At 46.6% G+C, this 144,179-nt stretch overlaps 1 protein-coding gene across 3 annotated transcripts; it reads right to left on the minus strand.

The window, feature by feature from the left end:
- Window positions 1-20,672: 20,672 nt before the first annotated feature.
- Window positions 20,673-80,769, minus strand: GSKIP (GSK3B interacting protein). Of its 3 annotated transcripts, none has more exons than XM_085626436.1 (3): window positions 80,598-80,769; window positions 48,739-48,999; window positions 20,673-22,063 (listed from the first exon to the last, which is right to left on the minus strand). In XM_085626436.1, the coding sequence occupies exons 2-3, from the start codon at window positions 48,994-48,996 to the stop codon at window positions 21,902-21,904; spliced, it is 420 nt and encodes a 139-aa protein (XP_085482562.1). In that variant the 5' UTR covers window positions 48,997-48,999; window positions 80,598-80,769; the 3' UTR covers window positions 20,673-21,901. The 3 variants fall into 3 exon arrangements, with proteins under 3 accessions (XP_085482562.1, XP_085482561.1, XP_085482563.1); XM_085626435.1 differs by having other exon boundaries at window positions 80,562-80,765; XM_085626437.1 differs by lacking the exon at window positions 80,598-80,769 and adding an exon at window positions 80,368-80,576.
- Window positions 80,770-144,179: the final 63,410 nt, after the last annotated feature.

The following is a 144,179-nucleotide window of genomic DNA, read 5'->3' on the forward strand; positions in this document are numbered from 1 at the left end:
CACCTCCTTCCAAGCGTTGTGCTCCATGTCATTCCCCAGCAGACAATCGACTGGCACGGCAGGGCTTACGGCAACTCGAAGTGAACCTGCAACCCCCCCCCATTCAAAGGGAACCTCGGCCACTGGATAGTGGCCTGTTCTGCCGTCAGCCATCGCGGCTGGGTGGAGTACATCGGGAATTACCTGCTCTGGAGACACCAGTTGGCTACGCACCATAGTCATACTGGCTCCTGTGTCTCTCAGAGCCTCCCCTCTTTGGCCGTTGATGGTGACCCACTGCCCATACTTTGCGGTATTTGCGGGCACCTGGATCTTGGGAACCATCTCCCGTTCTCCCAGGGACACTAAAGTGACACCCGCCCACTCCCTTCCCTTAGTTAAGGGCATCTCCTCCCCGAGCACTACACTAGCTACTCCGGGGGTCTTTCCTCCAATGGGAGGGGGTGGTCGTTTCAGGCACTTCGGATCTCCTTTATAGTGTCCAACGCCACCGCACTCGTAGCAATGGACAACCCTTGGCTGCTGACTCTGGCCAGGATTAGGGTTTCTGGGCGGGTTAGCCCTAGGGGTGAATCCTGTTCCCTTCCCTTGGAAGTTATTTTGGGGGCCTTTGGAGAACTCCTTTTTCTTTTCCCCTCCCTCTTTCTTCTGGGGGGCGCCCTGTCCGGCCTTTTGAGTATCCCCTCCAGTCCCCCTTGTGGACACCCGGGTACTAGCCCAAATGTCCGCCTCCTCAGCAAGCTTCCGGGGACTGGTCAGCTTGCTATCCACCAGGTGTTGCCGCAGTTCAGGGAAACATTTCTCGAGCAGGTGTTCCTTCAGTACTAGGTCAAACAACCCCTCGTAGTTCCTCACTTCACTGCCCTGAATCCAACCCTCCAGTGCCTTCTTTGCATAGTCCAGGAAGTCCACCCAATTCTGTGTGCCCAGTTTGTGACTACCCCTGAACTTCTGTCTGTACTTTTCGGGTGTTAGTCCAAACTTTCTTATGAGCGCCAGTTTCATGGTGGGGTAGTGGGTCTGCTCATCCTCTTCGAGGGCCAATAATGCATCCCGACCAGCTGGAGGCATGTACTTGTACAATCCCGCTCCCCAGTACTTCTCTGGAACCCCATGGGCCCTTAACGAGACCTCATAGGCCGCTAGCCACTTGGCGATATCGTCACCCACCCCATAGCTAGCTACTATGTCCTTTGGCAGGTAGGGTTTGGGTTCCCTGGTGTACTCTCGTTCTTCGCTGCCACCGTTAGGTACAGGGTGTGCCCCGATTCTCAGGATCTGAAGATCTATTTCTTTCAGCCTTAACTCATGAGCCATCCTCTGTTCCTCCTTCTCCTTCTCCAGCCTTGCTAAGTCCCATGTGAGCTGTCTTTTCTCCCTCCGGTCTGTTAACTCCACTTCAGACAAGCCACCGCTAGAGGCACTGCTGCCCTTCCTGGAAAGTGTCCTGGGCCCCGCTGACAGGTTCCTCACCTCAGGTTGGTACAAACCAGCTCCCTCACTGTCTGGCTCTCTATCCCTGTCCTCCTCCTCAGCCTTGCTTTCTCGTCGTGCCTCCTCCCAAGCCCTTAAGCTGGTTTGGAGTGCACCCTTCTTTGCTCCTGGGGGACAATACTCCCCCTCCCGCTGACAGAACTCCCTGAGTTGGGCCACAGTGTACGTTTCTAAATTTTCCAGTACAAACTCCATCTTGCCCACTCAGGTCAGAGGACAGTTATTTGCAGTAACAATGCAGGGGGGTACCTTTAATAATACCTCCTCCCACCACCAGAGTAAATTTGGAAAAAACAAAAACCCACAATTAGGAAGGCCGCTTTGAGAAAACTCCCGGTGTAGGCCTATGGACTACCCACAGTTATTGTTGAGTATACGTAGGCACAGCTCTATCCCACCACTGAACACCAATTATGTTAGAAAAACACTCCCACACTGGAAGGGTGGTGGTGTTCTCCCAGACATACACAGTGGTAGCTTGGCTCGAGTGGTCAGGAATCAGGCTCCGTGCTAAGCATACGACATACCCATACAATAACCATGCGTGCATCCGTTCCAAAAACGACTCTACACCGTAAAAATTATGAAAATAGCTTTCTTTATCTTCTTTTTCTCTTAGTTGCTGATTAGATAAATAAATAACAATCACAATTTACAAACTTTTTAAATAGTGCAGGTCAAATAAATACTGGCTTAATGATTCAATAAATAGGGGTGATCATAAATAATGAAGGCATAAATATAAGTGCAATACATACAGGCAATTAAATATTCTGAGGCAATAAATACTGTAAACCAATAAATATTGTGCATCAATAAATACTGTGGACCAATAAATACAGTGAAGCAATAAATAGGTTAAATACAATAAATACAGTGCCCCTAATAAATAATTAAAAGCTGACAGTGACACTCATAGAATCAGATCACATTTGAATTCCTAAGGGCTGATTTGGCCCAGGCACAGCTTGTGGGGATGTGGAAGGCTTGAGGGTGCCTACTCCCTGGCTTGGACAAGGCTGAGGCCTAAACTGAGGTAGATCAAGGGGGGGATACCAGAGACCTTGCTCTCTCACTCCACACAACCCCTCTAAATTAGTCTCAGCTCACCCCTGGAACAGTCAGGCTGGTTCCAGCACCTCCCTAGCCCCTTAGAGCAGTCTCTCAGGTCTCCACAGGGCCTTAGGCGCCCTCTACTCCACTTACTGCCCTTTTTCTGATGCTCCGACGCCGCTGGAGTCGTGTCGACGCCGTGAGGCGGTTCCGGTTCGATGTCGGCGGCCTCGGCGCAATGTAAGTTCTTGACGACGCCGGTAGGTGGTTCCGGTTTCGATGTCGGCGGCCTCGGTTCGATCTCGACCTCCGATTCGATGACGTCGGGCAGTCTTGGCTCGGTGTCGACGTCGGGCGGCTCCGGTCCGATGGCGACCTCGGATTCGATGACGTCGGCCGGCCTTGGCTCGATGTCGACTTCCGGCGGCTCCGGAGGGCGATCTCCACTCCCGACCTCCGGTGCTCCTCTCCTCAGGTTTCCGGCGACTCCGGAGTGCGATCTCCACTCCCGACCTCCGGCACGATTCTCCTCAGGTTCCGGCGACTCCGGAGTGCGATCTCCACTCCCGACCTCCGGCACGCTTCACCTCGGTCTCCGACGACTCCGGAGGGCGGATTTCACTCCTCCGATGACGCCGCTCACTCGACCTCGGGTGACTTCCTCCTCGACCTCTGGTACTCTCTACGACCTCTGACGGCGCCCTCTCTCGACCTCTGGCGGCTCCGGGTATGACGTCCGCTTTCCAGTCGGCGCCGCTTCTCCACCTCGGGCTCCAGGTCTCAGGCTACTCGACGTCGGACTCCAGGGAAACCAGTTTCCAGGTCAGGATCTTGCTGTTCTCTGTTTCTAAGGCCTGTTCCTGCTGTCCAGGTCCTTAGGATGGTTTTTCTTGCTTCTTCCCACACAGGGCTCCAGGCTGGGCTCAGTCAGTAGGGACTAGTATCAAGGGTGGGTTTATGGACCCCACTCCAGGCACAAGTTTCCACCCCTGCTGCTTCACTCCTTCCTCCTTCAAGTTTCTGCTGCTCTCTCCTCACCAGTCAGGTGCCAACTGCCAGCTCCAACTGCCAACTCTCTGTCTTAGCTTCCCAACATTCTAAACCGCCTCCAACTGTCACAGGGTTCTGGAATGTTCTGGAAGGTGCTGGTAGGTTCCAGTGGATGCTGGTGATGTCACAGGTGGCCACCATTTTGTGCTCCAGGCCCTCAGACAGAAGTTTCAGGGGTAGCTAAAATGGCTCCCTGAATCTGCAGCAACACGAAAAAGTCTGGTGGTTCCCAAACAGGAAAAATTCAAACAGGGTTTGAGGCAAAAGTGGGACAAAATAAATAATGATGAGGAGGGACCACCCAAAGGGCTGACAGGTCTAACACTTATCATTTGTTTTTAGGTACCATATCTGCCGGTACCATTCATCAGACTGGTGTGAATGCCTGCTGCAGTGTTGCTGTTGAGTAGACGAGCCACAGTATCTTTGACTCTACACGCTCTCTCCATCCCAATCACCTTCCCCCTGGGATTTGCCACTGGAGCAGTGCCTCATCCTGTAAACTGAAAGGCAAGTCTCTGGAGGATTCGGGAACTAGCGTCGCCGCCCCATTGTAATTATCTGGGATCTTGGTAGGTGGCTTATGACACCTTGTTACCTACCGTGGATTCCTAGAAGGCCAGGATGGCACAAAACCATGACCTGGTTTGGCTGCTTTGTTTTAAAAATAAATAAATATGGTATAAACAATCAGTGTTGTTGGGATGTCAAGCTCATTTGTGTGGGCGGCGTGGTTTCTTTTGGTACTGACCAGAAGTGTTCCTGGCTGGGACAAGGTTAGAGCTCTTAACCTTTTGACTTCTGTGGACCACCACTTAATCATTGCTAGAACCCAGACCCGCTGAGTAATTAATGGAATCCAGGGACCCCAACTTAGTCATAACTGGAAGCCAGGGAACCTGGCCTAAGCATTTTTGATGATTTGAACCACAAACGTATACACAAAATATACAGAAACAAGTATTCATCAAACAAATACAAAAATTATAAAATATTTTATTTAACTCACACAAATAAGAAAAAGCAATTTTTACATTTTACTTGGAAGACTGACGTTCTTCAAAATTCAACTGAAGCCACCAATTGTCCATACCATATTTTGTTTGATACACTTGCACGGCTCCCATGAATCAATCTGGAGGAAGCTAATTCAATATTTAGCCTCCCATTTCAAATTCCTTAACATTTACAGAACATTTAACAATTTTCAAAATTCATTTTGTGTCTTTATTTATATAAACTTTATTAATCTGTTAATATCAATTAATCTTCAAGCAGATGAGGACCCCGTGAGTAGGCTTCATGGACCCCATGGGTCCCCGAGCCACAGGTTAAGGACCACTGGGTTAGACTGGTATGAGTGTTTCAGTTCTACACCAACTTACCAGACACTATTCTCCCCCTTGAGTTTGCCAGAATGGAAGACTTAGAGGGGAATCTTCGGCAATATTTTGACTGAGTTATTTTCTCAGACCCACTTCCATAGAGTAATGCTTTCATACTGATTCATAAGATAAAGACTCTGCAAGTAGGAGTGTAGTGTAGTTCCTATATCCCTGATAGGCTCTGCGCATTGGAATAATATACACTATAGATTTGACATAGGACTGAGGTCAGTATGTCTCTATCGAGTACATTAAACATAATTACTTGTGTGTGACAACTCACTCATAGGTCACTAGAAACTTCTCGAATACACAAGAAGGGATTCGTTTCTGACAACCGCATAAACATGAGAACTTTGTTTCCCTTAGAGTCGGAACAATCTCAGAACGTGGAAACAATAGATAAGTTTCACTCAGTCAATCGCGCATGCTTCGTTTCTACAGAGTTGCACAGAAATAGAGAGACGGGCGTTTCAATAAAAAGGGTTTATTGAACAGTCTTATTTCTCATGCAAGAGATATGAACTGCTACAATCATAAGACAGGCTGCGAAGTACAATATGTACGGAGTTAGCAGTAAGATAAGGTAATACTGCAATAGCATGGTTTATAGCTATGACATATATTAAATAAAATACATACATAAATAACACAGGTTAAAGGTGAATACTCATCTGATGCTTCTAAATAGTTCTACCCCAGTGTAACATAAGTGTAGTACGAGGTAAGAAGTAGGTGCTGTTTTCTAAAGTATACCTAACTATAGCTATAGTTTTAGTTTTGCCAAGAGTTGCCAAAAGTATCTCTAAGTTCTAGTCTGCTTCATACCATAGAATGTGCAAGGTTGGAATCTCTTTTCCAGGACTCGATATCTAACACCCCGCAAGGGGATTCAGAAACACTGGAGCTGGATTCTCTGCGAAGAGGATGATAGCGTCTGGTCAGTGCGTCAGGCTGGAACTCAATTTCCTTCCGAACTTGCCATGGCGAACCGCAAGTAGGCAGTCGAGCTGGATCGTGCCAGAACCATGGTTTGCCAGGGCAAGTGGAGGTATATTTATACCTTGAAGGTGTTTAGGAATGCCTGTATTGACGTAAAAGTCGTGCATCAGAACGTCATGAACGAACCCCTAAGGAATAGATGTTCATGCATACTTAATGAGTTCTCGGAGAAATCAATATCCAAGCAAGGGAAATTCCTAAGGGCTTAAGAGTTCGGTTTTCCAAGAACTCGTTGTGACGTGGATGGACAGATGTAGGAGACCATGCCTGTATTTGGTTAGCATAGACAATGCCTAAATAAGGGCTGGATTTTCAATGCCTAAAGGGCAATATGAATTGTACCTTTATAAGGGCATAAATCGGGAAATCTATACACGGAACCTAAATCTACACACAACAGGCAATGAGGTTTATTTTAGACACTTTATCTGGACTATCAATGGATAGCTACCAAGTTTTCTTATTAGTTTCCATTCTTAGCACTTTTAGTCTTCTCTCTACCTCCAGAGGCAGAGAGACTAGGACTGGATCTGACGTTATAGCTCCAGGATGGCGTCATACACAACTCGGACATCAAATCCGGGGAAGCAAAAGAGTTCTAGGTATACTCTGGCATCACCTACTAGTGCAGGAGAACTATTTAAACTTTTCCGAATTTAGTTTGGCGTCCATGGGCGAATCAGGAGGTGAGGCAGAATAGCCACAAGAAACAGCAAATAAGAAACTTATTCAGTTGTCCCTTGAAGATATGTTTGTGAAAGTTATTTTATTTTTATGAAGAAAAACTGCATAAATCTTTGTTTTCTTCACTGCCACTGCATACAGCCATCGACGACGCACAGCGGAGACCATAGGTGCTGGTTTTTGGCTGAGCAGCGCACCCACCATCCTGCATATGCTCAACCCTCACTGTGCACTGCCTTTGGCTGTGTGCAACAGAGGTTGGATAAAGCTCCAGGTCACCATTAACTAACCCTTTAAAGCTCTCCTGACATTTTTCAAATGTAGATAGCTTTATCTTCTAAACAGATTTACAGCAAATCAAGCAAAGGCAAACACCTGAGTAAATTGCCAGTCACATGTCTGGTTTGGTGCAATTCAGTTCAGTGGTTTTTGCTCTAGATAGCAAAGCTTCCTATGAGAATTAAAATTGAAAAACATTGTTGTCAAACAGAGTCAAAGTTATTAACAAAATAAATATTTAACCCCGCCCCCATCTAACCCCACAGCCCCCCACTTTAGCCTGTACCCTCTATCCCCTTTGGCAGATCAAAGAGAAGCTTGACATTTCAAAAGAAAGCTAAACATATTATGCCAGACATTTGCAGATCGTTAAGCTGTTCCAATGTTATTACAAATTGAAGACTTCTATAACCACCCCTTAATTCGGGTCACCTACCTCCATATATCTGCATGAATTTAAAATAGTTGAGTAAGTTACGTGAAAAATCTAATGTTCAACTAACTCTTATGCATATTCGTCAGCCACTGCTAGAGTTATAGAAACTTACCAGGTTTCAGTTTCTATTTGTTATGAATTCTGTTGAAGTTTTAGCAGAACTTTCAAAAAGTGCTTCAGTGTTTACATCTTTTTTACTGCGCAAACAAATCATGGAGATCCACCCCTCCAATATGAAAGATATGCACTGATGGAGGTATATTTGCACCTCATTATCGTTTTCATCTAATATGGTTTGTGCTGGTAATTTTGACAAGCGTCAAATCTTGTTTTAGCGCAATAACTTCTAATCTTCCTTTTGACATAGTCCAAGACGTTGTAGGAATGAAAGTTGAACTTGATAGTCTTGGGGCTGTATCATGAACCAGTTCTCTTCGGTGTGCAGGCTACACACTCATTTTTGCTCATATTTTGTCAACTGCAGTACGTACTAGGAAAGATAGAGCAGTGGCTGCCTCTTCTTGCTTCTAAGCGCAGTGTATACAAGTCATACTCTAACTTGTAGATTTGTGAGTTAATGTACGCTCTGTAGGTAACATAGTTTCAGCAAAACCAGCACATTGATCTCTTCCTGTCCTACAGATAGTTGCTGAAGAAGTTCATAATAGGACCATGTCCTCTGTAGGAGTTTGTGGCTCATATAGGCATGCTTTTCAGACCATAACAAGATACTACTAAGAACAGAATCATCGATACATGTTTGCACAATGATCTTTATTGATACAATCCCTATGTCGGAGTTTTCAGAAAAGCTCCATTCTGCTCTCAGTAAAGGAAGATGACTGCATAGTAGTGCCACTTGCTCTGTCATAGACCCTGGCCCACTGTTGTTTTCCTTGTGTTAGCCGAATCGTACAGATTGTAGGCTGTTTTGGTTTTGCACATTTCACTACATATCATGCTTGCTTTGTGCCACGTTCTATTTTCACACAGAACCAGCACATGTTTTTGCATATTATTCTTTTCCTGGGATTTAATCTGAACACCCTAAGCAAGGTCAAACAACATTGCCCCTAGTTATTTTCTCTAGTCAGATTCAAACACCTAGACATAATAGGAGAATGCAGTTGCTGTTTTGAATGGGAAACAGCGTGTAAAACACTGTCATTACATCACGCTACTATTACAACGCGGTCGTTACAACGACCGCGTTGTTAGTACGCAATGCATTTACATCGCAAGTCATTACAACGACTGGCACTAGGGGGCGCTGAGGTATTGGAAATGAATTCCAACACCTTCCCTACTGTTGCACAAACTGGAGTAGGAATAGTAATTAATACTATTCCCAAGTCCAGGGCACCCCCTAGTGCAAATTGTTGTAATGAAATGCAATGTAAATGCATTGCGTACTAACAACGCGGTCGTTGTAATGACCGCGTTGTGAAAGCACGCAATGTAATACATCACGATGTACTGAGCCATATTCTTTTGAATACAAATATCTTGTCATAACTAGGGACAAGGGTTCTGGAAAACAACAGACTCACATAGAGAAGGTCTAAAGACGAGAGTGATGCGTCAGCAGAGATGTAGAGCATCCACCTATGTATGCTAAGGGACAGGGTCCGCCACCGAACCCAGAGATCTATAATCTATAACCACTTACCTTTAGTAGTCTGCGCCCGTCCGCGCCTGGACCACGCCCAGCGCCAGAACCCCTGGACCCCAAGCTCACCACGACGCCAGACTCAGATACGACGCCGACACCCTCCACGCACTCAACGGCGGCTGACACAACACCTGCTTCCAGGCCGCCCCGAAACGGACCCACGGACCCTTCTCCTGCCGCACCTGCAGCTTCACCTGCGACAGACCCACCAAACCTCCTAGAACTGGACCCAACCACCTCCGCTGCATTCTGCTCAACACCCGCTCCGCACGCAAACACGCCGTCGAGCTCTGGGACCTGCTCGACACCCTTGCCCCAGACGTGGCCCTCCTCACCGAGACCTGGTGGAACAACTCCTCGGCACCCGACATCGCCATAGCCATCCCGGACGGCTACAAGATCACCCGCAGGGACCGCGCCAATGGAATCGGAGGAGGAATAGCCATTGTCTACAAGTCCACCCTCAAGGTCACCACCCACGCAGACGACACCCTCAACACCGCCGAACACCTGCACTTCCGGATCCACACCGACCCCAACACCACCCTCAGAGGCACACTCATCTACAGACCCCCCGGACCCAGGCTCAGTTCAGCGTCTCCATCGCCGACCTCGCCAGCACCCACGCACTCGCCTCCATGGACTACATCCTCCTCGGGGACCTGAATTTCCACCTCGAGAACGACGCCGCCAACTCCGCCACTCTGATCGAAAGCCTCGCCAACCTCTGCCTCAGACAACTCGTCACCACACCCACCCACGCTGCAGGCCACACGCTGGACGCCGTCTTCTCCACAAGCACCCACATCGCCTTCGACCACACCTCCGAACCCCACTGGACCGACCACCGCTGCATCCACTTTACCTTCAAAAAACCAACCACGCACCATCGTACCCAACAGCTGCCGCGCCGCTGCTGGAAAAAAGTCACAGAAGACCAGCTGACCACCACCCTCGCCCAGAACCCACCTATCAACCCCACCTGCCCTAACGCCGCAGCCCGCAACCTCAGACAGTGGATCGACGACTGCGCCAACACCCTTGCCCCACTCACGAGACCATCCAACAGCCACGCCAGCAGGAGAGCCACCTGGTTCACCGACGAGCTCCTGACCTCCAAACGCGCCTGCCGTAAACTGAAGAAGAAATGGCTCCACAAACGAACGCCAGAAAACCACGCAGCCCACAAAGATGCCACCCGCAGACATCACCACCTCATCAGACTAGCCAAGAGATCCTCCTTCAAAGACCGCCTGGATAACAACGCACACAACAGCAAAGAGCTCTTCCACATCGTGAAAGAACTCTCCAATCCCGACGCCAGCGCCAACGACATCCCGCCCTCACAAGAACTGAGCGACTCACTGGCCATCTTCTTCCACCGCAAGATCGCTGACATCCACGACAGCTTCAACTCCGCGACCGCACCAACGATGCACGACTACACCACCCCCCGATCACCAACAGCGCCATCCGCCTGACCTCCTGAACCAACGACGACGATACACGCAAGATCATGAACTCCATCCACTCAGGATCTCCGTCAGACCCATGCCCACACCACGTATTCAACAAAGCAGACGCGGCCATCGCACCCCAACTACGGAAGGTCATCAACATCTCCTTCGAAAAAGCGTCATTTCCGGAAAGCTGGAAGCACGCCGAAATCAACGCCCTCCTCAAAAAGCCCAAGGCGGACCCCAAGAACTTCCAACCCATCTCCCTGCTCCCGTTCCCGGCAAAGGTCATCGAGAAAATCATCAACATTCAACTGACCCGCCACTTCGAAGACAACAACATCCTGGACCCGTCCCAATCCGGATTCAGACGAAACCACAGCACCGACACAGCCCTCATCGCCGCCACAGACGACATCAGACGTCAACTGGACAACGGCGAAACATCAGCCCTCATCCTCCTGGACCTGTCAGCCGCATTCGACACGGTCTGCCACCGCACCCTAAAGACACGCCTCCAAGAAGCCGGAATCCAAGAGAAGGCCCTTGACTGGACCACGTCCTTCCTCTAAAAGGAACCCAGAGCATCTGCCTCCCACCTTTCCGGTCAGAAGCCACCGACATCATCTGCGGCGTCCCCCAGGGCTCATCCCTCAGCCCGACGCTGTTCAACATCTACATGGCCCCCCTCGCACAAGTGGCCCGCCACCACAACCTCAACATCATCTCCTACGCCGACGACACCCAGCTCATCCTCTCCCTCACCAAGGACCCCCACACCGCCAAAACCAACATTCACGAGGGTATGAAGGACATCGCCGACTGGATGAGGAGCAGCCGTCTGAAACTGAACTCGGACAATCAATCAATCAATCAATCAATCAATCAATCATAGCATTTGTATAGCGCGCTGCTCACCCGGAGGGTCTCAAGGCGCTGGGGGAGAGGGGTCCGCTACTGCTCGAAGAGCCAGGTCTTGAGTTGCTTCCTGAAGGAGAGATGGTCCTGGGTCAGCCGAAGGTGGATGGGGAGGGAATTCCACGTCTTGGCTGCCAGGTAGGAGAAGGATCTTCCTCCGGCGGTGGCTCTGCGGATGCGTGGTACGGTGGCGAGGGCGAGGCTGGTTGATCGTAGCTGGCAGGTGGGCATATGGAAGGTCAGGCGGTTGTTGAGGTACATGGGGCCCAGGTCATGGAGAGCTTTGTGTGCGTGGGTGAGGAGCCTGAACGTGATCCTCTTGCTGACGGGGAGCCAGTGCAGTTCTCTCAGGTGGCCGGAGATGTGGCTGTGACGGGGGATGTCCAGGATGAGGCGTTCTGGATGCGTTGGAGTCTCTTCTGAAGTTTGGCTGTGGTTCCGGCGTAGAGGGTGTTCCCGTAGTCCAGTCGGCTGGTGACGAGTGCCTGGGTGACCGTCCTCCTGGTTTCGATGGGGATCCATCGGAAGATCTTGCGGAGCATGCGCAGGGTGTTGAAGCATGATGAGACGGCGTTGACTTGTCTGGTCATCGAGAGGGAGGAGTCCAGGATGAAGCCCAGGTTGCGAGCGTGGTCCGTTGGCTCAGGAGTGGTGCCCAGGGCAGGGGGCCACCAGGAGTCGTCCCAGGCGGAGGGCGATGATCCCAGGATGAGGACTTCCGTCTTGTCTGAGTTCAGTTTCAGGCGGCTGTTCTTCATCCATTCGGCGACGTCTTTCATCCCCTCCTGGAGGCTGGTTCTGGCGGTGGCGGGGTCGTTGGTGAGTGAGAGGATCAGCTGGGTGGCATCAGCGTAGGAGATGATGTTGAGGTTGTGTTGGCATGCGATGGCTGCGAGGGGGCTCATGTAGATGTTGAAGAGGGTGGGGCTGAGCGATGACCCCTGTGGTACGCCGCAGATGACTTCGGTGGCGTCGGATCTGAACGGGGGAGGCGGACTCTGAGTTCTTCCGGGGAGGAACGAGATAATCCACTTCAGTGCCTTCTCTTGGATCCCGATGTTGCTGAGGCGCTGTACTAGGGTGCGGTGGCAGACAGTGTCGAACGCTGCAGAGAGGTCCAGGAGGATGAGGGCCGCTGTTTCGCAGTTGTCGAGCAGGGATCGGATGTCATCGGTGGCTGCGATCAGTGCGGTCTCGGTGCTGTGGTTTGCTTAAAAACCGGACTGCGAGGGGCCGAGGGATCTGTTCGTCTCGAGGAAGGCGGCGAGCTGTCTGTTGACGGTCTTCTCGATGACTTTGGCAGGAAACGGGAGGAGCGAGATTTTGAGGTCGGTGGGGTCCGCGGTTGGTTTCTTCAGGAGGGCGCTGAGCTCGGCGTGCTTCCAGCTCTCCGGGAAGGTGGCGGTGTGGAAGGAGATGTTGATGATGTCCCGGAGTTGGGGTGCGATGATGGAGTCGGCCTTGTTGAAGACGTGGTGGGGGCAGGGGTTGGTTGGAGATCTGGAGTGGATGGTGTTCATCGTGCGGGTGGTGTCTTCGGTGCTGACCGGGGTCCAGGCGCAGAGGGTGGCGGTGGGGGGCGTTGGTTCGGTGGTTGGGTGCGTGGTTGGAGCGCCGAAGCGGTTGTGCATGTCAGCGATCTTGCGGTGGAAGAATGAGGCGAGTGAGTCGCAGAGGTCTTGTGAAGGAGTGATGTTGTTGTTTCCGGCGCTGGGGTTGGAGAGCTCTTTGATGATGCTGATGAGTTCCTTGCTGTTGTGGGCGTTGTTGTCCAGTCTTTCTTTGAATGCTGTCTTCTTGGTGGTGCGGATCAGCTGGTGGTGCTTGCGGGTGGCGTGCTTGAGGGCGGTCATGTTGTCTGTGGTCTGGTTGTGGCGCCAGGCTTTCTCGAGGGTGCGGAAGTTCTTCTTGGAGTCCTTGAGTTCGTTGGTGAACCAGGGGGCTTTCTTGCTGCCGGGTCTGTTGGGAGGGTTCTTCAGTGGTGCGAGGTCGTTGGCGCAGGCGGGCAGCCACTGTGTGAGGTTGCTGGCTGCTTCGTTGTGCTGGCGGGAGGGTTCTGGCTGAGGGAGGTGGTGAGCTGCTCGGTGGTGATCTTGCTCCAGCTACTGCGAGGAGCCTGTTGCGGGTGGTGGTGGGTCGTGGTTTTTCTGAAGTTGAAGTGGACGCAGCTGTGGTCAGTCCAGTGGAGTTAGGTGGAGTGGCTGAAGGAGACGTGCTTGCTGGCAGAGAAGACGGGGTCAAGCGCGTGGCCGGCCGAGTGGGTGGGGGTGTTCACCAGTTGCTTGAGTCCGAGGTTGTCGAGGTTGTCCAGTAGGGTGGTGGTGTTGCAGTCCTTGTTGTTCTCCAGGTGGAAGTTGAGATCCCCTAGGAGGATGTAGTCAGCGGAGGGGAGGGCGTGCGGGCTGATGAAGTCTGCGATGTCTTCGCCGAATTGTGTGCGTGGTCCCAGGGGTCTGTAGATGAGGGTGCCTCTGAGGGTGGTCTTTGGGTCGGTGTGTATCTGGAAGTGGAGGTGCTCGGCGGCGGTGAAGGTGTCTGAGTTGGTCGTGATGTGGATGGTGTTTTTGTGTACGATGGCGATGCCTCCTCCGGTCTGGTTGACGCTGTCCCTCCGGGTGATCTTGAATCCGTCTGGTATGGCCATGGCGGGGGCTGAGGAGGCGTTCATCCAGGTTTCTGTGAGGAAGGCGACTTCTGGCGATGTTGTGTCGAGGAGGTACCAGAGTTAGACGGTGTGTATGTGGACGGAGCGGGTGTTGAGCAGGATGCACTTGAGGTGGTTGTTGCTGGGGTTCGGCTTGGCGGGTGCGGTGCAGGTCCGGAGGCAGGAGAACTTGCAGGTTTGGCAGGTGAAGGGTCCGTGGGCGCGTTTCGGGGTGGCTCGGTAGCAGGCGGGGTCCCGTCCGGCGTTGAGAGCGTTGAGGGTGGCGGTGTCGTATGTACGTAGTGTGGGCTGGCATCCTCGGGGGCCAGGGGTCCTGGCGCTGGGCGCAGTCCAGGCACGGACAGGTGCAGACGGGCTTGCCTTCGGCACACATCCAGCGCGCCCGCTGCGCGTGAACGCTGTGCGTCCGCGCGTGCTCCATATGAGGCGAAGTGGGAGGGCGGAGCAGCTAGGAGGCGGGAGCGGGGTGGCCAATCGGGTACAGAAGGTAAAAAGGGGGCGGGGCCGCGATGGAGCAGTGGCGGGAAGCGGGGAGCGGGTGGGGGCACCAGAGGGATTAGCGAGGCACGCTAACCCAAAAACAAGCACAAGTCAATACAATGCGGGCAAAAACACAGGTACAGGACAGAGAAGCAGTGTGCACGACAAACGGGCTAACAAGGGAGCAGGTACAGAAAAGAAGCAGGGAGCAAGAAACGGGCTACAGCGGAGCTGGGACAGCGAGCGGCAGCGAGGGGGCACCGCTGGCGAGCCGTGGGGGGTGTCCTGAGGTCAGGTCACAAGACGGAGGTCCTCATCCTCGGACCCACCCCCTCAGCCTGGGACAACTCCTGGTGGCCGATCGCTCTAGGGACAGCACCGACACCAACCGACCACGTACGCAACCTAGGATTCATCCTCGACTCCTCCCTCTCCATGTCCAAGCCAGTCAACGCCGTCTCCTCCTCCTGCTACAACAACCTACGCTTGCTCCGCCGGATCTACAAATGGATCCCGACCGAAACAAGAAGAACAGTGACACAGGCCCTCGTCAGCAGCAGACTGGACTACGGCAACGCACTCTACGCAGGAATCCCAGCCAAACACCAACGGCGGCTACAACACATCCAAAACGCCTACGCCCGACTGATCGTCAACGCCCCCCGCCGCAGCCACATCACCCCCCTCCTGAGAGACCTGCACTGGCTCCCCATCAACAAGAGGATCACCTTCAAGCTCCTCACCCACGCACACAAAGCACTCCACAACGCCGGACCAGCCTACCTGATCAGCAGACTCAGCTTCTACACCCCCACCCGCCAGCTCCGCCCTTGCAGATGTCCCCCGCATCCAACGCACGACCGCCGGCGGCAGATCCTTCTGTTACCTCGCCGCCAAAACCTGGAACACCCTCCCAACCCACCTACGACAAACCCAAGACCTACTCGCCTTCAAAAGACTCCTCAAGACCTGGCTCTTCAAGCAGTAGCAGCCCCCCCACCCCTCAGCGCCTTGCGACCCTCACGGGTAAGAAGCGCGCTTTACAAGTACCCTGAATGATTGAGTAGTGGGGGAAAGTTTAGGCAGATCTGTCAGATAACATGATAGGGCTCTTTATTGTATATGGTTTATAAACCATGACGATGACATTGACATGTATCTGTTTAATAACTGTGGCCCAATTATTGCATATCAGAGCACGATAGTTTAACTAAACATTGTAAACTTACTTCATGTCTTTTTATCTTATTGAGGAAAAGTACGAGGGATAGAGCAAAAGGGTGTATCCTTTTACCGCGATCCCTGAGAGGGTCAAGAGTGTTGTGTTCTGGGGTGTCAAATCACTGGTCTCTCTGGAAAGGATAGGTCAAGTGAGGCACTATAGCTAGTCGGACTAGGGTTCTTTGATACTGATGTGGTATGGCGACTCAGTACCCTACATACTGATGATCTATTGCCCCAAGCATAGTTAGGTTCCTGAGCAGAACCCCTGCAACAAAAGTGTTGGCAGGTACACAGCGCTGTGTAGAGAATAGCAAGCTGAATTTTAACTAGGCCAACCATGTCCCCATAATCAGAGTGGAAGTAAGTCCAGAGAATCCAGGGACCTTTTGAGTGGTCAAGAGGGCATTTTAAACGGATTATCCATGGCATAAACTGAGCCATACATTATAGAAAAGTACTTAAAACTTAGAGGCTGCACTTACCAGTAGCAATCCACTGTATCTGAAAAAACGACATAATGGACTTACATTAAAGCAAGTGAAAGCACCTTGAAGTAAAGGTCTACTTTCACGCTAAGGGGCCGATTTCGATGTCAGACGGAACGGAGTCTGTCCGACATCAATCTGGGACCGACTGACCTCCTGTCGGTGGTTCCAAACTAGCAATTAGGATGAGACCGAACATTGTTCAGTTGCACCCCTATTCATTACAATGGGGGCATGCATTCTGACCGGAATGCATGCTCTCATTGTAATGAGCTGGAGACCTTGCACCTATGGGGGCCTCCAAAGTCAACTTCTCACAGCCTCTCTGTGTCGGAAGGGCCAGCAGAGAAAGGCTGTCGGAATCAGACATTGTAATCCCTCGGGCGGAAAGAGACGCCCTTGGGATTACAGGAGGCTTTCCGAATGGCAGACAGGCTCTCCAAGCCAGTCGTAAGCCGTTCAGAAATACTGTTTGGATTAATTTCCGACCGACTCCATCAAAATGGGTCGGTCGGAAATTAATACAAACAGGCGATTCTGATGCCGTGGGTACGGCTCCGACTGAGGGTCAGAGCAGTTTCCTACGGCATCGTTTTTGGCCCCAAAGTCTAGTTCAGAGCCGCGCAGCAGTTTTACTGGACAAAGTTTCCTATGGGAGTTTCAAATTGACAACCCATTTTTAGGTCGAGGACCGTCCGGTCTGCCGAAGGCAGAACCGGAAGTCGGAGATTTAATGATTTGGAGAAGAGGGGCTTGAACCCGCCCCTCTTCTCCCCTGTTCTCCATTGGCTGGCCTCTTGAATGCTGGCCAGCCATTGGAGAAGAGGTCCGTCACTCCGAACAGGCCCCGTCCTTTTCGGATTCGGGGGCGTGTTTTTTTCAAGAAGTCTAATTATCTCCTCCAGCCAATGGCAGGAGGAGAACACGCCCCCAATCCGAAAGCTCCGCTGCCTTTCTCCGAGGCATTTCTGCTTCGCCTCGGAGAAAGGCAGTTGTGTCGCTCTCTCTGGTAATTCTCGTCCTGAGTGTTACATCAATTGGAGTAGTCAGACCTACGGCGCTGGAAGGGACTTCGTGCAGCAGGGATCTGTCTGAATGAACACTTCACTTCCCTTGCAGTCTCAGGCGCCCAGCAGGGAAAGGGAGCTGTGAGCAACTCACTACTCTTGGGGCCTTGGTGGAGAAGTGACCGCATTACAACCGAGTGTGCAGAACCGACTGAAAAAAAGACAGCCCTCTGTGGACTAAGCGACCACCTTGCAGCACGCAGTGACCAGCCTGGGATCCTCCGTGACCACCGTGTGATTTCCTTGCACCACACAGGCTTCAGGGCGCCCTACACTTGGTGTGCCCACCCGGGAGCCTTCTTAGCAGAGGTGACTTCCCTGTTCCCTTGCGGGGCAGCAGAGCCGGGCCTCGCCATGCCCCCTCAGGAACTGAGCCTTCCCATGGACTACCCGCGGACCTTCACCAGCCCAGTCCGCTGCCAGGCCCCGGGAGCCCCCTGGAGAGGCGCCTCAAGTGCGTGTTGCTGGGGGACGCAGCGGTTGGCAAGACGAGGCTGCTGGTCAGCTACACAACCAACGGCTACCCCACCCGCTACATCCCCACCGCCTTCGACGACTTTTCAGGTAAGCGGCTGCTCATGCATTTTTGGGGGTCAATTTCGAGGGAATTCAGGGTCAGATAAAACCAGGAGGGAAATTAGCAGACCAGTGCATCTGTAAGGCCGGGAGGTTTGGGTAAGAGTCAGTCACACTATCGGAAGAGGAACCCAGCCTATAGGTAAGAATATGAGAGTGTGTCATGACAGATGGTGCGCCTGGAAGGCCGTAGAGGAATCAGTCACATTTCCAACGTGTGGTATTTTTAGGAGCTGGAGTTTCTGAAACGGCTGTAGACCTGGGAAAGAGTCAGTCACCGGTCTTCGAGAGGCACTGGTTTGCAAGGAACCCTTTTCCCTGTAGATCGAGGTGTCATACGAACCAGGCTCTTCATAAGTGTCATGAAGGTAGCGCAGTGGGTCAATGCACCCGCTCCTACTGTACATTTCCTTTGCCATTTACAAGTAAACATTTCGCTGCGGAGACTGCTTTATACCATAGGGAAATAGTATTTCTGCTGTTGATTTCAGTTGCTGTTGGTTTAACCTGTTGAGCTATGTTTTTTTTCTTCTTTGCTGTGTGCAAAAACTCATTTGTTGAAATGTATCCAATATAACGAGTGGCAACTGTCAACTTGGATTCCCACCAAGGACTACGGACACTTGGGCGAACCGTCACTCCTTGCTCGCGATTGCGCAAGATCAACTCTGCCTTTCGACCTTTCTGCGGTCTCGCAAATGGGTGTCATTATGTAATGGGGACATCCGTGACATACAGCGCTTTGAAGCACCGGCCATGTGGCAGGAAGCACAATATTAGGCACCATTCTCGGGTCATGCTGAGATAGCGTGGGGGCGGTGCGGTGGGTGCCCTTTTTGGGCCGCTCAGATTTGCGGTGCTTGGGCATGTGTCCAACCTTTGACCTCACCCCCCAGGACAGGAAAGAACCTTTCAAACATGTGCCACCCGCCGGCTCTGTGGTTTCCAGTGTTACAGGGAGGTCATGTCAGCCGAGGGCACTTCCCCCTCCCCTGCCCAGCGCCTTGGGGTGGATTTGCAAAATCTAGCTCCCCAAAGCCACACTGAGCCCCTCACTCCTACCAGCACAGTGTGAACCCACAGGTCTGTGTGTGTGGGGCGAGGGAGGCTGTATTCCTCATAAGGCTGTGATTTCTAGCTCATTTCCTCAGAATGAAGCCGTTTTATTGGCCTCATTTAACTCTGTAAAACCTGACACCATCTGCGGGCGCAGCTGCAACGCGTTCTGGTGGGTGAGTTCAAGGCAAGATCACACCACCACGCACCTACCAACCAAGTGAAATGAAGAGAAACTAACGCTCGGCCCTACCAAAAACGCAACTGGAGGGTGGGGGTAAAATTGTGTAATACGTTCTGCAACAAATAATTGGGTGTTTCATATTTTTTAACTGAGAGAGCTGTTGTTCGAGGGTTGGTCTTTTTTATGTTTCAGAAATAGTTCCCCTATACAAAATCAGACCTGTTGTACCAGGCGTGCAGAAATGGAATCGATCCAGGCTGCGCCACCAACACTCTGTGAGCTTGAGCACATTGTCTTCCGGTAATTTCCCAGCCTTCGAGCGCCTCTTTGCCTGCCAATGATACGTGAGCTTACAAAACGAGTGGGGCTCTTAGCACATTATGGGGGAACACTTGAAGCATCCTTAAGTGTTAACCAACACCCCGTTTAATGTGGGGGGCATTGCGGAATCTATTAAGTAGCGGGAAGTTCAGCGAGGGAAAAGGTCAACAGCTATAATTACCGGTTTCAATTAGGAAAGTATAAACAAGTGGCACTATCGGAACAGTTTCACCCCTGCAGGGACGTAGCATCCGTCGTTGCAGTGGCACCGAGAGATAGAGGCCTGAAGGTTAGCGGCCTCTTGGTGCATCCGGGTTCACCAGTTATGCCCAGTTTTACATGCTGGACTTGTTGCTCGAACTCCACGCGTTTTGTAAGCTCACATATCATTGGCAAGCAAAGCGGTGCTCGAAGGCTGGGAAATTACCGGAAGACTCATGTGCGTTAGTGGCGCAGCCTGGAAACTCGGGGGCTTATTTACAAGCACCTTGCGCCGCCGGTGCGTCACTTTAAGAATGGGAATAAGGGACGTACCGGCGCCGCAAGGTGCTTGTAAACGAGCCACTAGGCCTTGTGCTTCAACAGTGTACGCATCTAAAACACAAGCGAGCGTGTTGCTCTGAACTAGTTGCTTGATAGAGTAAACAACCTTTCCCCTTTTAAGGTACAAAGGTTGATGCAATAATTGTGAGGTAATTGTGGGGCACGAGTGGGCGACTGTTTAGAAAGGGCAAACAAACTGTCCATTGGCCTCTAAATCTAAAAACAAGCATTTACAATGCAATGGTCTCGGCATTGGTAAAGTTAGAGCTATTGGCATTGCTCATGACATTATTTTTGTTTATGTTTTTAAAACATTTAAAGAAACAGCATTGTCATGAGCAATGCCAATAGCTCTAACTTTAACAATGCCGAGACCGTTGCATTGTAAATGCTTGTTTTTTTTTTTAGCCCCGGGCCCCCTGGATTTTCTTCCACCTCTTAAAAGGATCTGCTTGAAAGTTGGTATGCCAATTAAACTAACTAATTTTGTGCAGATTCATCAAATGATGCCAAAGTTATAAGTAAAGTAAAAATTGCATTTTCCATGCAGAGTCCCAACTCTATAAGCACTACATATAACTAGGGCAATGGCAATCACCAGTGAGTAATATAACTAATAAATTAATGAACCAAAGGTAACATTTTAGATGCATTAAAAATATTTCCTTTATTTTCACTTGTTTAATTTGTTTCACAGCATCATCTTTTTTCAATTCATAAAATGAATACAGCATAACTGGTTGTTGTGTAAGCACAACTTGCAACACCGTCAAAAAAAGAAAGTTGCCGTAAAACAGTGACCACCTTAAAAAATTCTTTAAGCTAATACAACATAAAAATCCTATGCAAATAAGAGTTGTATTATAACATACATAATGCAACATTTGGCCAAAGATTAATAAGACTAAAAACAATTTAAAATGCTTATACATCCCCAGACAAAGGTCTTCTTTTTACAATCTATTGATGTGCTTCACTATTGTACAACTGTTATACATAATACATTCATATGTGAATTGCTCTATACCAAAACGTATATGGTGTGCTGTTATTAGCCGTAACATGTTTTAATACTGCAATTTATCCTTCCAATTAATCTTAAAGAACCTATCAAAAAGGCAAAAGCATTTGAACCTCATTAATAGGAAGCTTTTAAAATTAAGCACATAGTGTGTAAACAACGAAAAGGGCACAGAGTTCTCATAAGTAATAGTTCGCAGGTACCCAATTTACTTAGAAACTCTTTAACCATTACCCATTAAAATGTAGTTAGCAAAGATTAACTAAGCCTCAGAGAATTGTTTTTATTTTACATTAACACTTATTTTAATCACTCATTTAAAAGGAGTCAAGAAAGTATATGCAAATATAAAAAACATTTTTTTTAAACTATCTCTTTGCTGGCACCTTGAAACAGACGATATCTTGCTGCAAATATGAACACTGAAAAGATGCTGCCTAGAATAAAAATCCAAGTACTGAGTGCTCCATTTAGGCAAAAAGATTGCAAACAAAGAAAGTAAGCCATCACTACCAGAGCCAAGCAGACCCAATGGCTAAGATAGTGAGCTGACTTTCAGGTGGGCCCACTCTGGCAGTAACCAAGTGTCTGAAGAACTCTCTAAGACCGAATGACAGCGCCATGTAAGTAAACATGCACAGCAATATACTTTTCATTGCTCACATTAGCTAAAGGCAGTGACTCACAAATGCGCAGTCAATTTAACAGTAAAACTACAACTAAATACTGCTTTGTGAAGAAGGGAGCATGTGCAGAAGCCCAAAATACATTTCAAACTTCATGCTTAGCATACTTGGCAGCAAAAACGGTTTTCTCTACAAGAATTAAAACTAGCTTTAGACTATGGAGTCAAGATTGCCCTTCCTTTTTCAAGGCTTCTAGTCTCTGTAAAAGTGCATTTCCAAAGGCTTCACGGTATGCTGGGCTGAGAGAGTCCAATAAGGAATATACCGTCTCGTGGTATTGAGTTTCGGAATCATCATTTACATGATCAAAAGCATGACCAACCACCTGCAGAAAGAAACAAGAGAGAAGGCTGTAAGGTTTTATGGATTAGGCATAAGCCAAAGGCCAAGAACTTTAACATATACAGTTAACTCTGGAACAATGTTTATAAACATTAACATTAACTTAATACATAGGTGGCTTGTCAACAATACAGATGTGTTCCACTGAAGTTATCAGACTAGACTAGATAAAAAGCAGCTCCAAATCTAGTCTAGAATTAGTACTTTTAAATTATTTCACTCGGCACACCAGCACAATGAAACTCCTACTTTCACCTCGTGTCTCAGGAAGAGAGGCCCCTCATTTTGATAAAACAATTAATTTGTGTCTGGGTTTCTAGATGCGCTTTTCCAGTTATAGATGTCAGGCCATTGAAAAACAAGCTTCAGAGACCACCACCATTGTCTGAAACAATATAAAGTATTGTACAACATGTGCAACTTTGCATATTATCTGGCAGAATAACTATGGGGGAATCTTTAAGAAATACTGGCTGCCCGTTTTTTTTCCCACAAGGTAAAGATTTGACAATGAAGTCGTTTCTACTGTACGGCTATTTATGTTTACAAAGCGCTTTTTTTGCAAGATAAAGTAACAGACATGCATGGGATAAAGTGAATTTACAGGTGTGGTCATAACTTTGGCAACTCAAGTAACACAATCAAAATTTATGTGCATTATACAATCTCATAGGTGCTGCTAAAAATATATTTCTCACATTAATTAACTCCCCCTTTAAATCCTTATTCCAGTAAAATATATAACATTACAAAGTATAAGCTGGAGTGAGAAGGTAAATAACTTTATTATGTAAGATTAATAAAAAACCTTCGCATACACAGTATTCACCATTAAAATTAATAAAAACACAGTGTAAAACAACGTTAAATACTAATAACAACTGTAACCCCAGAACCTCATTGTTCTGGATTGCCTTTTGCAAACAGCAATGGAAGGTAAAAAATGTGTGCGAATGGTTTTTCCCTGGGCACTTTCTTAGGATAATGGGTCAGTAAGGCAGAAGCGAGCTAGTTGAAGTACTCACTTTTACACTTTAAAGTGCAACAGGGGTGGGGAATTTATTAAAATATCTACTTGTCCCTGGGGCAGGTTGCTTCATAAATCTAATGGTCCTGTAACAAAATCCAGTAGTCCCTTTTGTGTAATGTGGCGACAAATTATGACTGCAATCTCATCATATAAGAACTCTGAAATAGCCTCTCTAATTATGCCATGGCTCCTTCCATAGTAGGGTTTGAATACTAGCAATTCCCTTCTGTTGCCACGTTTCCGCAGATATACATACTGGGGATGAAGGTAACGGTAAGCAGCAGTTCTAGGGTTGGAATGCCCTTTTGACTGGCTTCACTGGGACTGACTGCATTCTGTTCTTTTACAAGGAGCCTATTGGCACAGTCGTTTTGTTCAGTGCCCCGAACTACTGTGCAATGTATGCTTTTTGAGACCAAATTTTTTTTGCTTTTGTCAATGTTTGTTACAATGGTGAGGTCCCGGCAGCACTCACACTAATAAGGTTTTACAAAAACCATGCCAAAACAAATCCCGCATTGACAAAACCAAAAGGCTGACCAACAATTTTAGACCTACTGACTTTGCCAGTGCTTATTTATTTGGGTTTCCCATAATCTTATCAAAACTGGTTACACTCATTTTCCACTATGAATATTTTTGGGAAATGCTAGCATTCATCAACACATTTTACTAAATGGTGCTGCAAAGAAATGGTACCTATATTTTTTAAGTAGTATAGCTAAATGTTTTTGCATTTTTTTGTGAACATTTTAGTTTGCAAGCAAAGAAACATCAATCTTGCTCTCAGTCTTCTGCAAATATTTGCATCTAATCAGAGCGCATTCTGAGAGCAGTATACATAGCCTCAGTGTTAAACTTTGCAAACGTGTGTGCACATTTTTATAACCCAACCACTGTCAGTAGTGCAGTCCGAGCTTACAACATTTACTCATCCTAATAATAAAGGCTCTGCATTAACCCCTTGTGTGCGCACGACGGCTCCCGGCCGTCGTGCATTACGGTGGGCGTGTGCGCACGACGGCCGGGAGCCATCGTAATCGCGCACGCGTTTATTTCTCCCGCACAGCGGGAGATATAAACCCGCACACAAGGGGTTAATGAACCAAAAATACAAGTTTGAACAGGATTTACACAGGCACAAATATAACCTTAACTGCAGGCAATGCCTTTCCCTTATCCATAATGTGGTACTGTAAACTGGCAGCCTAAGGGTTTGTGCTGAAGGGGGTTGCCCCAAGGACAAAATACACATGAAAACTTTTTGCCCTCGACCCTAAACAATATGTCCCGGGTGTCGGGTTATAGGAATTCCACATCCTTGGCGCAATGTGTGGGTATGGCATGCAAGCTGGGTAAGGAAGACACAATAGCTGTGTAAGGAAGCCAAAATAGCATGCCCCTTAAGGGGTTTGTAAAACATGCTCTATGACACAGTGCCATGCTCAACCCACAGATTGATCCCCTTGTGTGTTTTAAGCAGGTTAAAGTGCATGGTTTTTTCTCCCCTGGTAAAAACAAAGGGCTATTGAAGGAGGGAAGTGCAAAAGAGCAGGTTTAAGGACGTGAATTTGTCCTTTGGATTGCGGGTGCTAAACCACTGTTTTGTCCCGCTCCAGGTCCTAATAGGGCTTTAAAGCACTTGCAACAGGGGCGGAGCCAAGATGGCGGAGTGAGCAGTCGTCCTGCTCTGAAGCTCCCGCCAGGGTCGGAGTTAGCACCGGCTGCCAGGCCGTCAATAGCCCTGACGGGGTCTGGATTGCGTTCCCCGGAGTCCCGTGACCATTGGCAACCGACGGCGGAGTGAAGCTCGGCGGCCGAGGGCTGCGCTGGCCGCGAGAGGAAGGAGGCGGCACGCGACGCTGTTAGAGCCGCGCCGGAGGAGGCAGGGCCGACGAGAAGAACGGGAGCCGGTGGAGGCAGCGATGGAAGCCCCTGAATCGAGGACGGAAGGTGAGTGGAGGGGGCCCCCAGGAGCGGTGGCTAGGACGGAGCGGGAGCCCCCGGGAGCCTGTGGAGCAGTGCCGCAACCGAGCGGGGTCCGGCCCGCCATTGGGGACGACAGGAGCTGCGCCGGAGCGGGGGCGGGGCTGCGGAGAGCCCGTTGAGGACTGTGAGGCCTGGGCCTGCCACTGGTGCTCCGACGGGGGACAGCGGGGCCGAGAGACGCTCGGCCCTCCCACGCCGGGACTTTACAAGAGGCTGAAGGAAATGCGGAGGGCCCTGCAGCCACACACACGGGGACGACATGCATATCTGAAGGGGGAGGCGCCATAGCGGGGCTTGCGGTGAGCGGGGGAGGGGGGGGCCTTCGCGCGCCTCTCCCCCCGGCCCAGCAGTGGCGCCCCGGTCCGGGGACGGTTGGCAGTTGACGCGCAGATCCTGGGGGCCTGTGGCTGGCAGTCGGCAGCCCACTTGGACGGGGAAGAAGAGGTTGGCCCTCATAGCTGGGGACGGACACGGGCGGCGGCGCAGGCCGCGGAGCACGGAGGCAGGGGACATCGGAGGGGGCGTCGCCGTCTCAGCGGAAAGGACCTGGGTCGGTGCGACAGAGTCCAGAGGCCGGTCGCGTGCTCTCCTCCCCCTCCCCGGTAGCTGTGTGTATATCTCGGATGGGACTGAGATCGGCGTGGGGCACCTGGAGTTCGTGCTCCCGCGGCCTGGCGGGCTTCCGGAATTGCGGTGCAGTGCCGGGCCCCCACCGTATAGAGGGGTGAATGGTCTGGAGAGTGAAGAGCATGAGCGGCAGGCGACGCACATAGTGCCTGCTTAAGGGCGGAAGTAGTTCGCAGAGGGGGACACGAGGGTACGCGCTGGCATTGGTGCTGTGGACACGGCCTGGAAGCACAGGCCCACCGAACAGGGGCGGAGGGCCCTCCAGCAATACAACACCTCTGCGGGGACCGGGGTCAGGAGCGCCACAAGTGGCAGGAAGCAGTGGAATAACCTCGCGCAGAGCTAGCGGCGGTGATCCTTGAGCCCCTCCGGGCGTCGACCGGGTCTTGTCCCCTTGGCGGCGGACTGGTGGGAAGGGGGCAGGATCTCTGCAGGACACACACAGGGTTTTGTGGATCACGCTATGTCCACTTCCAGGAAACGGCAGGACAAAACTATTAAGGATCTGTTCTCCAAGTCCCCGGCTGGTCAGATGGCTGCGACTGCGGAACCCGGAGGGCTGGGAAAAGGGAAGCCGGAAGCTGGGGGTTCTGAGCCCATCACCAAGGCCTTCCTGGAGTCTATGTTTGCCGCGCTGCGGGACGATATCCAAACCTTCAAGCAAGAGTTCATGTCTGAGCTCAAAGAGGTTCGCCGCAACATGGATGGCATTGGTGAAAGGGTGGCGGACCTGGAGGGCAAGAGTGATGGAAGGGATGAGGAAGTAGCAAATCTACAGCAGGAGATCATCAGACTGCACGATCAACAGGTGGATCTTCAGGTTCACCTTGAGGACCTCGAGAATCGCTCCCGTCGCCATAACATCCGAATCAGGGGTGTGAAGGCGGATGAAGACTCAAAGGATCTTTTCACTTACGTGAAGGAACTGTTCAACCACATTCTGGAACGCCCTCTGGACACAAACTTGGAGATTGATCAGGCGCACAGGGTGGGCCCCCCCAGAGCACCGTCGGCCCCTCCGTCAGACATTCTAGTGTGCGTGCAGGATTACCGCACCAAGGAGCTGATAATGCAAAAAGCACGCCGTCTGCACCCCTTACAATTTCGTGATCACAAACCAGTGTTGTACCAGGACCTGTCCGCTCTCACGCTACAAAAAAGGCGCCTATTTAAACCCATCACGACGCACCTCCCAACACAATAACATTCCCTACAGCTGGGGTCATCCCTTCTGCTTGGTGTTTCGTAAAGATGACAAACTGTACCAATTGCGTTCTCTGTCTGAGGCCAGCCGGCTGCTGGGGATGAACCTCCCGGAGGAAGAAGGTGGTGAAGGGACCCCGCGTCAGATGCAGGAAACACTGGGCCACGCTGGCGTCAACAGGGGTGCAGACGCCGTCTCAAGAAGCCACCAGCTGCGGAGATCACGAAAGGCTGGCTATCGGCGTTGGAAGCTGTGTCAACGGATCTCTCAGGTTCTAATAATGGCTGACCCGGACATGCACGGCACCTGAGAGACTGCTTTTCTCACATCCAGACCTCTGGCCGGAGGGGGGCTTCCTTCCACGGTAGGTGGATTCACCCCAATGACAGCAGTGATACATGATGCTTTACAGCTGCCGCGTCCCCAATGCGATACACATTATGCCACCCACCACGCTTAAGGTACTGACCCTGAATGTCCGGGGTCTTAATAACCCAGTTAAGCGTAGGGCTGTTCTATCATGCTTAGAAAATTCCCACGCAGACCTTTGCCTCCTGCAGGAAACCCATTTATTGGCGCACGATTGCCATCACCTTCGGTCTAGGCAGTTTCCCACCCAGTTCTTCTCTTCCGGGACTACTAAAACAGCAGGGGTTCTAGTGGTACAACGGTTTCGGGGGGAGGTCCTTCATAAGGTCGCCGAGATTAGGGGGCGCCTCTTGACTGATCGCTTTGCACTTGGGGGGATGCCGTTTACTATTAGCTCCATATATGCCCCGAACGAGGGACCGGAGTGATTTTTACACTCTGCACTCACAGAGGCCACGACTACACCTGACCGCCATATCATTATCGGGGGGGGGGGGACCTTAATTTGGTGTTCGATAATGTTCAGGATAGATCCAGTCAGCGTTCTCATCAAACCGGGGCACTTTCTGCGGAGGGACTTGCGCGCTTGCAGGACCTGGGGCTATGCGACCTCTGGCGCACCATGCACCCCACGGGACAGGGAATACTCCTTCTACTCTAATGCGCATAAGACTTACGCTAGACTGGACCACATCTTAGTATCGGCATCGGCGCGGGCGCTTTCGACAGCAGTTGACATAGGGGTGGCGTCTTTATCAGATCACACTCCGGTGACGGCGATTTTCACCCTCCCACCCACATCGCGTCCCTCCAGAGTGTGGCGTCCTAGAGTCACTCTCCTGCACCGAGAAGAGGTGGTTCAACGCATTCGGCGCAACATACATGATTATCTCACACATAACGACAACACAGACACAACACTTGCCACACAATGGGCGGCGCTGAAGGCGGTTCTTAGAGGGGAGTTCATCTCGATCTCGGCAGCGGACAACAGGGAGCGCGGATGCAAACGGGAAGAGCTTACACAGCAGGTGCGGGAACTGGAGCGGATGCACCAGCGGACGGGAGCCCCGAGATTATGGCAGCGACTCAAAGCGGCCCGCCAACAGTTGGCGGCGCTCGACCAAGACAGGGCAGAGTTTGCAGCATTGAGGCTGCGACATGCCTACTACGCGGGTGGGGACAGGTGTGGGCGCCTCCTGGCCCATAAACTCCGAGAGACTCGTCAGCGACCGGGGGTTAAAATGATCTCTCGGGAAGATGGCACGGAAGCAACAGAGGACGGGGATATTGCGGAGGCATTCTGAGATTTTTACGCGACCTTGTACGCAAAGGCCCCGCTGGCCAGCTCTGATGGGACGGCTTTCCTAGACTCTGTCACACTGCCGACACTGTCCAAGGCGCAGACCGACCATCTAGAAAGAAATATTCAAATGGAGGAAGTAGTGTCTGCCATTTCTCGGCTCAAACTGGGAAAGGCCCCGGGTCCAGACGGATTTCCCGCTATTTTTTACAAGAAATTTTGCTCCCTGCTGGCCCCGATCCTTACTAAGCTGTTCAATTCCTTTGCGACCCAGGGAGCTATCCCGGGCGACCTCTTGGAGGCTTCGATAGCAGTAATTCCCAAACCAGGCAAGGATAGCTCACAATGTGGATCTTACCGCCTGATATCGCTACTTAACACAGACCTTAAACTATATACGGGGATACTGGCCTCCCGACTCGGCCCCCTTATGCCGGGCCTTACAGACCCGGACCAGGCAGGCTTTATCCCCGAGCGGCAAACGACAGACAATACGAAGCGGATTTTGCATCTTATAGAAAAGGCTACTCGGGTCCCGGGGGAGTTCATGATGCTGGCCATTGATGCCGAAAAGGAGTACATTGGCTATTTCTGGAACAGGTCCTAGAGAAGGCAGGAATAGGCGACCGATTCCGCACACATATCTTTAACTGTTATAGATTCCCCACCGCCACCGTCAGAGTGAACGGGTACACATCCTCTCAATTTCACATTGAGAGGGGCACGAGGCAGGGGTGCCCGCTGTCCCCCCTCCTCTTCGCCCTTGATAAGGAACCACTGGCTCAGAGGGTGCGACAAAACACAGATCACGGGAATACGGTTTGGAGGCTTCGTCCACACAGTCTATACGCGGATGATGTCTTAATATCATTATCCGATCCGAGGTCTGCTCTCCCAGCGTGCTGGGCAGAATTGGAGGTTTTCACGCGAGCTGCCGGGTTTAGAGTGAACGCAGGGAAATCCTTAGCCCTAGACCTATCGCAGCCCACCCGTGATCACTTGCACACCCAGCTCCCCATCCGATGGGCGGCAGACACAATACCGTACCTGGGGATTCAATTGGCCCCATCGCTCTCTAGAGCGGCCCAAACGAACTACACGCTGTTGCGTGACAAGATCCGCCGGGAACTCGACAGATGGCGGCACTATCCCCTCTCGTGGTTGGGCAGGGTCGCAGAAGTTAAAATGACCATTCTCCCGCAGATTCTCTACCTCTTTTGCACTATACCTCTCCGTCCGCCAGGGGGATGGATTCGAACGATGCAGTCGGACCTGTCCCGGGTTTATCTGGAATGGGAGGAAGCCGCGAATGCGACGGGCGCTGGTGGCATTAGCACCGGAAGCGGGTGGACTTGGAGTCCCAGATCTGAGGCTCTACTTTCAAGCAGCCCAATTGAGATACCTAGTGGAGTGGAGCAGATGGGAGTCCGAGAAACATTGGCTATTTCAAGATCAGGCGGTGGCTGCGCGTCCTTTACAGGACATTCCTTTCTTACGCAAAGCGCATCGGCCTCCTAACCTGTATGCCTCCCATATTACGCGGGTCCCTCTTGAAGTCTGGGACGCCACTAGTCTCACACATGAACTCACATCGTTCCCGTCCCCGCTTACCCCGCTGACAGGCAACCCCGACTTCACCCCAGGACTAGAAGATGCCGCCTTTGCGAGCTGGAGGACAGCGGGCTGCCGGTCCCTGTGTCATGTTTATGGGTAGGGTGGGGTACACTCGTTCGTTCAGATGCAGAGTGATTTTGGGCTACCGGAGACGGAGAGGTTGCGGTATATGCAAGTGAGGCACTGGGCGCTCCAGTCACAGGTTCTCTCCGGGGCAGACAGGCGCCTCTCCCCCTACGAGCGTTGGCTTATTACACGTACATCAGACAAGCACCTTGTTTCCGATCTCTATAAACAATTGCAGATCAAACACAAGCACACATATAACTCTAGCAGGAGCCGGTGGGAACGAGAACTGGGAAGAACACTGAGTCATAAAGAATGGGAGGGCATCTATTACAGGGCACGGCACTCAGTATACCACATGGGGCTCATGGAGACTCTCACGAAGATTGTGACATACTGGTATTACACCCCGGACTGTTACACGCGATGGACCACTCTCGGGAGGCGACATGCTGGAGGGGTTGCGGTCAAGTGGGTAGCTTAACGCACGTGCTGTGGGACAGCGCACATCTCCAATCCTACTGGAAGCAGGTGCTGGATGAAGTGGACACTCACTTTGTGACGGAAATACCGCGTTTCCCAGCTTACGTAATTTTAGGTTTGCCCAACCCTCTGACCTATCCACTGCGTTCACGCAGAGGCTGGCTGATGGCCATCGCACTTGGGTCTGCTATACAAAACATACTTACACACTGGCGTACACCCCAGTTACCGACCTTCACGGGATGGCTGCACCGTTTGTGGTATATCCTAGGAATGGAAAAGTTAGCACTAACCATGGCAGGGGAAGGGGACAAGTACGGGGAGTTATGGAGGCCCTTTTTGTCCGTTTTAGCTTCTGAATTTAGGGAGGTCACGTGTCCCCGGTATCTGAGGCTGTTACGTATTACAGAGAACCCGGAGGGAGATGAACATTAAATTTGGTTGGGCCACAGGGAAGACGCGGAGCCAGGGAAGGGGGGGGGGGGGGGGGGGGGAGTGGGGGGGGGGGAGAAATGGGGGACGGGGATTTAGGGGGGTTTCTTTAGAGGGGTTTTTTTTTCTTTCCTTTTTTATGTTGGGGGGGGTCTTGATGTTGCAAAGTTGTGTTTGATCAAATGATTATTCAGCTGGGCGCACTTGGATCATAAGCAGCATGACAATGACTCGGATAGTAGTTATATCATAGCAATGTGTACTTGTGCCCCGATGTATGTCCATTTGGCTGATTCTCAATAAAAATATTTAAACCATAAAGCACTTGCAACAAATATTTTGTCCTTGGCAAATGCTCAGGTGGTGGCTAAAGTGCTGAACAGCGATTTAAGTGCAAACTTTGTACTTTATAGTCAGTTGTACAAGTAATCTTTTGTGAGAAGATGTGGCTTGCAGTGCTTAAAATTCAATTTAAAAGTCATTATGTATACATTATTGACAGATTCTGGCCATATCAGTTTGCAGATTAACAGAGTGGAGAGTATCTAGATCACACTGTGACAACAAGTTTAGGATATCAGATTGTTAGCCTTTAATCGCAACAAAGGAACTTGTAAGGTTGCCAGTCATACCTGCAATAGCCTTCTAGGGGTCTGTGGCTATGAAATAATGTTGTTAATTGGGTTATTCAAAAAAGATTATATATATATATATATATATATATATATATATATATATATATATATATATATATATATATATATATATATATATATATATATATATATATATATATATATATATATATATATATATATATATATATATATATATATATATATATATATATATATATATATATATATATATATATATATATATATATATATATATATATATATATATATATATATATATATATATATATATATATATATATATATATATATATATATATATATATATATATATATATATATATATATATATATATATATATCTATCTCAATCATTCTGGCTGTGTTCCTTCTTTAATGCCCTTTTAACCGCCTGGAGGTATTCCACAATCCAACATAAAAGTTGAGGATCATCTGAATTGAGGCAGATCAGTACCGTGTGTTTGCAAGAGCGTACCATGAGCTAGTTCCAAAGTGGATGAAGCCAGTGATGACGAAGGCGGAGTGCTGTTTTACTAAGACACACAAAATGAAATAGGTCTTCCTTTGGGTGGTCCCACAGCCTGCAGTCTCCTTTTCCTTACTGTCTTTGTCAGGGAGTGGCATGCATGTTTGATTTCAGAATTGCCAGTTGGAATTTCAGAAATTGTCCTTTTAGCCTGCTGTTAAAAGCTTCTGCAATATACTGCTGCTGCTTAAGTGACTTGTAGCAGTTTAGGACCATCTAGGCATGTGATCGTTTTTCTAAAGTTGCCTTGTCCTCCAAGGACGATAGAATTTTAGATGTTTTGTTTGCGACTCTTTAAAGAATTCATAGGTTGGTGTTGCAGACCATGCTCCTGCTAGACTGAACCTAGCAATTGTGAATAAATATTACTTGGCGGGTGAGTGAGATCCGTTGGTTGTCTCCATCCATATGTTATAATTTACAGAGTTTTTAACCAGAGGCTCTTATTCTATATAACAAGAAATGACAAAGGCCGCACGCCTCACTAGTGAAATCTGTGCTGGAGATGAATAGCTAGCAGGTTATAACGTGTGCCTGTATATCCTTGCTATATGTTATGTCTATGATGTTTGAATCTCTGCCCGTAGTGCTTCACTACCCTATGCCAGGGAGGGTACTACCTCTGCCCTTGCAATTTCTAGGATGGGAGTATACGATGGACCTCTTAGGTTTCTAAATAGAGTTCTCAGCCCTATTGCCACAGCAATCCCTTTTCTTTTGGTTTCCTCTTTATGTGCTGTTGCTGTCGAATAGATGGCCAAGATATTTGTATTCACAAGCTTTGTCGATTTTGGCCCAGTCGAGGATACCAACTGGCCTATTCAATAGCTCCTCTCCGGAGGGTCATAGTTTTCGTATGCAGGCCGACCTTTGTCCGATTGATCAATACCAGATCATCTGCATACAGGAGGTTAGACAGATGTATTTTGCCAAGTTTCGGTGTGTGGAGATTGACACAGGCCAAAGCCAGGATGTTGTACGGTTTTCATTTTCTCAGTAGGAACTGTTCCTTTGTTGGACAACATAAACGTTGGGATGGTGCTGGACTGATTCCATGCATCCCCTCAGGATATGTTGACCTATAAGCCTGCTAGGTCACAGTGCCACCATAAGTACCCCTAAACTTGGCAAGGTAACAAATGATTTGGGCAACCTTAGAACAGGACAACCCTGACTGCCCAAGGAATCAGGATAACAGATCTAGAACCTTTTCGCTCAGTCACTCATGCTTACTCAGAAAGATACACAAGAAATACACAAAGGGACGTTTTCAATATGTATTGAACCATTGTGATTCTTGTATAAAATATATGTGCTGCAAAGATTAATAGAAAGAAGTAGATAAAAGTGATAAGCAGCATAAGGACAGTGACAAGGATGAACGATTTCACCGTCATGCAAAACAGTGTATATATGTTGGCATAGAAGCACTGGGTATAGTGCACTCCTACTATGTGCTCCCTAGCCTAGTTGCGTAGGGCAGATGTTCTGCCAAGAATCCCCTACTGGATGAAATAAGTCCCTATTACCTGAAGGCAAAGTATATAGGTCCCCGTCTTGGTCACAAGTTAGACATACTTTTTCGCAGAGGGTAAACAGGAATCAGATGTGCTGAGACTCAGCGACGACCTCGCAATTACAGCAGATTGCTCATCTAACTTGAGCACGGAAATGTGTGTATTTATAATAACATCATTCATGCTTCCGTGTCGAGGCTTCAGCCTGGCTGACTGTTTATTTTCTTTGTGATAGCTATGTCACCTCATGGACGAACAACAACATTTGCATAATGTGGGTCTAGGCCTTGCACTAAAAGTTCAAGGTGTCGTGATAGTGTACTTACTAAGAGTAATTGTAAGCAAAATGGTTTCCGAGAAACTATTCCTGCACTGACATGCAAGCAAATATGTGTCAAATGCCATTGTGTAGAAAAGGCGGCAACTCAAGAAATGTGTACATGTATAATGGCAGTGTTTCTTCTCGGGCCTAACCTAGCCACGTGACAGAGGTAGGTCTGCAAGGAATAGGTTGAAAAGTGTTGGTGCCAAAAACAAACCCTTGTTTAAGGCCCTCGGTTGGGAGTAGTGCCCTGGATACGTTTTCTCCATTACCCAGCTTAATTCTTACCCATGTGTTTGTATACAAGTTTTCAGTTGCTCTGAGGAGCACCAGAGGGATGTGTCAATTGGTAAGTTTCCTCCAAAGCCTGCTTCGATTGACGCAGTCAAAAGTGGCTTTTTAATCAATTTAACAATGATATTTGTAGTTGTCTCCATTTGTTTTTGTGAAGCTGGTTTAATCCATATTATATTTTGTAGTAGCCCAATCCAAGACATGCTCCAACAGCACACCAGAATAGTATTTTGCCTCGTTGTCTATGAGGGCGATGAGTGTGTAGTTCTCTGCAACTCTCTAGTCACCCCCTCTGAATGTTGGCGATAATCGACCCACTCCATGAAGCTGCTATTATATTATCTGTCAGGGCATAATTAAACAGTGGGGCTATATGCTCTGCCCATTTGGTTGGAACATCTTTGAAAATAGCGGGTCGGATTCCACTTGGTCCAGAGGCTCCAGCGATGCGACCCTTAGATATCTGCCGTTTGATGCAGTTGGAATTGACTGCTAACAAACTATTATCTGTGTGCTCGACATCTTTATAAGTGAAGTGTGGACTGTCATGGCCCTTGGATAGGGAACCCCCAGCTATGGTCATCATTGACTCTGCTCTTGTATGTGCATGAAGAGTTGCCAAGCCAGAGTTAAAATGGGCATACAGGAAATTAGCCCAGGATTCCTCAGAGAGGTTTGAGTCCAAGCGGTGCTTTGGTGGATTGTTTATATCGTTTACCGCTCTCCAAAAAGAACTAGAGGTATAGCGCTTAATGTCCCAAATTAGCCTGCCAAGTAGGCTTCTTTGGTTTGTTTTTCTTTCTAGGTCACCAATTTTAGATCTTTTTTTGAGCTCCTCAATCAGATATTAAGCTTGCATAGTTTTGGAATTTCCTCACTGTACTCAGGGCTTTGTCAACTTTGTGTTTCAGTTCTTTCACTACCCCTCTGGCATGACAATTGCGGCTAATCTCTTGATGAATCACTGGGGGTGCCCTTGTTGGTTTTTACTCTTGAGGCTTGTTGTTTTGCAAAAGAGTCTATTAACACTTCCCAATTGTCCTTTGAGCCAATGATTTTAGATTGTTACTGTAGTCCACTTTACTCTCTTTAGATCATTCGTGTATGCTGATCCATCAACTTCTACCATACATGTATTCTCTCTCAATTCCGTGGCCAATTCTAGCTCCTGAGGACAATGAATGTGCTCAGATCTTGTACCAATTTTAAAAGAGTGGATATGATTAGCAGGGGCAAGGAGGCCCTAGTATAGTCTATCAAAGAGTTTCTACTGGTGAAGTAAACAAGCATTTGCAATGCAAGAGGTCTCGCATGTACGCGAGGTTAAGCTATTGGCATTGCAAATAACAATTCCTTTTATTTAGGTTTCAAAAACAAAAATAAAAGGCATTGTTATTTGCAATGTCAATAGCTCAAACTCGCGTAAATGCAAGACCTATTGCATTGCAAATGCTTGTATTATGATGCACACGTGAAATGAGTGAGAGGACCCTAGTAGTGTGGTAGTATGGACCGTGGGCAAAGCGTCCTGTCTTTTCTCCCCTCGCAACAGAGGAACACGTGAAGCGCAACAAACTTGTGACAGGAAGATGATTTCACGGTCAAACAAGTCAGCCCGCTAGGTTTTAGTCGTGGTATTTCGGCTTCCTACTTTTATATTTACACTAAGCAAACTCATTTTGGAAGGGGGGGGGGGGGGGGGGCGGACTGTAGTAACCAAAATAAGGCTAAAATGACAAAAATTGTTTTCAGGCACCAACGTTTGTGCCGAGTCTGCCGTCAGGAGCTCCGCACAGGCAAACAGCGTGAATGCAGCGTGCGCGCAGACAGGGAGGGAGAGAGCGGCCGAGCTGTAGCGCGTGCACATCTCCTGTCCTTGTGCTAACGCTGCCTGCCGTGCGCGTGCCATGTCCTGTCCCCCTTCGGCACAGAAAGCGGCAACAATAGATCTCGCCAAGGCGAGCACTGAGCATGCGCTGCGTCGCTAGGCGAGACCTAAAAAACAATGCAGGTGGAATGTCATCTGAGAATTATGTTAAGGACCCGTAGGCCCGAATGCTCTAATTCGACAAGAAAATGGAGTCCTTTTGTATCCTTCCTCCAGAGGTCTCATATTACTTGTGTTGGGATGACCCATTGACCTTCCTGTGACTCTGTAACTTAATTTTTTGTTGGCCTGCCCATCAGTTTCATATTGAAATCTCCAATGACAATCAACAGGAAGCTGGGGTGAGTTGCCTCTACTTTGAAGATGTTTTCGATCATCTTTTTTGATGTCTCAGTGCTATCTTTGCAGTTTCGTTTCATGTAGATATTAAATAATGTTCCCGTTCTGACTTCCCCCTTTGTTTCCAGGGTATGTGCAGGATTAGTGTGTGTCAGAATCAGTTTTTTGCTCTGTGCTTGTGACATTGAGAGCTGTTGATAGGTAAATTGCAAGTCCACCTTTACTGCGGCTAGATTTTGTTTCTTTGGCGGCTGGCACTACATTGTGAAAGAATCTGGTAACAGGAAAAGGCTAAAGAGCCCATGGTTTCTGCAGAATAACTGCTTCAAAAGTTTGCAAATAGCAAAGCAGCTCGGGTTGTCTAGCTTGACCACCAGCCCACGTATAATAATAATAACGTAGTTTATAAAGCGCCTGAATACACCGAACACTGCGCCTCCGCGCAGGACTCTTGAGAGTAAAAAAGGAATAGAGTTAAAGAACTAAAGGAGACAGAAGGATCTCGCTCCCATTCTGGCCCTTTTTACCCTAGGCACCCTGGCTAGGTTTGCAGCAGAGGATCTTAGACTTCGCAAGGGCACATATGTTTGCCCTGCTTCTTGAGAATTAGTCAGCACATGCATAAAAGGCTTTAAACTGAATTATTTTAATTAACGGAGCCAGTGCAGAGAGTTAAGGGGCTAGAAGCTGAAGACCTTATAGGAAGGTTTAAGACCAATCTAGAAGCTGCATTCTGAACCCGCTGCTGCGATTTTAGGCTCCCTATGGGAGCACCAAGAGAGTACATTCCTATAGTCCAGCTGAGAGGTGATAAGTGCATGTACTATGGTTTTTCTTGCTGTTATGGTAATTAAATCAAGGATATTCCTGAAGACCTTCAGGGTGCTAAAACATTTCCCTGTTGTCTTCCTAATTGGATCATCAAAAGTTAACTTAGAGTCAAAAATTACTCCCAGGTTCTTGGCCTTCAATTTAGGCGCGGCCGTTTCCCTCAAAGATGCTGGCCACCAAGCTGATGTCCAGGTAGAGGGAGTTCTGCCCACCAGAAGGATCTCCCTTTTACTAGCATTCAGCTTTAAGCAGTTGTCGGTCATCCATACTGCAACCTCCGATAGACAGGTCCTAGAACACTCAACTGTAATGGCCAAGGGGTCAGGCATATTTACCATTAATTGGGTGTCGTTGGCATAAGACACCACTTGATCTCTATGCCTTTTAATGTCAGCCAGGGGTTTCATATATATATATTAAAAAGAATAGGGCTCAAAATAGAGCCCTGTGTAACCCCTCTCGTAGATTGAAATTGGTCTGAAAAATACGATTTGAGAGTGTCCTGAAATGATTGGTCCTGAAAAAAGGATCTGAACCATTTTAATGCATTGCCTCTAATACCAGCCTCCTGGAGTCTATGAATTAGTATGTCACGTGACACGTATCGAAGGCTGCACTTAGGTCGAGTAATTTGCAGAGCAGACGTCGGATTCTTCTGATGGAAGGAGAGCAGATTCAGTGGAAAATGATGCTCTAAAACCCGATTGAGTGGGGTCCAAAAGTGCATTAGATTCAATTAAGCTAGTCAGGCAATTATTGACATGCTTTTCTAATATTTTTACGCCAAATGGAAGAAGCGAGATAGGACTTATATCGTCCAATATGGAGGGACCTATTCATAATTTTTTCCTAATAGGGACTACCATAGCGTGTTTCCAGCATTTAGGTACCAAACCGGAGCTAATTGATAGCTTCAGGAGCTCTTGTAGAGAGGGTACCATCGTTGACGCCCCTAATTGCAGAATTCTAGGCGGGGCAGAGTCCAGCGGAGAGCATTATTTAATAGACGCAAAGATGTTCTTAACTCCCTCTACTGTTGGAATAGGGAGGTCAGTTAGAACATTAGATTGTTCTCTACACCTAGCTGGACAATCCTTGTTCAGAGAGTCAGAGAAAAGTTCATATATGTTAGCTACTTTATTAGAGAAAACAGTAGCAATGTCATTACACAACTTACGCAAAGGAACAAGAGTCGCTGAAGTGCGTTTTGCCTTCATTAGAGATTTCAGTAGTGAAAATAATTATTTGGCAGGATTGCGCGCAGCATCAATTAATTGGGCATAATATTATTTCCGTTCTATACTGTTTATGGTTGGTCCTAAGTGCTTCCTTAAGATGCCCTTTAGCATTCTAGTTATATTCCTTCCGCCATCCGCACTCAAGGAGCTTACATTGTTTGTTTAGTGAGGCCAAGTGTTCACTAAACCAAGGTTCTTTCTCACAGCTAATGGTGCCAGAATATCAATGGTTCCAGTTAGCCATGTCTCATATTGTGAGGTGGCCAGAGTCTTCTGATCTTACTTTCCTATATTAGGTTCATTTTTTTCAAGGGCATTTTTCCAGAGCGATTTTTGTCCAGTTTCTACTCGGAACTGGTAGAGCTGCCGTCTTAATCCATTTGTTATCAATTGGAAAACCAAAAGGGATTATAAAGTGGTCAGTCCAAGATAGCGTAACCAAATCACCTACCGTTAAAGGGTCATTAGGAAAGATAGGATCCAAAGTGTGGCCCTTTTCATGTGTGAGACCACTGACTAATTGACCTAATTGGAGCGTTCGTAAGTCCCAGATTAGAGATAGGGCTGCTAGCAGTCCTTGGATTCAAAGTGTAGATTGAGATTCCCTAATATAATCATTTTTTTGTGCCATAAAACTAGATCAAGGGCCGCTTCCACTAGCTTAGTGACAAAATCAGTAACCGGACCTGGAGGACGATACAACAATAATTCTGTCAGGGATTGATTGCTAGACATACGGATAGTGAATCGAGCCGCCTCACTATCTAATCTGTTTTTTTTAAAGAGAGCAAGTCCAAGTAGGTTTAAAAATAATTGCGATACCCGCACCTTTTTGGTCTACTATAGCGCATCTTATAGCCTACAGGTAACGCATCTAAAATATACGGCAACGAGGTGCCACCCAGCCATGTCTCGACTAGAAAGAGAGCATCAGGGGTTAGATCAGTTAATATGTTAAAAATATCCGCCTTATGTTTTGCAAGAGAGCAACAGTTTAACAGAAGTCCCTTAAAAGGAGTCATTTTGGCGCCAGGAATATCAGTCATACGAAAATTATGAACCTCTGCCAATGTAAAAGAGAAAGAGCAATAGTTACAATAATTCTTGCCGTCAATAATCTGAATGGATCCTTTACAAACTTCAGCGGTATAAGGAGCCAAAGACTCCGAAGAAAGTTCAAACGGGCAGGGGGACTGGCCCCTGACGGGCTGGTCTTTGGCGCATCCGCTGCCCGTCCACGCATTGGGTATGATGAAATAGCCTCATGAGAGAAGGCAGCCAATCAGAAGGGCCAACCGCCAGAGCGGGCATCACCCAGCAGTGATGATCAAGGATCTCTTGGGTAATGGAGCTTGTTCAGAGCGCTAGGCAGCAAATCAAGGGAACAAAAGGGGAGCCAGGCACCTCACAAGCACCCTAGGTGCAACAAGGAAATAAACTGTCTAAATTTAGTCTATGTAGATTATTTGAGCATGGCCAAAAGATATTTTTGCTGGCTTCGAGGCGATCCGTGGGTTCTAGGCTGGTTCACTTCGGGATCGTTGGCCGAATCTGCAATCTAGCCCCACTCGTTGGTCTGGGTCCCTTGTTTTTTGTTTCTGGAACACTTGCTTTACCCACTCTTGATGGTTACGCGTTTTGCATTCTTTAGAACCCAGTAAAGTTTCCGATATGCATCCGTATTCTCTATGTTATCAGGTTTGGCCATCATCAGCTGGTGTGGATACCCTGGTTCTTGGTAGGTTTACACAATTATTCCCCGATCTCTGAATTGCTTACTGTCTGGGCCATGTTGATTGTGCTCCAAGTGACCCTAGTTGATTGGCTTCAATGCCCAGGTGCTGGGCTAATAAATAGAATGTAATCAATGTCAGCCGAGGTGACCCTAGCAAGTGATGAAAATACAATGGAGTAGAGAATTCTATCAAAGGTTTTGGCCACTTAACCCTAACATTGTTTCTGGTGCTGGTTTGATTGAATAAGGCTTCTAAACCTAAATTAACTCTGCAGGTACTTTTGAAAACCGGTGATCCGGACCTCCTCCCTTGGGTTTCCCATGTTAGACACATGTAACATAGTAACATCCATTAGGCTAGCACCTCTTCATGCACTCAAGTAACTCTAGGACCGGTGAGTAGCTAGCAATAGTATAACAGGTGCAATGGAGCCAGAGCTCAGGGCTTTGATGGGCTCACTTCAACCCAATCAGCAGGTTTTGTTTTAAACAAACCCAGAATTGTGGTCAACTTCCCTGTTTGCTTTAGAGCTCATTGCAGCCTTGCTATGCCGGTGCTCCAATACTGCTAAAAAAGAGAGATTAATTGCATGTTTAATTTTTAACATTTTATTTCATTCTTGACAGCTCCTAGAGAATAGCTTAACTGCATTATAAACTGCCATCAAGTCAAAAAACGTATTTGGATCAAATGCCATCATATACATCACATTATTTACAGTTTCATTTGTGTATTCTACCATCAGGCAGTTATAGTGCTAACTAGGGAAAAGACAAGCACCCCATGTTCGCTATCACAAACTGAAGACGAAAAAAAACTTCACTTTTTCTTACTCTTTTTAACGATACGCTGTAACGAAAGCGGCTAAAAACACTTGTGGATAGCATTATGGATGGAAGACAAGCCATGAATCTGTTTATGTGCATAGAGGAGCCGTCAATGTTTTTTGCTTGTGATAGAAACAATTCCTAGTATAATAAAACAGGATTTGTTGAACTAGGGAATTCGTTTAGGGAGTGTTAATCATATAGTGCCCCATTATGCTGAAAATAGGTTGATCAACTTGAGACCCATGGGGCCCTAATTTCTTGAACTGCTCAATGAATAGCTTGCATATGAACAGTCTTCCTTGGTTCTGCGAAGAAGGGTGACTGAGAAGGGACCTTTTACTGGTCTAGTAAATAAAGGTCCATAAATGTTTGTGCATAAGAGTGTAAACACACTACTAAAGGTAATGTGCGCCCTGATGTCGCTCAGGTAATGGAGGGATTTGCCTTTCAGTGGCATTCTGGTCCAGTCTGTTGCTTTCAATTATTGTCAGGGTTGTCCTGGTTAAGATGGTAACCCTTCTAAGGCGTCTTTATGCTTTTTAATGTAGTTTGTGCTCGAGACCCAAGTCCACATTTTGTGAATTACAAAAGCTCCTGACTGGATCACACTGGGCAGGGTTAGGACTAGGGTTCCAGGGTTTCTGGTATTTATTTTTTTGACATTTCTTTCTATATTTATTTTATGCTCAATGTTATATGTGTTTATCGGTATTTAATTTGTGCTTAGTGTAAAATGAAGCTTCAATGGGTTTATTTCCACATTTATTTAACCAATAAAAGTATATTCATATTTGAATATCCAGCAGGTTCTAGACATTCACAGTACAATGCACAACCTACATTGTAGAACAGCTAAAAAAAAAATCTGTTTTTTTAAATTCCCCTACCCATTAATCCGTGTAGCTGCTGAGCTGCCACCCATGATAGCAGTGAGAATCGTCCAAAAAGTACTTATTTTCAGTTTTTCCATATTTAAAAATAAACAGACAGGAAAGCAGATGGTTTTCAGTCTGTATTTATCTGTGAAAATCTGTAAAAACAAAAAACTGGGAGCCTTAGTTATGACATAGAAATAGGTTGGATACTCATAGTATCTTACAAACAGAGTGTCCTTCGACTGAGTTTTATTAGCTGACCATACAAATGGAAAATTTTATGAAATGGTTAGATGGTCATCAGAACGTCCAGCACTGACTGCGTCATAGCACTTTTTTCTTTTCTACTTTAAGCCATGTTGCACAGAAGCTCAACTGCTGTGCAACAAAACACGGGCAAAGCCAATAGATTTTGCATAAACAAAGCTACTGGCTTTGACAAGTCTTGTTTTTCTTTTAGCAATTCATTCAATCAGGATAGAGGTCCATATGTATGGGTTTTGGAAGCTTCCCAAACTACGACAACTCGGGATAAATTGGATTGGTTAGAGAGACTGTTCATCACAACTGTCAACCTGCTGGGTAAGATAAGCTGCTGTACTATATCTGCGGTTCTTAACCCTTTGACTTCTGTGGACCCCCCCAATGAACCATCACTGGAATTCTGGGGTTTCCACTGAGTCACTCTTGGAGGCACCACCTAAGGTGAGTAGATAGGGACCCGACGGAGTGCGTGTGCAGTGTGTGAACACGACCGCGTGCTCCGTATAAGTCTATGTGTGAGTCGCAGTTGAATTTGTAAAGAGTAGGGACCCTTCCCAGTTGACCTTGAAGAAACCCCGTGGAAGACAGAAGGTTGGAGAGCCACCCCACCCGTGGATACCGCAGTACCCAAGTAACCTATCCCAGGGGAGCCGGTGGTATGCAGTAGCATCAGAAGCCGTCGTCGAACCAAATGGAGGACTTCGGGAAAGTGCCGCTGCTGGAAGATGAAAGTGTCCGTGGGAATCCAAACATGGATTCTTGAAGAAGAGTACCTGAAAGCAGTGGGGACAGAGTCTGGGTCACTTGGGAGTGACCAGGGGCCCGGTAGACAAATGCCCACCGATATCGGATGCTTCTGGATAGTTGACTGTGATCTCGACTCTGCAGCTGCGGGGACCAGGTGATGCTGAGGACGGCCAAGAGCAGTCCCACGAAGGATGTTGAGTGCTGAGGGGTCGGTGTCCGGTAGGGAGCACCAACAAGCCTTTGCAATGGTCACACACGCAGGAGGTCAAGAAAGTGTACGGTTCAGACCAGCAAGGTCCAGGAGACTCACCACAAGCAGGGGAGTCAGGGCAGGCCTCGAGTACTCAGGAGAGCCCAAGGAAAACAAAGATGACCCTCAATTGGACCCACAGGCCGGAGGCGCAGGAGTCACAAGAGGACCTCGAGCAGCTTACAAAACAACAGGCCACAGAGCACACGGTGCGATGTGGTTGAAGATCTTTGCAGGTGAAGTTGCCAGAGGTTGGGGCTACTCGGCGCCCAATGCACTTGCTGCAGAATTGCCAACAAGCATTTGCACTTGCAAAAGTACACGGTGCACAGGGGTTCGGGTATTGCACCCCACAAGGGATTCTGGCCTCAAACTGAGTGAGAGGGCGGCTCGGGCCTCGAGGGATGTAGAAACCCACCTCCTGTGTTGTTGAACCCTTCGGAGTCCGTAGCACGGGATCAGCAGACCGGTCAGCAGTATTGCGGTGTCTGCGAACGCAGGAGCGTGACTCCTTCACTCCAAGGGAGATTATCTTCAGGCGTCTTGGATGCTTCAGAGGCCCTACACGGATACTGTATTGTGCACAGACGAGGCAGCAGACTGAGAGGGAAATGAAGTCAGGCCCAAACGAAGACCAGTGTAGTCCAGAGTGACCAGACGGTCGAAGTGCAGTAGTTTCAGTTCTGAATCTTGTCCACTACAAATCTAAGTTCCTACAGCCAGATAAGCCCTTAAGTACCCTAAGGGAAGGGTTGGGAAGGTTCAGGTGACCCTCCCAGGGGAGGGTCTTGACAGGGGCAAGGTTTCTCACAGGTCCTTTGTCCAGTTTCGTGCCAGAGCAGGAGCCAACGGCTCCTAGGACTTGTTTGAACTGGACTATGCACAGGCACACCAAATGTGCCCCTCATGCAGACTTTCAGGTGCTGGCAATGGCACCTACCCACCTCTAAAACACTAAATACTGTCTGGGAGGTGGTCACACCTCCCTGTGACAGGATGCCTATTGTCCTGCCTTACCCTGCTCGAGCTTGGCTCATCAGCAGGAGGGCAGAAATGTGTCTCAGGTCGGCAGCAACCATTTTGTGCTGTCCGGAACTAGAAGGTTGGTACCGGCAACACCGAAAGCCAAGGAGGCCGCTCCCGATGGGGGGAATCATACCTCCCACACCAGTTACCTGTGTGGGGGTATGATTCCAACATGCTTGACAACAAACATGATAGATTGAGTTTCAACGGCTGCAACAAACCCTAACAACTTACTACAACCTATGAATACACCACATTTTAACCACAGATCCATGCATGACTTTGTAAAATGAACCTGAATAACTTTTCTCCCTGTCCCACCACATGGGCAAGATCTCTTGTTTTATACAAATACTACATCTCAACCTTCATGGATAATGTGTAACCTAGATAGTATGGCTCAACTTAGCCACCTTCAAGGAATATAATTACTACTCAAGGGGTTACATCTTGGGCTTTACATTTTAGGAAAGGTCTGAAAGTTCTACAAAAGTTCTACAAAAGTAATCAAATTGTACTAAATGAGAAATTGCTTGGTTCTAGAGTAAGTAAACTTGAAAATGAAAAAAACTCACAGTGCACCGAATGAGCAGGAAAGACTTGAGAGGCATGAGACTGGGTATTTGGGTGAAAATCCCATTGATAAAGAGAACAGAAGATTTACGAAGCAGACACATCTAATCTCAAGACCATCTGAGAAAGTACAACAAACTATTACCGGTCATCTGAGTTGCAGCAGTTGTGAAGGTCCTGGACTTGAGCCAGGAAGCTGATTTCTAACTTGCTTTAGTCTGACGGGCTCCAGTTGGGTTTCAGACTTTCAGGGTAGGCTATGTGTTAGGATGTGAAGCATATGAATGTTGCATCCTGGAGCCTGTCAAGCTTCATGTTGCTCCTTATAATTCCATGTACCTCAACCACCACATTCCTCATAGATCAATGGCACAGAGTTTAAAGGAAATTTGTCCAGAATGGCCTTCGTAAAAGAACATTCAGACAAAGGAAAACAGCCCTTGTGAGGGCAGAGCAGTATGATGAGCAGTACAAGTACTATGAGAACACTGAACTGGTGTACCCATCTCCTCTTTACCCAGAACAGCTAGTCTCCCTCCTACCCTAATTGTCTTTGTCTTCCTCTCATCCGTACTGTGACTGTTGTGGAGCAGTACCATCAGCTGACCTTGGTCATCTTTCAAACACTTAATTAGCTACACTTTTATCGGCATCCACGTAATTCACATCCCACTGAGGCATAGCAGAACACATGGAAATAAAGTGATGAGGTAAAGCACACTAAGCATTTAGTACTGTGACGCTGTAAAATAATATAAGAAGCTACTACTCAAGCAGGTCCCTAGGCCACAGAAATGAAGACGGACCTTCATTGCTTCTTTGTCTAGGTCATGGGTGCTCACAAACTTTCTCTCGGGGGCCAAATTTACAGTGTGGTTTGTGGCAGAGGGCCGCACCGGTGGGGGCGGGGTCAGAGGGGGAGGGGCGGGGCTAAAGTAAAAAAAAATTGTGACCATGAGGTTGAATACAGGTCCCTGCAGCAGACGCCTTCGTCCACTGAGCCACCAGACCTGGCATACACACATCTCTCTCTCTCTCTCCCCCTGTCTCTCTCTCCCTCTGTCTCCCTCCTCCTCTGTCTCCCTCCTCCTCTCTGTCTCCCTCCTCCCTCTCTGTTGCCCTCCTCCCTCTCTGTTGCCCTCCTCCCTCTCTCTCCCTCCCTCTCTGTCTCCCTCCGTCCCTCCCTCCCTCCCTCCGTCTCTCCGTCTCCCTTCCTCTATCTCTCCCTCCCTCCCTCCCTCTCTCCGTCTCCCTCCGTCTCTCCGTCTCTCTCCCTCCCTCCGTCTCTCCGTCTCCCTCCATCTCCCTCCATCTCTCCCTGTCTCTCTCCCTCCCTCCGTCTCCCTCCCTCTATCTCTCCCTCCGTCTCCCTCCCTCCGTCTCCCTCCCTCCGTCTCCCTCCCTCCGTCTCCCTCCCTCCGTCTCCCTCCCTCTATCTCTCCCTGTCTCTCTCCCTCCCTCAGTCTCCCTCCCTCAGTCTCCCTCCCTCAGTCTCCCTCCCTCTATCTCTCCCTCCCTCAGTCTCCCTCCCTCAGTCTCCCTCCCTCAGTCTCCCTCCCTCAGTCTCCCTCCCTCAGTCTCCCTCCCTCAGTCTCCCTCCCTCAGTCTCCCTCCCTCAGTCTCCCTCCCTCAGTCTTCCTCCCTCAGTCTTCCTCCCTCAGTCTTCCTCCCTCCGTCTTCCTCCCTCCCTCAGTCCGTCTCCCTCAGTCCCCCTCCCTCAGTCCCCCTCCCTCCGTCCCCCTCCCTCCGTCCCCCTCCCTCCGTCCCCCTCCCTCAGTACCCCTCCCTCAGTCCCCCTCCCTCCGTCCCCCTCCCTCAGTCCCCCTCCCTCAGTCTTCCCCCCTCCCTCCGTCCCCCTCCCTCCGTCCCCCTCCCTCCGTCCCCCTCCCTCCGTCCCCCTCCCTCCGTCCCCCTCCCTCCGTCTCCCTCCCTCCGTCTCCCTCCCTCCGTCTCCCTCCCTCCGTCTCCCTCCCTCCCTCCGTCTCCCTCCCTCTCCCTCCCTCCCTCTCCCTCCCTCCGTCTCCCTCCCTCCCTCCCTCCGTCTCCCTCCCTCCCTCCGTCTCCCTACCTCCCTCCGTCTCCCTACCTCCCTCCGTCTCCCTCCCTCCCTCCGTCTGCCTCCCTCTCTGCCTCCCTCTCTGCCTCCCTCTCTGCCTCCCTCTCTGCCTCCCTCTCTGCCTCCCTCTCTGCCTCCCTCTCTGCCTCCCTCTCTGCCTCCCTCTCTGCCTCCCTCTCTGCCTCCCTCTCTGCCTCCCTCTCTGCCTCCCTCTCTGCCTCCCTCTCGGTCTCCCTCTCGGTCTCCCTCTCGGTCTCCCTTCCTCTCCCTCCCTCTCCCTCCCTGTCTCCCCCAGACTGCGCCTCTGTCTCCCTCTTTCTGTCACCCTGTCTCCCTCCCTCTCCCTCGGTCTTCCTCTCCCTCCCTCGGTCACCCTCTGTCATCTCACCCCGTGTGTGTGTCAGCCCTCAGCCCGGGCTGAGACAGCTTCCCAGCGCGCACACACAGCCGCACCAGAGTACTTCACAGGTCTTTAAAAGACCACTTACATGTTATTAAAGCTTTGTTGTATGTCACCTCTTAGGCCCCTGCATCTCCACTTTGACAATCACTGGAATCCCCCGGTCCCCACAGAGCAGAGTCTGGGCTGCTGCAACTGGCAGTGTTTGCTAACACTATTTACATTTTTTTTTTCTTTTAAACACAGGTAGGATGTCTGCAAGGTCCGTGGGCCGCCACGCAAGGCTTGCCGGGCCGCTGGCGGCCCGCGTGCCGTACTCTGAGTAACCGTGGTCTAGGTATTCTTCTTCTCTGAGTGGTCCTCAAGGTGGTTGATGTCAGAGGGAAATTAAATGAGCTTAAGAATGCAAACTCCAAACATCTTCTGTATATGGAACCATGTTCATTATGTCACCTTAATTACTAAAACATGCTAACAGCTGAAATTGCAATTGGAGAGATTAATGTATAAACCTACATGTTACTATCAGAACAGCAGTAACACAGTGTATGGATAGCATGTGCCTTTAAGTGCACCTACCTGAGAACCAAGGACCAGAACAATGCACTGCAAAAATAAAACTGGGCAAAAAAGCTGAGAACAGAGGTGACAACAAACTGATGGTGTTCCCCCTTTAGCAGTAATTGTGCAAGAGCGGGATATTTACATTTGTCATCTTGTACTCGATGGACACTGTGACCCAGGATAGAGCTCCTGGTGCGGTTGCACACCCAAGATATTCTAATGCTTTGTGAGTAACAGACAGGCTACTCGTTCCCCTGCAGGTATACGACAGGTAGTGTCCATGGGGGATGCAAAGAGTGTTTTCCCCCTCAGCCTCCCCGCCATATACTCCTATTTCCTCATCCTGTCTGAGCAGGCTCCCCTCTGCTCCATGCACAGGGGTAGGTGCACAAAACACACTCCATGTAGCAACTTCCTTGGTCCCCCAACAAATCTTCAATTAAATAAAGTAAAACAACAAAGTCTAATTTAAATCATCTGCAACAAGGCACTTTCTCCTTAACACAACAGTTTGAATTAGTTGTGCCCTTATAATTCATGGTAATCCTTCATATGAAAATTAAAACATGACGAATATAGTAACAAACAATTTATCAAAACATTTACCCTAAGTCCAGCTTCCGTTAACTCCAAGCAGTATCTGGTGCCTTCCCTGATTTCCACATTGATATATGCCACATCCACAGCACTGGGCAGATTTTTAGAAACAAACATGTTGCCAACAGCAAACAAAACGTCATTCACAACTGCTTCTGCTTCTAGTCTCATGTCTTTTACGTCGACTCCGTCAAAATCCTTAAATTCAGAATCTTCTTCAAATCCAGAGTTAATGGGTAAATCAATAGGATTGAAGTCCACCTCCATACTCTGCAAAAACGGAAGAAATGTAAGAACATTCACAAAGCAGCTCCCAATTCTAATTAAGAATAATACATTAACAGTTCAGTTTTTGCTAGTATGATTCTACTTTATTAAGAGCAGCTGCATATGTGATGAAAATAATAGTTAAAATGGTTGTTTGTTTTGGATTTACCATACAGATCATGAAAGTCAGTTATTCATTTAAAAGTCTCCTTGGCTTTCACAGGAAAAGATCAGAACAGATGATTTCAACTTAGAAAACAATCATAATAATAGCTTAGTTCTCAATTCAATTAAACATCAAGCATAGCTTTACTAACAATTGATGGAATCCAAACACAAATTGCACCACAGTGTGCTTTCTGCTTGGTGTACGTTGCTTAGTATTTTCTGCGAACTTTATACCTTTTCATATGAATCATTAGTATAATTGAGAAAGAAAAAACAATACAAGAGGTAAAAGAACACAACTAACTTGTTTGGCAATAGTAGACAAATATAGACATATCTAGCCTTCTTACCTCCTCATGAACCACCTACCTCAAACTCACCACCTTTCTACTAGCATTTCCTCTATTTCTTTTGCCGGAATTTTCTTTGAAGTGGTCTAGAAACCTTCAGAGTAGCTCTCAGCCTTGAGTTCATATTTAACTGAGAACTGCAATAAATAAGTGTTTTGCTTTCCCTTTTAAATGTTATAGACAGGCTATGTTTATTTCACATTATCAGGCTGCAGACAGAGCCTGATAATGAGCAGTGCTTCACTCAGATTTATGACCCATGTTGGTTGCAGAGGTTCAGAACTGAAGCAGTGAGGTATTTAACTCTTTAATATAATGATATTTCTGAATGCTTTTAAATTAGAGAAATTTAAAATTAATTGTTAATTTAATGATTAAGTTAATTTTTCATTTTAATTTTCTCTCTTTCAAAGTGTCACATTTACAAACAAGCAGGCATCTTGCTGCTCCCAGTGGCATGTAGACACAGCGCCATATTTAAAACTGAAAAATTACATTTTCTTTTAAATGGGAGAAATTTAAAGTGAAGAATAATGTTTCTATGAAACATGTTCTTAATATTTTTATAAATTAAGCCAATTCAGTTCCAATGTTTTATGAAGCATGTTTCTTCACTTTAAATTCCTCACATTTAAACAAATGACTGTATATTCCTGTTATAAATATGGCACCATGACCACAGGCCACTGGGAGCAATATGCCTGCTGTTTGTAAAGGCACCTTGGCATGGGAGAAAATAGAAATGGTGAGTTTTATGTAATGCATATAAACAAAGTTAACTCTTCAGCTGAACTTTCACCCATTTCAAAGTGACGCATTGACACACAGCAGGCTTCTTGCTCAGACACGCGATCATGTTTACAACTGAAAAATACAGCCTTTTTTTTTAATGTGAGAAATTTAAAGTGCAGAAAAGTGTTCCTTATTATGAACATTTTGGCAGAAACTTTTTCTGCACTTTAAATTTCTCCCATTAAAAAAAGTGGTTGTACGTTTGTGTAGTACATGATATGGTGCCACATGTGGCAAAAGATATGTCCTGTGCCACAAATACATACGACACAGGCTCTCAGTCACCCATAAATCACACTCATTCACACAAGTGTTAATACATCTCCACAGACCATTCACTCACTGACGCACATGACATCCCCATCACAGTACCCCTAGTCATAGTATTTTTTCCAAACCATATTATCGGGCTCAATGGACATTAGGTTTAAAGTCAATGAAGCTGAGCGAGAGGGTGTCAGGTAACAATGTGCAGGTTACTTGGCCTTCAGTAGCTCACGACGGTTTTCACTGGTCAGAAGTAGCACTCATTACAGAAAAGCCTGGAGATCTCCGATTTAATGGCTTCAGATGTACAACCGCACTGGTAATAGTTCTGATTTGTTCTCTTTTGCCTGCACTAGCATTTTAATTGCTTCTAAAAAGATGTAAGTTCTCTCGGGGTATTAACGGAATATTGTATTTTGCAATAGGGGTGTTTAAGTGTAGTGCCATGTTGTATTTTAAGTACTGAGAGTTAATGCTGCTAATGTTACCCTTTTCTAACTGTAATGTGGTTGTAATAAGTGCTTCGCTCTGGAGACGTTAGCCCCTACATCGTATTCACAATCTTTCGAACAGTATTTTCTCTTTTTCTTTGGCTGCCATCTTGGAGGTATTTTTATAGTACGGTCTAGTGTTTGGAGTTATATGCTGCTAATCATAATGGTATTTAATGCGACAGCAAATCCGGCTGTGCCTGGGACATGCTCAGCACTCGCTATGTTCCCGGTTTTACAATCGAACTTCGGGTTGGTACCTCAAGAGTTTATTCACATAAGTCACCCCTTGCTCTGCACTGCTTGTAGTGTTGACATTGTCCCAAAACCGCCTGATCCCCCTTTAGGCTAGCCACACCTCCTCCGACCTTGAGTCTCAGCTCCACAATGCCTCATAATTGACTGCTCTTTTGGCTCGGTTACTTCTTCAGACTGCTCCAAGTCCTCTGATTTATGTTTACTGCTTAAATGACTTTTCTCGTTCAAAATGCCTTCATAAGTTCTTCACACTCTTCTTTTGAGGCTTCACTTTCTCCTAATGTTGTTGGGTCTAGAGTCTATCCCCCACGCTTTAAATGCGGTCTTACTACTGCACTTTGTTTTTTAAATGCCTTGGACATTCATGATTTAATACTTTTTTTTAAATAAGGAAGAAAAGGGGAAGGGAGAAAAGCATACCTTACAGAAGGCAAAGCATCGTGTGAGTGACAATCAGACATATACAATGGAACTCAGCAGTAAGGGCAGCCGCGGTAGCTCACATCAAGGAAAAGGAAGTGTGGGTAATGCAGTGGGCCCCCTCCCAGCCATATGGCCGATTTCAGATAAATGTCACTCACTCACGAGAGGCAATCCCTGGAGTCGGCGGTCCACCACCTCCTTCAAATCAACAGCCACATCCCGCATCTGCAAATACAGAGCGAGGGGGCCCAGAGTTCTTTAGGCCTGGAGTGCACTGGCATAAGTTCCCACTAGTTAGACAGCTGTTCCCTGACAATACATCGCCATAACCAATCAGCTGTATTAGGCACAGGCCGCCGTCCCCAGTGGATAGCCAACCGTTACTTAGCCAGTAAAAGCAGCATCGAGTGAGGCACCAAGATTCAGGGGGATGCTCCCCCCACCCCACACCTGGACAGCAACCATCAGCATCTACTGTGAGAGATGACCAGTGATCTGGGCTGTCTTGGTGTATATGAGGGATCAGAAACATGCCACCTTGGGCAGTCCCAAGCGATATGTAGGAAGGTGGCCTGCAGGGAAGCACATCAAATCGTGCATCCTCTGCGAGTCCCATTCTCAGCAGCTAAACGGGAACGGTTGTGCAATGAAGTCTGTGGAGGAATCTGAAGTAGATAAAGCTAAGTCTATCATTGGGAGATACGGCCTTTGATTGGGTGCAGCAACAGTGCCACTTTACTTAAGAGATAAGGGGGAGGGGGCGGGGGGAAGTCTGTATCCGTTTCCCAAGCAGCACGAACCCCAGGGTCACATACGGGTGCTTTCTCCTGCATCGTAGTATTGAAAAGAGTGATTAGCTTGCTGGGGGAGAGACTGACAATAAGATGTTCTAGAGCATGAAGCATGGAAGGGGTCACTGAGAAGGTGTTTTGCAGAGCACGGCATGTAACACGCAGCTGGTGGTAGAGTAAGACCTCGAGTGCATTGGGCTATAGGTGAATGTTAGTGCCAGGAGGGGAGAGAAAACTCACGTCTGGGTACAGATCGCCAAACGTGAGGAGTCCAAACCGGCGTACACGCCAACAGGCCTCCTCATCAGTCAGCATGGGGAGAAGAGGACTTTTGGCTAGTGGCATGCTGGGTGCATATAGATAGGGGATATGGGCTCGCCTCCGCAGTACATCCCAGCGGATACAGTCAATCATGTTGATCTCAGCACATGGAGGCCTGAATGTCCGTTATAGTCTCGTTCTCAGGTGACAGGGGCTGCTTGATCAGTTTCCACTGCAGTTTTTAGGTCTTGCGTGAGTTGCAGTGCAAAGCGCTGCTCCGCCTCCGCGAGAGATGTTGTAAGAGAGGACTTTGAGAAGAGGGCTTTAAGCCCCGCCCCGCATTTCCATTGGCCTGCGTCACCTTTAATGCTAAACGGTGGCCTGCCATTGGAAATGAGGGTTTTTTGTTCACGCCCTTTGTCTCCGAGCCGGACTGGCTCGCCTGCTTCACGGCTGTCATGAAGCACTTTCTTATCTTTATGGGGCCATGTGTTTGAAACACATGGCCCCATAAAGACGAGATTGATGCTTGTTTAAGAGCTTCTTCCTGGTGAAAGCTCTCATTTCCCCAAAACCGTGCAAGCCTTCCCCTCTACAACCACCTCATAGGACGTTTGATAATGATATCATTCCACAATCTAGCGCCTTACTCCTACTGGAATGCGTTACTGTTCTAAGCACATTCCCGAGAGTACAATTTTTGCGCATGACAGGGGGCACCTTCAGGAAGTAATTCCCACTGCGCACACACACAAGCCTTTGTTAACACCATCTTGCCACACAATGGGTTCCGCTCCGAGAAACTGCTGCAGGTTTGCTTGTTTAAAAACATTTTTTTTCTACTTTAAATAAATGCGCGCGTCTGTGAAAGTAATTGTGTGTGGGGGAGGGGCGGAGGCGGTTATTAATCATAAAACATTGGCAAGAACATTGTAATTATTTGGAAATCATTCCGAACGCGTGCCACACATGATGAATGTCTTCTGACTGTCGAAGTTGTAAAGTATTTAAGGTACACAGTGTAGTGCGGCGCTACTCGTGCTAAGGAAATCCTTTTGAGCAGGCCAGCACACCAGCATCGTAGATGGACCGCGTCTGTTCAAACAACGCTACAGTAGTGTGCAGCTGCACCACCAACCTCCAGCAGGGGACATCTGGCACCTTCAGTGAGGAGTGAGTTGTGTGCTCAGTGCTCACGCACACAAACACACATCTAGAATGCCATTCTTGTCCGTGCACATGCATCTGCCTTTCCCTGGGTTGCACAGAATCTTTGCACACAGTCCCTGCGCATTGCTATGTTGTTGGCACGCGCACACATACATCACACAGACCCACACACCTGGTGAACCAAGGTTGTTCACGAGCATCCACTCAAGCAGATGGCGTTCTGTCTGGTTCAGACAATAGCATCCTTTAACACGCCTCCAACACTTGCGTTTCACGAGTGTGTGCACTTACAGCATGTCGCCTTCGAACTGTTAACAAGTGTGTGCCTGCAAAGGCAGAGTACGTGACCTGTCATAATTGTATAGAGCATTCTTTCAAGTCGCCACCCCAAATACTTTTAGAAATGGGAGGAAAGCAGCAATTACGCGATAGCCAGTGCACATTAAACTGTTCATCTGTTGCAGCCGCAGGGTGGTAGAAGAAGCAAGCCGTTCATTGGCTGACACCAAATAGGCTCTAGCGTACACAAGAAACCACACATCTTGGGTTTCTCATGAGTTGCTTGGATTGTTCGGGAGAATGTACTCACCTAGGTGGCATCCAGAGATATTTAATAAATGCATATACATATGTCTTGCGTGTGAGAACACACGCCACGCGTTCTCGGGGGTTTAATGATGTGTGCTGACACAGGTGGAGTCTAGGGGGTACTCCCCTCCCCCATCATTCGTTCTAGACTGATTGTGCATACACCTGCGTTCCGGGGTGGTCTATGAGGCTGTTCTCACTCATTTTGCATCCAAGAATGATTCTTCGAGTATATGCTCATGCGCTCATCATAATTCCTTTGTTCACAAGAGGGTGAACCCCACCCAGCATCTGTGACTTGCACGGAACCCTCTGACTCCCCTCTGCCCCGAGAGTGCAGTTGTACGAGTGCTATCCTTGGGTCTCGATAGTGAATGCTCACCCTGGTGTAATTTAGGAGTCGGTGAGTTCACAACTACCACGGAGTGTGTGTACTAACACAGTCAGCAGCCCAATGCCCTTCATGTGTGCGTCCTCCCATTGCCCTGAATCATGGCTTTCACACCTGAACTTCTCTTTGGCGGTCATGTGTGCGTGCTCTTACACAAAACATACCCAAATCTTCTGTGGGCGAGCACTGCATACATACATCCCCCCGGAGTCATTGCTGGGTGCACAAACACTAATATATTTACTGTTGTAAAGAGTGTGTTCACACGCATTGACATCCCATTGTCCTCAGAGTGTGCGCTCATACATTAAAAATCTGTGTTTCCACTAGCATGAGATCACACTATCACCCGAGAGCCTCCTGAGCCGGAACGTGAACTCACACCCTGCACACCCACAAGTCTGTAGTGACTGTGTTCACGCAGATCGTCTAGGAGCACATACGAGTGTTTGTTCACACTCCACATACAAGGGCATGCAGTGAGTGTCTATTGACAAGCTGAGCATCTGCAAATATTTAATGAATGTGAACTCACACAAAGACCATCAAAGAGCCTGTTGCGAGTGCCTGCTCACAGTGAATATTCAAGTGTCTGTAGTGAGTGTGTGTGACACTGGATATTGAGCAGGATGTTGAGCAGACGCCGTGCCGAAGTCAGCAGCTCTGTTACGCCACACCCCCCCAAGTAAATATGCTTAGTTAATAATGCCAGTTATATAAACAATGGGGTAACCCAGTATCCCTCAGAACCTGGGCAGTAAATTGTAAAGAAAACAGTGGTTCTGTTGGGTAAAAGAATTTCTTTGCGCATAAAGCATTAGTCAAACTGTGGAAATATGGATTTTCCCGATCAGTTATGTCCCCTATCTTGGACCCCAACGGTTCTATGTGCATGTCACAAGTACATGTATGTTCCCTCCAGTTCCAGTTATGAAGACGCAAATACATGTGCGTCCACCGTCAACATGCCCTCTGTCAGATCCGCCATGACTAGGCCGGATATTCCATTCCTAAATATGAAAGGCCACCGGCTTTATATGGTTCACTTATGCCATTTTACAGTCCAGGCAAGTAGGCCCTGATTCTGTCATCAAACTCCTCTTGCTTTCTGCCTCTGAAAACTCCAGTTCGAGCCTGCATCTGTGACCATGAACTTTGTCTCATTCTCTGCGCGGCTCACGAAGCCCGACATCAGCCTATTCTCTGCCAAGAACTGTATTTCGCCTTCGAGTTATCTGCTTCCCCCTCAGCCGATGCATTCCTGTCTAGTAGTTTAAGTAAACATTCTTCCAGCTACCGAGCAAAAGGCTCGACTTCTCTGTCCTCATGCAAGTAATTCATAGCCCTGTTACCATGGAATATTCCTACCCCCTCGCTTTCAGTGTAGACATTTAGACGCTTGTACACGCACGCACAGTCAGTATAGAATAGATTCTGTCCGAGAGTCCTTCTTTTGCGGATAACATAGTTCTTTAAACATAGGATGTTAGATATGATTTGGGATTAGGTTGACTTGACCCCCCAGACTTTTTGTCTCCACATGTAGAGCTAAATGTCAAGTCCCCTTCACCCCCTAGTTGCACGTCAATCACACGTCATACTGCTGCGCGCGCATCTATGCCAAGTATTATCTTATAGATCCGCCTATAGGTGACATCATAACCAATTATGTTCCTTTTTACTCCTTATTACACCCATTTTTTGGTTACGCAGACAATCGTCATTTTCCTTATCAATTGTTACGCCTATTGCATTCGCTTCATTGTAATGTATGTACTATAAAGGTTACTTCATGTCAATAAAGTATGTACTTCACTTCCTGAACCCCCGTGGTGATGGAACTTGGAGCAACCGATTATAATCGATCATTGGAATAAAGCCCATTCCGAACCTCTAATACCACGGATTCTGCCTCTCATTTTACTGAGCTATTTAATTATGTTTCTGTATCAAATTATGTCCAGGTAAAGGAAAATTATTTACCACATGAATGGCGCCCGAACAGGGACACTTTCTCATCTCACGCGCCGGCGGTGCGTTGCAGGCCCGGTCTCCTGCCACAGCTGGACGGACAATAACGCGTACCAGCAGGATTTCCTCTATCTCCCTCCGGTCAAGCGGGGGCGACTGAGACTGCGATCAACACCCAGACGAGGCGGTGAGAAGTGCGAAGTATCCCGACCAGAGCCTAGCTGAGAGAGCAAGATCCGAGGTATACAGAGACCCACCAGTTCGAAGTCAAGCCCAGTGTCCGACGAGTCGAGTCCAGTCCAGTCCGGTTCAAGTTCAAGTTACCGAGGCCTTCCGTTTCCGAAGCTACCCGGTGAGTACCATTGCTGGGGAGGCATTTCTGACGTGCACATAGGTTGTGCCGGTCAAGACGGGTTTGGGTACACAAATCCGGTCTGCACTGTTTTAGCAGTGTATCTGTACTGTTTAGCAGTATATCAAGTATTCCGAAGTATCTAGTTATTGTCAAGAATTAAGCTTGGTGATTAGTTATGCAGACGATCATCATTGTTGGTTATTTTAAAGGTTAAAAAATGTTTTAATGTTTAATGTTTAATGTGTTAAACGTCCTGCATATTGTGGTATGAATGGTTGTTCATTATTGTGCTTTTGTATTAAGTGTGTTCAAGATTAAGTATCGGATCAGTTGTCAATATGCCGCTCTTTTCGAAATTAAGACAGATCACTACTAGAAAAGGGGTTCTCGAAGAAGCCGTCCCTATTCCTCCTAGGGACACTCCAGGGCACTTCATGTATCACAAACATGGCTTAGACGCTATATTATTTCTTGATCTATGGGTAGACTACACCAAGGGATTACCAGAAAGTCAGAGGTGGCCCGCAGCGGGAACCTGGGATGCAGAGTGCATCATGAAAGTCGAGGAAGAGTTATGGAAAAGGAAAGTCAGACAGTCACAGAAAGACGCCGTTGAGTTATGGCGTAAGGAATCTCATAGACGCACAGAAAAAGCACGTAGACAGGAAGAAAAGAGTAAAGAAAGTTCATTTAAAGTTCGAGAAAATCTATTAATTGAGGAAGGTATCCGAGTGAAATCAGAACAAGTAGACAGACAAAGAAACGCCCTTGTGAATGGTATGTATCCCCTTCTGGCCGAAGGATTACCTAAGGCTACTCCAGAAATACCGAAAGACTTGCCACCCCCATTGTTCCCAATAAAGGTACATCCTAAGGGGCATCCTAGAACCGCAGAAGATGTTTTTCTTTCCTCATATTTAGATGACGCGGCTCCCGAATATGCTAATTCCGCCCCGCATAGACCGCATACCAGGGAGGTCCAACGCCAAGATCCAGCACCCGTATCCCTACAGCAACAAATCGAGTCACAAGTTCTGGCAAGCACATCTGTTTCTGCATCCGCTCCTACAGCTACTTCTATAGCTGTGTCCACACCTGTAGTTGCTGTGTCACGTTCGACGAATCCTTTCACACCCGACACCCCAGATGGGGCCACGGGAGGTGCTACCAATATCTTTTCTACGCCACCCAGAACAAATAAACTTACTTTTCAAGAGTCAGCACATTCACGTACACCCAAACTCATAAGTGCCCGTACGCTGAAGGAACTTCTTATAGATTGCAGATATGACCCTGTGCCCGGTAAAGAGGACGAAATGACCCTGGCCTCATTGCGTATCAGACGAGCCGCAGTGTATTTAGGAAAGTTACCAGGAATGACTGAGCATCTAGATAAAATATATCATTTTGTCCAAACAGGGCGAGATCCAGAATGTATTAACAGAGCTATGGAATACCAGAAAGTAGAGATACAGGGGGAACTGTTACGTTTCCTCATAAACTGTGTGATCAGAAATCAAGACCGACCGGGGGTAGACCCGGAAGCAATGCAAATTCTTACAAGATGGAGCCAGAATATATCAGAAGGGAGACATGATAAACAAAATTGTATAATAGCCATGTGCCGAAAGATCCGTAAAGAAATAGAACGCCTACACGAAGAGAGATTAGAGGTAGACGAGTTCGAACAAAGCGAGGAAGAAGGGTCAGGACTGCCCACAGGACAGTCAGACACCATAGCCTATGTAGGTAGAGGAAGATCTTGTAATAATAATAGACGTCTTACTGACTCAATACGTCCGATATGTCCAGATAATAACAGGAATTTCCAAATACCTATAATTAACATCAGGTCTAACGAGCATTCGTTCCAAACCGCCGACAAACTACTCCGAGAACGAAGGGGTTATCATTTTCTCGATTCTATGGATGAACAAGATTTAGCCAGGGCAGCTGTCCATTGGGTGGACAGTCCCGGAAAATATAGTGATGCTACAGTAGTACGCACATTTTTGAATCTTACCCCAGATGAACAGAGGTTAGCTGGGATTTATATGACTCAACAACTCATTATACTATATCGAAGTCAGCATTCGGACCCTGGTCCCTTACCTGACATACTGACTGAATTGCTTATGAATAAATGGAGAGGTGCAGGTACTAAATTAATTAAAGAAATTCTAGAATCAAGAAAGCAGTATATTCTTTTTGTATGCGCAGAGCATGTCTCACTGCCCGTCAAGGAAAGAACCACGTATCATATGGATAGACAGAATCCCTTACGAGAAGTGCACCCAATAAAGGGCGAGGACAACGAGTTCAAGCGCGTATTTGTATATACGCCCATATCGAAAATAGAATTGTTACAAATGAAGAAAGTGGTACCCAGTCATGACAAAGATCCAGCGGGTTTCCACCGAGAAATTAAAGACATGTTACTCATGGGAGAGTATACCTATCCCGACATTATGACAATATTAAAGGTATTGATGCCTGCTGGTATTTATGAGAAACTCAAGGAAAAAGAGTGGGAGGTAGGAGACCAAAAGATAGAATGGTCAGTGTTAGAAGCGGAAGAAAAGGCCCGAACTGCAGGAGCAGGACTTGGGGATAAAACTAAAGCACTGCCAGGTTTATTAGTACAGGTACTGCCACGTTTATTAACTACGAAAAAGGAAGATTGGGGTACAATTTCAGCCTGTAAACAGAAGCAAGATGAAGACACTAGTGATTACTATGCCCGATTTGAAAAATGTTTTGGTATAAATAGTGGCATAAAAGCAAGTAGCGAATCATACCCACATCTGTTTGTAACAAAATTAGTAGAAAATGCCCTGCCACCAGTAAAGAATAGAGTATTAAAATTCGAGAGTACCTGGCAAGGTAACACTCCATCACAAATGTTACAAATGTTACAGTACCATCATAATAGAATTAGAGAGGAACAAGAACATGAACACAGACGCATGAAAGACACGAAAATGAAAATGTTAGTTTCCCAGACAGTTCCAGCTGAAGGACATAAAAAGGGTATGACACATTCCGATTCCGCAGGACCTGTAAAAGGGACATGCAATTATTGTAAAAAGCCAGGTCATTATGTACACGATTGTCCAGTTTTAAAACATAATATCGCCATAGGTAAAACACAAGAAAGACCACGGCCATTTAGACAAGAGCAGAATGAACAAGGAGCTCTGCAGCATGCCCAGGCCATGCCAGCCGCACAACAGCCAATACAGTTTGTGCCAGCTGCACCACCGTTGCCTGTTGCTGCCACACAGACAACAACACGACAAATGTATCAGACCGCACAGTATGAATATCCTGAGTATCAGCGTTACGCATGAACTAGCCTAGAGAGGGAAGTTGATTTACCCCTTATCGAGATTCCTGTAGATCAAGAAGGACCTTATGTACATAGTGAATTATTAGGCCAAGATAGGAAATTTTTACTCGATACAGGGGCAAGTCGAACAACTATAAAACGTAGTGAAGTTCCAGGGGCACCCCTCTCAGGCTCACAGAATATTTCCCTTGGTTTTTCAGGAAAACCTATTGTTAATGAAGTATCACAACCTCTGCCACTTACGATAGGACCTCTGACCCGAACTACAGATTTATTGCTTACTAAATCATGTCCAGAAAACCTGCTAGGAATAAAAACATTGAAAGCTCTAGGAGCCATAATATGTTGTTCTCCGGAAGGAGTAAGGTTGTTTTTACGTGATTTTAAAGGTCACTATGTGTCTAGAGATATGGATCCCCGACTGCAGACTTTACCTACACGTCTATGGGCACAAGGCCCTACTGATGTTGGTTGCATGAATATTACACCATATAGAGTCACATTAAAGGCAGGAGTGGTGCTACCACGAATGCGACAATACAAGTTACCACCAGACGCTGTAGTGGCTTTACTACAAATCATTGACGAGCTTCTTGCCCAAGGAGTAGTTGTAGAAACAGACTCCAATGTATGTAATTCACCGATAATTCCGATTCTTAAACGAACAGATCCCAAGGCCCCGCCAGTATATCGATTGGTTATTGATCTGCGCGAGTTAAACAAATGCATTGTGCCACAATTTCCTGTGGTCCCAGATATCTCGTCATTACTGACAGCCATTGATTCCGAAGCAACATTCTTTACTGTAATTGATCTCAAGAATGCCTTTTTCAGCGTCCCAATAGATCCGGAAAGCCAATATTTGTTCGGATTTAGTTTAAATGGACGTAGTTTTAAATTCTCACGCGCACCTCAAGGATTTACAGAAAGCCCCAGCATCTATAGCCAAGCACTGAAACGAGAACTCGATAGTATCCACATGCCAGTTAACACTGCTCTGCTTCAATACGTCGATGATCTGCTGATCACCGCGAGAAGCGAACCGGAATGTGAAAAAGCATCACTGACAGTTTTACAATTTCTAGCCGAAAAGGGGCACAAGGTGTCCCCTTCTAAGCTGCAATTCTGTGTCCAGCGAGTTGTTTATCTTGGACACTCGCTGTCCAAGGAGGGAAGGCAGCTTACACCCGACCGCATTCAGTTAATAGCTAACATGCCAATACCCAAGACACAAAAGGAGGTACGGGCTTTCATAGGCCTCACTTCATATTGTAGGCAGTGGATCCCTCAGTATGCATTTCTAGCAAAACCACTCATTCAGTTGACAACACAGGAGGCAGCCACATCGACTGTTCTCCCTTGGACTCAAGAACATACACAAGCTTTTGAAAGCCTAAAGAAAGCTTTATGTCAAGCACCTGTTTTAGCAACACCATGTTACAGAAAACAGTTTACACTTTTTGTTACAGAACGCGAAGGTACTGCCTTGTCAGTACTCACACAGGAACAAGCAGGAGCACACAAACCATGTGCTTATTTTTCTAGTACATTAGATCCAGTAGCTCAGGCTTTGCCTGCATGCCTGAAATCAGTAGCAGCGACAGCTTTAGCAATCAGACAAAGCGATGCCATAGTGTTAGGACATCCATTGACAGTTCAAGTACCACACACAGTAGAGGTCCTTGTAAATAGAACGCAAACACAACACTTGACTATAGCGCGACTTACAGGGTATGAACTTACATTGTTTCAGCCACATATAGAAATCAGACGCTGTAACACATTGAATCCTGCCACACTTTTGCCAGTAACCGGAACAGACCCACTAGCTCATGACTGTATTGAAGTTATTACTATAACGACAAAACCCAGACAAGACTTGACTGATGTCCCATTGTCAGATCCAGACCTGACGTTGTATGTAGATGGTTCATGTATGAGAACAAATACAGGAGAGTTAGTGGCTGCTTACGCAGTCACCACAGATACTGAAGTCATTGAAACAAATCGTATAAATACTTTGTCAGCTCAAGCCGCAGAGCTCATCGCTCTGACACAAGCCTGTATTCAAGCCACAAATAAAAAAGTCAACATATACACTGATTCACGTTATGCATTCGGAGTTGTACATGACTTCGGCGTGCTGTGGCGAGAGAGAGGTTATTTAACTTCCCACGGTGCCCACATTCAGCACGGACCCCTCATTCATGCCTTATTAGATGCAATACATCTACCCACTGCAATATCAATTATGAAATGTAAGGCTCATACGAAGGTTACTGATATCATTTCCCAAGGCAATGATCTAGCCGACAGAACAGCTAAACAGACTGCTCAAACTCAAACCCTCGACATGACAAAGACAATAGTCCCGACACCGACACATTGTATGACAGTTAAAGATCCTACCCTTGACGTAATTGACATACAGACACATGCTACACCAGACGAAATAAAGAAATGGACTGAATTAGGAGGGATCCAAACGGACCAGGGATGGATGATGAAGGAAAAGTCTGTGTGGTTCCTTCCTGATTCAATGGTCCAAGTTATAATTAACACTATACATAGTCCAGCGCATCTAGGAGAAAAGGCTATGCTAGACAGCATTCAACACATTTGGTTCAATAAACATTTACGAGCAGCAGCCAAACAAAAGGTCCGTACCTGTATGATCTGTTGCCAGTTCAACCCAGGAAAAAGCGTTCCCGTAGAGCAGGGTGGATTTCATCCTCCTGACCACCCTTTTGAAGTCCTCCAGATGGATTATATCCAGATGGAACGATGTCGAGGATTCAAATATGTTCTCGTAGTTGTCTGCGCTCTGTCCCGTTGGACGGAGGCATACCCGGTTTCAGATTACACTGCCCCGACTACTGCCAAACAGTTGGTTCGAGAATTCTTCCCACGATACGGTTTACCACGTGTTGTCTACTCAGATAACGGCCAGCCGTTCTCATCCGAATTAATGAAACATGTTTCACTTCTGCTAAGATATCAGTGGAAATTCCACTGTGTTCGACACCCCGAGGCAGCAGGTCTCGTAGAAAGACATAATCAGATACTGAAAATCAGACTGTCCAAAATATGCAGAGAGAAAGGTGTCGACTGGATGGTAGCATTACCAGTTGCACTCTTTTACATGAGAATGGTAGCACACTCTCGAACAGGGCTATCCCCGTATGAGGTGATCTTCGGCAGACCACCAAATATGTGGGGGACGCCCATACCACGCAAAATAACTGATATTGACTGTAATATGCTGACAGATTACTTGGCTTCCTTGATGTCTGCACTACAATCTTGTCGTTCACAGGTTGCTGCAGCATTTCCCGACAACACTGAGGTGAAACCCCATGACGTAGTTCCGGGTGATTTCGTGTTTGTGAAAAATTTCGACCGAAAGACTCAGCTGGAGCCCAGGTGGAAGACACCCAAGTTGGTTCTGCTAACCACAAGAACAGCCGTGAAGATCGAGGGCCGCAAGGGCTGGATTCATTCAAGTCATATCAAGAAATTTCATGGACAATCCTCGGATATAGACATTGTGCCCTGTACTCCCTCACAGACTGATTCAAAACTTCCTTTGGTTGAAAAGACTGAAACTGAACTCTACAAAGTTAAATTGAGGCCTAGAACGTCAGACGATTTGATTGTTTAAGTCCTCTCCTAGGTGAAGCGGTTGAATCTGTCTCTGACATGTATCCTCTAGACCTGAATCATGGACAGTCGCGAAAAATGATGAAACGACAGGCGTATTGTAAATCACTGCGTAGCCATTGCATAGTGACATTAATAATCTTGTTTTTCTTGAGTCTTTTAATAATTACTGCAAGCATATTGTTGCACATATATTACCCTATTTCTAGACATGTTTATAATGTTACTGCTGAACATTCTTTTAGTGACTTACCTCCGCATGAATTGTCTTATAGACTTGCGCTGCACAATAACACTTTCATTAGTATGTTACATCATTCCCATCAGACTAGTAATGCCACTAATTGTTGGGTGTGTGGCCGACTCCCTCCCTATCAGAATTATGAAGGAGTCCTGCCTTTCTTTCCACATCCGTTTACACATAATGGATCCTGTGGAGCATGGTTTAGTTTAATCAATTCCATAGACTCAGACACAGCAGTTTACCAAGATCATTGGGTATGGGGAAATCTGAACCTAGTTTTACTCAAGGTCTGCTACCCTGACAAGGAGGGTCGCCCCAAGAGAACAGGAACTGATCTAGAAAATGAAGTATATGGATTAGGTAATTTTACACCTAATCTTATGATTCTAAATGTCATATCCGAAGTTGAACTAGTCTTGCCCACTATGTCAGTATTCCCAGCGAAGGGTGAATTATGCGTAAGAAAGGTTGGTTCCATACATATGGGCCATAGTAAATGCACTACTATAGTAGAATTCAGTGATCGAGGCAAATCTTCATTTAGAGCTTATCGCCACTCCTACTTTATATGTGGTCAGACTGCATATATGCGTCTACCTCTAGACTGGGATGGTACCTGCTACATTGCATTCCTTTTGCCACCTGTTTTCCTAGCTCCTCCTGATTATTACAGAAATATTCATTTAGTACACAACAGAGAGCGGAGAGATCTCCCAATTGTCGATTACACTGAAACAGCATGGGAAAAATACACAGATTTCAATAAAGGCATCTTTCCTTATATAGGTACTGTTACTAATAGTAAACTGATACGCAGATTAACTAGAACCCTTGAAGCAGTAGTGAATGAGACTATTTCCGCCTTAGGTAATTTGACGGAAGAGCAGTCTGCTATGCGGATTGTTGTGCTTCAAAATCGTCTTGTTCTTGACGTCATCCTGGCTGATAGGGGCGGAGCTTGTAGGGTCATCGGATCAAGCTGCTGCGTATTCATACCAGAAAATTCGCCATCTGTATATAAAGCCATCACTCGCCTTCATAAGATTGTAAACCAGATACACCAGAACCCAGGCACTTGGACTTGGTCCAGTTGGTTTTGGAGTGTGATATCGGCCTGGGGATGGAGAGTTTTATCCTTCCTAGGTATTGGCCTTCTCATACTATTCAGTTGCTGTTTATGTCTGCAATGTGGACCAGCGATTTGTGGTCTGTGTACCACATCGTGTATTCCACCACCAAGATTTCGTTCATCCCGGAAGAAGAAAGAAGAACAAATGATGTTATATTAACAGATCAATGGATTGATGAAGATGGATATCTCTTAACGGGCAAGTAGGGGACAAGGAGGGAATGTGGAAATATGGATTTTCCCGATCAGTTATGTCCCCTATCTTGGACCCCAACGGTTCTATGTGCATGTCACAAGTACATGTATGTTCCCTCCAGTTCCAGTTATGAAGACGCAAATACATGTGCGTCCACCGTCAACATGCCCTCTGTCAGATCCGCCATGACTAGGCCGGATATTCCATTCCTAAATATGAAAGGCCACCGGCTTTATATGGTTCACTTATGCCATTTTACAGTCCAGGCAAGTAGGCCCTGATTCTGTCATCAAACTCCTCTTGCTTTCTGCCTCTGAAAACTCCAGTTCGAGCCTGCATCTGTGACCATGAACTTTGTCTCATTCTCTGCGCGGCTCACGAAGCCTGACATCAGCCTATTCTCTGCCAAGAACTGTATTTCGCCTTCGAGTTATCTGCTTCCCCCTCAGCCGATGCATTCCTGTCTAGTAGTTTAAGTAAACATTCTTCCAGCTACCGAGCAAAAGGCTCGACTTCTCTGTCCTCATGCAAGTAATTCATAGCCCTGTTACCATGGAATATTCCTACCCCCTCGCTTTCAGTGTAGACATTTAGACGCTTGTACACGCACGCACAGTCAGTATAGAATAGATTCTGTCCGAGAGTCCTTCTTTTGCGGATAACATAGTTCTTTAAACATAGGATGTTAGATATGATTTGGGATTAGGTTGACTTGACCCCCCAGACTTTTTGTCTCCACATGTAGAGCTAAATGTCAAGTCCCCTTCACCCCCTAGTTGCACGTCAATCACACGTCATACTGCTGCGCGCGCATCTATGCCAAGTATTATCTTATAGATCCGCCTATAGGTGACATCATAACCAATTATGTTCCTTTTTACTCCTTATTACACCCATTTTTTGGTTACGCAGACAATCGTCATTTTCCTTATCAATTGTTACGCCTATTGCATTCGCTTCATTGTAATGTATGTACTATAAAGGTTACTTCATGTCAATAAAGTATGTACTTCACTTCCTGAACCCCCGTGGTGATGGAACTTGGAGCAACCGATTATAATCGATCATTGGAATAAAGCCCATTCCGAACCTCTAATACCACGGATTCTGCCTCTCATTTTACTGAGCTATTTAATTATGTTTCTGTATCAAATTATGTCCAGGTAAAGGAAAATTATTTACCACAAAACGCTATCTGAATAATATGCAATGTTATATTATAAGCAACACACCAAACAGTTTGTTTCTGATTGTTTATATAAATTACGTCATTCATATATGCATCTATATTTTGAAGAGGCCGTCAACTAACAATGTGATAACAAAAAGTGACACAGTGACAATTGGTGCTCAGTGACAACGTGCGTGATACATACACAATAGTTTAAAAGCTTGATAATTTCAACATGGCCAGAAAGTTGAGTATTTTTAGTAATGCTGCGAAACAAAAGAATTCGTTTTAACGCAGGTTCTATATACTGGTCCGAACGTAAAGTCGACGTTTCAACCCTGGTGCTGCACTACTGTAAGGTCAGTGCGGGTCTTCATCAGGACTTGGATAAGAGGTGACGGCCTTAGTATGATTGAAATTCAAATATGGTCTGGGCCTTTTGGAGTAGTACACATCCAGCATAAATCTCAGGATGGGGTTCCAATTAAATATTATGTGGTAATGATGGGCCTATGTTAAGTGTGAGAGCAGTTGAATCACTGGTCACGTAGCACTTGAGGCTCCACAATTGTATCTATTTTCAAATGAAGTGCCGTCTATATCGTCTCGAGCTAGGACTTTTTGCCTGCCGCCCGAACCTTCAAATAAGACAACCTCGTTTGACGAGCGAGATTTATGCCTGCCACCCACTTTTACGAGATAGAAGCGCCCGGAATAAAGACGGCACTTCATAAGAAAATAGATACAATTGTGGAGCCTCAAGTGCTACGTGACCAGCGATTCAACTGCTCTCACACTTAACATAGGCCCATCATTACCACATAATATTTAATTGGAACCCCATCCTGAGATTTACGCTGGATGTGTACTACTCCAAAAGGCCCAGACCATATTTGAATTTCAATCATACTAAGGCCGTCACCTCTTATCCAAGTCCTGATGAAGACCCACACTGACCTTACAGTAGTGCAGCACCAGGGTTGAAACATCGACTTTACGTTCGGACCAGTATATAGAACCTACGTTAAAACGAATTCTTTAGTTTCGCAGCATTACTAAAAATACTCAACTTTCTGGCCATGTTGAAATTATCAAGCTTTTAAACTATTGTGTATATATCACGTACGTTGTCACTGAGCACCAATTGTCACTGTCACTTTTTGTTATCACATTGTTAGTTGACGGCCTCTTCAAAATATAGATGCATATATGAATGACGTAATTTATATAAACAATCAGAAACAAACTGTTTGGTGTGTTGCTTATAATATGACATTGCATATTATTCAGATAGCGTTTGACTAATGCTTTATGCGCAAAGAAATTCTTTTACCCAACAGAACCAGTTTTCTTTACTAGTTAATAATGCCAACACCCCTTCCCATTTGAATATTGCTCCAGAGCACTGCTAGAAGACATCTTATCCAAGTAGGCGCTTGCAAGAAATTGTATTTGTATCTAGCACTTCCTATCCCTGAGGAGGCGGCTTCGATGCACCGAGCCTTTGTTCCACAGCCGGAATCCCCTCTCTGCTTGGTCCTCGGGAAAGGATGGTGGCCACGTCCGCCCAGCAGCCTCTTAAAATGCACGGATTCTGCAAGCAGCTGAACTCGCACTGCATCAAAGAGTGGCGCTCAGTACCTTCGGGGGTGGATTACATTCTCAAGAATGTATTATACGTCTTACACAAGGTTTAGTTTGATATAACGGTTCTCAATCTGACAAGTGCATAAGGCTATCAAGGCATCTTTGTCCCTTCTTCCTCCAAAGGTTCTAATTTATCTTTGTTAAATGAGCATACACTTCACTAGAAACACAAAGACACTGGTCCACCAACATTGTAGAATACTCTTCTGATAGAGGTAGTCCTGAAATATATTTTTCCTCACCCATTTCCACCACTTCTTTTGGGACGTAACCTGAGAATTCAGATCATTTGTGTTTAGGACGATTTCCTTAGGGTTGTATCAAAATGGGTTTGGCACTTGCTCGTGTAGGCTTGTAGATCAGGGTTGTCCCTTATGTGAAAGAAAATGGCCTACACAATGGGTACATGGTAGTTGTGTGGGATGGACTCATCTGTCTTGATTTGCATATTATGGGTATGGTATGCAGAATGAAAACGGGAGTTAAACCTTACATTTAGTAACATTTTCTCAGATATAAAAACATTCCTAGGACCAGTGTCTATAGAGATTTACTCCTGTTTATTGGCATGGTCACTGATCGCGTCAGTGCACTGTGCAATACTTATGTGTTTCTGTCCTCAGCTTAGACCCCACGAGGGTGTATTCTGTCCTCAGCTTAGATCCCACAAGGGTGTAGTCTTTTGTCTACTCTGTATCTGTGACTTTGTAGGCAGCAATGCTGCAAAAATGTACCGAAAAATAGAGATTGTACGCATTGGCACTCTCAAATAAAGTATTTCACCCTTAGCCTCTGCCAACCAAACTATCCTACTTTTAGTAAATCTTCTGTACTCTGAGGGCACAATGTCTTCACAATCTCATTAGGTTTATGATCTTGATCACCACGGCAAACTGCCTGACTGGTCACAGTGACATGAGGAATCAGAGTGCATAAGGCTCCAATATATCCAACCTCTCATACAATCTAACCCACATATATTTTGGATAGTTTTAAAATGGAGTTTATTTCTTATAGTGCTTACTTTCTGAGAGCACCAGCTTCCCAATGTAATAGATGCACATGTATCTACTAAGAAAATATTCTGAAACCCTTGCTGATGAAGTATACCAGTTGAACTGGAATGGGATAGTAAGGCCAGTTTGTGTTGAGAAAGTACAAGTCCTACTTTTCTTCAAAAGAGTTCTAAAATGTGGCCTTTCTACCCAAGAATCTCTTAAGCCTCCCAAGCGCCATGTAGTTTGAATCTGAATGTTACAGGATCACCTTTCCTTTCAGGTGTCTCTACAGATTATGGACAGTCCTCTACAACATTTGAGATACAAGGTCTTGAAGATGAAATCCACCAAGCAGCCTTTTACTGTCAAAAACGATCTCGGCAGTTTGTAACAAGGGTGTATTTGAAATGCACAGAACCTATAACATACCAATACAAATCTTTCAGTTACAGGAATGCCTATCGTCAGTGACAAGCGAGTCACTGCACAATTGGAGCACATCTCCGGACCTCATAGACCTCATTAACTTTTCCTATGTTAAAGAGTATCCAGCCACCATTGCAGGCTAGTAGTACAATGCCACGTTAGTGCAAAGCAATGATTTACAAATATTAGCTAAAAACCTCAACATATAACCTTTACAAATAGTTATTGGTTGTTACAAGGAGGAATGAGGTAGTGTCAAATTAATGCGGTCTCATTTATGGATTTCTTTTATACTAATGATGCAGCTAGTACGAGAATATGTGACAGACTTTTTACAACTTCTATGCACCAAAGATAAGATGCCAGAGATTGTTACAGCACTTGTACATTATCTTTTTACTTTCCAGTAAATAAAGGAGAGACGAACTGGTTAGATGTCAACTGGAATACTCTTCATATTAACCTCATCTTGACATTGAAAAATGTTTCAATCATAGACTTGTGTATATTGCATGCCCAGACACACACAGACACCCAGGCACAGTTTATGCATCTATGCACATATGGAAGGAGTTTTTTACATACATCTACGCACAAACAAACACAGGCAGATACCTGCACCACACAACCAGGCAAATACCCGCACACACAGACAAGCAAACGCACCCAAGCAGCCTACAAGCTCACAAACCACCAGTCCAGTTATGTTGCTCGCTATGCAGCTATAATGCCACACCAAAATACCTGGGAAGGTCAGGAATGAGGAAGAAGAGAGGAAATGAGGAAGACCCTGTGCCAAAAAGAAGAAGGAGACACAAAGAATGAAGAAGGAGAAGGAAAATGGAAGAAATCAGGTGGGTGGGAAATGGCCTGAAAAATCAAAGATCAGAGTTAGGAAATATCTTAGTAAGATAACCTAAAAGGAACCAAGTATCTGTGCAGACCAACACAAAGAAGGCGTACCAAAGACAAAAAGAAGTAATCCCTCACAACAGCAAATAGGCAACACAGCAGCAGGCCCACTCAGATGGCTCTGAGGGTGAACACACAGAAGGATGAACTGACATAAGGTTGCAGACTATGCCGCGTTGCTCACAAAATCTAAAGTGCAGTAGAGGAACAGGAGGTGTCGCAGCAGAGTCAAAGGTTGCCTTTATATGCTTTATGGGTAATAGAATATTTCAGGGTCCATGACCAACCAATATTTGCCTTCTTGGAATGTTCACCTACTGGTAACAATGAACTGGCCTCTGCATGGTTGTATGCTGTTTGTTTGGATATCATTAGGTAGGATACTTTACTTAGGGTGGTGTTTAATTTGGACTGATGTGTGTTCAATAAGTTTAGTATATACAACTCCTTACTATCCCTATACATCCTGTTCCCTGAAAATTCTATAGTACTACCAGTGGTGTAAAATGAGTGGGGCGGGGGCGTGGCCAAGATGGCGGACGGGTAAGTCGTCATTTTCCCATCCCCCCCACTGGCCCGGTCGCCTATCCTGGCATGGCAGCACTGCAGAAGTTGGGTGGGTTCCGCTCACCCTGGCGTGCTCCCTCTGGCCCAGATTCACCGCAGATCCCAGGTGACCGGTTGGAGCCTGGAGCGTGGAGAGAGGCCTTCACTCGACATGGGACGTGCCTGCGGAGATCAGCGAGAAGAGGGGTCCCAGCCCAGAATATCTCCGCCAGCCCCACAGAGCTCGAGTTTTATAGCAGTGAGCAACCTGCCGCAACAGAATCGACTGCTGGCTATGGTGTGACCAGCTCTGGGACAAAGCAGGGCCAACGATTGGGCCTACTCCAGAGCTGCGGCTTACGAGGCCCAGAGGACAGGAGCTCCCCGGGTGCGCAGAGTCTGCTGGACCTGAAATCAGCTACACTCCCGTTCCAGCTGGTGAAGACCTTGCTAGGCAATTCCTGCAGACGACGCATGCGGGACCGGGAGGAGCTGCACCGACTGGGTCCACACCAAGCAGTGGTGAAGCAGAGGAGAGATACGGGCCACGCTCACAGCAGGAGCGCAATCAGTCCCACACAAAGGTCAGGTTCTACAGCGCATCGATGCGCTCCCACAACCCCTCCAGGAGCTGGAGCGCCCAAACCCCCCCACACCCCCGAATCAGTGTAAACAGCAATCGGGGCCTACTGGGGAGGGGCACTACTGCAGAATTGACACACCCTCAGTAGAGAGCACAGCTTATGGGGGAAATCAGACAGTGGTCATTAACACCACTCTGGGATTCCGAAGTTGCCACAATCTCACCTCCATTTGCCAAGGTTGCACACACTGTGAGGCGACCAGACCGGCAGCTATATCTGCTGAAGGGTGTCCTGGTGAAATGTATCCCCTGCAGTGCTGGGCCCTTGAGGCTGTCCGATCTGCGGTTGACTGCCCTGGAGTCCTGACCCCACATCCCACGGCCTGTGAGCTCGCCTGGAGGCTGAGGGGGAAGCGTACTTGGTAGGGGCCCCCACAGCGACCTGGGACCGCCGACCTGATATGCTGATAGGGAAGGATGGCAACAGCCTTTGCAAGAAGAGGATATCTTTGCCTTTGTTAGAGACCTCTTCCGCTTTATCGTAGGGGCATCTCGCGAGACCACTATCAAAATTGATTGCACCCACAGAGTTGGCAGACATACTAGTATACCTCTACGACTTCCAGGCTAAAGAGGAAATCCTTAGTAGAGCGAGGGAGAAACACCCTCGCCGATTCAGGGACCAGACACCAACACTGTTCCAAGACCTGTAAGCAATCACATTACAACAACGGCACAAGTTCAAACCAGTCACACAACATCTACAGAACAAAGGGACGGCCTACTCCTGCGGACACCTCTTTCGCATTATTTTCCACCTAGAAGGGAAACACTTTCAGCTGCGGTCCTTGACTGAAACATGCCAGGACCTTGGCCCTGATCCACAACCAGAGAGTCGTTCGCTGACATCTTCCTCGCCTCGCTCAAGGAGACGAAGATCTCGTGGAGGAAGCTGCAGGGAGAGAGGGAACCTGCCCGGATCCGGCGGAGATAGTGGAGGAACAGAGTGCGACGCTGAAGTTGATTCCTGAGGTCCTGGCACCAACAGATGACTTTTAGAGAATGTGGCAACTTTTCTCTTGAAATTCTCATTGTAGGTTGGCTGGGCGGGGCCGGAATGGGGACACTGGCCACACTTTGCACCCTCCATTTTTGGCTCCCAGAACTGAGAGACAGTAGCCCACTTTGGGACCTATTTTCCACATATTATCTATTTCTAGTTTTTTAGTGTTTGGGTATTTTAGTTGGGGTTCTTACACATCTTCGCTAAGGTCATACCACATTACATACATGACACCTGGAAGGGTGACAATACTAGAAGCCGGTCAGCACATCTGTCACTTGCAGTTCCACACTACAGCTTCCCGCCTTACACGCAGCTCCAATGCCGGCTGCGACAATTAAGGTAGTCACCCTTATTGTGAAGGGTATTAATAATCCAATTAAGTGCAAAGCAGTCCTGTCAAACCTCGAAAACTCGGGAGCTGACATATGCCTACTCCAGGAGACACCTCCTCGCTGGAGACTGCTGCCGCCTGTGCTTCCGAGTGTTCCCCCACTAGCTCTTTCTCTCCACCTCCACGAAAAAGGCAGGGGTGGCCATCCTGGTAGCACGCTCCTTCAAGGGGAAGGTAGGACATAAAGGGGTAGAACTAAGGGGCAGACTCCTCACCTACCAGTTTACAATAGGCGATAGACCTTTCATCATTGGGTCTATATATTCACCAAATAAGGGTCAGGAAACCTTTCTCCGTACAGCACTAGGAGAAGCACTCACGGCCAAGGAGAGAATGTTCTTGATAGGAGGAGACCTTAACCTGGTCCTAGACCCAGACCGAGATAGGTCCGCGCAGCGACATGGTCAGACCGGGGCACTGTCAAGGGCTGGATTAGAGATGATGAGGGACAAGGGTGGGGGCAAGACTTGTGGAGAATACACCTACTCCCACACACACACAAGAAATATGCAAGGCTAGATCATCTTCTGGGCACATGGGACATACAACTCTTGCTCAGAGTCGGATATCCTTCCGGTGGCTCTCTCTGATCACTCGGCACTCACTCTTACAATGGTGATACGGGTAGGGGATCCCCTGCACCAACACTGGCGGTTACGCGACACAATGCTACATCACCCCGCAGTGGTTTCTCAAATCCAAAAGGCTATAACCACCTACCTCACCCTGAACGACAAGCATGAGGTGTCTATAGCGACACTCTGGGAAACCCTAAAAACGGTCATTGGGGGGGAACTAATAGCAATTTCCGATGGCTGACAACAAGCTGCGAAAAGAGAAGAGGGAAGCCCTTTCCACCCAATAGAGAGTACGAGCGTGTTCACCAATGCACCGGTGCGCCGATGATTTGGCGCCAATTGACGGCGCTGCGCTCCCAGGTTGCCAGTCTGGACCTAGACCGAAATGTATGTATGTATGTATTTATTTCTTGTAAAGCGCATCTGTCACCCCAAGGGTATCCTGGCGCTGAGACCTCATTAAACCATCGGAAGAATGTTTACATTGCCCTGAAATGGAATATACAGTGCTCTGTCTCCGCAACTCCTATTATGTTGGAGGAGAAAAATGCAGCCGCCTCCTAGCCAACAAATTGCATGCACAATAACAATCATCTGGAGTTCAATCCCTACACACTTGTGACAAAGCGGACATCACTACAGATAATGACATAGCAGACGCCTTTAAAGATTTTTATGCGCAACTATACACTAGTCAATCCCTTGATACAGCTGATAGCGCTCCTTACCTCCAATTGTCACATACATCACCTTACCCCAGACCAAACGGAGGCCCTAGAAGACGATATGTGGCCTGAAGAGGTCATTTCAGCTATCTCGCGTTTAAAAGCACAAGGTCCAGACAGATTCTACCCTATCTTTTACCCTATCTTTTACAACATTTTCTCCCAAGCTTTGGCCCCCATCCTCACCAGGCTATTTAACTCCTTTGCTGCCCCTGGCGCAATTCCTCCACTATGCTCACTGCATCTATCGTTGTGGTACCCAAGCAAAGACAAGCAACAGTGTGGCTCTTATCGGCCAATTTCTCTGCTGAACGCGGACCTCAAACTGTTCACGAATATCTTGGCTGGCAGACTAGGCCCACATATGCCCTCAATCATCGACCCGTATCAAACTGGGTTTATCCTCCATAGACAAACAACAACCACCAAACGCATAATGCACATCATAGAAAAAGCGGTGCAAACTTCGAGTGAGCTCATGCTGCTAGCGATCGATGCAGAGAAGGCCTTTGATAGGGTGGATTGGCCTTTTCTGGAACAGGTCCTTACTCACTTCTGCGAAAGGTTTAAGAAGAAAGTCCTGAACTGCCACTGCTTGCCTACTGCGATGGTCTTGGTCAACGGACATACCTCTGCCCCCTTCTCAATCAGCAGGGGCACATGTCAGGGATGCCTGTTATCACCCATACTGTTCGCTCTATACATGGAGCCACTAGCCCAGAGAGTTCGAGATAACCCTCAGTTCACTGGTGCTGTCTTTGGGGGCAAGTAACACGCCATTAGCCTATATGCCGATGATGTGCTGGTGACACTAGATCAACCGGCCTCCTCCGCCATGCCGGCATTCTTAACTGAGCTAGACGACTTTGGCCGGGCCTCGGGATCCAGGTCAATGTGGAAAACTCACAAGCACCGAGTCTCTCTCTACCTACGGCGTTGGTGAGACATCTAAAGATCCAACAACCCATCCAGTGGACAACTACTAACCTTTCATACCGAGGGATCAAATTAGTCTCTTCACTTCAGTTGACTTCCATGAACAATTACCAATCTCTCTACCGCCAGATCAGAAGTGAGCTGGGGCGACGGAGACACCGTCAGATATCTTGGCTAGGTTGGATAGCGGCAATAACGAGGACTATCCTCCCCCAAATATTTTATTTATTCCACGCCCTTCTGCTGGCCCCGCCAAAGGTAATGCTCGCTAAATTATAATCAGGGATACTACAATACATCTGGAAGGGGGAAGAAACCTCGCATGAAAAAGGAGCTTGGGAGAGGAGGAGCCAAGATGGCGACCGGGACGGCAGCGTAGACCCCCGGCTCCGTGAGCCTCCGCACCCCGCACGGATATCCTGCCTGAGATCCTCAACTTGTGCTACGTGGTCGTGTTTCTGAAGGAGAGGGGCTCCCGACTGTGTGACTCCGAGGTTTCTAGCCGTGCTATCGCCGGAGAAAACTGCATCTGAACTTTGCGGCCTGTGCGGCCCTGGAGCCGGGACATCGAGTGGACGCCGTGGCCGGGTGGCAGTGCGACAACAGCGGCCGGTGGTGACTGGGTGGAGTCGGCCCACCGGAGCGGTGCCAAACTCGGCCTACATTTCGGCGTGGTCACTTCTACTGCCCGGTGTGGCTGACCGAGTGCATGACCGGGGGTGCAAATCTTAGATCCTCCGGTGACTGCCCCTGCCTTGCTGGTGAGCTGCCCGGCCGCCGTCCGTATCCTGCCCCGATCATTGCGGGCCGCCTCCGGATTTCTACGGGAGCTGGTCCGTGGTGGGGACGACTGTTGCCCGTGACCACGGATAGTTTTTTGCTTGCCCCCGGAACCCGGTCACCCGCGACGGGGTCATCGTGACGCTTGCCCTGGGGTCCCGGCCCCGGTGAGGGTCGGGCATACTTGGCGGCCATCTTGGGTCGATGAAGCCTACCATCCTGTCCGCTGGGCCGCAGCGGGCCTGTGAGCGTACGATTTTTGGGAGTGTGGCGGTGAGATCACAGAGAGCTGAGCTGGGGTACGGCGACCTCCTCGAGGCTCTTGGTACTCTTCACTCCTCCTTGGTTCATGGTTTCGTGATCTTGGGGAGTAAGCTCGATGGTGTGGCGTCGGAGTTGGGGCAGTGGTGGCCCGCCTGTCCGCACGAACACAGAGTCTACCCACACTGTGCGCAGGAGGACGCTGTGGCGGCCCCCCCTGAGGTTAGTACACGACTGGACGCCCCGGCCAGTATGCTACAGGGTGTTCGACCTTCTGAGGGCCTGATCTGTCCCGGAGGCGTTGGACCTGAGTGGGATGTGGTGGCCTCATCCCGTGCATGCCCTCCTGCGACCCAGAGACAACTCCGGCAACTAATGTCTCTTTTGGCTGCTTCTGCCTTCCTGAACCTTGCGTGCAGTGCAGATCCTAGGGCAGCACTTGGAAGCCTGTTTCCTCACGCGGCGGACTGTGTTGATGCTCAGAGACTTCCACCCCACCTGTGTGCGTCGCTTCTCTGTCGTTGTTGGATATTCCTCTGCCTAGGAACATTGGGTATGGTGCTGGGTCGAGGGGTTGGCATGGGCAGAATTCCACTGAGTGGTCAGGGATGAGGCTGGCCCCTCGGGGGTGGTCGCCTAGTGGACGGGCGGGCTTGGGGTGGTGTGCTCTCCTGACATGGCTACTGGCACAATAGACGCATAATGCTCCCCATCGTGGTTTGAGAAGATTGTTTTTGTGTTGTTCCTTGTTCACTTTAGGGGAACCTTACCGTGCGGGAGGGAGAAGCCGGGGGTCTGTTATGAAGGCCCTCCTCCAGTTTATAAATACTTTCTCTACCCCCCCGTCTGGTGGGGGTCCTTTCCTACTTCTTTTTCCCTATTCTCCTACATTTCGGGTCTGGTTCCAGGGCGACAGGCACACTGCTGGGGGGGGGGCCGTACTCATCTGCAGAGGTGCAGGGTGGGGGGTTGGGGGAGGGGACTCTGTATTCCTTTATCTTTTTCCATGGCCTCCTTTTTCTTCTCTGATTCTTTTTGTCTTTCTTTTTCTGGGATCAGCGTGATACACCTCCTTTTGCTATGCCTCGTTGCCGTTCCATGTGTTCACAACTTCCGGGGTGTTCTTGGGGAGTTCTGGCAGGGGACTGTGGGCGCAGCTGTAGACTATGTTTTTCTCCATCCTGATGTTCTTGTGTTTGCGCCATTGACCGAATAGATTGCTGTAAATCGCTAACGTTCATTACTCTGCATATCCGTGATCGTTGTTTTAAAATTGCTTGTCACCTGATCCTTCTGCCTTGTTTCATCATAAAATGAAAACCTTTTTCTCCTGGTGCCCTACTTACGCTGTTCACAGTATTAGTTGTACGATTTTGCTCCCTGAAGTGCTGCCTGTGTTTATACTTGTCGTTATTGCTCCGATTGCTTAGCGGCCGGCCCCGGGGGGTTGTAGGCCCATACTTGTTCCTATTGAACTGTCAATAAAGGTTTTTAAAAAAAAAAAAAAAAAAAAAAAAAAAAAGGAGCTTGGCTATCTGCCACCCTGAATGGAAGGACTGGGTGTCCCAGATTTGCACTCCTACTACACGACGGCCCAAATGAGATGTCTAGTGGAATGGTTTCAACCCGAATCAGAAAAGCATTGGCTCTTTCAGGTCCCCTTCCTCAAAAAAGTGCATAGACCCCAAAAAGTATATCTCTCCCCAAACCACGAGCAACAGTGGAAGCCTGGGATCAAACTAGTGTTGAATGCGGCCTTACATCCTTCCCTTCTCCTATGACCAACTGTTTGACAACCCGTATTTTGTTCCTGAGCACAACCTCAGCGCATTCACGCCATGGAGACGAACTGAGTTCCACTCCATGGGCCATATGTTTGACGAAGAAGGGACAATCCTCTTCCACCAACTGCGTGTGGATTTTAGCCTCCCTGAAACTGAAAGCCTTCCTTACCTACAACTCAGTCACTGGCTATTACACCCCAACAATAGGCCCAATATCCATAGGCACCTTATACCATATGTGAAGTGCTGCTTACTAAAACTTCAGGGACACAGCTCACATCTGAGTTAAACTCATTTTTTGATCCAACGTAACATACACACCTACAAAACAAGCCAGCATAGATGGGAGCAAGACCTGGGGCGGCAATTGAGTTATCAGGAATGGAGAGATATTTACTGCAGGGCAAGGCACACTGCGTGCAACTCATCTCTAACTGAAACCTTCATTAAGATCGCTTTGTATTGGTACTTCACACCTTCCAGACTGCACAGAATGAACCCAAGCCGTAGTGCCGAATGATGGAGGGGCTGTGGATTGATGTTGGGTATGTTTTTCTTTCTTTCTATAAGATAATATGATGCCACAAATTGAGCCTCTGTGCCCCTTGCGTCCAGTGAAGTGTTGCAATTCTATTGTCTTTGGCATTGCATCACTACTAATAATAATAAAGAGATTTGAAGCATACGAGTGGGGCGACCTACAATGGACAATCGTGAACACTGTGTGCAATATTTATTATTACTTTATTCAATTTGGACGCACCTCATAAATTACAATTAATACATCATAACTTAGGAGAAAGCATTAAGATTAAAACCACAAATAAAACAGTACATTTCAAAGACTAGAATTAAAAACTACAGATAAAAACCATGAGAAGTAAAAACAAAGTTGTAGAGGATATGAATTGCAGAAACAGTAAAGCTGCACTTGAATGAAATTAATCGACAGCAAAAGCGGACTAATACAATTATGTCAAACTGTATTATATTCAGGACCGAAAAATCCAATATGCAGAGTGTCCGAGATTGAAAACAAATCACAAGTACAAACAGAATGCTCTGTGATATACTATCGCGTGCAGTGCTTCAATCAAAGCTCCCAAATGTACTTATTTTAGGAAATGATAAACTAATTACAAATATAATCCCTGAAGTACATTGAGTAAACTAACAACCTTACTAAAATCTGCAAACTATTTTTTATAACAACATTTGCTTGGACTAAGCCTGATTGTGGATTAAAATACAAGTCCCAAAAAATGGACATAGGAAATACAATGGCTATGGGGAGGAAAATTTGTCATTTTGAGGCACCAAAGCTATGTGCTTGAATGCCTATCAAATAGTAATCAAGGTTATTAAAAGAAATAACAAGGAGGTTTCGTGTACATCAAGATTGAGTGCATAACAATTATTAGGGTGCCTATGTTAAGTATTACTCAAATAACAAAAATGCGAAACTAGCTAAAATCCCATCACTGGCTATCTAGGTCCTTTAAGGCAAGGAACTTTAACAAAATGAAGCGGGTGGGCTGAGGACTGTTTAGGGGGAAATGGCAAAGGAATTTGGATTATTCGAGTGTGTTTTAATTAAAGTAATTATAGAATAGCATACGAAGGGGAAGAGAGCTGGTGTAAATATAATTGATAACATTTTCCATGTTATGGTGTCTTCAGTGGGATGGCAGTAAGATAGGGATGCAATCTCACCTGGACACATCTGTTCACTGCAGTCGGTGCGTAGGTTAACGCTAAACACTTCCTGAAAGAGCAAGGAAGCGTGCAAGAGCAAATCTACCAGAAACCAAACACAGCCCATCCAGCAAACGTAAGGGAAGTGCGCAATTCGCGAATGAATGCAAACCCACGAGAGTTAGGCCGAATATTCCCGAAAGTGAACTCACCTCCCACTGCCCAATGAAGACCTTAAAATCGATTACCTCCGCTTTACTTCTGCGTGTAACCGACTCCCAGACTTCAATAATTGATGGCAAGTTGAGGCAATTGGAAAACTAGTTTCAGAGTGATTGACAGGGACTGCACTAGGAAGGGGTGTAGGATGCGCTGCCAGAGTATTCGTTCTGGAAAAAGACCCGCCCCGGAAAAAGGCGCATATCTTCTCCGGAAGAAACAACCTCGAAGCCGCCTCCCTGCTCCGGAAGTGACGGACCAGCCGCATAGGTGCCGGCCCGGTAGGCTAGGCTGCGGCCGCTGACGATTCACATCTGTGCTTTATCTCGCTTAGATTACAGCGGAAACTCCAAAGACTGTCACTTGGTGACGCTGATTAAGAGCCCAAAGGACAAAAGGGTGACAATGCTAGTAAAGTGGGCTCCCTGCTCCATGAATTTAGAAGTGGGAAATCGCCATAAACTGGAGTGTAGATGGTGATTCACCCCCTTGCATGGGCACTGGTACACCTGTTGCACTCCCGGTAACTACACACTGTTCCCTTCCTCGCTTTCAACCGTCTCAATGGTGAGGCGTGGGGAGAAGGCGATACCGTAAAGAGCGTTGGCATACATGCCAACACTCCCGATTCAGGCGTGAGACTACCGATTTGAAGGCTAGTCTCCCGCCTCCCGATTCCTGCAAGCAAAAACCCGATTCCTCGGGGTTTCAGCTGACAGGGCTTGGTAATGTGTAACGTGCTAATTCTTCCAGCAATAGTCAGAATGGCGATGCAGGGGCTCTAGAAGGGGTGAAAAACCAACAAAGCCCCATTAACAACCGAATTGTCTTTTAAACACCTGTGAAGTAGGGGGGGGGGCGGCTGTGTGTGTGCCCGGAAGCTGTTTCAGCCCAGGCTGACGGGGGAGGGAGGGGGGGTGTATGCACTGACCGCAACCTGCCAGGCCAGTGCACAACTCTTGCATCCCCCTCTTTCTCTGCCTGCCATTGCGCTCCATGCTTCTGAAAGGTGATAAAAAAAAACACTTTGTAATGTTACCTCTCTCAGTATGGGGCTGGTGCTACCCAAGGAGATGCAGGAGACTAGTTGTAACGTTGTAAATTGCCTTTATTCAACTTGTAATCCACTTCACCGAGAGAGCGCCAGGCTACAAGCTCCGTTCGCTTCTCTCGCGCCGCGCTGACTAACGCGCATGCGCAGTAGCGTCCAATATGGCCGCTACGTGCATTCCTACCCCTGACGTAGTGCGCGTCAACTAGACCGCGACACTACATATCTCCCCCTTTTATACCACACAACACAATGTGCCTACCCAGGTAGTCAGTCCATTTCATAGTCTCTGAACTTGGCTGATCTCACCACTGCTCGCCCAACCCGGGTGTGTCTTACCGGGGTGGTATGTCCTTCTTGACCTCCTTCTGCGACCGGGCTCCCTCTTCTACCTTCCGGAGTGCCCTGGCCCTCTCTCACTCCATCCTCATCATCTTCCCGGGCTCTTTCCTCTGGGGCCCATCCATCCTGTATGTCTCTCTCTCCGTCTTGTTCTTCTCTCCTGTTCTCTCCGCATTCTCCCTTAGGAGCTCCTGCTCCCCTTGTCGTGCCTTCTGCTGGTGTCGCCCCTTCCGCGTCCTCCCGGGGCCATTGTAAGATTTTGTTGCACTTGGCCATGCGTTCATGGGACCACACGTTTCCGTCACTGAGCAACGCTGCTCGGTCGTACACTTCTTCCACTCTTAGGGGTGGGGAGTACTTGCTTTCTCCCTTTCGCTTTAGGATTGCCAGCTTCACTCTGACCCACTCCCCTTTTTCCAACCTTGCCTCCTTCACCTTTCTGTTGCGGTTGTAGTGTTCCGTGTAAATGCGTTGTGCCTGTTCCAGATTGTGTTGTACGACCGCTGGAGACCACTTGCTGGTGATTGTCTTCTCTTGCCAAGCAACATTGTCTCTGGTGAATGGTTGCCTTCCTCGTAGGATTTGGAAGGGGCTGTACCCCGTACCGGTGGGGGTGATGCCGTATGCCCAGATGGTGCTTTGTACTTCCTTTTCCCAGTCTTTGCCCCTCGTGATGGCAGCCTGTATGGAGCCCATGAGTACCCTATTAAACCTCTCTACTTGTCCGTTACTGGCCGGATGATAAATCGACGTGTGCCTGAGTATTATGCCGTTCCTTTCTGCAAATTTGGACCATTTGTCCGAGGTGAATTGGGGACCATTGTCACTGATTATCGTTCTGGGGATGCCTTCCCTGAGGAATACCTCCTTGAGGAAGCGCAATATTGTGTCTGTGTCCATGACCTCTTGGATGTGTACCTCTGGCCACTTTGAGTACTTGTCCACTAATACGCATATGTATTTCGGTATCCCCTGATCGTCCAGTATGGGTCCTAAGATGTCCACTGCCACCTCTTCCCATGGGTTGCTGGGAATCGCGAATTTCCCTAGTGCCGGCCTCATTGGCTTTAGTATTTTGTCCGCTCCTTGGCACTGCGCGCAGTCTCTCACGTGCCTTTCTACTTGCATGTCCATCCCCGGCCACCAATGCGTTTGTTTGGTCCTGGCCTTCGTCTTCACGATTCCCAGGTGTCCCTCGTGTAATATGGATAGCAGGTCCGGTATTATATTCTCCGGTGGTACCACTCTGTTCTCTCTGTACACGAACACTCAGTCGTTCCCCACCGACAGCTCCTCTCGAACCTCATAGAACTGCCGGACCTTGGGCTTCTGTCGTCTCCTCTCCGGCCACCCTTGTATAATGTACTCCCTGATGTCGCCCAGATCTCCGTCTGCTGCATACGCGTCTGTCACCTCCTGTTTACTGATGGTCTTTTCCGGATCGTCCATCAGGGCTACCATCTCGTCTTCTTCCTCTGTGCCGCTGGTGGCACTTTCCATTGCTGACGCCCTGCTGAGGTAATCCGCTATCTTGTTCCTCGAGCCCGGAATGTACTCCACGTCGTACCTGTAATCCAGGAGTTTCAGCGTCATTTTTGCAATCCGGGGTGTGGCGCTAGCATGGCCGCAGGACGTCAAAACCTTCACTAGGGGTTTGTGGTCCGTCTTCACTTGAAAACGTGTGCCCCACAGGAACTGGCGGTACTTTCCCATGGCCCAGACCATGGCTAGCATCTCTTTTTCGATTACGCTGAACTTTTGTTCAGGAGACGTCAATGTTCTGGACGCGAAGCTGATCGTCTCCGTCCCACCTTCTGGCCTTTCTTGCATGAGTACCGCTCCTAGCCCTTTTTCGCTTGCGTCCGTCATCAATATGGATCTTCCCCAGGGGTCGTACCCATGCAGCGGGATCGCCTGGCTGATTTCGCGTTTCACTGTGTCAAATTCTTCTTGCTCCTCTTCCGTCCATGCAAACACCGTCTTGTCCCTCGTGAGTTGTCTCATGTTGTGTGTTTTCGTGGCGAAATGGCGGACAAACTTGCTGTAGTATTCCGCCATTCCCAGAAAGGACCTTACTTCTTCCTTGGATGTGGGCGGGGGCGCGTCACAGATGGCCTTCACGTTCCCTTTCTTCGGTGTTATCCCGTGTTCTCCTATCTCATGCCCCAGGTACGTGACTGATGTCATTCCGAAATGACACTTCTCCCACTCCGCCGTCAGACCGTGTTCCTCCAAGATCTTTAACACCACTTCCAACTTCTCGTCGTGGTCTTCTAGCTCCTTCCCCATTACTAGGATATCATCCTGGAAGTATTGCACTCCCTCTATACCCTTGAATAGGCGGGCCATCATCTTTTGGAACACTGCTGCTGCGGACGCTAGTCCGAAGGGCATGCGACAGAATTGATAGCATCCAAACGGCGTTATAAATGACGTCAGTTTCTTGCTCGCGGGATGCAGCACCACCTGGTAGTATGCCGATTGCAGGTCGAAGGTGGAGAACCATTTCACGCCTTTCGTGCGGGCCAACATTTCCTCTATGCGCGGTAAGGGGAATTTCTCTACCACGATGCATTTGTTTAATTCACGGAGATCCACACATAAGCGCACCTTGCCTGACGGTTTCATGGCCACCACCAGTGGCGCCAACCACTCCGCGCTGTCGATCGGTTCGATGATTCCCCCGTCTTCCAGTCGGTGTAGTTCCTGTTGTACTGCCTCTCTCACTGCGATCGGTATGTTCCTTACTCTATGCGCCACCGGGCTGGCGTTCTCCTTGAGGACGATCTTGTGGGTAAACTTCTCAAGTTTACCAATCTTGCCGCCGAACACTTTCGGGTGTCCGCTCCGCCATTTTACTGCTGTCAACTCTTCTCCGTCCAAAGTCACCAGCACTTGGATGTCCCCTCCTGGGTTTAGCTGTATGCCCAACTCTCCTTGGTCCATCCACCCAAGGACTGATGGTCCCTTCTCCGCGACATATAGTTTACAGTGGGCGCTGCGTTCTTTGAACTGGAACGGCAGTTTCCTGAATCCTACCATCGGGATGGGTTCCCCTGTGTAGGTGACTGGTCGTATGTCGGGTGGATCCAGGCGTGGGCCCAGTGTGGGTTCGAACCTCTCGTTCCATACCGATCTTTGGACAATCGTGTAAGGGGACCCCGAATCCGCCACTATGGTGATTCCTACTCCTTCGATGAGCATGTCACACTGGGGCTTGCGTGCTCTTTTTCCCTCGATGCCCAGTACCTGGTCTTCCACGCACAGGACTTCGTCGTCTTCCTCCTGGCCGTCTTCTTCTTCATCTATGTCCTGCGCCACGAATTTCACCGCGCGTTGTTTCCCTTTCCTTCTGCACACCTTCTCGTAGTGGCCGACCAGGCCGCAAAATGCACATTTGGCTCTGAAGGCGGGGCACCGTTTGTCCTGTGCCGCGTGGCTCGGGCTCCCGCATCTGTAGCACCTCGCCGTTTCTCCCTTGTCTGGCTTCCACGGCTGTCCCGGTTTTCCTTTCGCCTTGTATGATCCTCTGTAGTCTCCAGGCGCCGGTTTTCCTCTTCTATACTGGTCCGCGTCGTCTACCTTGTTTATCGTGAGTCTTGGGGCTTGATCTCTCTTTGCTGCTTCTGCGCAGCGCTTGGTCAGCTCTGCCCTCTTCACAATGGCGATCACGTCTTTCAGCGTCGCGTCTCCGCTCGCCCACAATTCATCTTGCACTGATTTGCTTGTCGTATGCATCACGATTTGGTCTTTGATGAATTTGTCTTGTAAAACCCCGTATTTGCATGTTATCGCGAGTTTCCTCAGTGCCGCCACATAATCGTCTATTGTTTCCCCCGCTTCTTGCTTCCTCTGCTGGAAGTTGTAGCGGTCGATGGAGGTACATACTGCAGGACGATAGTGGTTGTCCAAATCTTCCAGGGCGTGTTTGAACACGTCGGTGTCCGCTGGCTGCCTGGCGACCGGTGTTAGGTTTTGGAATACCCGTATGCCTTCTGGTCCCAGGTTGTGCAAGAGTATCCTCTTCCTTCTGGCGCTGGAGAACGCCTCCTCGTTCTCATCTTCCAGCGCTTCTAGGTAATTTTTGAAGTACTCCCTCTAGTCTTCCCATTTCATTTGGGGTTCTCCTGGCCGTGGGAGGAACGGAACCGGCGTCGTTAATGCTGATGCCTGCGCACTCATCTTGACGTCCGCTTGTTTCCTCGGGCTACCTGACGCTTCTGTCCTTTCCCCCCTTCTTCGGGTCGCTGGGATCTCGTTGGAGCTGCCTGCGCCGTCTCCACCAGATTCCGCCAGGGTCTCTGCTGCCGCACACGGTACGCCCCTGACTGTCTTCTACCACGTGGACGGCACACTTACTGCTCTCGTGCCTTCCTCTGGCGTCCGTCCGCCGCTGCCGCGCTCTCTCGGTGCGTTAGAGTCTGTCCCCGACGTCCTGGATCTGCTCTCCGCGTGTTGTGTCGTCCCCCTGCGTAGGACTACCTCCTATGTGCTGGTGGGGGGGCACCTCCTTCACTGAGGATCACCGGGTCCGCTCTGTCCGAGCCTCGTCGCCACTGTAATGTTACCTCTCTCAGTATGAGGCTGGTACTACCCAAGGAGATGCAGGAGACTAGTTGTAACATTGTAAATTGCCTTTATTCAACTTGTAATCCACTTCACCGAGAGAGCGCCGGGCTACAAGCTCCGTTCGCTTCTCTCGCGCCGCGCTGACTAACGCGCATGCGCAGTAGCGTCCAATATGGCCGCTACGCGCATTCCTACCCCTGACGTAGTGCGCGTCAACTAGACCGCGACACTACACACTTGAATTTGCTTTCAAATGTCCGACCATGCAGCAGCACACTTCCAAAGTCCATACATGACAGAAACCCGATTGAAGGCCCCATTCTCCCGATTTTTTTTTTTTTTTTTTTTTTTTTTAAATCTCCCACTTTGCTCTTCTGAAATGTTGGCATGTATGCGTTGGTTTCCGTTGCTTATGCAGATTCGAAGTGGATGTCTAGTTGGAGATCGGGACTCCTATCCCATTGCTCGTGGTGAAATATAGAATGGGGACTTAAGGCCCCTCACAACCCAGCCACCAGGATCATTGCATATGGCCATGTCTGAACTGGGGTGGCGGAATGAGCTAAAGAATGATGATGGATTAAACCCAGATCAGTTGACTGGGGGTGAGTGCCTGCAATGTTCAACACTCCGTCCATCATTCCCTTTGGTTTTGCTTTGTTCGCCCTAAGTTGGCAGGGTATCCCCAGACGTGGGTCCCTTGCTCACTTTGCCCACTGGATTCAAGCTAGCCTGGCTGATGACGGCTGATTAGCCAGAAACCGGTCCCAGAATGCTTGTTTCCGGTCCAGGGAAGACATGGCTTGGCAGTTCAGGTTGGACTGTTCCCATGAGGCACAGAGTCAGACTGATTTGCATATGGCCATGTCTGAACTGGGGTGGCGGAGTGAGCTAAAGAATGATGATGGATTAAACTCAGATCAGTTGACTGGGGGTGAGTGCTTGCAATGTTCAACACTCCGTCCATCATCCCCTTTGGTTTTGCAATCTAAGCAGTGGCAACTGGTAATTTACCACGGGCAGGGGGACCAGGTTATGGGAGTGTGTACAGTCCATGTAGTGGAGGTGTAGTATAAAGATGAAAGGTTTATTGATACAGTTCTTAGATGTAGATAGCACCAACATTCCACAGTACATCCACATTGGCTGAGCAGCAAGGCAGAGAAGTAGGAAAAGGTGTATTGCACTGAAGACCACAAACAACACACCTTCCCCCCTTTAAGGAACAATAACAAAAAGATAATACCATAAGTAAGCAAAGCAATAACATAAATAAACATAGATGTGAACATGCTGCAGAACATGTAACAGTACAAGTAAAGCATTTAGAGTAAAATCATGCAATACATCCATAAGAGCAAAACCATATAATTAATAAAATAATGACATAACGCCTCTTCCCCCTTTTACAGAGCAAATGAAGTCTAGTAATAGGAAAATGCAAAACCACAAACAATGGTTACAATACAAATAAATCTTGTAACAAAGGGCTGTAGAAGAGAACAAAATAAAGCAAGAAATACATAACTATAACAAAGAGGATGTTTCCCACCATTGCTGCAGCCAAACAAAAAACAAACACAGACGAATGCAAGAACTTGACATCCGAGTTACCAGCAGGCACGCCAGTTGGCAAGACTAGCATGGAGATGATAAGCAGAGAACGCCAACCAAAAGCGCAAGAGAAGGACCAGAAAAAACACCCTCAACAAGAAAAACAGAATTCACTTACTCACATACACAAGGAAAAGGTTGGCAAAGATCTAACACATAATCCCTAGAGAGAAGTAAAAGAAGAGTCAAAGAGGAGCGAAAACTACACCCTGTTGGATTTTGAAAATAAGTACAACATGACAGTACATAGGTGTGGAATCACGCACAGGTACCATGTGAAAAAGTGAAAAAGACACACTGTCGGAAAACCATAGCAGTAGATCCTACTCAAAGTGGATTTGTAAATTCAGCACTGTTAAGTAAAGTAACAAATAGAAACACTGTAGGTGACATTTCCACACACAAGTGGAATATCACATAGCCATTAGGCTATCATAACGTATACCGAAAATAATGGCAATTCCTTTACTGAAACTTGCAAACAAAGTACATGTAGAAACCAAGTAAGTGACATATCCACGCACAAGTGGAATATCACATAGCCAGTAGGCTTTTATAACGTATACCTCAAATAATGACAAATCCTTTACTGAAACTTACAAACAAAGTACATGTAGGAACAAAGTAGGTGACATATCCACGCACAAGTGGAATATCACATAGCCAGTAGGCTATCATAACGTATACCTCAAATAATGACAATTCCTTTACTGAATCTTGCACACAAAGTACATGTAGGAACAAAGTAGGTGACATATCCACAAACCATTGGAAGGTCACATAGCCAGTAGGCTATCATAATGTATACTTCAATTAAAACTTGCAAATAAAGCACTGTAAAGAATCATGTAGAAACAAAATAGGTGACAAATCCACGTACCAGTGGAAGGTCACATAGCCAAAAGGCTATTACAACATAAACCTTGAACTAATCCACGCACAGTAAATATGCACAGGTGGAGTCGATAAAAATACATTCCAAAATCCATGAAAAAAAACTGAAAAATTCCACATACAAATATTTGTTTAGAGATGGAAATGCAAACTGACAAATTTTAAAATAGATAGGAGAATAAAGTATTCTGCGCTACATGCAACCCAATAAGTAAAGCATTGACGATAAAGAACAAAACATTTTTAAATAAGAGATACTTCTCTCCGGTGAGCGACTTCTCACCCGAAGTCCCACAAGGCCCAGTAGAATCCATTATTCTATGACAGCTTAGAGAATTCCACAAAGGAGGATGTTTCAAGACATCACTCGCCAAGTTTTTCTCAGTGGAAACAAATGACCCAGTCTACTAGAATATAATGGTTTGATTAAAAATACTAATGATTTCCAAGTAATATTACTGCATGGAGAAACACTTCCAAGGAGGATGAAGATGAATCAGGTTGTGGAAGATGTCCAAAATTCGATAAGACAAACTTCTGTCTATATTTCCTTGTAGCATGTGCATCAGTAGAGTCTGAAGAAAACATACTAGAGGCACACAATAAGGAAGCAGGAAATTTAGATCGCCAATTACTTCAACCAAGAAATTACCTAATAATCCTTCGATTCGATTCAACCTAACTCTCAGAGTTTCCATGTGTTTAACCTCCATACTTAAGCAGCAACTTGACAATTTCAACCTGACCGTCTGACAGCGTGTCACGGAACGGAGTCACCCCATCCACTTAACTGAGCAGGTTCCCTCTGGACAGCGCTGCAAAATCTCCTGGACACATTCTGCGCTGCCATGGTTACAAGTTTAAAACGTGGTTGGCAGAAAACAATGAATCACAAAAATAGTACGAATCCAGGTGGGGCCTGCAACCGCAAAATGGCGGCACGTTGAAGGACGTAGAGCAGGGTGGCTCTCGGCAGGAGCACGATCCAACAATTTCCGAAGAGTTGTGGTGACGCCGAGAAGTCATGTCACACAGGAGAGATCCTTAGTCACAGGAAGTTCACGCGACTACGGCTCAAGGAAAGGAGAGCCCTTTCGCTGTGTTCAAATGTCGCCAGTAAATAACGGTAACTGACAGGGCTGAAATGGTGCTCGGGGAAACGTTTTCTTTAAAAAAAATGAAAATGCAGGCAAAATAAAAGTCCGACTGACCTCCAGTAGAGGGCAGCAAATATCCATTCATTCCCGCCAGTACAATCAATAAAATGAGACTGCCGATTAAATTGTAGAAAAGTGAAATTAACACTTCAGCTCGGCTCTTGAGCCTCTCAGTCAGCCCCCTAACCTGTCATAGCCTGGGAAACACTGCCCGAAACTCGTCCTTTTTCTTCAGTTCTGGGCCCCCTTCTCTGGCTCCAGCTCTCCCTGACTGACTTTGGGCTCCTCATACCAGACCTGGGTTCTCTGTCCAGGCTCTGGACTCTCTATCCCGACACCGGTTCTGGATTTCTTCACCCGTTCTGGGTTTTCTGTCTTGGTTCTGAAGACTTTCGTTCAAAAGGAGCGGGGCAAATTGCGGGGAATGTATAAGAGAGTTATTATTGTTACTCTTCCAAAATACACTCTCCTAATGCAGCTGGAGGCGGAAGAAGAACAACTCTCCAAGATAGAAAGCAGAAAGAGCATTAACTGGCGACACTTACGTAAGAGTGACCGATGGAAGGTCACTGGTGGGGCTCGCTCAGGGGTGCCAGTATGCTTTTAAATCCGTAGTTTCAAGAAATTCTTTACCTGGTAAGTTCTTCAGAATTCAAAAATTAGTAATCCAAAAGCTGTTACACGTAAATTCTTTCCAGATCGTCGCCAAATGTAATAAGTCCATGTAGTCGAGGTGTAGTATAAAGATGAAAGGTTTACTGATACAGTTCTTAGATGTAGATAGGTATCAAGCATAGAGCCCCACCAGGAGCAGCCTCCTCGCTGCTCAGCCCATACTCTCAACTGACAGACCACACTCAGGCCTTCCAACACTCCCATTACCTCACCACGCACCAACATTCCACAGTACATCCACACTGGCTGAGCAGCAAGGCAGAGAAGTAGGAAAAGGTGTATTGCACTGAAGACCACATACAACAGGGGGTCACACGCACACCTACACCTCACTCACACACCCATTCATTCACATCACTTACTAACAAATACACATGCATTCAATCGTACATGCACGCACCAAACAAAAACACACACAAAACTTGCCTCAACTGCAGCTCTCCAAAAGGGAAGCCTCGAAAGTGCCAGGAGGATTGGGCTGCTGCCTTCCCTCATTGGCTGACCTTAGGCTTGCCAATTAGAGAAGGCAGGAGTCCCAAGCTTCGGAGGTCCCAGGAGGGTTGGGACTGATGCCTTTCCTCTTTGGCTGATCTAAGGTCACCCAAAAAGGGAAGGCAGCAGTCCCAATCTGGTCACAGGGTTAGCGAGACTGCTGACCCAACTCCACACTGACTAAGTGTCACTGATTGACAATGGGCACTTCAGACCCTAAAAATTACCAGGTGGGAGGTAATCGGTTACCAGTAGCGGCTCCTGCGGGGCGGTGGGGTGGGGGGTAGTAAACTCCGGCATACAGCTGAACCGAGGCAAGTACATAAATAAATAAAACGAATTACATTGCGCACGATGCAATGCCAAATGGCGATGCATCGTGCGCAATATAATTCGTTTTATTTATGTACTTACCTCGGTTCAACCATATGCCGGAGTTTACTACCACCCACCCGGCACCTTCCCTTTCCCGCAGCACTCCCTTTAGGAGCCGCTACTGTCGGTTACGCTCCCCTTCGTCACGAGAAGGAGGGCTTAGAGGTACTTTTGTCAGGCTGAGGTCATCACGCCTATTTGGCTGTGAAATCCTTAGCATGGCAAGGTTCAGCTCAGGCAGCCAGGAGCCTGCGCATGTCTAGCTGCCTGACCTGAACCGAAGAGTGTCTGTTAAACTCATTGCCTAGAAAAAGGTGGAGGGTATGGACCTCAGCCGATACGGACGGGCCGCTGCTGAATCTAATGCGAACAGGACAGTATTGCAAGGAGCAAATACATGCCAACAAAACCAATTTAGGTGGGAGACTCCTGATTTTTAAGCCCCAAAATGCCTTCATTTTAGGTGTTTCCCGTGTAAATTTGCCTCTGCTTCAATATAAGTCAATGTGGAAGATACGTTTCCCCAAGTGTTCCCCTCCGACCCCCAATTTGACTATGTTGGCATGTATGGGAGCAGTAGCACTACATGGCACAGGATGTCATGGAAAGGTGGGTAGTGAAGCATGTGGAGGATGGGCAGTTGTAGCCAGATTGGTAGTCAGGTGAGGGAGTGCCAAACAAATGTGATGGAACTGCCCTCCCATATGACCTATGGAAGTCCAAGGTTTGGAGGAGAGAAGGGGGTGGGAGTCTGGTGATCCTGGCCCTAACGGCACCCTTTCCTCCCCTCTGCTGAGCTTTCTACCTCTGGGACCCCTTTGTTGTGCCACCACCATAATGAGATAGCAAGGTTGTCGTGGCTCCCTAAATGCTAGCAAGGAAAACGTGCCTCCTATTTTGAGCGTTACACCCAGAATTGGGGCGCAGCCTGACCCTATTTGGAATGATGTACATGCCAGCAGGCTATCGTACTTGGTGACCTCTATTTAGGTCTCTTGCGAGACCTTTTTAAAAAAAAATCTTAAAAGGGGCTTATTAGGTCTCATGCGAGACCTTTTGTTATCTTAACAAAGGGCTTAGAAGCCACTCATTGCTTACCATCGGTTGATTTCACTGTCACTCTCATTTGCTTGCTTCTTATTGGTCAGCTTCTTTCTTCTTCTTTGTGTGTTTGTCCCTCCCCTAGAGCACTGACGCATTACTTGTGTCCTTCCACTGCAAATTTTTTCAGGTGGTACTTTTTGTTTAAGCATGCTACAACAGTGCATCATTTCAGTTGTTTCCCTCTTGTACTTCTCCACCCTCAAGCCTTCCATTGTCTGCTTTCTCCCAGCCCCTTCTTTCCACACTCTGTTGTCTGTCTGTTTGCCCAAGCTCCTCCCTCCTACCTACTGTTGTTCGTGTCCTTACCCAAGCCCCTTCCGATGTCCCTCTGTTGCCCATCTGCTTGCCTCCAGCTTCTCCCAACCACCCTTTGTGGTTTGTCTACTAGCCTCAGCCATCCCAACTACCTTCTGCTGTCTGTCAGGTTCCCCCAGCACTTGCCTCTCACCTCCCCCCTCAGAATTGCCTCCTTCTCCACTGTTGCCTTGGGGAGCAATGAAGAAAACAAAAAAGACCTGTATTGCAGCCAGCACTGGGCTCATCCTAGCGTTTTTTTACTCCTCCCCCCACCAATATCCTTGTCTTCCACCCTCTCTCTCTCTCCTAATTGCCCCCTGGTCTCCTTCCTATGCTTCCTCCCTCCTGTGTCACCTCAGGGAAAAATGTACAACAATAAAAAAGCGCTATCATGCGGTCAGAACTGGCTACCTCATAGCACTTTTTTAGGTCTCGCCTAGCGACGCAGCGCATGCGCTGCTTGCCTTGGCGAGATCTATTGTCGTTAGTTTTGTGTTCGGAAGGGGGACAGGAGCTGTGCACGCGTCGGACAGGACAGGAGATGTGCACGTGTACAAGCACGCCTCGCGGCGTTTTAGCAGTAACACACTTTCCCTCTTGTGCATGAGTCGGACAGGACAGGAGATGTGCACGCGTACGGCTTGCGCGTTTTAGCAATAACGCACTTTCCCTCCCTCCCCCCTCGGCTCCAGATCACCTTACTGCCTTCTCACAGTGGCGCAGCCCCTTTATTCCCATTACAGTCAGCTCTCTGTCACCCTTGATGGCGGCTCCAGATCACCTTACTGCCTGTTACGCGCTTTCCGTTGTTTGGATATCTATTCGAATTGCCCCGGCGGTAAACAATAATCCTGCACAGGAGCCTTCTCACAATGGCGCAGCCCCTTTACTCCCATTACAGTCAGCTCTCTGTCACCCTTGATGGGCCACGCACTGCCCACACTACCATTTTGTGATGGCCAAAGGATTAGGAGATTCCCCTGCCCACTGGAGCACAAACACTAGCTCTAGCGCTGTTCTTCACGGCGCTTTGCTCAGTAAGAACCTGATTTACCGCACTGTGAAGTTCTTCGTGTGTTCGCATCAAGGGTATTGGCTAGACTTAACTGTTTCCTATTCATTACTGTCGCGTACCCTCTTCCTCGCTGTAAGCCATTCTTTTTTTTTTTCTTTTTTTTTTTCTCTGAAAAACCTTTATTTAAAAATCAGGACACAGCTATTCAGCCGACACCCCGGAGGTTCGGCAGCATCGATAATCAGAAACAGTGATGCGTCCCCAGTACAGTACAAAGAGAAGTGCAAAGGTTCAATTGTAAACAAACACAAAAAAACAAACAAAAAAAAAAAAAACACAGCAAACCCCAGCAAGGCAAGAACACTAAAAAACCATGGTGAGAGCCCCCAGGGGAGGCCGGACCCCACTCATCTACCAGTTACAAGATGGTGTAAGGAGGAAGAGGGGGGACAGCAGAGGCCCAACTAGTTCATAAACCAGACTGTGCTGGAAAGAAGGTCAGGGGGAAAGCTGTTCCTCGGGCGGTTCCAGATCAGGGGCAAGACATATTCCCCCCCTGTATTGATTCCACCGCCCCCAGATGGCGTGCCACTTCCGGGGGCGGCCTCTAGAGCAATAGACCGTCTTCTCCCTAAACATGCTCCAGTCCATGTTCTCTTTCCACGCAGTCAGTGTGGGGGGCCCCGAGGAGCCCCACAATCGCGCGATATCCCTCTTAGCGACCATGTTACCCAGGGTCACCCATTGGGTCCGCGCCTCATCGAGGTCAGTGGGCCCCCAGACATTCAGGAGACAGCACCGCGCCTCCGGCTGCACAGCAATGCCTGTCACCTCCCCCATTACTGCATGGACTCCCCTCCAGAATTCCACAATGACACCACACTCCCAAATGATGTGCAGGAAAGTACCCACCATGCCACACCCCCTCCTGCACAGGCCGTCCTCCGAGAACCCCATGTGGACCAGCCTTGGCCCCGTCACATACACTCGGTGCAGTATTTTAAGCTGCACCAGCCTCAGACGCGACGGGATCGCAACCTCCTTAGGAGAAGAAACAGCTGACTGCCAATCCTCATCATCTAACTCGAGGCCGTCCCTAGTCCACTGGTCCCTCAGCCCCAGAAGCATGTCCGCCCGGACGTTTATCAGTTTCTTATATATGAGCGAGATCGTGCTCTCGGGCATATGGCCATCAAGGACCCGGTCCTCCAAGGGAGAGGACTCAGGCACCTTCTCACCCTCCACGAGGACTGATCGGAGGGCGTGGCGCATCTGAATATACCTGAAATACTCGGAGGGCCCCAGCTCATACTCAGTCTGCAACTCCTCAAAGGACTTCACCTTTCCCTTATGCAGCACATCACCCACCCTGGAGATGCCAATCAGGTCCCACTTATCAAAGCCTTTTGAATGCCAAAGCCTTCCCAATCTCTCCGATTCAAACAACGGGGTAGCGAGGGTGAGCCTATCCTTCCAGCCCAGCGAGTCAGTTGCCATCTTCCACACCCGCACTGCCACACCGGTGGGCCCCGTGAGGGATGCTGTAAGCCATTCTTGCTAATGCAGTGGAGTCGTTTCTGGGGTCGCAAGCTATCAAGCACTAATCTGATTGTTTTAACAATTGTCTACTGCGTCACTAGGTCAGGCATGAATTCTAATGGCCAGTCCTGTGCCCCCTCTGGGCAGCACATTTCCAGGAATCTGCTGGCATGAGCCAATGTTCATGCTGCACGAATAAGTCGCGAGCCCCACACTGAAGCATGCAAGTGTCTGAATTCTGGTGTGTGGGGATGGGAGAGCCTAAAACATTCACCTAAACTTTATGATACTGTCCAATTTGAAACCAAAAATAGGTCCTGGCTAAAAGTTTAAACCAGCTTCACACTGCAGGAGGCCGCTGCTAGAATGGGGCTATCGAGGCATGATTGGGTCATGGCAGCCCACCCACCTCCGAAAGCAGCCCCTGAGCAGCCCCTGAGCCTGCAGATTACCAGTCTAGCCCTAATTAAGCTTTCCTGCGGCTATGCTGCCTCCTTGATAGTAACTCACATCATAGTGTTAGGTATTTGAATAGTACTATGCCACACACAAGAGAGATGTAGCGCTGTACAATGTCACCATGAAACAGGACTAAACCATGGGACAGCAATAAACTTTGCAATGTCTTGAATAGTACAGGCTGATTCACAATGCTATTTGTGCTAGCAAGTTTAGCTTCCACGCACAACTGGAATTTTTTCATGGATGTAAAACCACATGTTGTCCTCAAAATAGGGTTTTACAGCTGTAAAAGCATTGACTCACACAAATAATTTTATGTGAGTAAGTCTACTTCCAGGAGTGAGACGTAATTGGGTCAACATCCAATGATTCTGGGCAACTCACTTTGGGCCAGATGTATCAAGCCTTTTTGCGTTTGCAAATGGGCAGAATCGCAGAATCTGCCCATTTGGGAATGCAAAAATTGCTTTTCCGATGTAGCATACCTAATTTTAACAGGTTACCGAATCGCAAAATGGGTTTACGATTCGGTATTAGGAAGGGGTGTGTTTAGGGCATCCCTTCCTAACACCGAATTGCATCGGTATATATGAATGTTTTGTGACCACAATTGCGGTCGCAAAACATTCTCATTTTACAACCTATTTCAAGTAGGTGGTGTTAAAGATTGCAGGATCTGTTAGCATGAGCTGAAAGGTCACTCAGAACTTGGCACTGAGAGGTTGGCGACTTGTGCTTGGTAAGGTCTTTTGTTGCAACGCTTTTTGGAATTATATGGAAATTGACCAATATTTGGAATTTGGAAATATGTAAATTGCAATTTATGTAGGCAGGTAATGAGAAACTTTTGAAAACTTGAACGGCACACTTTGAGTTAAGTGCTACTTTGTGTATATCTTACAATATTCTTAGCATGCCTGTATCAAGTGCACATCGAATAATGTGTTGCTTTCTTGGAGGTACCATTATGGAACTTGTATGGAATCAGCCGGCTCTCCTAGAGGGGATACCTAAATAGGTTTAGGTATAAAACACGTATTTCTTCCCTGGTGACTAAGTACCCCAAGGAATTAAATATGTACATAAAGAAGGATCCTGGTCTATGCATTTAGTAAGATTCATAAGTGGTGATATGCATAGCGATTTTTGGTGTTCTGCCAGCCAAAACTAGCACATTTGGTGTATTTTGGCTTCTTGAAAATGGAACAGTCTTTGGGCTGTTTTGGTGCAGTTTTTTTTTGGACTACCTTTGAGAAGCTTTTCTTGTAAATATGACTTACAATTAGTATTTACAAACGGTTTGGTTTCAGTACAGTCTGTGGGCTGTCTTTTGTTTCTGTCCTAAATGTTGATTTGTGGGTTAATTGTGTGTTTAAATGTCTATGTGGTTTGTTATTGGTGGTACTTGTGTGAGTAAGTAGCAATCGCGCCCTTTGTGTAATAATGGCTAGCCTTAAGCGTGCTCTATTGTGTGTTCTGCGTCTATGACTCCCTTCTGAAAATGTCTGGAATGTGCTCAATGTTTTTTTTTTGTCATCATTCTGTTATGCAAAATATCATTAAAATAAAATATATTTTAAAATAATCCAGCAATGAATTATGTAATATATGCTAAATAGCTGCACGCTATTCTGAAAATTGACAGAGTAAGACACTTTACATGTGTGCAAATTGCCACAATGCTAAAGATAACATTAGAATTCATAATCAATAGGAATACAATAGGCCTCATAGAAAGGAAGAAAAAACGAAATTGTGGACTTTCCAATAATTTGGACTAAGATACAAAATGTCACAGCATTTATCCTTATATATTAGGTATTAAAAGGCATTCACATCATCTGAGTGAGTTGGTTGTTGTTGCACTAACAACACATTACAGAACAATAGATTTGTGCTGGCTTGAAAGGCGTGAGAATTCGACGCCTGCTGATCACAAGCAACAGCTGTGTCAATAGCACATGGCTATTTCTGACTGCAGGCTACAGAGGGGAAAATGCTGAGTCACCTAGATTTTAAGTCAGTGTAAACCTGGTATAAAGGCCTGCATTAGAGACTGCTGTTTTAAAAGTTAGAAATAGAGTTTCATTATTTTGGATAACAGAGAAAAGATAAGAAGGGATTTCCTTTCTTAATGCCTTTTTACATAAGCACATCCGTGGTTTGGATGTTAAATAATAACTGTTCTTTAAAAAGTGGCGCAGACTTTCATGTTTCAAGAAGGCTTCTGTGCTTAGCGTTATAAATGAATGTGTTTAAATATGATAGGAAAGGAATGACGTGTGCTTTTTGTATGTGCAACCATAAAAAGCGTTGGAGTTATTAAAAAATAAAAATAAAAAGGGGAATTTTGATTATATAAAAAACATGTTATTAAAAATAAGTGCAATAAATTTGTTTTTTAATCTTTATTATGCCTAATAATAATACCGTGAACTCCTAGCATTAAAGTTGAATTTAAACAGCGTTTTACAGCAATGGGGGGGAACTAATATGCCACTTCACCCAGGCCTACAAAACTCATTTTTTATAAGGGTGCACCTTATACATTTCTGATCCCCCATCTTTGGGATATGTAGAGGACATTCTGGGGATGCCTAATATGCCAAAAAAGTGTAGGATATTCATTTTTAAGTGCCCCAAACACCAAAGTCGAAATTGGGCAAAATTCACTATTTAAAAGCAGTTCTGCAACTCAGAGCAGCTTTCAAACTCCTCTTAGGCTTCAGTAAATGCACACATTTAAGAATAACACAAGTAGCTGACTTCTACACTGCTTACAAATATAAATAAATATAAAAACCCAGCAGAAGTTATTCTCTTACCTCTAAATTACTGGAAAACAGGAATAACAGGACTGCCTTTCAGCTGTGATTCTTCATAGTCACTTTGAATTGAAAAAAACGCATGGAAAGCCTTCCACACAAAATAGGACAGCTGGTATAGGGTTAAAGGTCGAGTTCTACATTTAGCAGCCTAGCAGGGCTCAGAGCAAGGTTTGCTTTGACACTTCGACCTCTGAAACTTTTTGAGAGACGAGATGGCAGTGCAGGGAGAGAAAGAGAAGTTTTGCTTACTTTTTTTGGCAAAAGCAAGTTTTTGTGCACTCATATGAACAGAGGGAAATATAATGGTATATGTGAACTCTGATTAAGAGAATGGCTCTGCCATGTATATAGCACTAATGCTTTTAGGTCTGAGATAAGGAGGCAATGGGATTTAGTTTGAATTCATGTTCCCTCATGTTACAACTAGTATACTTGCTAAAGGAATTAGTGGTTGGGTATTCATGTTTTTTAGCTAGCTCAATGTGCTATTTACCTCTTATAACTTTGTTTATGCCCAGTTGCTACAAATAGGGGTTGGTAGTGTCGACAGAAGTAAAACCTGTGTCAGGTTTTCCTACTGTCGAAATGGGAGAAGGAGGCTAGCTCCTCTAAAAATTAAGGGTAGGCAAATTTATGTTTTCTCTCTCTTTTTCTCAATCTCTTTTGAGCCTGTCTAAGCTGTCTGTAAAACAGCCATGAGACATTTAATTGGCTATTCAGTAATACAGTTTTACAAATTGTTAGCATTAATAAAATGAATACATAAATATGCTATGTTACTGCCCATCCTGTCTGTTGAAATTATGAAAGGATGAGTAGTCTAGATTGCTGTTCCCTTATTTGATCTTTAAGGGGAACTATAAAATTCTCAGGTGATAACACCATTATTGTTTATGTTATTCTCATGCTATATACAGTTTTGCAAGGGCATTGCTAGTCTTTTATTAGCTAGTCTGTGTAAATAAGCTGACAGTCCTTAATAGAGCTGATGTTGCATAGTTTGGATCGTGAAAAGTAGAATGCAGGAAAGATGCACATGTGATCCTTAGCAAACATTTTTTGAAGAAAATATGTTTTATATGAATTTGTTTGTCACAACATGTTCTGCTGGAGAAATCTATGTACCCACTATGTTGACGTTTTTAGTTCTTTATGTAATAAGAATCCCTGTTAAAATTAGCAGTTTTAGATTTTCCTGCTGCACCTATAACATGAGAGCATGGTCCTAAGCGTACAATGTAGGTGCTTTAATTAAGAGAAATCATTTTAGAAGTGTCTGCAGTCCTGTACAAGTAATGCAAAGTCTATGAGTAAAAGTGTAGAACATTTCCTATTTTCTTGAGGGTCTTCAGATGAATAATATAGTAATACACAAATGTAAGGATTTAGAGTATGTCTGTATTGTTTTTCTCTTTTCCTCAGAATTTAGTAAATGAACACAGACTTCCTTAGCTGCTTCAAATAGAGTAATAGGTCCAGGGTTTTTTCTGATCTCATATTTGTCATTGGCTTATGTCATCGCCCTTCATAAATGCTGGCTTCTGATTCATAAGTAGCCTTATTAGTCCCTCCTAGGAACCGCCTTGTCTCCATTTGTTAACGCTCATAAGGACTGGACCTTTTACTTCGTTGCTAGCCGCTACATGTTATATAGGCTGGAAGCACTAGTTTCTTTAATTACTTTCTCCTACTGGAAGCACGACATGCGCTGCTTCAGCTGGTTTTTAATGATGTTCCACAACATCATAGGATGCCGCAAGCTTTTAGTAATATATGTATTTTAATATCAGCGTGGTCCGCTTTAACTATAGCGGGTTACCTTGGGGCGACCAATTCTGGCTTCCCGCCTCCGGGCGACGTTTGCCTTGGGCCCCTATCGGGTCCGGCTGCGCCTTCCCCGGCCCGGGCTTCACCTGTTGTGTGAGGGCCTTGGAGGACTTCAGCCCTGCGCCGGTGTCCGTCTCTAACTCCGAGCATGGGAGCATAGCTCCCGCATGATGTACTACTCTGGTTTGTTTTTTTAGGTTGTGGGACTTGTAGTACTGTTTTCTAATGCAACTGCAGGAGGGGCCCAGGTTGGAGCGGGTCCTCGCGCATGGACCTGGGAGTGACACTTGCCTGGAGGGGTGTTTTTGGAGGCGGCGAGGGAGCTAGTTGGGCATTGACAGGCAGGCGTTGGTTGGACGCTTCATGCTTCATTGGATTATGGGTGTTCCGCCTGTTGTCTGGGGTGCTGTGCAGAATGTTCCTCGGGGCAGTGGGGGTAGCGTATGTGGCCGTGCCTCTGATGTTGGGTGCGCGCCCTCCCCCCTACGTTATATTGAGCAAATGGAGTAGACACATGTGCCTACGGTGGTGCGACCGACCCTGTAGGGGGCATTGTGTTAAAAAAAAGCACTAGACAATACAAGCAGTTGCAATGCAATAGCTTTCGCATTTACACGATTTTGAGCTATTTACATTGCAAATGACAATGCCTTTTATTTTTTTTAATTTTTAAAACATAAATAAAAGGCATTGTCACTTACAATGTCAATAGCTTAAACTCACATAAATGCGAGACCTATTGCATTGCAAATGCATGTTATTGTTTCTCCCCCCGCCTGCATCCTTAACTCTCCCGTCGCCCCCCCTCCATGTTGCTTCCTGCCCCTCCCTCCGTCCATGTTGCCTCGCGCGCGGGGGGGGGGGGGCAATAAAAAAATGGTATAACGCGGCCTCGTACTAGCACTTTTAAAAAATCACTTTTAGCCACCTTGCATAGCAGCCATGCTGCTGTATAATATTACTATAAAAATTTACAAAGTCAATAGTTCTCGTAAGCAAGATCTGCTGTGGTTGTGCAGGAGACTGTTGGGGGCCACAGACGGAAGCAGCACTGTATGTGGTGATGATTTAAAACCGACAAACCGTTGTACTTGAAGGACGGGGAGCCGCGGTTTGATAGTCTGTAGGGCACTGCATGCAGATGTACGCATAGTACACGAGCATGGTATACAAAGCCCCAATAAAAAAATACTTCCTACCGAGTGGCATGCAATACAAGAATGCATTAGCAATGCAATCTGTAGTGTTCACTCGCAGGAAATGTAAAACAAGCATTGGCAATGACAGTAGGTCTGACTTATAACAGAAAGTGTCTCTTCAGTCCTCATTCATGCACCCTGTCACTGTTCCTTGACTCATACATGCATTCTTCCACCCACTGATGTATTCTTTATATGGAAGTAAAATCGAAATCAGAAAAAAGAAAACATGCCGCAACTTGAACTTGTCAGGCATATGTGTGTAATACAAAAATAACATTAAATAAAGTTTATGGGTGGCTGTATTGCGATGTTATATGTAGGAAATTGGATTAATATGTGGGGTGGTTCACTACCCACCTCAAGGAATAATCACAGACCTTTTAAGGGTAAACTCTCAACGTCACTAAATTAACAAGCTCAGTACCTTGGTAGCTTTAGCACAAAGCAGACAAGTATTTATGCAGTACAAAACAAAAATAAAGTCAAAATGCAAAACAATAAAATCCCAAACCCAATCCCAAACAAAATGACAAAAATCCAATAAGGGGAGCAGGTGATATGTGTTTAAAAAGTTTTAAGTGGAAATAGCACCAAAAACGCACAAATCAACAATGATAGTCAATGGTTGCTGTAGAACACACCACTTCAGGTGGTGTTCTTGCTGGTGGGTGCTCATTCTCAAAGATACAGTCAAACAGTCAATCGGCTTCTGGGGACTGACGAAGATCTTCCTTTAAGAAGTACGCCCTCCCATTCTAGGGATACAAGGGCCATAGGACAGAAAAAGCCCTGCCCCAATGCATGTGTTACGCTACAGACCTGTCCTGGCAGATACTGTTCTGGGGAAACTAGTTTTGTTACTATCATGGTCTGGCTGGCACAGGTATCCCTCAGAGCAGTGACAGGGACCTAATTCACTCTGACATCCTGGAAGTGAGTCTACTACCTTCATGGATCACCAGCTTACCTTCTGGGTCCATTTCCCAACTAAGGGATTCTAGGAAATCTTCTACCCTCTCCTTGTGAAAACATCCCAGCAGGGCTACACTGGCCACCCTGGTCGTGGACCCACCTGTAGATGGCGTCCTGGGACATACAGATTCCCCTTTCTTATGTCCTCACTGGAGATAGTCCTATAACACTGGGATGGGGGAAAGAGCATCAAAACCTCCCCTGCTATGTTCTAAATGGGAATGGGAATGCTTTCCCTCCAAACTAGTTTTGGGCCCTTTCGGAAACGTCTTGTATTATCCTGGCCTCACTCCCCCCTAGGGGCAGGGAAACCTGAACTACCCTTCCTATGGTCACTGTTTGGTACTTCTGGTAATGATTTAGAGGTACACTTTTGTCCAGAGCACTCTGGGTTCATTGAGCTTGGTGTCTATCAGGTGCTGGCACAACTCTGTAAAACTATTACTTAACATGTGCTCATTTATTATCAAATTGTATGGGCCAATATAATCATTTACTTTTGCTGCCCTTCACTCAACCATCCAGTGCCTTACTGGGAGAATCCACTAAATCCACCCATGATTGGTGTGACTGCAAGTGCTATCCCTGAACTTCAGGCGATACGTCTCAGAGGTCAGACCAAACTTAGTAATAAGGGCTTCCTTCATGGGGGCATACTTCATCTGGTCATTTACTTCAGTGGCCAATAAGTTATCCCTCTCCGAAATGGACATGTGCTTCCACAGACTGTCCCCTAATCCCTCTGTGGGACATCAAATTACTAGACACAGGGGCATGTCCAAGATGGCGCCCAAGTAAGTCTGATCTCCTGGAGCTCTGCTGCCTGTGTACTTCTTGGGGCAGACACCAACCTCATTTGGGTCCATTTCTGTTGGTACTTGCCCCAGGAGCGGCTCCTGAACCCCACTGGCATAGTTGGACGCCAGCAGTGTGAGGTCTCTTGAGGAGATGGTGGACCTGAGAGCAGCTCCTCGACCACGCTAACAGGATGGCGGACAACGCAGTCCTCGGGTGCTGATAACCTAACTAGGAGACGCCACACTGTAGGTCCATTCTACAATCTTTGGGTTTGGAAGGAAGTGGACCCGTCTCTGTGGCTCGCGCTCTCCCTGTGGGCGCCCACCTTTTCATTTTCGGCTTGTGCACTGCATGGGATGAGGGTCTGACCATAGCGGACCTTCTGTGGCCCTCTTGTTCACTGGGAAGGCCCATCCTACCTCCCAGCCCCCCTTCTAGTTTGTCAGCCTCACCAGTTTCCAGAATTAAGATGGGCTCGGCGCACCGCTTATGAGAACTGGCCGATGGTTAGCACGGAAGCTATGTCGCCCCCCCTCCCCCAGACTACAACCCAGTTAAAACAGGCTAACGGGACCTGCCTCCACCCACTGGCCTACTGAGCCCCACATAGACCCAGCTGGTGGGGAAGGCACCACTGAAGGTTGGATGAATTGGATGCCCAGTTGTTACCATCTTAAAAGCTAAAAGACAAGGCTGCTTTGCTACTCTCTCACCTAGTAGGGTGCAGTCTATGCTGGTAGGGCGATCCACTTCTCTATTAGGATTAGTGCGCCCCTACGCTCACTGGGCCTCGCCGCTCCCCATAAGCTCTGCAAGTTACCCTGGCCCGGGGGAGAGGTCATCTTGGACTGCACCTGCGTCTCACCTAGCAGCGACCGGACTTGTCACGCTGGTGCCCCACGCACCTAGACACTGGATCCCAGTCTAGCGGGGCCTGCCCACGTGGGACTCCTCCTGCATCAGTGACCACTCTCGGTCCCCATTACAGACTTGGCCTTATGCCAGGGGCGCCCTGATGAGACTTTGAGCCCTGGGAGTGCATCCTTCCATCTGTCACTGGTGGTCGGCCCTTGTCACCCAGGGCCGTATCTACTCGCACAAGAACCTGGTGACTACATCGCCGTGACCACCCAATAAAACGTAAAAAAGGATGCCAGGCTAAAAGACCTGTTTAACAAGACGGCGGCGAAAAAACCTGACAAGGTTAGGAAAACATCTCTGACTCTACCACCCCCCAATTGTAAGGCGGTGGGTGGTGCCCACAGCGGTGAGGTCCCTGTCACAAGGGCATTTCTGGAGCATCTGTTGGGAAGATTTCACAACTCTCAAGCAGGACATAGCCAAGGAAGTGATGGATAACTGCATCACCGTCACGATCTAGGTGATTTCAGTCAACAAGTGAACACCCTAGAACAAACATACGTTTCCAGAGAAGAGGAACTAGATGGCCACGGCCGAGTACTCCTGGAACTGCGGGACAGAATCTGGAACTCTGCTACCTGCTGGAAAATCTTGAGAACAGATCTCGGCCCTCGAATATTCGCATCAAAGTGCTCACTTCACTTGCAGGCTGTACCTGCAAACTAGAAGAGTTTGTTACCCACCTTTTTTGCCACATGGCTCTAGCCTTTGCGGATCAAGAAATCATCCTCAACTACACCCACCGAGCGGGCTATCCTGCCAGTACCCCCGGTCAAGCCCACGACAATCTCACGTGCCTCCACTTTTACGGTGAGGGATAATTTTGCTGTTAAATTTGAAGGACTAAAACCATGGCTGTATCAAGATCTTTCCCCAACAACCCTACAGCGTCAAAAGGCTGTCATGCCCTTGACGGACTCTTTGCCGTAGAAAGGAATCACTCCAATTGCCAAGGGTACCCGACAGGGCTGCCCTCTGTCACCCTTATTATTTGCCCTTTATATAGAGCAATTTGTGGAATGGATACGCAATAACCCATAAATAACGGGCATTCCTATGGAGGGCAGGGAACATAAAATAATGCTATTAGCAGATGATGTCCTTTTAATATTGTCGGTCCCCCCACGTCTCTGCAGGCAGTGATGGAGGAGCTGGCGCCATTTGGGTTGGACCACTGGTTTTAAGACCAACCTTCAGAAATCCTCTATCCTCAGTTTGACCATTACTGAGGCTGACCAAGTACAGCTTTTATCTGGTTTCCCATTTACATGAGTGACACTGGGGATGAGCTATTTTGGGTCTACAAATGAACACTACACCAGACTGCACCGTGGCACATAACTATGGAGGCCTCCTGACAGTTGCCCAAACAGACCTATCCAGGTGGAAGAGTGCTGGCCTTTCATGGTTGGGTCGCTTGGCAGCGGTCAAGATGACTCTTCTGCTGAAAATCCTATAGTTAATGCAAACAGTATCTCTCCAACCCACTCGGCCGTTGCTAGTCAAATTTCGGACCCTCCTTTGGGATTTTATTTGGGATGGCAAAAAGGCACGGATGGCTTAACCACAGGAATGGCTTTCACAAGCGGAGGGCGGCTTAGGGGTTTCTAATCTACAGTGCTACTACTAGACAGCACAGCTGCAAAACATGGTAGAGTGGTCTCGGCCTAGCACTGAAAAACATTGGTGCTTTATTGACCAGGCAGTGGCAGGTATTCCGATCTGAAAGGTTCCATGGTTGCCAAAGTCGTACTGGCCCGTCGGAGTCTACATCTCTGCAGTGTTGCGAGCCACTATGGGAGTGAGGGACAAGGTGCAGCTTTGGCAGGGACTATCCACCCCTCTGTCTCCCCAAACACCGATAATAGGGAACCCACACTTCCCCCCAGCACAATGCGGTTCTGCACCTCCTGTGTGGCAGGAGGTCAACTACAAATGGATAGGTGACCTATTTGACGCTGATGGCCTCAAGGACTTTTCGCAGATTCAGTCGGCATTTGTGATTCCATCCACAGCCGCTGGCAATACATGGCTATTCGCCACTGGCTGATGCAACCCTTGGTTCGTCCCCAGGCTAGCTGACCCCTTACCCTGTTCGAGAAATGGCTCCTTACTCGTTCTTCTGACAAACGTTCCTCATCACCCCCTGAAACCGTTGAAGACGGCCGCTCGACGCAGGTGGGATGGGGAATGTAAAAACACCTTTACAGATAAGGAGTGGAGCAATATCCTTCACCCCGTGCCTCTGCCCAAAACACTTCCAGTAACGAAATGTTCCTTAAGATTGCCCACTATTGGAATTTCACTCCAGCCAGGGTCGGCCAGTGGAATGCGTGTAAAGACCACATATGCTGGCGACAATGCGGGCAGACTGGCACATTTATACATTTGCTCTGGCAGTGCCCCAAAATTTTTTAGTTTTGGAATAAGGTACAAGCTGTGGTGAATGACATGTTTGATATTGACATCCTTAGGTTACCCAGCTATGTTCTACTGGGACTCCCCAACCCCCTTGACATACTCTTTGAAGCCTATTAGGGGCCATGTTATCACCTTTACACTGGGAGCCACTAAACAGGTGTTACTGTCCAGGTGGGGCTCTGACGTGATCCCCAGGCACCTTGATTGGCTACACAAACTTTGGAAACTGTGGGAATGGAGAAGCTGACAGCTGTGGCAACGCTGCCTTTATTCAACAAGACCTGGGGGCCCTGCATCCAGTATCTGTTGGACGAATTCAGAGAATTATCGTGCCCAATATACTTGCGGATCCTCAGACCAACTCAGATTGAGGCTCTTCCTCACCTAGTACCTGATGGCCATCTCAGTCACTCTGACATCCTGGCTAGCACTGATCTGTGTTTGGTGTCCTGTTTCCTCTTCCTCTTGCTCCTGCTACTGTTTACTCCCTCACCTTCTTCATTGTGCTTTTTACCTTGTTCTTATTTCTTGGCCAGCAAACAACTGACATTGATATTCCCCCATCAGCCACTGGATGTAGGTGGGTTGCTGTTGTATCTTTGTTTGCACTATCAATACCAATGAAGAGAACTTAACCTAAATACCTAGACACCAGGTCTTTGGGGATGTGGACTCTTTTACCTCTCTTAGGCACTTTTCTATCGCTGCCTCCATCTTCACTGGATTCAGAGGCCCTCTTCCAGCTCTAGCTGGATCTTCTCATGGGCCAGCAGAAAGTTCTTTTCTTCCAAAACCAAACATTTCTCCTCCAAGGCCAGGGGTGCTGCTGTTGCTGACTTCTGGCAAGACTAGCCAACTGCAGTTTCAAAGCTCTCTGTCTATCCTCCAGCAGTGAGTGAAACAAACTGTGAGCTGACGCACTGCTCCCTGCTCTGGATAAAGTAGGTGAGGCTGCTTTTTGGGCCACACACTCCTTTGGCACTGGGGCATCCTTCAGATTATCTTAATTTTCCTCCTTCATCTCCTCTTCCTCCTGTGAGATCTATTGCATAGCTCTTCGTAAGCTCTGATGGCAATGTGGTAGCCCTCCTTCTTGGGCTCCCTGCACAGCTTCAGCACTCTGTCGTTGCCATCTTCCTCAGCTCTGCCAAGCTGAAGCTCTCCATGCTGTTTAGGTCTACCTCCATGTTTGGGAAAAACCATAGATGCAAAGATTAAGGACAGGAATACATTTAGGAAAAATCAAACATGATCAAATAAAAATCCAAATAGCCAATTTTTTATGTCAGTTTAAAAAAGGGATTTTAAATTTCAATTTACCACATCACCAACCTTGTCAAGGTGAACCTTCAACGTCACTAAATTAACCTGAGCTCAGCCCCCAGGTACCAATGGCTTAGAGCAGACATGCTTAAGTTAGGGAAATGTATAAAGTATTTATGTAGTACCTCAACAGAAATAAAGTAAAAACATCAAACAATACCAATCCCAAACGGAATTAGAAAAAGAGAGTAAAATGTAATAAACAAAATGACAAAAATCCAATAAGTGAAACCGAGATGTAAATTTGTTATGCTTTAAGTTGAATTAGCACCAAAAATGCATATAGCACCAATGACAGTCAATGGCCGTTGTATACCGGGGTCTAGTCACAATTTGAGGCTGATTGAGATAGAGCATAGGTCAAATACACCAATCAGGTTTGTCCTGGTCAAAGATTTTACCTTCTGACTTAACCATTAGGACCTCAGGGGAGGCACTTTGAGACTCACAGGTTGTCAGACAGGCCAACAGCAGGGCCCGATGTAGCTTGTATCTCTGTAGCTTGAATAGGAGGTCAGTCTTATGACCCTTGGAGTCCACTTCCTTGTCCTGGGTACAAGAGGGAGCAGGTCTAGTCCTTCTGGGCTCCTCTCAGGTCACCAACAACAGGTCCAGTCCACTTCTGTTCTTCGGCAGCTCCTGAAAGTATTTTGAAGTGGGTGCCTGGAGTTGCTACATTTATGCCTGGCGCAAGCTAGTGGGTATGAATGACATCTGAGCATGCCCTAAACAGTGGGGTAAACGTTTCCAGGGCCAACCCTACCCATGTTGGGCATTTTTAGGATGGCAAAAGTCTTTGGTTACACTACACTTGGGCTCTGAGTGCTTGGGATGTATGTGGGGAGTGAACTATGGTAATCCCAGTGTCTTCTCACATTTAATACCTATCCAGTTTCAGGCAGATACTGTATCCACAATAAACCTAGAGACAGAAGTCTGGTAGGACAAAAGGAGGGTTCATCAGCAACTATACAGTGAATATACATGAATTGTCTTGGCATCCTGTTCTATGCCTTTCAAGTGGGCCCCAAAGGTTGTATGTAACCGCTGCAAACCTGTCAAGCAACATGTGACACTCCAGCAAGATTTGACACTAGTGTCAAAAAAGGATGCCCACAGCACCTACCATGCATATTCTGTGAGGTCGGAGAAGTCATCTCTGCCCATTCTGGTCAGCCTGTTGTTGGCTCCTAAGGGGCATTTCACACCTACTGCTAATCAATGGCTGGGAGAAGCTGGAGAGCAGATGCAAACTCGCCTCTAGGAATTTCAGGCAGGGCAAAGGTAATGTTCTAAAAGTGACTTTACCTTAATATTTATAAAAAATACAACTTAACCACTAATTTGTTTTAAACTATTAAAAAATGTGTATTATTTTCCTAGCTAGTCTCATTCCCGAAATACAGTATGAGTATATTCATCTTTACTCTGGTTTTCTACATCAGACAGCTAGACCGGCCTCAGTGAAAAATCGGTCTTGGGTACTAATCAATGTAATGACGTTACCATTAAACTTCTACATGTCCGACTTATAAAAACCATGCATTCTGCTTTGTGTGCTATAAGGTGTTCATATTGCAAAAGTCAATGTCAATATGAATGACGATACATTAATGTATAAGAAAAGATTTGCATCTTTAGTGACGAATTCACCAGTTGTGAACTCCAAGTCAACCCCGAAATACGTAGGTAGGCAGGCCATGAGACCCAGGCCCAAGGTCACTGATTGACAGACCACAGGTGGAGTGGCACGTAGCCAGCAGACAAATGCGCGAACAGGAAATCCCAACTCAGTCCCACAGATAAGTTTAGCAACACCACGATGGTCCAGGGAGATTGGGCCTGATAAAGCACACATGGCAGGAGGAGTGCACCTATTCCCAAAACAGCTGTCACATGAAGTTAGGAACACTTATCCAATCAAGACACAGTACATGCAGTGATCACACACTCGCCATGCCGGATCTCTGAACACGTTACCCACTGGTCGCATTTGGTCCACGCAAGATCACGGCCCACCTGGATTCCTCATCCAATACATTAATTTATGGCTCCAAAGACAGAGGTTCACATTCCTTACCAAATAAGGATTGCCAGAACTATTTTATTGTATTTAATGAACTGTATAAAAGTCTATGTTAGACCGATTGTAAATTGAGACAGTCCTCAGACCCTAAGCCTGTGAGCGTGCTCCCAGCTGCTTTGTTTAATTAAACAAACTGTTCCTGTTTTGCCAAACGCCTCTTGTCTCTTGAAGGTATTTCATGTTCAAGCAACATTTTGGCGAACCACCATCTGAGCTGATTGGTACCTCGAACCCGACTGCAGCCAGAGAAAGGGACCTCCGCCCGGACGGATACACATTTGCGTAACAAGAAAGATGAGCAGACACTGAAATTGATTGGAAGTCCTGCTGAACATTTGGGGCGGAAGTACCTCCTGAAGCAGCCGTCACAGAGGACAAAATACTACATCAGAACCTTAGTAAAGGATGTGGTTCATGGAAAACTAGGGAGAAGCATAAAAAGATAACCTGAGCACCCTGCCACTGACAGAAATCTAGCATATTAACTATTTTATATTTCCTTCCCGAGTAGACGCGAGGCGGCCCCCGGAGGCGAGCCAGCGGAAGTCACCTTTTTTCTCATGTCAGCACGCTAGGAAAGGTGAATATTTATTGTATTTATTGACACCTTTATCTTATTTTTTGTTCTAAAAGGGTTTGTCAGTGCCATCGGTTTCCCAACCAACTTAATTGGTATCTGAAAGAAGTGAGAGGTGTTGGTAGCTTGGACCGCTGGACGTAACATTGATGGTACGCTTTTTCCACTGTGCATCACATAGCCGGTATGCTTGGACTACTCGCCACGACACAGATGGTACGCTTGGCCCCTGGGTGCAATTCGGGCATTTAGGGAAAAAGATTTGGACCTGGGACTCAAGCAACACCTCTGAGAGCTAGGCCTGAAGTATGCTCTTCTCTATCCTGGTAAACATAAGGTGATGAATGATGAGGAAACCCATTCTTTCTGAACTCCCGGACTCCTAGAGATGCAGAAACCTGGTTACATGCCAATGGAATTTCAAAGCCTACATCAGATTACTGGAATGCTGGATTTTGGCTGACGTCGCAACTACGGCATAGGAGGAGTGGGGGACCCCGAGCACAGGCAGTCATGGATGAGTACAGGTAGGGGAAGTGGTGCTGCAATATGGCCAGAACTCTTTTGAGGTGTTGCAGTCAGACTGTGCCTCTGACAGAGTCAAAGACTAATGGTTCCATAGCCTCTGCTGGGGGGGACTACCGGGGGATGGAGTTGACGCCATGGCTGGCAGATGATCTACTATCAGGGCTGGGGGTTTGTTCTTCGCTGTGTGATAAGTGGTGTGGACTGCTCACCAGTGACTATTGGAGACACCTTGGGACCTCATGAGAGAGGGTTGCACTCCCAGATCCTTGGAGAGGGCCTGTGTATCCGGTAGCCCTGACCTCTCCAAACAGGTATTTTATTACCCATCTCTCTTTGGTTGTTGTTCATTCGCTGAATGGTTATGGCTGGTAACTCAGAGGAGCCCCGGACAGGGGGGCGGCGTTAAAAATTATGTATTTTCTTTTAACACATATAATTCTGTGGCATGGCCCTGTACTGTGCCGGTCGCTTGATCGTCGACGTGGGGGTTTGGGGAGACCCGCACACTGGAGTTGTGGGGAATGGAAATCACAGAACGCTATGCATCACTACTTACCACCATACCCAACGGGCAAACCTACAGGCCACACTACCCCACACTATAATGTGCTGATGTGGAACATGAGGGGCGTGGCCACTCCCACAAAAAGGTACTGGGTTGATACATATCTTAAGCGCCGCTGCACGCACATAGCTTTTTTTGCCAGAGATGTATTTGACACAGGCAGAGTTACAAAAAGTACATGCGAAATGGAGGGGACAGGTGTGTGGCACTAGGAAATCGGTGTATGCAAGAGGGTCTTGATATGGATTGCCCTGGGGGTCCCATCTGTGAAAGACATACCCAGAGTTGACACTGAGGGTAGGTACATGGTGGTGGAAGGACATATCAATGGTGCCCCCCTCACGCTGGTGGTCGTTTATGCCCCAACACTAATCACTCTGCTTATTTTAGGTCTAGAGACCCCAGCTCTTTTCCAGGACCCACACAATCCCAGCATATTGGGCAGCGACTTTAATTGTGTAGCCCAGGACTGCTCCACCCCTCCACTGAACTGTGCTGTGTGTGACAGGGTGTCACAATACTTTCAGGACTAGATGGTTAACAGGAGCGTGTTCAATATATGTCAGGATGTGTCAGCAGCGCCAAAACAAGTAATGGCACTAACCTTTAGTACCACCAGCGGGGCCGACGGAGTGTAGAGAAGTCCCCCTACTTCCCTGAGCACAACCACACACAGAGTAGATATACACTACTATGTAAGGAAGCACCCCAGGGAATAGGGAAAAGGGATAAAATAATAAACTCTGCTGCTGTGCTGGAGTATTCTTACACCTTAAGTCTGGTCTATGGCTCGGTATAACTTCAGAAGCCACCCCACAAACATAAGCTGCAGATGAAAGAACAGAGAGGGATATGAGAAATAACTCAGGGATTCATTCACATCACACAACAGGATGCTCCTATAGTCAGATACTCACAATATAACAAGCAGCAATTCTCTTAGAGAAGGTTCTGAGACTATCCAATCCCAGTGAGACCATACACTGAGAGACGATGAACTGGAATGCCAGGGAATTTATGAGCTCACTGAACCCAAGGATGATTTCAATCAACAAACAAAGTCACAGTAAATGGTGCCTTAAGAGGACTATGAATAGCACCATAAACAAGCATAAGAACGCTGTTAATAGCACAGCATAAGAGCGAAGGAATAAAGTTGTGCACGCAGTAGTCACAAGCTCAAGTTCAACACCACTGAGCAATTACGCGCCAAACCACTGTTTGCAAGCACAGTGTAGATTGTAAGCACAGGCTCCAAAAGAGAAGACCAGCGTGGAAATATTTACAAAATTAAACTGTTTCAAAAAGCAGAAGGAGCACTCCAGCACTTCCTTTCCGAGTGAGGCTAAATACCTTGTGTTTCCAGCGTTGGTAAAAAACAGAATCCTCTGACCTTGAAAGCAACCCTTCAAACACTTCGGAATGAAGAAATGTCAGCAACGGTGATTAATGTGAACCAGCTGGAACACTCCTCAGAGAAAGCCCGGGCCTCGGAAAGCAATTGCCTTGCTTGACGAAAGAGTTTCATGTGAACCAACTGGAAAACTCCTCATAGAAAGCCCGAGCCTCGGAAATCAATTGCCTTGTGTGTCGAAAGAGCTTCAGCAGGAAACAACAAATCCAAACCAGAAATCCAGTAGGGAATACCATCCACTTACTCGAACTCAAAAACAGGTGAGATTGTCAAGCCCCGACACCAGGAAGGGGAGGGGCTTTATAGGAGAAGAAATCCAGGCGTCTTCTTATCCATCTACCAGCATTCCGTCCCAAGGAATTCTGGGACATGTAGTCCGCTGTGCGCCATTTGCCAATAGAACTGGTAACATGCATACAGGGGAAAAGAGCCTTAACTGTAGGTGCAGGGAAACCCATCTTTCCTGACCTAGGCTGATGATTCGTGACAATATGTGGCGCTTGCACCACCCAGACAGCAGTGACTTCTCATGTTATTGCCTGGTTCATAACCTCCATACCAATCTGGTTCTTTTTTCTCTGCAATGAACCATCGGGCACGCAGATAACTATGACGGAGTCCTTGGCGCGTTCCTTCTTAGATCACTGCCCACTGCTCATGAGGTTACGGACCTGGAGATTCCAGACCAAGGCACTGCAGAACCTCCCTTCAGGGAGGCCCTTTCAACACATATTAACCAATATTTTTAACTTAACACGGGCACCACCCCCACCAGATTGATGGAGTGGGATGCCCAAAAGGTGGTCATCAGAGGGCAATGCATTGCCACTACGTGTGGGGGTCCATAAGAACCTGCGTGGGGAGCTTCTGGACATGGAGCGTGAGTTGAGAGTACTTGAGACTGAGGTGTCATGGTGGACTGACGGGAAAGAAAGACACAAGCAGCTGAGGAAGAGTCACAGGGATCTAGAGGCACGGTTGGGGAAACAAGACTATAGGCACTGCCTTGCCCTTCTCCATGCAGAGGGGAATCTCTCAGGCAGGCTGTTGGCGTGGCTGGTTAAAAAGGACCAGGCACGTCCGTCGATGGGAGCAATCAAGTTGGAGGGCGGCACAGTGGTTAATATGCAAGTGGCCATTAATGCCACTTTTGCAGACTACTATTGCTCCCTGTATGCGGGCGTAGATAGCCCCTCGTTGACAGGATCAAGGGGTTTCTTCATGAGCTACCTTTACCCTTATTGAATGTGCTCCAACGATCGGACCTAGATGAGCCCCTTCAAATTGAGGAGATACAGGCGGATATCACCCAAATTGCTCAAAATAAAACCCTGGCTACGGATAGAATCACAATAGAATATTATGCCACCTTCAGTGTACACCTTTCCCAGAATCTCTTGGAAGTTTTTAATGAAGCAAGGTAGAAGGATCAGCTCCCAGACTAGCTCCATGAGGCACTGATATCATATTTGGCCGCGCTCCCTCTTAAATGTAGACTATAAGATATTATGGAAGGTTCTGGACAAATAGGCTGTTCCCTGTTGCTAATGCCCTAGTTCCCGTAGATCAATAAAGGTTTATTCCAGAATGCAATACCTTCCTCAACATATGACGAATACTTTTTCTGATGAAAGCTGCCTCAAGTGAGATGGGGAAACAGTTGGCGGTGTCACTTGACATAGAAAAGGTGTTTGACATACTGGGGTGGGATTACCTACTGGCGAAGCTGGAGGAAATGGGCATCGGGCCGGGCTACCTTAGTTAGATAAGTGACCTCTATAAGAACCCAACAGCGAGAGTCAGGATAGGAAAGTTGATATCTGACAGATTTGTCATACAGTGGGGCACCAGGCAGGGTTGCCCCCTGTCCCTGTTGATTTGTACCCTGGTCATGGAGCCCCTGGCCTGCAGCCTACACTTGTGAGCGCACCTTTGGAGTCTCCTGGACAAACCCCATATCTCTTTATAAGCAGACAATGTCCTGATTTATCTGTGTGATGCCACTGTCACACTTCCAGCCCTGATGGAGACTCTGGAGGAATTTGGAATCATGTCAGGCCTCAGACTAAATTGGTCTAAGGTTTGTCTGTTCCCCCGCTCTGTGGTTCCTGAGCATAACAGCAGGGGCCCTGCAGAGGTTTTGGCTGGAATGGCGCCATGACACGCTCAAGTACTTGGGTGTACAGATCTACCACTCGGACAAGGACCTTATGGAGGGTAATGTTAACATTGGTGGGGCCCTGGACTTGATCCATAAGTCCCTCCTTTTCTGGTTGTCCATGCTGCTGTCCCCACTGGGCTGGGTGGCGATCTTCAAGATGCTTATCCTGCCACGGCTCTTGTACCTCTTTGCAGCATTACCACTTTCGCTCACCAAGCACTTCTTTCGGGTCCTCCATGGTCTCCTGCTGGAGCGGATATGAGGCTCAGGCAGGAGGCGGGTGGTGCTCTCCATACTCCAGTGCCTACTTCTTGAGGGTGGTCTTGGAGCCTCTAATTAGGAGTTGTACTATGCAGTAGCTCAGCTGCAGTGGGTGATGCGTTGGCTGGGCACAGCCCCTTGACCGGAGAGAGCAACCATTTGCAGGCTCCTCGGGTGGACACACATATATATATGTGGCTGTCAAACCCCAGGGCTTATCCACTCTCATGAGGCACATTAGGTGAAGATAGTACATAATTGCTGGCATGCATTCGAGCAAGGCAAGGGGCCCCATCCTCCATACTCCCCACTGTTCTCTGTTTGGCATTGCTGGCACTCCATGAGGTGACCCAACAACATAACATGTCACCTTGGAGAGAAGCAGAGATTGACCAGTAGGAGGACATTTTCCTGGCAGATGCACTAACGCTCTTTCAGGAGATTATGTACACTTATGGCATTGCGACAGGGTATTTCCTGATGTATCATGCCATACAGCATGCGATCACTACAATACACCACCACTGCACACAATCCTGTCACACAGAAGCACACGGAAAATGATTACTGCCCTTTATGTTGTGTTGCATGTTGTGTTGCTCTCTTCCCACTGCAAGTCAGATGACAGGACTAAAGACCAATGGATGGCAGACCTTAAGATGCAATTCACAGACAGTCTCAGGACCTGGACGTTCCAACATGTAAAGGAGGTTTCACATAATCCATGCTTTCGTTACATGCAATTTAACTATTTGCATCAGGCACACCTCATACCGAAACTCATCAAGAGCATGTTTCCTACGGCATTCTCTGCATGCCCCAGATGTAGAGCAGATGAGGCAGGTTTTTTACCACTTGGTCTGGGAGTACCCGGTGAAGCAGCAGGCCTGGGGGGGAGTCACAGGAACTACAACCACTGTGGTAGAACATTTGGTCCTGCCCTTACTAGAATCAGGCCTAATCGTACTTAGACCCAAGACTAAGGGAGAAAAGTACTTTCATAGGTTTCTTGATCTAGCCATCATACTCTTCAAATGGCAAATCGCGATGTCCTGAGAGGCTCATATAGCCCCCGATATACACTGTTGGCCCTCCACATTGCTGAAATGGGTAAAAGTTGACCTGGACGTCCTCGCAGTGGCACATACACATGGAGGCGGGAAAGGCCAGAAGTGGGTGCTGGGATACGTACATCAGAAACTTTGAGGCACATCCACCATGAACACTACCCTAGGTCCTTCTGCCCCATCCTACAATTCATACGATGAGCCATCCAAGCATGTGAGATAGTGGGACCATGCCCCTCTGCAGAGTCCACAGACAGTGTAAGTAATGCAACCACACCAACAATGGCCCTAATTGACCGTGGCGTCTTGCTGGGGGTCCTGACGGGCACCCCAGGATTGGTGCCCTGGCCCAGAGCGACCATTCGCACTGGCCTGCAGGGTGTTCCTATATCTCCACATGCAAATTAGCCTGTAATGCCGTGCACACTTTCCTGGGCGCCCTTCCCAATCATGTTGTTCCCCCAGGGACTATTGTCACAATACACCATACTGCGACCCATGTCCGTAGATGGGTCTTCTTCCTTATGACATGCTGCCAAGCCTGAGGCTCGGGGTGCGACATGTCTAGTCTATTGTGACTCTACTGTTCCCATTTGTTATTCTGTTTGATGTAATATCGTTTGTGAGTGACACATCCAAATTGTCACCATTATGGTTTTTTGTTTCTTTTTCTACTTTTGCTAAAACCAATAAAGACATTAGTAAAAAAAAAAAGTTGTGTTCTCAGTGGGTCCCTGAAGTCCCACGACCTTGCCTCTGGGTGGCCCACTCCTGAATGAGAGTCTATTAACACTTAAATAACTTAATTCCTGTTTCCATTTTTTCGGTGTTGGTGTTGGACCTTTAATCCGTCGCACTGCAATACCACACTTTACCAAAAGTAGAGCCATGGCTACAAATCCTCAAGCCCAATAATGCTAACAATGGGAACAACGGTGCAAGGATTTAACTCATCTTGTATAGTGCAGTCATCACTCGGCCCAAAAACCTAGCTATGTATGGGCATGTTCAAGCCAAATGAATAAAACTTGCCCCTCTGGCTACTTCCATTTGCCCAATTGATTTTTAGTCCTGAGATACACTGAATAATATGATTTCTTGAACAATTGGATTTATGTTGCTGGTTGTGTTCTGTATATACAGAAGGATATCATCAATGTACAGGTATACAACCAATGGCCTGCCACCTATGTAAATTCCTCTATGTGCATGCAGCTGCCTGTACACTATGGCCAAGGGTTCCACAGCAATGGCAAATAGGAGTGGTGACAGGAGGCAACCCTCTACGGTGCCACTGCCAATTGATAAACACTTTGGCCAAGGGGTTCCTACTGAACAAGATAATTTTAATAAAATGCCTAATCAGGCCCATTCTAGTTAATACCTGAAATATATAGTGTTACAGAGAATGCAAGAGTAAGCAAAAAGTGAAATGTAAAACAGGAACATTGTTGTTCCCAGGCTGGGAACGTTCTCTAGAATGGTGTTGTACCGCTGTTTTTTTAGGACATGTTCTTGACATTTGACAAGAAGCTACCGAAAACGTATAAAGTTGGGGAGAGCAAGATGGTGCCAGTCTCTTCCTAGACCATCAATGCTTTTCTCTCAAAGATCTAACGCAGAGCGACTACCATGACAAATATAAAAGTGATCTCAAGTCCCAGGGGTCCTTGCCCATCAAACAGCATGAATGGATGTGTTGAAGATCTACTTCCCATATTAATAAACATAGTTAATCAATCTTTAGGGTCAAGGTATTCCTAGAGAGCTGAAAACTGCTTGGTCACCCACTAATGAAAAACACAAGCCTCAACTCTAGGGATCCTAAGAATCATTGTCACATTACAAAAATACTGTTTGCATTCCGGGACTCAATATTGCAAGATGCTCTCATATGGAATAATGGAGAAAAAGGAGTCATAGTGAAAAAAAATATTTGCCTTGGACCAAACAATTTGGTCAAGTGTGTAAACCGGGGTTAATCCCATATTTTCTGGTTTCACGTTATGCAATTCAGACACTATCTCTTTCCCCTGTTTTACATCAAAGATTAATGCTTTGGGTGGCAGCCAGAAGCCACATGAAAATTCTGCTCATTTGGGCTCGAGGGTCCAATAGGACCTCAAGCTGAGCCAGAGCCACAGAGCATATGTCTCGACCCTGCAGTGGCTCTCCCACCTTTACAGCCAATCATAACGAATGAGGGGCTGTGTCAATGCAAGCTGTGAGGTATTGAGCCACAGAGAAGGCTTGTAAAGGCAGGGTCAACGGCCTTTCATGAACAGTGAAGGGCTGTACCAAAGCAAGCTATGAAGTACTGCGCTGCCGAGAGGCCTTGTCAAAGGGAAGTTGTACGAGGGCCTTGTTAAAAAACTTCCGAGGAACCAGCACAAAGACAATGTGTGATGTCTGCCCGGAGACTGGTCACAGAGGGCACAGAGAAAGCCAAGGGCACATAACTGCCAAGTTTTCAGTTTACCTGTGACATTTTCACATTTTTTCTTACTTCATGTGTAACATTGCAATCCCATATGTGTGACAATTAGCGTGACACTTCATTGTGAGTAGAACAAAGCTGTTACGCCCATGTAATGGGAGAAATATTTGCAAAAGCCCTCTTTGTGCAAGTAATTTGGTGCTTTCAGCAAAATAAGTGAACCAGGGCTACAACCATCGAATACAGCAAATAGTTAAATTAATACTTTAGACCATGCCATATATTTCTCGGTGGCATCTGTCAATGCATAATCAACATCAATAGTTTTGCTTAACCTAAGACAGATAAAAGCCTGAGTAGGCCCTGCTAGATTTGAAATTTGTAATCTCGAGATTTCATAGTTGGATATTATGTCATCAAATCTTTAAAACACATTATCTCTTCAAATATGGCTGAAGGAGCCAGCATTGCCACAGACCTCAATGAAACAGTTGTCTATATATTCAGACGGGCCACCTATGGCACACGTTAGGTAACAAGCCTTGAAAGCTGGTCAGCTGGCTTTAAAATTAATGCAAAATCTACCTTGTAAGTCTGTCCTACAGTCAAAGAATAGCTGCCAAGTTGACCCCATGTTATGTTAGTTCTGACATTGTTTGCCAAAAACACTTAATTCTGGGGCACATCGTTTTGGTTTTTCCCTTTTAAGGCATGGGCTTCACAGATCAGTATGTAAGTGGTGCAGATAAAATTCAGATCTGCCTTTTTGAATCTGACACCTAGTCTTGGAAAACCTGATAAAAATCCTACAGTTTAATCCCAAAAGAAGGTAAATCAATTGTGCATACTTTACAATGAATTTAGCCCGTGTAACAATAATGGACAGCCCACCATCCACACTTAAACAACTTCATAAAATCTATTTTTACAGGCTTCATATATACATTTCAACCATCCATTTTTTCACCAGTAATCCGACAAAAAACATGTTAAAGCACTGAAAATGTGCATATAATTCATATGTTTTTTGTTTTTTATCTGAGTCAGCATTTCAAATTATTTGCATAGCCATTCTGCCTTCCTGCACAGGGCCGGCTTTAGCGCTGGTGGCGCCCGGTGTGACAATGTTTGTTGGTGCCCCCCCCCAACCATGGTGGAGGTAGTGACCACCTCCACCACAGATTCCCTCACTACCACCCTTTAACATTACCCCTCGAATCTCCACAACCACTCTCTTTCAGATGCATTTTATTAGTTATATTGCACCACTCATTCCAGTATAGGGTGTCAGAGCACTTTGCATCACACACACATTACACAGAGAAAAACATACGTGTGTAAATCAGCGCATAGGAAATGTCACGTAAGCCAGAGGACTACAATTTCTAGGAGCGACATGTCATTCAAACTGGTAGGTAGTATAGTTTAAGAGTGCTCGGTTTAGATAAGCACAAACTCGGAATTGAAAAACGTTACACCAAATGAATCATTTTTGCAACATTGACCTATTAATCTAGGCTCTAATCTATACTTTATAGTGTGCATGCAGTTCTTTGCTGAGAGTTAATAATTCACTGTTCTATATTAGGATTATAATTAATAAACTGCAAGTAACAAAAAGAAGTCTCTAGAAAGGCTGTAACCCACTGACCTATTTACATTATATACACTTTGTGATCTGCATGGTACACGTTCTTTGCTATTTTATGATCTGTCAAAACCTCAGCTACACAAAACTCCGATCTCTCTCCAGGAAGAACATTAATCACCGGAGTTATCTTGAAATTTTTATTGTTGCCTGGAAATTGTTGGAGGCAAGGAACGCGGCAATAGGTGCTTTTAAAACCAAAATAAACTTGCAAAAACTTCCTCAATACAAACTGAGATTTAATAATCTCTTGGAAAGCAGCTTGTTGGTGAGAAACTTCCACAGCAAACCAACAGCTCCCAGCCAAACAGGTCCGATTGAGAGACGACAGAGATATTAGTGATCATGAAAATGAGACAGCAGCGCCGTCTCAAAGCATGACGTGTGCTTTGATGATCACTAATGTATTCAAAAAGCCACACACTGCTTCACAAGCAGACGCGCTCCTATTACTGAAAGGAGTGCAATAAGTGGCATGTGCAGGAACCACTTGCTGCTCAACTGGTAACCCTCTTTAGCACTACAGACTGGCGTGGAAGAGGAATGCTCATGTTCTCCTCTTCCACGGTGGTCTCGTCCTCTGACCAAAATTGCTGCCACTGCACCCCCGCAAAAAGCAAATTTCCTTTTCGCACCGCTCATATTTTAAAAGCCCGGGCGCGAAACGGTCTCTTGTGGAATGTGATGTGCAGTGAAGTGTGTGCACATTTCACAGGAGACACTGCACGCTTGGGGTAGCATGGGTGTGCTTGTGCACCCTGCAGGGCACACTGCTGGACAGCATTCAACTAAGTGTTCTACATTTCTCCAGTCTACAGGCCTGAGTTTTGTGAGTGTGCTGTACTCCTAAAACCTTACACTACAAAATAACACCCACTGGTTGGGTGGATCGGGTATGGTGTTAACCTCAATTTCATGAGGCAGTATGTCTCAAGATAATGTACAAATCAGACTATTAAAATACAGTCAAATAAGTAAATACAGACTCAATAAGTGAGTTAAAGGGCAGAATTAGAAGTTTTATGAAGGTTTATTACAAAAATGTAAAATATACACCACAGAAATAGTAAAATGCAAATGCAACTAATGTCATTCCTATGCATAAAGTCAATGGAGTGAAGGCTCTCTTAATAGAACAATACAGAGTAATAGACAAAATCCGTAAAAGACTAAGTTCCAAATATGCAGGAAAATCAGTAAGAACTCAGACAACATCACTGGTAGCATAGGAAAGGTCTTCTGACTCACACCCAAAATCGGGCATTTACATAGGAAATCTCCCCATAGAACAGTATGAAAACTGCTGAATCGTGGTGTGAGCAAGGAAACACATTTCAACAAATCAGAATACAGACTTTAAAAACGTTGTGCATCTTTACTACCTAAGCACTAACCTACTACATGAATAATGAACACACCTCAGCCCCCTGACCTAATGAGATCTGGAGGTATCAGAACTAACTAGTTACATAAACAACAGTAAACCATTGTGAATAAATGCAATACCACATGCAAGCGCAAGAGCCTTGGAAAAATGTTACCTTCTAATCCCATGCCAAAGAGTCTTCTTTAAGAACAGTGGCATTCAGAAATAAACAAACATGACTTGCTTAACTATGTGTAGCAGAAATAAACAGTGAATGTGACATACATTTTTGATAAGATGAAATTGAAATCTAATTGAGGCCTAGTTTGCAAAAGCCAGGATAGCACACTTTAATAGGTCATATCAAAATTGTTTCAAATGTAATAGCAATCATACACGTGTAAATTTGAGTGTAGATTAAGATTCTGCAGATTGTTAATAATGCACAATGTTTTATTAATACATAATTCATCAGCTAGCTTTCCTAGGAATCTCCCTTCCTGCTCTGCAGCCTCCCTGTAATTCCTTAATGGTTCATTTATTCAGTAAAGGATGGCATAATTTTGATCCGGTGTATAATCATTTCCAGCTACCTAAGGGAAATTTCAAGTCATTTTAATCGTTCTCACAGCAATTTCAATGTCTCTGCTTTCTTTGCTATGCCCTTCACCACAACATACACTTTAAAGGCATGCCAAACCGTAGACATCCGTGGCACAGAGATCATGTTGAGGGTCGGAATATTCAGTGATTGCTTTGCTCAGCTGATTCCTGAAAGAGGCATCTAATTAGGATCCTGGTTTAGATCTCCATGTTCCAGTGTGTCAGGTACCTTGCTTACAGTCCTGTACGGGAACTATTGGTGAGTGGTCTCATAAGGATCTGTGTAGAATGCCAGTGTGCCCAATCTAGGATGTCAGGCCCAGAGACACCAGCCAGTAGTCTATTCTTGAGCTTGCATCATGCACAGTAGATTAATAATTGTATTGTTGTGTGGTTGCATGCTCACCAGACATCCAAAAGGTCACTGGCATTCATGATTTATGCTATCATTTCAGACTTTGTAGGAGGTCTAGTCGTACAAGTGGATCTATCTAAATTCAAATTCAGCATTTGATTGAAATCTCCTCCCCAAATTCCATTGTCTACACCTATATTTAGGAAAACGTCAAAGTTAAGGCCGTATTAATTTACCAGTGTTACTTCAATATTATTTATGTCACTTGCCATGATACCTTATCACTCATCCTGTTCTGGGATGTTTGTCAATAGATGAAAGTTAAGGGATTGCAAGATGAGGGTAACAACTCCCCTGGAAATAGAGAGCAGGACTCATAATATTTGTGTTTTCCTCACTTCAAGGCAAAAGCAGGTTGTGCACCAGGGCTCAGATGTGTTTCTTGTATCATAGTTATGTCCACTTTATAATTATACTATGATTGTTTAACCCTCTAACATTCCAATTTATCATTTTAACAATCTTTCATAATGCATTACATTAACTCCACATATCATAATTCCAATTGCACAGGTGTTGTACCTGGTGTACCACTGCATGTAACATATTGACTAGAATGCATGCCTTACTAGTGCCATCTAGAAATGTACTATGCTGTGCACTGGTAGTGATTAAACTGTCTACATACTGCCCACCATCTCTCCGCCCACAGTGACCCCAATTGTCAACAAGTGCCCAAACCCCATAAACATATGGTTAGAAAGTGGGTTTCTGGTTGGCAAAGGTATCCACCCTGTCCAAACAGGAACCACAATCGTAGTCATGGTAAGTCTGATACACACTCGATATCAGGGATACTCAAAGTACGGCCCTGACCTTTACATGAGGCTCTGGTATTATGTCAGTACATTGAGAAGTATTTTATTTAAGCAATAGTTCTAAAATCATCCTCCCACACTGACAACAATGCCAATAGTGAACTAACGTGCATGTCAGTTATGTACACTCTGAGGGTAGCCTAAGTTCCCATTCAACATGAACAATATTATAGTATATCAAATCAAACACAGGTACAGGAGAAGGTTTTGTACAGAACACATCCTGAAGTGAGGTATTTTGAGGTCCTCTTATATGTGATAGTGAGAAACAAGGAGGGAAACTGAAATAAATCAATTACCTAAGATCACACAGTTTGGTAAAGTGGGGAAGCTAGGATTAATCACAGGTTTTCTTGTTTCACGTTGTGCAATTCAGCCACTAGATGTATATGCTTGGCTTCCCCTATACCCACCTTACCGCCCCCACTCCAGACCACCACCCTGCTGGCATCAATGCGGCCCTCAGTCACATCACAGACCAAACTTTGTGGCCCTTGGAAAAGAAAGTGTGAGTACCCATGCTCTATTTTAACCTGTGCTCACCCTTTTGTAGCTTGGCATACAACAATGCCAATAGTGAACTAACGTGCATGTCAGTTATGTGCACTCTTAGGGTAGCCTAGGTTCCCATTCAACATGAACAATATTATAGTATATTATAGTATATCTTTCATAATGCATTACATTAACTCCACATATCATAATTCCAATTGCACAGGTGTTGTACCTGGTGTACCACTGCATGTAAAATATTGACTAGAATGCGGAATGAAGTGTGTGGCTGTCTAGAGGGAATGGGCAAGCCCAGCTGTCATCCATCCCAGACATGCATTCGGAGACAGGCAGAAGGCACAGAATGGTTAAAAGCAATAAAATGCCAATTTTTAAAAGTGACATTTTCAGTCTTGCAACTTGAAATCCAATTTTATCATAAGTTGTGATTTAAAATTGTGAGCCCAGAGACACCAGCCTCGAAAAGTCCATCTTTTCCCATTTGGGAATTACATTTATAGAGTGTAATAAAGTAATCCCAATGTTAACCTACGGGAGAGATAGGCCTTACATTAGTGAGAACAAATATAGACGTTTTCCACTACCAGAACATGTGAAACTTAAAAGTACGTGTCTGACTTTTTAAATACACTGCACCCTGCCCTTGGGGCTGTCCGGGGCCTACCTTAGGAGGGTCTTATATGTATTAAAAAGGAAGATTTAGGCCTGGCAAGAGGGTTAACTTGCCAAGTCGACATGGCAGTTTAAAACTGCATACACAGGCTCTGTAATGGCAGGCCTGAGACATGTTTGAAGGGTTACTTAAGTGCGTGCACAAATCAGTGCTGCAGCCCCTCTAGTACCATTTAATTTACAGGCCCTTGCCACATTTAATGCACTTTACTAGAGACCTAGTTATAAATTAAAGATGCCAATGGTGGATAAGCCAATGTTACCATGTTTCAAGTAGAGAGCACATGCACTTTGGCACTGGTTAGCAGTTGTAAAGTGCCCAGAGTCCTAAGGCCAACAAAAATGAATTCAGCAAAAAGGGGAGGAGGAAGGCAAAAAGTTTGGGGCTGACCCTGTAGAAAGGGCCATTTCCACACATATACACCTTATAACTCTTTTATAAAAATGCTACATGCAAGGGGGGGCAAACAGGTATGCCATATCGAAGCTGACATATATTTCTGTCTGTTAACGTAATTAGTATTGCAGAATAGCACTTGTGTATATTATATATAAATGTACAAGTAAAATACATTCTGCAACAGAACTCAACTGTATTTGTATATCTCACGGACAACCTAATAAGTTACCAGCTTCTTTACTGCTAGTGTTTACTGCCTGGGGAGGGTGAAAGTCATCAGCAGCAGAGATAAGTATTAACAGGGACTTAGATTTGGCTAATGTGAACATTACTTGGATGGGAAAGAGGGGATTAAAGGGTAATCAAATACTACCTTTGGTTTAAAGTATTGTGGATTCACCATTCCCTGACCTCATGATCGTGCACCGAGGCACATTAATTGGAGTAGGGCTGGAAATCCTAATGAAGGATACCTTTGCTGAACAGGTGATGCTCTTCTCTCACCATGTCTTGGTGGACTTTAACATATGCTGAAGACAGAAATGGAAGTGGTCTAATCAATTCTGTCCCCAGACTGACAAAGCCAGGAAACATGTTAATAAAAATATTTCTGCTTTCCTCAGAGACCATAACATGGGCTCTATCTGCAAAACAACCTGCATATTAACATGCATGGAATCTATTAAAGTAATGGAGTTCACTTTACAAACAAAGGGAACAGGGTGTTTCTGAGCATCCTGAAACTCTGCATACAGTCTTATCATATCTTGTCTTATACACACTCTCAACACAAATGCTCTTATCAGATCCACCCAAGAGGCCAACAATTTGTTCATTTTCTTGTTACATAGTTTTGTTTTAGAATTTTGGAAACAGGCAATGACGTCGGGATGGTCTTGAATAAGTCGCGAAATCTCAAAACAAAAGCAGACGTTCAACAGCCATCAAGCACATCCAAAAATAATAACTATAAAATCCATCTAAACATTGCACTATATATATTATTATATACATGCTTCTGTAAAAAAACATGTTTAAACTCATGTTTTTGTACTAAGTCTTTTTAAAAACCATCTTTGAGACCAGTTTTCTGTTTCGCGGTTATTTAAGGCGTTGCGATGACGTTGGTAACCACGACGATCGCGCCTTTTCCATAAGGTGAAAAAGGCATGTATGCTCATATATTATATATTTTACCCACTAGGGCAGAGGTCATTAAACGTTTTGATGCCGTGACCCCCCTGTCAAAATGTTTTGGGCGTAAGGACCCCCTCCTGACAAAAATGTCTAGAACTTGGAGCTCTGCATGCCCACAGCAAATCATTTTTACAGTGGGGAAATAATATTAAACAGTCTTTAGCAAACCAAGGGTCAGTGAGCTTGGGGACCTGGTCAAAGGTGTGGCTAAAAACAAAGGGCCTAATTTATGAGGAATTGGCGTAGGGTAGCACCGCAAGTCTTCTTGCTTCGCTGCCCCAGGCCAATGTTTAAGGGCAGGAATGCGCCTTATTTAAGACATACGGTGCATTCCTGTCCTTTCCCCCTGCGTTGACACAATTTGCTGCCTAGCGCCAACATAGGCAGGATTGGTTTTGTGCAGAAAGCGGTACCTACCAAAACATTTCCGTTCCCGATTGATAAAATGAGGTCACAACTTTCTGTTCAGGTAGCGTCCAGTCAATCACAGCATTCCCGCTGGCGCACTTTCGCGATTTACTTCAAACACGTCGCCTTGTAACCGCGATCACCGTGAAACCACCGCAACTTTCTTTTCAGGTTGCGTCCAGCTAATCAGAGCATTCCCGCTGCCACACGCTTTCAAGTTTCACCTCAAACTTGTCGCGATTTCACTGCGCAACCGTTGCGAAGTATTCACGACCAGAGATATCACTATATTGTTGGAATTTAATTTCATAAAAACTACTGTACGGATATGCACCAAATAACAAAAAGCACAATCTGGGTAACAACATCTAACTTTCTGACAAATTTAGTGTAATCCCATTGAGCAGTTCAGGCTGTAGGTTCGGCAATGCATTCCATGGGAATTAACATTACAAACGCACCCTTATTTCGCACCCCTGTGTCTCGGGACCGCTGCAGAATCACCCCCAAACTTTCCATAACACACAGACACTTTTTTGGGAAAATTTCATGCAGATTGGTCAACGACGCCAAAGTTATAGGAAACTCAAAAAATGCTTTTCCAATATAAACTAGGTACTAACTATAACTGGCGACTACCAGTAGGCATTATATATATGTGTGTGTGTGTATATATGTATACACACACACACACACACACACACACACACACACACACACACATACAATCAAATGTGTTCAATGAACCTTCTTGGTACTTTAATTATTCAAACTGATCTGGTTATTGGACCCTAGGAGCTGTAATCTTCACTGTTAGAAATCTACTAAGACGGTGAAGAATAACAGCAGTCACAGTGATTTCAGGTTCAGTCTTTCTTTAACCATCTTGATCAGAAGACCAATGAAACAGATACTGAATGTGAGAAGAGTCTCTGGTAATGAACTTCCCAGGATGCTGGGCAGTCACCATCTGTCCCTTGGTGGATAGAACATGAAAAGGTGCAGCATCATATGGAGCATTAGATGGCAAACAACCACTAGATCTGTCTTAAATTCAATGTTCTTTGCATGTCACCTGTTGTTGGCATAGGCTTGCATCTTTTCTTTATTAACCAAGTCTTTAATTCGATTGTAGTCTAGCCTCGTTATCTTTTGTTGGTCCATTGAGGTAACTTGTTTGTCATTGCTCTGACTAACATCAAAGTTGCAAAACCTTTGCTTGTAGTCGAGTGAGGTGTTGAACGATAGTCTCATACGGTGGAATTCAAAACAGTTTGCAAAGTGAGCCTCTCAAGAGTTGCATGCAGTACCGCTTTCTTTAGTGTACTCATAAAATGCTCAACAAGTCAGTTGGCCTGCGGCCACAGAGGTGTAATTTTCTGATGCTTGTCGTTCAGATGCTCCATAAAACCTTGAGTTCTCTACTGTTGAACGGCGGGCCATTATCAGACTTCAAAATGGCTGAACGCCCCATGTTGCAAAAATGCCTTTAAGTTTCTCAATTACTACCTTATGAGTTGTGGGTAAGAGATCCTATATTAATGGAAATTGAGAGTACTCATCCACAATTACCATCAGATTATGTTCATTGTAGAGTGGACCAAAGAAATCAATGCTATTCTCTCTGATACATATTTAGGGAGTTGTGACATGGTAAGAGTATGTTAAGTAGTGTTTGTAGAAAGGGAATTACATAGATGACAAGCCTTGAGTTACTTTTCAACCCTTTCATCTAAATATGGAAACCAAACTCGATCTCTGAGAACGCTCTTGGTGGCAACAATACAACAATGTCCTTCGTGAGCCACTTCAATTATTTTCTGTCTCAAACTCTCTGGAATTAAGATTCTCAACCCTCACAGAATAACTCCTTCCTGAGTTATAGATAACACAACTTTAATGTTTTTGTACTTTTGGCATTCACCATCACTGATGAGTGGTTGAGCATGTTCGTTCAATGACTGATGTGTGATTATATCTTTCAACATCAGAATGTCACTATCATGGCTTGTGGCACTGATGATCTAGATCTATGCTAACGATATGGCAGCTGGCGTACTTGACTTAACAATGAAATTAATGTAGGCGTCATCTATCTTGGATGGAGTGCTTTGACCTTGTATAGTCACTCTGGAAAAATAGCATGGTTTTGATCCTACCCTGGATGATGGACAATGGTATAATCATACTACTGTAATCGGAGCCCCCATCGTTCAATGCCAGGGGGCATTTTGACTTCTGGATTGCCAAAGATAGGCAATATATAGCTTGATGATCAGTTACCAGTATAAAAGGCTTTCCAAACAGGAATACATGGGAATGTTCACAAGCACATACCACAGGAAAACTTTCTTTCTCTGGATGGGAGTAAGCACATTTTGTTTGGGACAAGCTTCTACTGGCATATGCCACAATATGCCATTGTGCATGGGTGTGTTTGCTGTGCAGTGCCAGGATAGCGCCTAACCCAACGGGGCTACAACAACCTCTCTATGATGCTTTGAATTTAAATAAGCTATTTCAGTAGCAATTTCAATGGCTTGGTTGATTTTCTTGAAACTTCTCTCACATTCTTGTGACCCCTTCAATGAAGTATTTTTCTCTGTCAACTCTCATACGGGAGCACTTATGGTAGCAAATTCTTGTATGTATCGTAAACTGTAGCTGGCCATGCCAAGAAATGAACGTATGATAGAAACATCTTGTGGGGGATCAGCATTTGACAGCGCTTGTACTTTAGCAGAATCAGGTGCCATACCCCCATCAGTAGTGATATGGCCGAAGAAGTTTAACTTTGTCTTGGGGAACTCACACTTGTCTGCATTCAGTGGCAGACCTGCATCAGTCAGTGAGAAACATACTTAGGTGAGAACTTTATCATGCTCCTTCTGTGAAACTCTGAAAACCAGTATCTCATCTCTATAGTTGAATACATTTACATACCGCTGAATGACACGTCGAATGATGTCTTGGAAAAGTTCTGCAGCCAATGACACACCAAAACCGAGTTTTTTATATTGAAGTACCTGACGCACTTGCTTTAGCTTTATCTTTGCTTTACAGACTGTCACAAAATGGTTCTTTTTCCCATAGCCTTTACATATCTCTCCAACAGCGGAAATTTTAACTTTGTGTGAAAACGAAAATCCACATCTAAAACATAACTTCTTTTTACTGGTAGCCAGAACTTTATGTCCTTCAATCTTTTGCTTTGGCTTACTTTTTATACTCATGACGGATTCACTCTGGGCACCTCCGGCCTCCATGTCCGCTGGCTGTCTTTCAGCATGCTCCTCAGCTTTGGCAGCCATTAACACTCACTCCAGACTAGGAGTTTCTTTCAACATTGGTCATCTGAATGAATCTGACAAGCATCCATCAATAACTCTAAGATGTATAGCTTCTTCATCATTAAATTCATTGAACGTTCAGTGATTGAAGAGTGTATCAAGTCTCTCCACAAATTCATCAATGGTTTCACCAACTTTTTGACGTTCTTGACTGAAAATGTATCTTTCATAATCAACATTTGGTATTGGATTGAACTTTCGATTCAACGTTTGCTTTATCTGACAATATGTTGTTTCTTCGTCAGTTCGCTGTATTTTCTTTATGACTTCTTTCACACCATCATCAGTAAGATTTTTGAGATATATCATCATCTTTTTGTCATCAGACTCTTCAAGTACATCAATGAAGTCACCAAATGTCTCTATCCAAGCAGACCATCTATCCCCAATATTTGGCTTTTCGGCAGTATCGAAAGGTGGTGGTGGTTCAAAAAGGTGGCAGCATGATAACTAGTTATGGGAGTGGCTCACATTGAGAGTGGAACTCTTTCTGCTCCTGTAGGCCGTCCATTTGAGCTTGCGTCATTCATTCTGTTGTTTCGGAGGCCTTGCGATGAACCGGCCTCAGAGTTGTCATGGACAATCAGGGAAGCGATGACCTTCTCCCCGGTTTCCATCAGGGCCCTGCACTAGCTGGAGGCCTCTGGAGTTGTTCTGAGCCGTCACCTGGCAGCTTGTGTGGTGAGCCACATCAGATATCGGACAACTTAGTAAGCACAACCCTCATGCTTATTCTTGGTACTCCTCGTCCGGTACTGAGGTCATAAAGCTCTGCTTGTCGAGTCTCTGGAATGTTCAATGATAATTCACTTCTTTCTTCCTTTTTCTGGCAGCCAGCACTTTTTCCTGTATCAGTACATATCCACCTTTTACAGTATCAGTGCAGTACCTTTATGTATGGCTTGATCAACAGGTTCTCAACCATCACAGCGTAAGGCAGAGGTCTTCAAACTTTTTGATGCCAAGACCAGCCCGTCTAAATCCTTAAGGTGTAAGGACCCCCTCCTGTCAAAAATGAATAAAACTTGGACCTCCTCATCATTGCCAACTATCGACAACCATAAATGCCCCCAATTTCCACAGCAAATCATTTATACATTGGGGAAATAAATTAAACAGTTTTAGCAAACCAAAGGTCAGTGGTTGGGGGCGTGGTAAAAGGTGAGGCTAAAAACAAAGGGCCTCATTTATGAGGCATTGGCGTAGGGCAGTGCAGAGAGTGTTCTTGCTGCGCTGCCCTATGCCAATGTGAAAGGGCAGGAATGCACCTTATTTATGAAATATGGTGCATTCTTGTCCTTTTTGACCCTGTGTTGGCAAACAAATTTCTGCCTAGCGCCAACATAGGCAGGATGGTTTTAAAAACAATCCTGGGAGGGATTTTCCTCTTTCTGTGTGTGCTGCAGAATGCAGCACACATGGAAAGAGCAAAAAAAGAGGAGAAATGATAACATTTATCCTCGTTACGTCTGCTTTGGGGATGCGTAAGGTTTTGGCACTGCCCCAGGTTTACATGGTTTTGTCAATCTGGGGCAGCGTCAAAATCCATGGGCGTTATGTGGGAACACCCACAGCAACGCCTTTGGAACGCCTACTTGACATAGAGTAAGGCAAAGCAGCGCCTTGCGCTGTTTTGTCTTACTCCATATCTATGAGGCCATGCAAAGCCATGCAGGGTGACTTCTCCTCGCCTCATAGATATGATTAAGATGCTTGTGCCGCCGAAGCTTAAAAAAAGTTACGCTCCAGCAGCACAAGCCTGGCATAAATGAGCCCCAAAATATTTTATTCGTTTTTTTGGTCTTTCACCATCCGGTAGCTACAAATAAAATAATGGGTAGCTTAAATGAAAAATACAATTAAAAGTTGTTACTCAGTGGGAAATGCACTATATAGTACATTATAAAACCTCTATTATTTAATGCACTGCATAGGTCTGTGTATAACCAGAGAGCCATGGAATTAAATTTGGTTGGTGCAGTGGAAAATAGTGACTTGTGTATTTTTAGTGCTATGATGTCACATCCAGTGACAAAAAGCCAGTGGCGTAACGAAACTTGAGGGGGCCCCCCTGCAAAACACATGGAGGGGGCCCCCCCCGCCCCCCGGCGGCCCGGCCCACCCGGCGGCTCGGCCTACCACTTTACCCCACCACCCAAAAATCTGGCATATTTTGATTTGAAACCTCCAGCATTTAAATGAAATGCCTCTATGTTGTCTTTCTCAAAGCTCTAATGAGAAAGCGGGGAACCCTCTTAACATATAAGCTACGCCATTTGTAACAATACTGTCAAAAGCAGATTATTTAACTGAGGCCGCAATCAAAACAATGCCAAAGAGCGGTCCGATTGTCTCAGGAACTGCCTATGGCTGAGGAATATCTATGAAGGGTCTGAATTAGAATTGACATTAATAGACAATAACATGAAACTTTGAAAGACGAACCCAAACCAACAATTCCATAAAAACTCGACTGACAATATACATGAGAAGAACACAAGATATAAATATCCTGCGAAAGGCAAGAGAAATAAACTGGTGAATTATCTGCATGCCACACACTAGCGACTGTCAAGGGTTGTGCATGATAATAACGTGAACAGAGGAAGCAATTTCAATTTCTACCACCATGTCTTTATTAGTAAGCATTTCAAAACAGGCAGGCAAACAAGGCTGAGGAAGAAAAACTGTTTGGATGCTTCAGGACATTGATGCAGATGTTTGTCTGTTTTAATGTATTATTTCTGTAGTGTAAACAATGCTAAATACAAGATTTAAGCCACCCGTATTACAGATAAGTGCCAGGAACACCATAAATAACACTGCATGTAGAATAAAAACAAACCATATCAGCAAGTACCTAATGACAATTTATACAAACTGTAGTTGGTAAAGCAAAAGAAAAGTGCAAATGCTTTCAAAGTGCACAATAAAGCAATCACCAGTCCGGCAATAAACAAAAATGAAGCATGTTTAGTAAAACAATTAACTTTCTTCTTGCATCAACGTGAAAATACATTCAAAGTGCATAATAAATACAAGTCCAGCATTATGCAAAAATGAAGCCAGGTTAGTCAAACAATTCCCTGTTTGATGTGTGCATAAAGGCACATAAATTTCAAAGCAACTGGTAAACAATAATAACTACAGCACCATACAATAATCAAACCAGTTTAAACTATCAATTCCCTTTTTGAAGGCTCAAATATTTCAAAGTGACTAGCAAAACAGTAACAAGTACAGCAGGCAGCAGCATACAAAAATCAAACCACCTTAGTCAACCAATGCCCTTTTGGTTTGAACTTGTGCATGAAGGTGCAAATTATTCAAAGTGACAGGTAAAACAATAACAAGTACAGCAAGCAGCATCATACATACATCAAACCTATTTAGTCAAACTAATTCCCCTTTTGTGTGTGCACCACTACAGAAACACTTATGCAGAGTTTAAACATTCTGCACCTTTGCTACAATTTGGTTTTTTTGCTAAACTTTATACACAGGGGGCCTCATGTAGGTAGCCTAATACCGGTCGGTAACGGCCGATTTTCGGTAAATATACCGTTACCGACCGGTATTTAGGCTTTTGCAATGTAGGGGGATAATTTCTTTATTCGGTAATTTACCGAATCGGTAAAATTACCGAATCGGTAATTTTACCGATTTTGTAAATACCGAATACAGAAATGAGATGTAGGGGGACTGTGTGGTGGGTGTGGGGATTCGTTATTTACCACCAACTAATAGTTGGTGGTAAATGACGAATATGCGTGAAAATGCATTTTTGTGCACTGTGAGGTGTGCAATGTGGCAGATATACATGCCCCTAGGGCATGTATGTGCGCCACATGTGCACACATGGACGAATCAGGGGTGCAACAGGGTGTCAATGTGACACCCTGCCACCCTTGAATGTGCTCCCCCCATTACCGAATCGGTATTTACCGATTCGGTAATGAGGCATACCTTCCCATTGATTCAATCAATGGGAAGGTATGCCTGATTACCGAATCGGTAAATACCGATTCGGTAATTACCGACTTACTCCGATTCGGTAACATTTACCGAATTATTACCTACATACACTTTACCGATTCCTAAATACCGAATCGGTATGATTCGGTATTTTAGAATCGGTAAAGTGTATGCCACCTACATATGGCCCTAAGGGCCTCATGTAGGTAGCCAAATACCGGTCGGTAACGGCCGAAATTCGGTAAATTTCCCGTTACCGACCGGTATTTAGTCAAGTGAGATGTAGGAGGCCAAAAACCAAAAATCGGTAAATATGAAGCGGTAAATACCGATTCATATTTACCGATTTCTAAAATACCGATTCATATTTACCGAATACATATTTTCCGATTCGGTAAATATGAAGTGGTAAATATGAAGTGGTAAAACGGAAAAAGACATGTAGGTAAATTCGGTAATTTAGAAATCCATGAAATTCGGTAATTAAGAGTCGGTAATTAACACGGATTGAAAGCAGGTGGTAATCATCAACAGTGCATAAAATAAATCCCAAAATGCATCAGCGTGGACAACATGGCCGCTCTGTATGTCATTGCAAGGCGACTACGTCTACGGGCAGCAGGTCTGAGGATATGGAGACGGGAGGAACGCATATACAGACAGCGCATCACACTCTTCCAACTGACTGAGGCTGAGATACATGAAAGGTACAGGCTACACCCACAAACCATCATGGACCTGATAAGGGACCTGCACCCACTCCTGGACCAGCCAACAAGAAGGGCGCATGCCATACCACCACATGTGCAGGTTCTCTGCAGCCTACATCTACTTGCTTCTGGAAGTTACCAGGTGGTGATAGCTGCGGTGGGCGGTGTATCCCAGAGTTGCCTGTCCCGTTTCTTCAGGAAGTTCCTGGATGCCATGATGCAGAGAATGCACCACTACATCAGCTTCCCAAACACACAGGCTGAACTGCAGAAAACTAAAACTGACTTTTATCACATGGCACAGTTCCCCCATGTCATTGGCTGTATTGATGGCACACACATCCCAATCTGCCCACCAGCTGACACTGAGCACATCTACAGGAATAGAAAGTCCACCCTCTCCATCAATGTGCAGGTAATCTGTGATGGAGGGAACATCATCACTGATATTGTAGCGAAGTTTCCTGGGAGCACCCACGACTCATACATCTTCCAGAACAGTGGGATCTACACACGATTGCTTGCCGGAGAATTTGGAGAGGGATACCTGCTAGGTAAGTAACAGTGACGCCCCATGAAACCTACAAATCATAGTGTATTGAGGCATGTGACTGATGGTTCCCTTTTACTCACCTAGGCGACAGTGCATATGCCGTGCGCTCATTCATCCTCACTCCCTACCTACACCCATCAACCCAGAGTGAGAGACGATATAATGTGGCACACAAATCTACACGAAATGTGGTGGAGCGCACGTTTGGACTACTGAAAAGCAGGTTCCGCTGCCTCCACAAGAGCGGAGGCGCACGCCAGTACACACCCATCATCTGTTGCAAGATCATTGCCACTTGTGCAATGCTGCACAACCTTGCCACAAAGAGAGGTACAGAGGTGGAACTAATAGATTTTGAGGACAATGATGATGAATCAGGTCAGCCAGAGGACAACGCTGCTGGAGTGCCAACAGCAACAGATGGGAGAGCGAGACGGGCAGAGATCACATGCAACTATTTCTGAGTAAGTAAGGGGACACAATCAGTTGTTGTCTGTAATGACGTAGTTTAATAATGCGCCACTACGCCACTAAACAAGGATAATGCCATTCTGGCAACATTGCTCATTCACAAGTGTGAAGTCCAGGGTTACGTCACCCAATAGTCTATTGCTACGCGGTGCAGCATCAAAGTTTGCGGCCAAGCGCAACATTGTGGGATGGCACGGATTCAGCCTCCTCACTGGTGCCAGCCCCATGCCGCCTGCTGCTCCTGCGTGTTTCTGGGACGGGGGGTGTGATGCTGCTCCTGCTGCTGGTGTCCATGCTTTCAGCAGCATCCCCTGCACCACTTGTGGCCGCCTGACTGGTCAATAGGACCTCCAGGGCACTGGTGACCTGCACCATCCCCCTAGTGACGTCGCTGCTGCAGTGTGTCAGGCCCTCCTGCATGTTCACTGAGCGCCGGCAGAGCAGTGATGTTGCAGTTGCCAGGCGGTTGAGTGCCCTGGTGTGCCTGTCTCCCCTCCCCCGTTCCCGGCGCCTTGCAGCTCTATCTGCGTCCAACTTGCTGCACAACAGCTGCATGGACTGTGACACGTCCCGCAGGCCCGCTGCCATGTCAGTTATCCCCGCCGCCATTGCGCAGATGTTACTGTCCATGTGTCTGAAAGTGGTTCTCAGTCCCCGCACATGCCGCTGTACTGAAATGACTGCCTTTGTTTGCAGGCACTGTTGTTTTAACATGTTGGCCTCAAGGCCCCCAAAGACCCCATGGCTGTGATCGATTGGTGGTGGACTTTGCTCACGCAACCTGCGGCGCCGTCCTGCACGCGTGTCTTCTCCCTGTGAGGTGGAGGGCAGAGTGGTATGTCTCCCATCCTGGGGCATTGTATTTGGCTCCGGCCCACTGCTGTCATCAGATGATGTGTGTAACACGCGCAGCCTGGCAGCAGCACGCCTCCTCGACCTCACTATTGCAGGCGGTGATGTGGCCGGTGATTCCAGCATGAGTGGTGATGCTGGCTCAGGTACTGGGGATGCTGGCTCAGGTACTGGTGATGCTGGCTCAGGTACTGGGGATGCTGGCTCAGGTACTGGGGATGGTGGCTGTGGCAACGCTCTCTGGCCAGAACTTGTGCTGGCCGTGGCTGAACTGGCTTGACGGTGCGCCCCCTCTCCTGTGCCATGTGCAGTCCTGCGCGATGTTACGTCTGTGGACAGAAAGGCAACATCAGCTCAGTGTACCTGAAGGCATGCATTGCAAGCATCACAATACATTTCTGTAAGACTCTCTCATTGTCCTCTGCCTGCTTTTTGCTAATGTGTGTAACATGCATCATTGTTCTGTGCTATTCTGTTCATGGTGGGGGATCCCTGACTACATCTCCCATAATGCATTGCCTGTCTGCAGTAACACATGGACTGGAGTGGGATACTCATTTCACAATGGGGGATGTGGGATAGGGGTAGGGGGGGCTACATTGCTGTGCATTCCTCTTACCTTGTTGGGTGGCGGCTCTGGCAGAGCTGTCGGCATCCCCAAGGCCCACGACACTCTTGTGCTCGATTGTCGACTGCACCAGCTCCTCCAGTTCGGTGAGGGCAGGTGCCCTGTTACTTCCACCTCCTGTCCGGCTGGCCTCCTTCTGGATGTCCCCCATCTTCCTCTTAGTCACGATGGGCAGGTCGTACCAGCGTTTTTTTAGTACGTCAATGTCCCTGTGGGTCACTCCCACTGCATTTACCTGCGCCTGGATTGCCAGCCAAATTGTGCGCTTCTCACACTCTGCCACTTGCAGGGATTGCCTCCCAAAAAGCTTCTGGTGCTGCTTCACCACCTCCTCCACTAGCACCTGGAGTTCCTTGGGGCTGAATTTCACCTTGCGCCTCCTTTCCCCTCCTGTCCTCTGGCTGGACATTGTGAAGTTTGCTCTCAACAATCAGGCACTGGCTCCCTGCCTCTCCTCTGCACTCCCAGCCTCTCCTGAGTCTGTTGATTGAGTGCACCTGCCTGGGTGTGGCCACTTCCTACTTGGGTGGGGTTTGGTTGCACAGGATTGGCTGTTTCAAACAGTCATGTGATTTCGTTTTTCCGATTCGGTATTTTACGAATCGGTATTTACCGAATCGGTAAATACCACCTCGGTATTTACCGATTCGGTAAATTCCGAATCTTGAATACCGAATGTTACCGATTCGGTAAATATTACCGATTTGTTACCTACATATAACTTACCGATTCTTAAATACCGATTCGGTACGGTTCGGTATTTAAGAATCGGTAAATTTTATTTACCTACATGAGGCCCTAAATGTCTTTTCCATGGACCTAGACGTGCCAGCCCACGTTGTAATTAAGGCCATCATATTCGCAGATGGCACCATGAACATCTTTTTTTTTGATAAGCAAATTTTTATTTTTGCAAATAAACATACAAAAATACATGGACAACCGTCCAAGCGAACTGGCATCAAAAGATATCTTATACGTTCATTGACCTTCAACAGCAAAACCTCCCACCCCCTCCCCAACCCCTTCACTCCCCCCACCCGCATTGACACCCCTAAATTATACCCCCTAGCCACTTCCCCCAAACTCTGTGAAACTTCTTAGGGCAGCCCCGCACCGAATACATCATGCGCTCCTGTGTTGCGCACCAGTCCACCCCCCTCCTCCACGTAGCACATTTGGGTGGGTCAGACCGCTTCCATGCGGCGGCAATATCGCACCATGAACATCTTAAGGATATTAGGGGCCAAACATACTTTGGGGACCCCTGTAAGAACAGTTTTGAATTTTTTAGCCTATTTCAGCTCTTTCATGTCTTCTTTGGGCGAGTCACAGACAGTGCACAGACACACTAGTCAAAATTCTAAATGTGTTTACATGTAATATTCAGGGATAGTGATGTGTGTTTTCAATATTGTAACACAGCAGCATATTATTGCAAATAATCTCTGTGACACTCTCCCATTTCTCATATGTGTAAGGTCCTGATTTGATCCAAATGAAAATGTTATGGATGTTGCATGAAAGACAACATTACTCTACAAAATGTCTGTAATAGTCACACATCATCAATATTGAAAAAAGCGAAGGAAAGTTGTATTTAAAACAATCTGTTCAAGAATCATTTAATGCGATCAGGGCAATACTCTACAGAACAGAGCAGGTTTTATCAGGGGGCCCTTGAAAGTCTGGGGCCCTGGGCCGAAGCCCACTTTTCCCATGCCTCTGCATCTGACAGTCTTTTTGGCGCACCCTCCTTCCTCCTTTTCAATGAATTCCCTCACTACCACTCACCAACAATGCAACTCATCTCTCTGTAGCACCTTTCTGACAAACATTTCATTTTTTTTTATAGCGCTACACATAGTTTACTCACACTCAGTTCTGTGATCTGCATGGTACACATTCTTTATAGCAGGCATATTAACCCTCTGCACTTTGTGGGTGGTAGGAGTGCCCATGTGAGTGCACGTTAGTGATGCAACAGTGTGAGAGTAGGGTAAGAGAAGTGGCTGCAGGGTGAGTGAGGTGACCATATGAATTTGGGTGAGGGTGTAAGTGCAGAGTGGGACGAAAGAATCATGGTTAGTGATGGGCTTGTTTAAGTGAGATTGCTGATCGAGCAGTGAGGGGGACAGCTGAGTGAAGTGTGACATGAGTTCAGGGTGAGTAGTGTGCTCATGTGACTGCAGGCTGAGGTACAGGGTGAAGAATGCAAGTGCATTGCGAGAGCAGAGTGATCACTGTGAGTGCAGGGTGAGCGGGTGAATGGTGGGAGTGCATGGTGATCAGTATGAGTGCATTGTGATTGGTATGAGTGCAGGGTGAGCGTAAAAGTGAAGGGCGAGAATGAGGAGTGAGTTGTCTGAATGCAGGGTGCATTCGTGGTGCATTCACAGACTCTAGAAGTAACTCAGCATGTTATTGAGGGTGGCATAGGTTTTTCAGATATATATGTTAAACTATTGCTATTATGGCATTAATCAGGGAATCAAGGGTGGAGTAAATAAATCCTGTGCTGATCCTGCAACAAACTTCCAGTCTTGTGATTAGGGTCGCCAGCTCATTATTTTGATGTCCCAGATGGGACAAAAATAAGCAGTCACCTAAAACTATATTTTCAGCACTTATCTGTTCATACTTCGAACAACAAAAATGAATAGAAAGCACTTTTAATTGTATTCTAGGGCTGCCTGAATGATCCAGGACTGATAATTAAAGTGAACAAAGACAGAAAAGTCACATTACAAATCAATACATACTTTATTTATAACCCTATTTAGTGTCAAGACAAGGTCTTTACAGGCTCTTTAAACAACACATGGCTGGCATTTTTATTTTGGCACCCTTACTTTATATTCCTTTTCATGAAATGCATTCTCACACTAGGGCAGTAAATGTAAAATACAAATGTAAGGAATAGGCAGAGTGGGGGCCCAGGGGGTACTGGAACCAGAAAAAACTAAGCCTCTGTAACCAGTTTACAAAGGTATGTAAATATGCAAATAGTCTCTGGCCTCAAGGCAGTTGCCTTCAACCCACTTGCTGCTGGGCCTTTGAGCTCAGGTCACCTGCACCCACCGAACGTGGCACGCACCATTTAATTCATGAGGCAGGACTGTTATGAGCAACTCACTGGTGCAACCAACGCCGGCGAGAGAGTGTAGTGCAGCGTGTGTTTGCTACAGTTATTATGGGACCCCTGGAGGCCGGAACACGGGGGCTGCTGCGGGCATAGCTGCCAAGGTTTCAGATTGCCATGTGAGACATTTTCATAATTTCAGTATAATTATGAGTGATACTTCAATGACTATGAGTGACTTTTTTTTGCAAGCAAAATTATGCAACGAAGACGATCAAAACATAAATATCAGAAATTACTCATTTGAGCAAGAAGAAACTTGAAGAAGATTTTAAAACACCATAAATGGTGCAAAGCACCAGAAATGGAAGGGAACTCAGTCATGGAATGGCACGGTATGACCTCTCATTGTATAGTAGATGGTCATGTACTGTGCTTTTCCTTCCCTTCCACAGAGGCCAATGGTCCATTTTCAAGACACGCCATCCTCGAAGACGCACACCTGCAGGGCATAGAAACTGCACCGCAATACACAGGGCGCAGTGCTCGCAACGTAGAACCACCGTGATACAAACTAACCCCCGGGGCCAAGCATCATTAAGAAACACACACCTAAACCTCATGCTAGGAAACAGAAATCAAAGGTTTTTGCCAACCTATGGGTTGGAAGTGTGTTTTGTCAAAAGCTGTTAGTAGTGTTTTATAACACAGGGCAGCTGGGAACACGGTTTAAGCACATGACATGGCTTGTGGTACACATCATGACCAGTATGGAAACCCCCATGTTGTATGTGGGGGTAAAAGGAATATTTAAAACACCTTCTGATACTTAATCTGCACATTCCCATGTGCTTTTATGTAATACAAGATTGCTGCCTGCTGCAGAGGCGCCCCTGAAATTGCCAGCCTTTGCCCACACTGGGCCCCCTCCCTGCCAACAATCAATCAGGAGAGCACCAGGACTCCCGGGCCTCTCTGTCCATGTGGGACCCAACCCAAACGGATGTGAGGCAGTCCCAACATGAATAGTTACAACACACGGATCCATCTTAGCTGCCTAAGTGTGACACTGACTCGCGCGCGGACAGGCACCATACTGCATTATCCTCAGGCTGAGGCAGGAGCAGTGCAGTAATCTCACGGCAAAACCAACAGCTAGTATGACTGTCAGAAGAGACCCAACTGTTTTAAATTACCCCCAAGATACAAAGAAGCACGGCCACCAGAAAGCCGGTTGCATTTGCCAACAAGTGCTTGAAACAATGTACTTACGTACCTGCGGCATTGCTGTCAAGTTTTTAAGATTGCTGATGTGAAACATTTCAATTGCAATCGCACAGGGCACCAAATGCATGCATTAGGCACAAGTGGTCTCGGAAGTGTAAGAAAGTGCACATAACATTCCCAACTTTCAAGGTTGTACGAGGATTTAAACATATCCCAGCCTTACCCGTTCTGTTTTTCCAGAGGGCGAAAAAGCAAAAATCATTGAGAAAGGCCTTTTTCAGAAAAGTAATAGAAGATGTAGAGCTACCTCTTGTAAGCCTATCGTTCAGTGAATCAGGTAAAACATCAGAAATGGTCACAATGCACAGGCCTCGATCTATATATGCTGTAAGGTATGTTTCTTTGTTGACTACGCGGCCACCCATTATTTCTAGACTGGAGGCCTATATTATGCTCTCAAATTTGATTATGGTTGCGGCTTGCACACCGTCGCATGGCTGCAATAAATCACAATTTTTAATCATGATGATTGTGACAATCATCATGATTAAAAATGTTGATTTATTGCAGCCACGCGACGGTGCGCAAGACACAACCAACCATAGCTGCCAAGGTTTCAGATTGCTATGAGTGACATTTTCATAATTTCAGTATAATTATGAGTGACATTCAACGACTATGAGTGACACTTCCTCACAAGAAAAATCAAGCAATGAAGACGAGGGAAACATACAATTATCAGAAATGACACCCATTTGAGCAACGAGAAACTCTTAAGAAGATCTTAAAACATACCTGCAAAAAAAGCACCAGAAATGGAAGGGAACTAACCTAGTGCCCTTGTAATCTGATCGGTCAGTGGGCAAGGACACTCGCCATTGGGCAAGGCTCAGGAGAGTGAGGCTGAGAAGCACATAGGTTACAGCCAGCCAGGGCGCTCATTGCTCCTCTCAAGCCTGCTAATATTGGACAAACGCTTAATAAACAGTGGAGTCACCAAGACAGGAGATAATTCAATTTAGTTGTACGACTTTGGCCATTGCAGAATAGCACTCCACTTGCTGTCAGCTGTACTTATATTATTATATCCCGGGCCAGCTTGTTTGTTTGTTGACGCCCCCAATGACAACCTGCGCCACGGACTCCCTCACTACCGCGCTTTAACAGTGCCTCTCAAGTCTCCATAACCACTCTTTTGCTGAGATGCATTTAACTAGGTTTATAGCGCCACTCATATCAGTGTGGGGTGTCAGAGCACTCTACATCACACACACATTACGCAGAGACAATCAATCAAAATGTGTAAATCAGTGTATAGGAATTTTACATAGGATAGAGGACTACAAGGGGTAAGAGTCACATGTCATCCATACTGATAGACAGTATAGTTTAAGGGTGCTTGGTCTAGAGAAGCACAAACTCAGAAATTCAAACTTAACACCGTGGTTAGGGGGTTATCTTCAATAATAAGAACAGTTTTTTTTTTTACCAAGATGAACCCTTTTTGCAATATTCTAATAATGAAAGGCTGGGGGGGTCATAGCACTCTAATCAATACCTTGCAGTTTGCATGCAGCTCTTCTATGACAGTTAATAGCTCCCTGGGATTTTAACTTAAACACTCACTGCAAGTAAACAAAAGGATGTCTCAAACAAAGCGCTAACCTATTTACATTATATGCTCTCCCTGATCTGCATTCAACACATACTTTGCAGTTGGCATATTAACTCTCTGCTCTACTTAATAAT

This window comes from Triturus cristatus, chromosome 9 (genome assembly GCF_964204655.1).
Source record: "Triturus cristatus chromosome 9, aTriCri1.1, whole genome shotgun sequence".
In the NCBI taxonomy this organism is placed as follows: Eukaryota; Metazoa; Chordata; class Amphibia; order Caudata; family Salamandridae; genus Triturus; species Triturus cristatus.

Excerpts from the sequence above, each read along its gene's own strand:
- GSKIP (XM_085626436.1), bottom strand. The coding sequence starts at position 48,996 with ATGGAGGTGGACTTCAATCCTATTGATTTACCCATTAACTCTGGATTT. Across the intron at positions 22,064-48,738 it reads TAACGGAAGCTGGACTTAGG|GTGGTTGGTCATGCTTTTGA; the intron begins GTAAATGTTTTG and ends TTCTTTCTGCAG.